Source organism: Silurus meridionalis, chromosome 15 (genome assembly GCF_014805685.1).
Source record: "Silurus meridionalis isolate SWU-2019-XX chromosome 15, ASM1480568v1, whole genome shotgun sequence".
In the NCBI taxonomy this organism is placed as follows: domain Eukaryota; kingdom Metazoa; phylum Chordata; class Actinopteri; order Siluriformes; family Siluridae; genus Silurus; species Silurus meridionalis.
Window position 1 is genome coordinate 10,333,682 of NC_060898.1, and position 118,819 is coordinate 10,452,500.

At 37.4% G+C, this 118,819-nt stretch overlaps 6 protein-coding genes and 2 long non-coding RNA genes across 11 annotated transcripts in view; 2 read left to right on the plus strand and 6 right to left on the minus strand.

Moving 5' to 3' along the window:
- Positions 1-445: 445 nt before the first annotated feature.
- LOC124397557 lies at positions 446-9,512 on the minus strand. Its single transcript, XR_006927929.1, has 2 exons — positions 8,727-9,512; positions 446-616 (listed from the first exon to the last, which is right to left on the minus strand). It is a non-coding gene; the product is annotated as an uncharacterized LOC124397557 (long non-coding RNA).
- A 3,496-nt stretch (positions 9,513-13,008) lies between these two features.
- Positions 13,009-17,918, minus strand: LOC124397558. Its single transcript, XR_006927930.1, has 2 exons — positions 17,815-17,918; positions 13,009-13,354 (listed from the first exon to the last, which is right to left on the minus strand). It is a non-coding gene; the product is annotated as an uncharacterized LOC124397558 (long non-coding RNA).
- Positions 17,919-20,942: 3,024 nt separating this feature from the next.
- On the minus strand, positions 20,943-25,246 carry hmgb3b (high mobility group box 3b). The gene is made up of 5 exons (XM_046867363.1): positions 25,092-25,246; positions 22,904-23,095; positions 22,229-22,371; positions 21,927-22,101; positions 20,943-21,789 (listed from the first exon to the last, which is right to left on the minus strand). The coding sequence occupies exons 2-5, from the start codon at positions 23,051-23,053 to the stop codon at positions 21,649-21,651; spliced, it is 609 nt and encodes a 202-aa protein (XP_046723319.1). The 5' UTR covers positions 23,054-23,095; positions 25,092-25,246; the 3' UTR covers positions 20,943-21,648.
- Positions 25,247-29,123: 3,877 nt separating this feature from the next.
- Positions 29,124-52,753, minus strand: mtmr1b (myotubularin related protein 1b). 3 transcript variants are annotated; one of them, XM_046867356.1, is made up of 16 exons: positions 52,156-52,753; positions 51,312-51,417; positions 50,189-50,245; positions 48,683-48,758; positions 48,025-48,119; positions 46,481-46,588; positions 46,281-46,370; positions 45,786-45,869; positions 41,632-41,781; positions 38,413-38,601; positions 34,726-34,911; positions 34,020-34,226; positions 33,276-33,368; positions 31,962-32,075; positions 30,426-30,602; positions 29,124-30,239 (listed from the first exon to the last, which is right to left on the minus strand). In XM_046867356.1, the coding sequence occupies exons 1-16, from the start codon at positions 52,278-52,280 to the stop codon at positions 30,090-30,092; spliced, it is 2,007 nt and encodes a 668-aa protein (XP_046723312.1). In that variant the 5' UTR covers positions 52,281-52,753; the 3' UTR covers positions 29,124-30,089. The 3 variants fall into 3 exon arrangements, with proteins under 3 accessions (XP_046723312.1, XP_046723313.1, XP_046723314.1); XM_046867357.1 differs by lacking the exon at positions 50,189-50,245 and having other exon boundaries at positions 52,156-52,752; XM_046867358.1 differs by lacking the exons at positions 50,189-50,245; positions 51,312-51,417 and having other exon boundaries at positions 52,156-52,287.
- Positions 52,754-56,297: 3,544 nt separating this feature from the next.
- zgc:110222 (uncharacterized protein LOC550336 homolog) lies at positions 56,298-57,328 on the minus strand. The gene is made up of 2 exons (XM_046867364.1): positions 56,811-57,328; positions 56,298-56,716 (listed from the first exon to the last, which is right to left on the minus strand). The coding sequence occupies exons 1-2, from the start codon at positions 57,067-57,069 to the stop codon at positions 56,484-56,486; spliced, it is 492 nt and encodes a 163-aa protein (XP_046723320.1). The 5' UTR covers positions 57,070-57,328; the 3' UTR covers positions 56,298-56,483.
- A 2,309-nt stretch (positions 57,329-59,637) lies between these two features.
- Positions 59,638-86,179, minus strand: map4k6 (mitogen-activated protein kinase kinase kinase kinase 6). Its single transcript, XM_046867354.1, has 32 exons — positions 85,544-86,179; positions 81,160-81,217; positions 80,407-80,497; positions 80,227-80,291; positions 78,326-78,381; positions 78,193-78,240; positions 77,943-77,985; positions 77,744-77,816; positions 74,739-74,870; positions 74,380-74,442; positions 74,210-74,291; positions 73,280-73,390; positions 73,021-73,099; positions 69,845-69,903; positions 69,655-69,701; positions 66,856-66,894; positions 66,260-66,293; positions 65,859-66,162; positions 65,309-65,412; positions 65,080-65,121; positions 64,886-64,970; positions 64,706-64,785; positions 64,503-64,563; positions 64,284-64,407; positions 64,069-64,127; positions 63,871-63,974; positions 62,690-62,867; positions 62,423-62,491; positions 61,327-61,413; positions 60,855-60,925; positions 60,055-60,110; positions 59,638-59,940 (listed from the first exon to the last, which is right to left on the minus strand). The coding sequence occupies exons 1-32, from the start codon at positions 85,634-85,636 to the stop codon at positions 59,853-59,855; spliced, it is 2,685 nt and encodes an 894-aa protein (XP_046723310.1). The 5' UTR covers positions 85,637-86,179; the 3' UTR covers positions 59,638-59,852.
- A 2,645-nt stretch (positions 86,180-88,824) lies between these two features.
- Positions 88,825-104,573, plus strand: rnf145b (ring finger protein 145b). The gene is made up of 11 exons (XM_046867359.1): positions 88,825-89,015; positions 91,580-91,772; positions 93,678-93,786; positions 94,831-94,922; positions 97,102-97,337; positions 97,856-98,031; positions 98,708-98,848; positions 99,065-99,247; positions 100,331-100,478; positions 100,656-101,012; positions 102,864-104,573. Exons 2-11 carry the CDS (start codon positions 91,589-91,591, stop codon positions 103,212-103,214), a joined length of 1,977 nt encoding a protein of 658 aa, XP_046723315.1. The 5' UTR covers positions 88,825-89,015; positions 91,580-91,588; the 3' UTR covers positions 103,215-104,573.
- Positions 104,574-111,436: 6,863 nt separating this feature from the next.
- ebf1b (EBF transcription factor 1b) overlaps positions 111,437-118,819 on the plus strand; it is a 96,457-nt gene continuing 89,074 nt past the window's right edge. The window contains exons 1-4 of one of the 2 annotated variants that reach the window (XM_046867362.1): positions 111,437-112,168; positions 112,874-113,030; positions 113,687-113,750; positions 114,746-114,801. In XM_046867362.1, coding sequence (XP_046723318.1) covers positions 112,035-112,168; positions 112,874-113,030; positions 113,687-113,750; positions 114,746-114,801 — 411 coding nt within the window. In that variant the 5' untranslated portion in view covers positions 111,437-112,034. The remainder of the gene's footprint in view (positions 112,169-112,873; positions 113,031-113,686; positions 113,751-114,745; positions 114,802-118,819) is intronic. The other variant, XM_046867361.1, reaches the window with a different exon arrangement.

The following is a 118,819-nucleotide window of genomic DNA, read 5'->3' on the forward strand; positions in this document are numbered from 1 at the left end:
GGATCTCTTGGATAAGACCCACCACACCACCATCCAATACACTTTATTCTCAGAGAATCTAGGGAATTGCATTCTCCTATAGTTTCTTGTTTGTTTGTCATTTGGCAATTTATAATACATAAATCATTTAAATGTAACACACTAATGGCCCCTGTGGACACTGAAGGGTTCAGTGTTGGTTGGTGTAGTAAATCAATTCAATTCAATTCAATTCATATTTATTTGTGTAGGGCTTTTAACAATGAACATTGTCTCAAAGCAGCTTTACACAGATAATGTGGTGATTAAAAGTGAATATGTTCTTTATAAGTAAGTTTGTCCCTGATGAGCAAGCCGGTGGCGATCAGTAATGACCTCAAGCTTGATTAAAGAAAATTTTGCTAAATGGCAAAAAAGAGAAATACCAACCATTCATAGAGCCATACACACATTAAATAATTACAAATTAAATGAATTCATTTTTATTTTTATAGCACTTTTAACTATTAAGTACGGTCCAAATCTGTCCTCAAATCCTACAATCAAAGAGAACCCCATCCAGATATGCGGGCAGATACGAGGAGAGGAGCGGGACAGGAACACTGGTCTCTGTACCTCAGGAGGATGTTTGACTCGACTGAGAGAGAGAGAGAGAGAGAGAGAGAGAGAGAGAGAGAGAGAGACAAGAGAGAAAAGGGGAGGGAAAAAGGGAGAGAAAATTATTATTACAGTTTAAGACTCAGTTCACAAATATACCTCTGTGTTAGTTTGTATCATTTAGTCTTGTTATTACTTTTTTCCTGTCCTAATTAATATCTAATAGCTTATACAATAAAAAATAACAATTTTAACATTATAAACATGGTAGGCAGTCAGAAAGAGATGGGGGGGGGCAGATACTACACAAACTCATACGTTTCAACATGATATATTTAAATATGAATTTTGAAGTATCTGAAATAAATGATCATACACCATTGAATCAGATACACGAGTATAATAAAGTGCAGTATAAGGAAAATGATGACATGGATATATGGTCAGTATTCTTCGCTTTCAAGAATCCTGAAAGCTGTTTTTAAGGAAAGATGTGTTTGCATTTATCTTGTGAAGGTATTTCCAATAGGGCAGATGGAACAGAACATGACCTGGGGGCAAGAAATCACAGATCATCAGTGAATTTCAAAGATGTTTTTTTTACTGTCTGTTATTAAAAACTAAGGTCTTGAACAGTGAGGTTGTAGCTGTTTAATCCAATCTCTAATATGCAGCAGTGGTGGACATGCAGAGTGGTTGTGTTCATTCCATAGACTGTGTTGCGCTTTCTGAGGTTTTTGTGTTATAGACTGCTCCTGCTCCAAAAGCATCTTGATATGTCTGTGACAGTCTAAGCTGATAGTCACAGAAGGTGGCCTGTGGTATCACTGCTGGGCTTCTTATGTCTGTTATTTTGTTTCTGAATTTGTAAACTTATATGAAATGTATATTGCGTAATTCAATGAAATTGTTATGCTCTCAGTCATTCTTGTGTGGGTATTTGAATTCAAGTTTCATTCATTTAATTTTCTCTTCTTTATTCTTATTTGTTTTGCTGTTCTTTTGGTTGGGACTCAATTTGTTACTTATAGCAGAAGTATACTATTATAATACTACTACTTATTAGGAAATATACTGTACTGCAAGAAAATAATAAACAAAATCTATGTCATGATCATAAAGTCACAGAGATCACTTTTTTTAACATTCTGATATTTGATGTGAACTTTAACTGAAGGCCTTAACCTTAATCTACATGTTTTGTTGCAATGGACTGCTGCAATAAGCAAAAATGTGCAGGTGTGATGGTGTTCCTAATAAAGTCGATGGTGAGTGTATAGCTGTAATACTATAAAAGCAAACAGGGTTGTGTTACATCTAATATCTGACCTGTTTTAAAACAATGCATTACTGTAAATAAACAATAGTTTTTATTATAATATACATTTTCAGGAAACTAATTAAATGGATCACAAAAACAAAAAGTTTTTATTATACATTATAAGTAACGCTCTAGCAAGGTTCCCTGGTGGTCTAGTGGTTAGGATGCGGCGCTCTCACCGCTGCGGCCTGGGTTTGATCCCCGGTCAGGGAACCAACCCCAGCCTTTAAGGTTGCACAAGCCTTAGTGCCGGTCCCAAGCCCGGATAAATGGGGACGGTTGCGTTAGGAAGGGCATCCAGCGTAAAAACGTGCCAAATCAAACATGTGGCTGGTCCACTGTGGCGACCCCTAATGGGAGAAGCCAAAAGAAAAGTAATGCTCTAGTAACCAGAGCTGGCAGGTTGATTTTTTACTTTAAATTTACCAGATTTTTTTTTAGTGTAGGTAATAGGAAGATGGGACATGCAATCTTAAAGAAAGGCTGAAAATCTGTGGGTTTGGTTACTTGGGGCTTCAGCAGAAATCAATACAAGTGGCCCTGTGCCAGCTGACAGAAGGCAGGCCAGAATCTCCAGGCAAACTTTGAGTTCATCAATAAAAACGTGGTTGAGTCACACAGCTAATGCACAACTCTGTATTTACTGAATCAATCCATGCTAAAAAACAGAAACTTTCTAGATATTTGTGAATATTCTGGAAAAAGTTTATGAAGTTTTGACTTGATAGTTGAAACAAGTCACTTCATCAATTTCAATTGCAGTTACACTAAGTATAATATTCTAATAATAATTTAATAAATGAAAGATAAAGGTGATATTGAGTAAAGGTAAAAGAAAATTTTTTGTCATTCCAACCACAGACAGTAAAAATGAAACAAACTATTTTCCCCCAAGCCAATGTGTTACATTAGACAACATAAATAAAAAAACATAAAACACAGCCCCTGCCAGTCCAGTCCGTTTGTATAAAGTAGTTGATTGGCATACGGAAATGAACTGTTACACAGTCTTTACTTATGGGCCTAAATGCTTTAGTACCTTTTTCCAAGCAGCAGGAGAGTAAGGAGTGCGTATGAGGGGTGACTGTTATCAGCCATAATGCTGTTGGCTTTGCAGATGCAGCATGTTGTGTAAATATCCATGATGGAGTGAAGAGAGATCCCAATGATCTTTCAGCCATCCTCACTATCCGCTGTAGTGTAATGGTGTACGTTCCAAAACATTGTAATGATGGTAGTGAATACTGGGCCTTCCTCAGCCTTCTCAAGAGTAGAGATGCTGCTGGGCTTTTTTTGTTAAGGAGCTGGATTTGAGGTGTTATGATGCCAGGTGATGTTCTCTGCCAGGTGGGCACCAAAGGAATTTAGTGTGCTTGATGATCGCCATGGAGAAGCTGCTGATGTTCAACGGGAGCGATCTGAAGTCAGCAACTATCTCTTTTTTTTTATCCACATTCAAAGGTTATTAGCTTTGCACCAGTCCATTAACCTCTGCACGGCATCCCTGTATGCTGACTACCCATTCTTACTGTTGGTACCTCCTTTATCAACCAATGGTCATGTCACTGGCTAACTTAATGATGACATTTAAGCTGTGCATTGCTACACAGTCATGGGTCAGCACTGTGAACAGCAGGGGACTGTGCACATAGCCCTGGGTGTCCCCAGTGCTCAGTGTGATGGTGGTGGAAGTGGAGGTGTTGTTCCTGATCCAGACTGCCTGAGGTCTCTTAGTCAAAAATTTGGAGAAAGAGATGTCCAGGCCCAACAGGCTCAGCTTTTCGATCAGATACTGATGAAAATGGTGTACTGAGCTAAATACTATCTACTACTAGCTAAATACTAACAACTTTCAAACAAATGTGTCCTTGTTTTTCAGATGAATGAGGGCCAGGTGGCATGCGGTGGAAATGACCATTTTTTTGAGAGCTTAGGATGATTAGCAAACAGCAGTGGGACCAGTGAGGGGGCAGCAGGGTCTTTGTGTGCCTTATAATGATAGGTGTGAGTATGGCAGGGCGGTATTATTTGAGACAAGACACAGAGGACTTCTTCGGCATGGGGAAGATGGTGGTGGTGGTCTTGAAGCATGCTAGAACAACAGAACTGCTCAGAGAGATGTTAAAGATGTCAGTAAGAACATCTGCCAGCTGGTCTACACATCCTCTGAGCACTCTGCCAGGAATATTGTCTGGTCTTGTTGCTTTCCTTGGGTTTGACTTTGCTTAGAGCTTTCCTCACATTAGCCATGGAGAGACAAAACACCTGGTCGTTGGAAGGACGTGTGTTCTTCCTTGCTGTCAAGTACTTCTGCACTTCAGTGCATCTGAAAGGGAGCCATCACTATTGCACTTGACTTGACGTGACATTAGCTTTCACATGGATTGATTACTCCAGTTAATAATTTTTAATAATTAATCAATAATGTCAGTGAGTCTTTGGCAAATAGGGCAGATAAAGAAGGTGTTCTGATAAATAAGTGATCAATCTACTGCACATGCTCCATCTCCATGCTGTTGAGACAGACACTTTTTCACATTTTCATGGGTCTAGAAAAGTGTAAACTGCACACATTATCAGTCAGCATTCTGTGTTATAAAATTTATAACAATTCTACAAACAGTACCACATAATGACATTGTTTGAAATTTTTGCAAATTTTCGCAAGAAATTCTCAAAGAAATCACATGTACATAAGCATTTACAGCCTTTGGCACCAATTACAAAAATATCCCCACAGCAAGATGCTGCCACCACCATTCTTCACTGTAAGGGTGGTATTGGCTAGGTGATGAGTGGTGCCTGGTTTTCTCCAGACATGACACTTGGCATTCAGGCCAAAAGAGCTCAATCCAGCAGTGATACCACAGGCCTCTCACTGTCTTTTGTCTTGCACTGTTTGCACTAGGCTGCACACGATGCACTTTATGTGGCATGTCCATAGCTCTGTTTTCTGTTATGTAGCTCTATGTTATGTGATGTCGCTCTATGTTATTTTATGTAATACCAGGGTTCTGGAGAAACGTTGTTTCATTTAACTGTGTACTGCATCAGTTATATACGGTGGCTGAGAAGTGCAAAACACATTAACAAATCGGAAAACAAATTAAAAAACAGGTGAGGTCTTAGCGATGGAGCACTTAGCGATCATTGGACATTCGCTAAGTGCTCCATTCACAAACTATACCTACCTCGGATTTGTTAATGTGTTTTCGGATTTGTTATTTTGTTCTTGCATTTGTTTTCGGATTTCGCACTTCTCGGCCACCGTAGAGTCGGTTTTATATATATATATATATATATATATATATATATATATATATATATATATATATATATATAGTTTGACTTTACTTGAATTGAGTGGTGAATTTTTGCAATTGCTGCACACCCCAAGTAATAGAACAGATAACTGGAAATAAAGAGGTACATTTTTGACATAGGCCTAACATTCCAGCACCAGTTTTTAAAAAGGGCATCTGAATTAAAACATCAACAACTGCATCAGAATTAAAAAAGAAAAAAAGAAATGCCATTAATCTATTCTGTGCAATTATTGCTTTTGAAGTAAGGGAAGAAAGACATTGCCTGATTAAATTTACTCAATCTTGTGCACTAACAAATGGTATTATCTTTAACAAGAGCGTTGCTGACTCTGCTGCAGCACATGTTACTATTTTCATGTAGGAGAAAATAAGCTACACTGTTTTTGGGGGAGAGAGAGCGAGAGAGAGAGATTGGAATGAAGAATCACGTCAGCCAAAATAACCAATAAAAATCCAAGTGGCCAATAATAAAGCATTAAATGTTCAGTGATGTTACATAACAATGTCCTGATCTTAATACAGTGCTGGTGTAGTGTACTGCAATACATCTGCATCTTTGTGTTGCTTTGTGTATTAGGATTTTAGGTATTTTCAATATGTGATTGTATCCTTGATATAAATATTAGTCAGATTGAAAGATTTGACCCAATCCCAAATCCAAAAAATGAATCAGCAAATCGGATCAGCTGCTTATGCTATGTGTATATGTTCTTATAAATGTATTTAGTAAAAACTAATGAGGACGTGTCCAACAAGCTCTATACCAGTGACTGTCTGATTTACAATTCTTTTCTTGCTCATTTTGTCAGATCATGTGCATTAGGTCCCTGAGGAAAGCCTGCAAAGTCCAGAGGCAATCAAACTGGGTGATGACAGGGTCTTGGATGAGCTCAAGGTCCCAAGATCAATAAAGCTATTACATATCACAGGTTGAGCTAGACATCTACATTCTACAAGGCCCTCCTAAAAGCACACACAACACAGCATGCAGACTAATACTGTGGTGTGTGTGGTTTTAATAATTAATAGGAATATATCTGAGAGTTTCTACCTGGGGACATTTGCAACCAAAAAGTGGAAAAAGTAGATTTTAATATTAGAGATGGAATCTATTGCTTGTATTTTTGTATTATTGCAATTGTTCTAAATTGCTTGATCATATTCCACTTAGTCCTAGTAAAACAACATATGCATTCAGATGTACAATATTGAAAATCTTTTTCAGTATTTCTGAATCCAAATTTAAATCTATTAAAAACAGAAAATTTCAAAATTATTGGCTCACACTATACACAAAGTATCAATGGTCAAGGCAAAAAATAAACAAGAAGGAAACAAGAATATGTTATTAATAATAATAATAATAATAATAATAATAATAATAATAATAATTAGGTGTCTTGTTGCTTGTAAAGAATGATGCGATGAGTCTTCACCATAACCTGAGCAAAACATAGATTTATCAAATCGGATTCCAGATGAGGACATGAAGAAGCATGATTCAGGGTGAGATCCTTCTGGCATTGCCTAGGGTTTGCTCTGTGAATACAGGTGGATTGACAGATTCGACACTCTAGGAACCAGGTTAAAACCAGATATTACTGTGGAATTTTCTGAGGAATAGAAATTAGCCATTTGAAAGTTCTAGGTTCTTGTGTTTGATAGAAGATTTTAAGGAGTGAATCACACCCATGAGCCAGTGTTTCCATTTTTCCATCTACAAGCAAGTTTGACTGTGAGGAGTTTATGTTTTCCATTAGAGTTTTGGTTTTCCTCTGAATCCCTGAGAGAGCACCACACTGCTATCTGCATCCTACATGTCAACTTCAGTGATTAAGGGTTTGTGGTAATTGCATTCAGACATAACATTTATTATGTTATGTTGCAGCCTGACATTACAATCTCTCATACTGATTATTTTCTCATGAATCTACACTCAATACCCATAATGACAAAATGAAAACAAAATTTTAGAAATGTCTGTGCATTTGCCTCCCATTTCGCATGATTGTTGCTAAGTTGTTTCTACACCTTGACTGGAGTTTACCTGCAAAATGTTTTATTGATTAGACATGATTGAAAATGTATATCAGAGCAAAAACAAAGTCATGAGGTCAGAAACAGGATTGCTGCAAAGCACAGATCTGGGGAAGGCTACAAAGAATTGCTGCTGAACTGAAGAATCCCAAAAGTGGCCTTCTTAAGTCTCAAATGGAAGAATTGTGTGGTACAACCAGAAAGTTTAGTTCCTATAGCTGGTTGTCTGGGCAAAATAAGCAATCATGGCCTTAGTACAAGAGGTGACAGAGGCCACTCTGACTGAGCTCCAGAGATTGTGTGTGGAGATGGGACAAAGTTTCATAAGGACAACCATCACAACAGCCCTCCACCAATCTGGGCTTTATGGCAGAGTGGCTAGACAGAAGCCTCTACTCATTGCAAAACCCTTGCAGGTCCACTTAAGAGTTTGCCAACAGGGACCTAAAATGTGAACCTAGATTCTCTTGTCAGATTAAACCAAGATTAAACTGTTTGGCCTCATTTCTAAATGTTATGTCTGGAGGAAATCAGGCACTGCTCATTACCTGCCTAATACTATCCCAACAGTGAAGCATGATGGTAGCAGCATCCTTCATTCCAGGTGTTATTCTGCAGCAGGCACTTAGCAACTGTCAAGGTTAAAGGAAAGCTGAATGGAGCAAAGTACAGAGATATCCTCAATAAAAACCTGTACCACAGACTCTGTCACAACTCTGGGAATGTCCTAGAGTGGCCCAGTACGAGCTGTGACTTAAACCCTTTTAAACATATCTGGAGAGAAAGTGGCTGTCCAGTGAGGGTCCTCATTCAACCTGACCAAGCTTGAGAGGACTTGCCATGAAGAATGCTAGAAAATTCCCCAATCCAGGTGTGCAAAGCTTGTTGCATCTTTCCCAAAAAAACATAATCAATGCTGTAATTGCTGCCAAAAGTGCTTTGACTAAGCATTGAGTAAGGAGCCTGGTTACTAATATACATGTGATATTTCAGTTTCTTTAATCAAACAATTAAAATCAGTTTTAACTTAATCATTATGGGGTACTGAGTATAGATTTATAAGGGAAAAAAAACATATATTTAAAAGATTTAGCATCAGGCCACAACATAACTAAATTGAAAAAACTGGGAGTCTAAATACTTTTCAAATTAACTGCATATCACTTTGTCAGCAAAATAAAATAAAAAAAACAAATATAACAAAATTAACTGCCAAATCTGTATTCCAATTTTCAGTCCTAAAACAATTACCTGGCTTTTCCTGGCTTCTGATTTAGAGGCCCAAGAAATATGTGTATGTAAATATAAATAAATAAATAAATAAATAAATAAATAAAGTATACAAGAAATAAATACTTCAAAGTCTATTCCTCAAAAGATTATTAAGGGCAATGTTGTATCATTCTTTAAAAATAAAGCTTTTCTTTACTCTCTCCCATATATATATTTTTTTATAATATTCTTACCTATTTTGTAGTAGGTAAAGCAGAAAAGTGCCAAAGCATACAATTAAGGAAACATGGGGAATGATTTGTAACCATTTCTGCAAGGAATTACAAATATGCATCAGTGGATAAGAAACAGTCCCAGAGAGAGGCTGACACCCTCTAATCAGCTGAAAGTACTCTAGTGGCAGATGATCAGTCATTCACTTCAGCTGTTTCAGTGCAATGATGTTAGCTTGCACAGCAAATCTGGCACTCTTTAGTGTGATGTGGGAGGCCATGCACACTCTCAGGAATAATGCGTAGGATTTGGCTTTAAGAGGCCAAAATCATAGCAGCATTCTGTAATAATGTAATTCTGTCCTCCATCTAAGCAAAAAGCAAATCTACTTTAAATTCACTCTACCTCTGATTTTACCTATAGGGCTAGAATAAAAAGTTATGCCAGAAATTATGCTATAATCTTGGTAAACATTTAATAGAATATTAACCCAATCTTAATATTTAGACAAATGTGTTAACACTGTGTGCAGATAAAGGAGTAAGTAAATACAGAAGTAAAGACAATTGTCTCTTTATCCCCAATCTTTTGACTTGGTGAAGTGGCTTTTCTCTTTTACTGTAATTTTTAAAAAAAATTCAACAACCTTACCTTCGTCATAGAGATCTGAAAAAGGCAGTGTCAAAAGGTTATCAATTACTCTAATGTTATATTCATTTCATAAACAATTACTGTATTTGTTTAGTCTGATTGTATTTCACATCACCTGGGTCTTCAGTGGGGACTTACCCTGACTTAATCCACCTCTTATAGAAACCATCAATACTGTACAAAAACGCAATATAACAACACGTGGCATTACAGAGCGAGAGGCATTTCACATATGGAGGGTGAGTAACATTTTACTAAAGCAAGAAACCCAGTTAAGACTCCAAACCTCTACACTACCGGTGCAACTTTTCCAACTTAATCATCAGGAGCAGTTCAGAATTAATATTTGTCTAATAACATGACAAAAGCATAAAAATGTAAATAAAATACAACCTACTCACCAGAGATGCAAACTCATAATTTGCACTGCTCCTCAGAGGCTGTAAGCCAGTGGTACCACTCGTATTCACTGGTCTGGAAGTGGTAAACAAACTCTTTCCCAGGCTGAGACAAGCTAGCTAGTATGTCCGAGACCAAATTAATCTCTCTTCCTCCATAGGCATAAAAAGTCTAACTCAGAAGTATTAATGTGTGCAGAGCTACACACGTGTTTTGCCAGTCGAACTTGGCTGTCACAGTTTTCCTCTGACCAACCAATCAGAGGATGGAAAAATGCTGATGCTATTCTGGGCCAGCTAGCTGCCTTGTGAGGCGAATATAAAATGTGATTGGTTAAAGAAACCAAAAAAAAGGCTATATAGACTGCAAATAGACTTTGCAGGCCCTGGGCAGATTAGATTGACATGGCAGCACATAGAGGCTGAACTCTAATTGGACAAAAAAAAAAAAAATCTAACATCTTTACACGTTCTGGAAGCAGTGCAGTAAAGAGAAACACTATGAAATGAAGAGAAGTAACTGATGGGAATAAATTTATACAATTTCATTTAACAAATATTAGAATTTAGGTTGTAAGTGTAGGTCAGTGCTTCTGATAGTGTTTAGGCCAGCAGAGAAGGCTTTGCTGGCCCTGACCTCCCGCCACTGCTTAGCACTTACATTTATAACATTTTGGCAGAAGTCCTTATCCAGAGTTATTTACAATTATCTCAATTATCCTACTTAGCATTTGAGGGTTAAGGACCTTGTCCAGGAGCCCAGCAGTGGCAGCCAATTCCACGGCAACCAAAATCTTTTTTTTTACTATAATAATGTGGTGATATATATCTTCTATACTCCCTTTTCACCTATGACTGCATACCTGCCTATGCCTCAAACAGCATCATTAAGTTTGCAGATGACACCACAATGGTTGGCCTGATCAGAGGTGTGAGGACAATATCCTGGAACTCACCACCAAGAAGACGAAAGAGATCATTGTTGATTATAGACTGGCAATCACACTCACGAGCTGCTGTTGAGCGTGTACCCAGTTTTAAGTTTCTTGGAGTCCACATCTCTGAAGATCTCACCTGGACTCTGAACTCTTTTATCCTGATCAGGAAGGCACAACATCACCTGTTTTTTTCTGAGGAGACTTAAAAAGTCCCGTCTGTGCTACTGGATACAGGAGAACTTTTACCGCTGTACCATTGAGAGCATCTACACTAACTGCATCTCAGTGTGGTACAGCAGCTGCACTGCTTCGGACCATAAAGCTCTTCTGAGGGTGGTGAAAACTGCCAAACGAAGCACTCAGCTACACACCTTGGAGAACAATTACAGTACATGCTGCCTGCAAAGGTCGAGGGGTATTATCAAAAATACCTCTCACCCCAACCAGAAACTATTCACCCTTCTTCTTACAGAGCTGCACAAACAGACTGAAGAATAGCCTTTTTCCTGTGGCTGTTACTGCACTGAACAGCTGATTTGATTCTGCATTGGCACTTTCTGTGTATTTTATATAAAATATATCATATATTATTACCAACTGCACCTTCTGTACATGAATCACCTTCATTCCTGTATCTAATCTAATATAATCTAATATAACCATATAACCTACAATCTGTGTGCTGTTCAATTAGCAGCCTTTTGGGGTGGCTCATGTACTATCTGCCCCATTCACCCCCCTGACTGGCTAGTGTTTCTGTTTGTGACAGGGGAGCCAAGGGGAAGAGCATACTAAATATATATGCTAAGTGTGTTTCATCCAAATTCCAACTTTCAAGATTCTGCAACTACTATTATAATTGAACATTATATGCCCTCACCATGTATGTATATGTATGGATGATGCTGATCAAGTTTTCAGATTGGTTCATATTAATACTTACGTTATGGCGCAGACTGCTGCAGAAAGACAGAGATAGTACAGAGCAAGGAGTTATGCTGACCCTGGGGGAAAAAAAGGATAAGAATGACTTGGAAAGTCATTCCAACAGGCAGGAGAGGCGCAAAATACATCAATACATCCACCCCCAAAATGTGGCAAAAATGGAGGCAAAAATGGCATCCATGGAGAGTACCAAGGTGAAAGCCACTGCTGACTAAAAAGAACACAGGAAAGAAAAGAACACAAAAAAAAGGCTCGTCTCAAAACTGGCAAAAAAAAATCATCTTGATTATTCCCAAGAATTTTGGGCAAATATTCTGTAGACTGATGAGACAAATTTTTAACTTTTTGGAAGGTGTGCATCCCATTACATCTGCCTTAAAAGTAACACAGCATTTCATAAAAAGAACATAATACCAACAGTCAAACATGTTGGTGGTAGTTCATGACATCAAGTGTAAGTGTACTTGATATGTAGCAGGACAATGATCTGAAACACAGCAAGTTTAATATAGTAGGCTAAAAAAAAAGATGGTTTTGGACTGGCCTAGTCAAAGTCCGAACTTAAATACTATTTATGTCTTAAATCTGTGGGAAGACCTTAAACAGTATTTTCATGCTCGAAAACCCTCCAATGTAGCTGAATTAAAACAAAGAAGAGTAGGCCAAAACTCCTCAAGAGCTATGTACAAGACTCAATGCCAGTTATCGCCAATGCTTAATTGCAGTTGTTGCTGCTAAGGGTGCCACAATCAGTTATGATGTTCAGGGGGCAATTACTTTTTCACATAGGGCCATAGTTTGGACAGCCTTTTCCCTTATTAAATAAAATCATCATTTAAAAACTGCATTTTGTATTTCCTCAGGTTATTTTTTAGGACTTTACAGTTAAGGATACAGTAAAGGATGGTGTGGATAGAACTTATTACATTTTTTTAGACTCTTAAAGAATTTAGAGGCATTTACTCAACATCAAGTGATAGTATGCTTACTGTCATGACCTGAAGAAAAACATGCTAACTAAGAAGTGCTTAATACACATACATTTGTCTAAAAATGCAAATTTGGCCACTGGGCAGTACAGGGCATTATATTTCTTTTCCAGCACAAAGTTTAAAAGTATTTAAGGGCAAATACTCGGACTGGTCATTGGAAGGGTACACCAGGTGTTGACTTTGATGATATGCTTTTAATTTATTGTTTTGTTAAACTATATTCTTTTTTTTTTTTTACCTACCTACAGGATCAAGGAGCTACACATTTCTTGGTTTCTTGGACTTACGACAGAGCATCCAGAGAACATTAGCTATATGTGTTTGTGAAATCTCTTCCAGGATATTAACTGGACACCACTGCAACAATAAATCTCCGACTAAGAGATAAACATTTTTTTTTTTACTTTAAACATTGAAACACACACACACACACACACACACACAAAGTATAACTGCATTTTAATACACTAAACACATACATGTTTAATCAAACCAAAAATGAATTTGGGTGGTTGCCCATTGTTATTTTTTCCTATTTCCATTTCTCTTTTGTTCTGTAGACTGATACATCGAACAGATGGCTGAGGCTGTTTTGTTGCAGGTGATGGAGGGGGAGGAGGGTCCAACTTTTGGTTATGTTTGGCCATCAACTGCTGGTCCTTATCCTCTAATGCTGCCTACAGGGACTCTTTTAACCTTTATCTGCCCTTCTCCGAAGATTCCACTGCATAAGGAATGTCAAAACATGTATTACTCATAGGTACTTCAGAAATTTCAATTTGTGGTGGTGTACAGGCCAACTGCAAAGAAGCATGTGGTGGGTTTACTCTCTCCCCAAGGTGGGCAGTAAACAGTCAAGTATCACAGAGGCAACTTCCAGTGTGGCTGTACACAACATTAATTATAAGTGCCATAAATTGATTGTAGGAAGGCTGCGAGGTGTTAGGAAATTACTGCCTCCGGGAAGAAACTGTTCTGACAATGGACATTTCATATTAAGTCATAGAAGATATTGGTGGTGACCAACAATTGGGGAATGAGATGATAGTACGGAATTGTGGGTACCGTAATTTCCGGACTATAAAGTGCAGCGATATATAAGCCGTACCCACTGAATTTGACAAATATTTTTATTTTTAACATAAATAAGCCTACACTGTCTACACTTAAACTAATGAACTTTACACAGACTTTAACGAAAGACACTAAATGCAAAATGTTGCGCTTCTATTAGGAGCATAGCGGTTTTGGGAATAGCCTGCCACTGCATTCTGCCGGTATTACTACGTGTGTTCAAGACCGAGGATTATGTCCTTATTATTTTCTGATGCTCATTTCTAAGTTTCTTTGACTAACCCATAACGCTGTTGCCAAGAAAAATAAAAAAGCACGAGTTTTGGAAACCTGTCTGTGCTTATATGATTTCTGTTACAACTTTAGTTTTAGCGAGCTCTCCCTTCACCCAGACTCAATGCTTTACAACGGCTTGTATCTAAACAGTAGCCGACAAAGTAAGTCATTGTTCACTGTCTTCCTCCTTCCTTTCACAACTACAGTGGTACCTTGACCTACGAGTGCATTAATGTGCGAGTTTTCCGAGGTACGAGCGGTCACTCTGTCGAGCTCGAGACCCCGCTGCTAGATGGTGAAGCAAAGCCAGAAAGCGAAGACTGTGACGAAAATTAAGATAAGCAAAAAAGAAAAATTAAAAATTTTTAAGTTTAGGGATACGTAGTGTACAGGAGTGATAGTTAAAAACGAGTTTTCCCTCCGCCTCCGCTTATCGCTTATTTAAGGAGTCTATAACTCCTACCTCAAATGAAGAGAGTTTCTGATAGGGTGATGAACGTGAAGCTGGAAGTTGAAGGGATGATGATAAATGTCATCAGTGCCTATGCTCCACAAGTTGGCTATGAGATGGAGGAGAAGGAAAGATTCTGGAGTGAATTAGATGAAGTGGTAGATGGTGTACCTAGGAAAGAACGATTGGTGATTGGGGCAGACTTTAATGGGCATGTAGGTGAAGGGAACAGAGGTGAGTTGGTGAAGCAGGATGTGGATAGAATTAGTAAAGAGGAAGTGAGAGCAGGGATTAAGAGGATGAAGAGTGGAAAGTCGGTTGGACCAGATAACATACCTGTAGAAGCGTGGAGATGTTTAGGAGAGATGGCAGTGAAGTTTTTACACAGATTGTTTAACAGGATTCTGGAAGGTGAGAAGATGCCTGAGGAATGGAGAAGGAGTGTGCTGGTACTGATCTTTAAGCATAAGGGAGATGTGCAGACCTGCAGTAACTACAGGGGAATTAAGCTGATCAGTCACACCATTAAGTTATGGAAAAGAGTAGTGGAAGCCAGGCTGAGAGAAGAGGTGACAATTAGTGAGCAACAGTATAGTTTCATGCCGAGGAAGAGCACCACAGACGCATTATTTGCTTTGAGAATGTTGATGGAGAAGTATAGAGAAGGTCAGAGGGAATTGCATTGTGTATTTTTAAATTTTGAGAAAGCGTACGACAGGGTGCCAAGAGAGGAGTTGTGGTATTGTATGAGGAAGTCAGGTGTGTCAGAGAAGTATGTGAGGGTGGTGCAGAACATGTATGAGGACAGTGTGACAGCAGTGAAGTGTGCAGTAGGAACAACAGACTGGTTCAGGGTGAAAGTTGGACTGCATCAAGAATCGGCCCTGAGCCCTTTCCTGTTTGCAATGGTGATGGACAGGTTGACAGACAAGGTCAGGCAGGAGTCTCTCTGGACTATGATGTTTGCGGATGATATTGTGGATTTGTGGTGAGAGTAGTGAGCAGGTTGAAAAGAGCCTGGAGAGGTGGAGGTACGTGTTGGAGAGAAGGTGAATGAAAGTCAGTAGGAGTAAGACAGAGTACATGTGTGTGAATGAGAGGGAGGGCAGTGGAGTGGTGCAGTTACAGGGATAAGAGGTGGAGAAGGTGGAGGAGTTCAGGTACCTGGGGTCAACAGCGCAAAGTAATGGAGAGTGTGTTAGAGAAGTAAAGAAAAGAGTGCAGGCAGGGTGGAGTGGGTGGAGAAGATTGACAGGAGTGATTTGTGATAGTAGGGTATCTGCAAGAATGAAAGGGAACGTTTATAGGACTGTGGTAAGACCTGCGATGTTGTATGATTTAGAGACAGTGGCATTGAGTAAAAGGCAGGAGGCAGAGCTGGAGGTAGCAGAGCTGAAGATGTTAAGATTTTCGTTGGGAGTGACGAGGATGGACAAGATTAGAAATTAGTTTATTAGAGGGACAGCCCATGTAGGATGTTTTGGTGGCAAGGTGAGGGAGGCGAGATTGAGATGGTTTGGACATGTGCAGAGGAGGGATATGAATTATATTGGTAGAAGAATGCTGAGGATGGAGCCACCAGGAAGGAGGAAAAGAGCAAGGCCAAGGAGGAGGTTTATGATATGGTGAGGGAAGACATGCAGGTAGTTGGTGTGAAAGAGGCAGATGTAGAAGACAGGGTGGTATGGAGACGGATGATCCACTTTGTTGACCCCTAATAGGAGCAGCCGAAAGAAGAAGTAGAAGATCTGTGTAAAGCTTTTTTGAGACAATGTTCATTGTTAAAAGCACTATACAAATAAAAATCTATTGAATTGAATTGAGGTAGGAGGAATAGTTAAGTCAGCAAGTTATTTGAGGGCTTGTTTGCAGATAGTTTTATAGACAAAAACTAAGATCTTAAAATCAATACTGTAATGGACTGGCAACCAATGTGATGAAAGTAAAATTGGAATGATGTGATCACATTTGTAGCCACCTGTGAGATGGGCAGCCACATTTTGAATCATCTGATTAGAAATTAAAAGGAGACATACAGTGAGTTGCAGTAATCGAGGTGTAAATGGCGGTTTCAAAGCTATTTCTACTTAAAAATTATTTGACTTTGGACAGCTGGCTTAGGTGACAGAAGCTGGTGATAAATATGCTATTGATTTGTTTGTCTAGCCTAAGACTATTATCAAGATAAAATCCTAGGTTTTTAACTTTAGTGGTTAGGTATGATGAGAGCATACCTAGGTCAGCCGGATTTCTAATAGAGAATACATTTGGCCTAAATTGGATAATTTGGGTTTTATTTTTATTTTTATTCAACAACATAAAATTGTCAGTAAACCAAAGTTCATGAAGACATGCTTCTAGTCTCATGTGCATCGCTGTCTTTATGTTTAATAGGTATGTAGAATTGGGCTTCATCCGCATAGCAGTGGTAAGACGCACCAAATAGATCATAGAGGTAACATGTATAAAGAGAATAATAAAGGTGACAGATTCAATCCCTGGGTTACCCTGCAAGTGAGGTGTGTCACGGAAGACGAAGGGACACATAGATTAACTGGAAAAAATGTATCATAGATAAAAATGATTGGAACCACTTAAGTACCATGGCTGAGACTTATGTTGAGGATGAACAAGCTTTCTAGGTTCAATAGAGTCCAGAATATTGGAGCATTTATTAATCAAGTCTTGCAACAGTTGGATAGCGTCTAGATATGAAGTAGGGGAACCAGGTTGCAAGGATTTGTTAGCTTCCAGATACTGTTTATATAAAACCATACTGGGAGTGCAAGGTTAAAGTTTAAGTGCATGTATTGATACAGTATTAGGCAGGGCTGGGAGGAGCATTGAAAAAGGATTGGGGCAGATCCAGACATTATTCTGCTAATACGTTAAAAAGCATACGTGATTATAATCAATACATATAAAGTGATTTATAAATTTGTTCTCCTCTGTTAAAAGCTTGCGTGACACCTAGTGGTTTATTTTTGTAAGTAATAAAATTTTTGAAAATATGTAAACATGATTGACAACCTAATAAAAAGTACCCTTACTCAAACACTTAGAAAATGTTTGAGTGAAAGATAGAGGGGTGGCGGGTGGTTGACGTCACCTCAGCCTTGAGGATTTCTAATAGGTGAGCTGACAAGACCTGGAGTGACGTCATGTCATTAAGGAGAGCTGAATCCAAATTAAATTTATGGATGCCAAAAAAAAGTCTATGCCATCAGGAGCCCAATTCAAAATAAAGAGGAAAGAGGTAGTGGAGGAAACATGCAAAAGATAAAGGTGTGTATGGAGCTAAATCACTCATCTCCTTGGGAATAGTATTTGTAATTCCTCCCACACTATGAGGCACATTGAGCAGCAAGGGCCTGATTGCTTACTTGTTGTTTGCGTAGCAGTTTTGTTGTGCGGTTGGGTTGTTAGCCCAAAGCCCACCCTCCTCCTCAGGTGTCATTTAAGCTACAACTGCCACTCATCACTATCACCATCTGTTAAAAAAAGACAGCAAAATAAAATATACAACACACCATACAAACTGTATTCTGTGCACTGTATTCTGTTAACTGTAGATTTTTAACCCTTAGTCGCTCAGTTGGAGTCTTTTATTTAGTTAAATAGGGAAATTAAATCCTGAGGACTGTTATATAAGAATTAATAATCCAATCAGTTTAAATATACCAAGACTGTTAAAACAAACTATCTTTGTTTACTAAGTTTTACATTGAAATCTTAGAAATTGTTTGGCATTTTGTTTCATTTTTAGTTACTCCTCTTAAATATAAGCATTAAAAATGCAAAAAATATATAAAAATCAGGCCAACAGTGTCTAACTAGGGCCACGTTTAGAAGTGCTATTAGAACCGCTATTTGGATTATGTGAGCAAAGTAAGGATTTTTCAAGTAATGCTATAATTAAAAGAAAAACACATGCTGATGAGGTAACCCAGCCATTGGGGTTGCACAAGCTAGTGCACTCTTAGTGCCGGTCCCAAGCCCGGATAAATGGGAAGGGTTGCATTAGGAAGGGCATCCAGCGTAAAACATGCCAAATCAAACATGTGGATCACAAATCAGAATTTTATACCGGATCGGTCGAGGCCTGAGCTACCACAAGTATTGTTAATCAACAGAGTACCGGTGGAAATTGGGCTACTGTTGGCGAAAGGAGGAGAAACAGAGGAGGAAGACGTCTACAGAGACGGCAGGAAAAGGAGGGATTTTTGTTTGGGTGGGCACTTTAAATGTTGGTACTATGACTGATAAAGGAAGAGAGGTAGCTGATACGATGGAGAGGAGAAAGATAGACATCAGGAAACCAAATGGAAAGAGATTAAGGCCAGGAACATTGGAGGTGGGTTCAAACTGGTCTATTATGGTGTAGGGGTGATTCTGAAGGAAAAGCACAGTAAGAGTGTAGTGCAGGTGAAGAGAGTTTCTGATGAAAGTGGTGATGGTGATGGTGATGAAAGTGAAGCTGGAAGTTGAAGGGGTGATGATAAATGTCATTAGTGATTATGCTCCACAAGTGGGTTGGGAGATAGAGAAGAAAGAAAAATTCTGGAGTGAGTTAGATGAAGTGGTAGATGGTGTACTTAGGAAAGAAATTAGTGATTGGGGCAGACTTTAATGGGCATGTAGGTGAAGGGAACAGAGGTGATTAGGAGGTGATGGTAGGTATGGCCTTAAGGAGAGGAATGTAGAAGGACAGATGGTGGTAGATTTTGCTAAAAGGAATGAAATGGCATTGGTAAATTCATATAATTTAACATACATTTAAGAAGAAGGAGGATCATAGGGTAAAGTATAAGAGTGGAGGAAGGTGCACACAGGTGGAGTATGTTCTATGTAGGAGATGCAACCTGAATGAGATTGGAGACTGTAAGGTGTTGGCAGGGGACAGTGTTGCTAGACAGCATCGGATGGTGGTCTGTAGGATGGTTATGAAGGTGAAGAAGAAGAGAAGGAGAGTGAAGACTGACAGAAAAATAAGATGGTTGAAACTGAAGGAGGAAGAGTGTAGTGTGAGGTTCAGGGAAGAGGTCAGACGGGGGCTCGGTGGTGGTGTAGAGGTGCTGGATGACTGGGCAACTACTGCAGAAGCGATAAGGAAGGCAGCTAGAAAAGTACTTGGTGTGACATCTGGGAATAGAAAGGAAGACAAAGAGACATGGTGGTGAAATTAGCAAGTGCAGGAGAGCATAAGGAAAAAGAGGTTGGTGAAACAGGATTGCGATCGGCAGAGTGATGAGAAAAGTAGGCAGGAGTACAAGGAGATGTGGCAGCAGGTAAAGAGGGACGTGGCAAAAGAAGGAAAAGGCATATGAGGAGCTGTATGAGAGGTTGGACACTAAGAAAAGAGAAAAGGATTGGTATTGATTGGCCAGGCAGAGGGACCGAGCTGGGAAGGATGTGCAGCAAGTTAGAGCAATAAAGGATGGAGATGGAAATGTGTTGACTGGAAATGTGAGGAGAGTGTGAGAAGATGGAGAGTATTTTGAGCAGCTGATGTATGAGGAAAATGAGAGAGCAAAAGAGAGAGAGAGAGAAGGTTGGATGGTGTGAAGATGGTGAAGCAGGAAGTGGATAGAAATAGTAAGGATGAAGAGTGGAGTCGGTAGAACCAGATGACATACCGGTAGAAGCATGGAGATGTTTAGTAGAGATAGCAGTGGAGTTTTTAAACATGATTTTATAGGATTTTGTAAAGTGAAGGATGCGTAAGAAATAGAGGAGGCATGTGCTGGTACAGATTTTTAAGAATAAGGGAGATGTGCAGACCTGCAGTAACTACAGGGGGATAAAGTTGATCAGTCACACCATGAAGTGATGGGAAAGAGTAGAAAATGTTTACAACACAACTCTACATCTACAAATCTAAAACTGTTAAGCACCCTCATACCATGAAAGTTTTAAATATTAAAAAACAGGAAGAAACTCAGCAGCACCTCACATAACTCTATGGAAATCCAGCGTCCAGCTGGCAGGTATAAGCTGCAAACACACCAAGTCAATGTTAAGTAGTTGGTATGTGCTGGCTGAAAGAGAGCTTTATACATTTACAAAAAAGTACTTCAATAGAAATATTTTTTTTCAGCTGGCAAAGGTGGTCTAATATCTTGACCAGCTTAGCCTGAGATTTGGCAGCTCACCTGACTGACTATTACTGATTATTCACAATCTTCCCAGCAAATTAGCAAACCCCGCCCCCCCCAAAAAAAAAGAAAATTATATATACACAGACAAGTGTAATTGGTTATGGTTGATTTAATTATCAAAAATAAAAAAAATTAAAAGGTGACCAGAAATATCTTTGCTCTTTTATGTTAAAGAGACAGGGTTTTTTTTTTTGTTTGTTTTTGGCTAAGAACTTTTGTAAGCCATTTGATATCTGGTGCAGTATTGGATTGTAAAAAAATGCTGATTATAACCCAATTGCCATTTCTGAAGATATATAAAATGTAGCTGTAAAATGTTAAGCATGCTTAAACAAACAAGACCAAGCCTTGCATTCATGTTGACCACTTTATTCCCATTAATATTCATACACCAGCAACAAATTATGAATAAGAATATGCAATTATAATCCAAAACAAAATCACAGAACATTTAATAAAAATAAATGTTACAACTCCTAGATCTAAAACATGTCATTTTAAATAACAGTTTTACCTATGCATAAAAAACGGCACAAATAAGGGCTTTAACCAGATAGTAGTTTATGACCACTTTGAACAGGTGGGGGGACAAAATAATAATAAACCCTGCAAATGGTTCAGTGCATTTACCCAAAAATCAGACCCTACATACAGTGGCTGAGCATAAAACAACCTCCAGAAACTGCCAACAAAAGCTTGCTTTTTGCTACATCGTTCTGCCAAAGAAACTGTACAACTTGAAGCTGGGAGAATAGAAAAATAAAAATGTTCTAAGATGAATCAAAACAACCTTAAACAACTTTAAAACATGCATGTATCCTTGTGCTACCAGAAGTTTATGGCTAAATAGCAAACATTGTCCCCCTTCTTTGAAAAACTTTGGGGTAGCATGAACAAAAGCATACTGCAAATCCAGATCTTCTGTAAAAGGGAAACATTTAGTCTAAGCTTACAGAAGTTGGGCTTCTCCATGGGTGCCAAATACACTGACTCATTTCAATTCACACTGGCAGTGATGATTGCAACACCCCTAGTGTCAGATTAAGGACATCAAGCCCTTCAGTCATCATCCTCATCATCATCCTCTTCATCATCCTCCTCCTCCTCGTCATCTTCATCGTCATCATCATCCCTAGATTTTGCTTTGCTTGCAGACATCCCACCACCCACTTTCCCCTTGCTCTTGTAATCTGCCATATCCTGAGTAAAGAAAGTATCACTGGTTGGAAACAAACACTGAATAATCTATACTAAGAGCAGATTCATTTTCATAATACACTTGCTAATGTGCCATCATTTTGCTAGGTTCCTTTACTGTAGTCACAAACAAACATTACCTTCTGGTATTTGTCCTTGAGTTTGTTGGCTTTTGAAAGGAAGGGTTGCTTCTCAGAGTCCGATAGATTGTTCCACATCTCACCAAGCTTCTTTGCCACATCACCGATGCCCATGCTGGGATGCTGGGCTTTGATACCGGGCCTGTGCTCAGAGCAGAACAGGAAAAATCCAGACCTACATGGACCCAAAAAAAAAAAAGAGAATTTAAATATTGCAACACAACAGCATTTAGGTTGTATATTAAAAAGGTCATTTTGTTAAATAGCAAAGCCATCCTAAAGACTAGTAGGAGTACACATACGGTGGCCTCCTTGGTGCACAGGGGTCCTTCTTCATTTTTCTGCCCCTTTTGCCAGGATTGTAGGTCATCATTTCTTGGTCATATCGAACCTTATCCTGCTTGGCCATCTCTTCAAACTTAGTCTTCTCTTTTGGAGACATAACCTGAAATAGGCAGCAGGATGAGATGTCTCTTTGCTTAAAAAGAAAATAATCACTCCCTTAAAGCAAGAAACCAGTGATTACACATTTAAAGTGAGGGGAGATTAGCTGTGAGTACTTATGGCTTAAAATTAACATTTAATGGCCACAAAATTAATACACTAAGTGGTCTTGTTTGTCCATATAGTTATGGTGACAGGAAACAGTCATGAGTAAAACAATATTTATTGCCACAGAGAGGCATACTATAAAGGGTATGCTCAACAGGGTCAATTTATTAGCCTTTATAACCTATATTCTGAAATGCAAAACCAAAAAGGTAAATACATTAATGCAACTGCAAACCTCATTACAGTTCTGCTGCAGCAACTTATGAGTTTGTACAATCAGATACATACTGGTTTAACATTTCTAAACAAACACTTAATACCACAATAAATATGAATGCTGTCTGCTTTGCATAACTGAAATTACTTGTAAATTTATTTAAAAACATTATAAAACGAGCTTTTCACCAAGGTCAGAGCCTACTCACTTTCCATCTCTCTGAACACTTCTTGGAGAATTCTGAAAAATTCACAGAAACCCCAGGGTTCTTCTTGTTGTGCTCCTCACGACAGGTCTTCACAAAGTAGGCATAAGCAGACATTTTGCCTTTTGGCTTTGCTGGGTCACCTTTTGCCATCCTGGAGGCTGGATGACTTAACTTTAGAAAAAGAGAACACTCCTAAAAAGGAAAAGCAATAATACAGTAAATACACTGATCAGGAATCTATTCATTCAAGGGAATACCTGAATTTAATTTGAGATTTGACAATCTGTACATGCACTGTGTAATTCATTGGTGGGGGAAATGAATAAATAAATAAAAAGAGACCCCCAGGGGCTGAAAATTATAAATAAAATAAATGCCAAAAAAAAAAAATTAATTTCAGGATGATACAACTTGCATAAATTTTAGAAAAGCAAATCATAAGGAACCATGTGCATGTATGCCTCTGGGGAACATGAGAGCTAGTCAATAACAATGACTTCATCGTCCACTCCTACCAAACATCAGTAAAGGCAGCTTTGGCCAACAGAGGAGATCTGTGCAAATCTCCAAGGAATCACCCCTCTTTTTATGAATGAGGAATGGCAGACCTACCAATTCTGGTGGGGTTTGAACATGTCCCACTAGAAAATGTCAGGCCCTCATGCCTTAGTCAGAGAATGTTTGAAGATTTAGGCAAAAATAAGCACACCAGTAGCCAGCTGAAAGTCACATGGTAGGGCTCTGGCTCCTCTTGGGTTCCTTTACACAAAGGAGCAGATACCTGGTGCTCAACTGTTCCCCTTCTACAACCCTGTACAGTACACCTTGAGTAAAAGATCATCATCTCCTCCATGCTCTTAAAACTGTGCTGAAAAACAACCACCATGACCGCATGAATGGATGTGCCCTTCTGAAGTACTTAGTTTACTGGATCTACTCAGTGGGCTGCAGGTGCTGCCTCATGCCACAAGTAAGAGTCAAACCTTACCAAACCCACAGGGAACCCACATTTACAGAAGTCAGAGGGAAGAAGCCATCATACCATCAACATTAACAAACATTATTTCTGTTTAATTCCTGATAGATTTATATTGATATATTTACTATAACCTTTGACTTAAAAAGGCTTAGCATATACAAAAACAATTTACAAGCATACAACACAGGGAAGAAAAACAAAGACTACAAACTGACCAGCTAAACACCAAGGACACTTGAGGTGAGTACAGGGAATTATTCATCTTCCATTTTGTAAAATAAACTAATTAAAGCATTTGATCAAAATACAACATAATTGGATTTCCTTCTCCCAAATTTGGAGGATAAACTTTGCTGGGTGGGGGAAAAAAATAAATAAATAAATACAATAAAAAAATAGACTGAGCATGTAAACAATATTTATATATAAAAAAATAGAGCGAGAGAGAGAGAGAGAGAGAGAGAGATCTCGCACCCCTCCCTCCCCCTTCTGTAGCACAGGAGCGACGCTACAATAGGACTCCATTCATTAAAATGGCCTCTCGGCTACAGAAGGCAGCTTAAGCTAACAAAGCCTCTCACACACGAAGAGCACAACACGAAGGTCTTCGTAGTTTTTCTTGCGCGTTTTGTTAATTTAATTAACGTCCAAGAGGTCTAAACTCATCATATGCAAGTTAAAATACAGAAACTTTTAAACTCCGCAGTCTCTAACAAAAGCAGAGGAAACCAGCCATGACCAGCAAGAGGCTTTCAGGCGCCTCGTTTAGTTTTTTTTTTTTTTTTTTTTTTTTTAAGAAAATGACGGGAAAATATACAATGCAAAATTCTGATATTAAAACTGAGAAAACCTCATAAAAAATTAAAATACGATACATATCTATTTAATTCCATCGTTATTACTTTGCGTGAGGCAAGTGTTTTAGGTGCCCGGCCATTTTAAACACACGTCGGACAAAACGGTGTAGTTTTCCGAGTGTAACGGAAACATTCAACTCGCAGTAGATGAATAAAATGGCATTACAAGTACACAAGTGGTGCACTGGATACTTATTTGTGTTTTGCTATAAAAGATACAAAACGCATTTTTACGAATATATGCCAGAAATATATCAAATAAACCACTTTATGGTAAGTGTAATTTAAAAAGAAAAAGCATTCTGTGTGTTAAAAGAAGTAGTTTTAGGTGCGGACTCTCGTTAATACTCACAGAGGTATCTTGCTGAACGATATGGTCTCTCAGGTCGCACTATGGCTACGCGCTTCTTCACGACAGAAGGCTGCACACAAGCCTCGCGCTAGCTCACCACGAGAGCGTTCTGATTGGTCCAGACCGGCACGCGTTTAAAACGACCTACGAAACTGAGGATTGGCTCACAGTCTCATCTTTATTCATCACGTGGTCCTGCTATTGGTCGGAAATACGAAAGTCACTCAGCCGTCGTTTGAATAGAGCGCGGAAACAGAGCGAGTATTTATTGGTTCCCATCTGTGAGATGGGTGTTGGAGCGCAATGCTTATAGTCATTACTAAAAACAAAACAAAACAAAAAAGCTATAAACTACTGCGTCAGAAACCAATCTAATAATAATACTAACAATAATAATTAAAAAAAAAACACATTGCTAAAACACTGTCTTTTTGAACACACTTGATGTCACACTTGACAGTTCAGAGCAGAAACAATGGTATTTAGATTGATAATTGGGCCGAAAAATAGCAGGAATTACACAAAAGGAAGATCTCCATTACTATGTTGATCGTATAATAACTCTGACTTATTAAATGAACAAATCTAGCCTCTAAACCAATTCTATTCAGAGATATACTTCTGTTCTCAAAAAACATTCACAGTATTTTCCCAGTGACGCAGTTCACCAGTACCAGCAGCTAAACCACATGTCCTTCATGTTTGACTGTAGTAGAGCTGCATTCACTCTTGTACTTTTTGCCAGGTCTACTTAAGTTTCCTGCATCATCATACAACTCCAACTGCAATTCATCACTTCACTTTACTTTGCTGAGACTCTGAATCAAACTTCCGTAGTATATGATAGTATGAGAGCTGACTTCTTTAAATGCTGAAGCATGGTGTGTTCTGTAAGGTTCAAACCAAGGCTTCTAAACCAGACCTAACAATTTAAATAGACCTTATTTCTCTTTTGCGATATTCATTTGTACTAAAAAAAAAACATTCACAGAATTTTCCCAGGGAAACAGCTCACTAGTATCAGCAGCTAAAACACCCCTAAACCACAACACTGTCTTTCTTCATGTTTAACTGCATTAGAGCTGCATTTACTCTTGTATTTCTCAGCAGGTCTTCTGAGACAGCTCCCTGCATCACCATACAACTCCAACTGTGATTCATCACTTCACACAACTTTGCTGAGCCACTCAGAAACAAACCTTCCATAATCTGCTAAAAAACATTTACTGTTTTCAGACAGAAATGTATTTGTTTTAAACATTTAGATGCAAAACCTACATTTTATGTATTTCCTTTTTGATGTATTGAGATCTTCTGACAGTCAGATTGCAAGCTTTTCACCCTGTTGTTAACAAGAGTACATTTCAGACAGCAGTGTTCTTTCTTTTAAAAGCTATTACAAAAGCTTAATTGGTCTGTGTGGCTTCTCTTATATATATTTTTTATTTCACAAAAAACTTTTAATCTATGTTCTAAGCATAATAACTACTGTTTTCTTCTTCTTCTTCTTCTTTCGGCTGCTCCAATTAGTGGTCGCCACAGCGGATTATCCGTCTCCATACCACCCTGTCCTCTAAATCTGCCTCTTTTACACCAACTACCTGCATGTCTTCCCTCACCACATCCATAAACCTCCTCCTTGGCCTTCCTCTTTTTCTCCTACCTGGTGGCTCCATCCTCAGCATTCTTCTACCAATATAATTCATGTCCCTCCTCTGCACATGTCCAAACCATTTCAATCTCGCCTCCCTCACCTTGTCACTAAAACATCCTACATGCGCTGTCCCTCTAATAAACTCATTTATAATCCTGTCCATCCTCGTCACTCCCAACGAAAACCTTAACATCTTCAGCTCTGCTACCTCCAGCTCTACTTCCTGTCTTCTACTCAATGCCACTGTCTCTAATCCATACAACATCGCAGGTCTCACCACAGTCTTATAAACTTTCGCTCTTATTCTTGCAGATACCCTACTATCACAAATCACTCCTGTCACTCTTCTCCAAACCCACTCCACCCTGCCTGCACTCTTTTCTTTACTTCTCTAACACACTCTCCATTACTTTGCACTGTTGACCCCAGGTACCTGAACTCCTCCACGTTCTCCACGTCTTCTCCCTGCAACCGCATCACTCCACTGACCTCCCTCTCATTCACACACATGTACTCTGTCTTACTCCTACTGACTTTCATTCCCCTTCTCCCCAGTGCATATCTCCCCCTCTCCAGGCTCTTCTCAACCTGCTCACTACTCTCACCACAAATCACAATATCATCCGCAAACATCATAGTCCAGGGAGACTCCTGTCTGACCTTGTCCGTCAACCTGTCCATCACCACTGCAAACAGGAAAGGGCTCAGGGCCGATCCTTGATGTAGTCCAACCCTCACCCTGAACCAGTCTGTCTCTCCTACTGCACACTTCACTGCTGTCACACAGTCCTCATACATGTCCTGCACCACCCTCACATACTTCTTTGACACACCTGACCTCATACAGTACTACAGCTCCTCTCTCTGCACTGTCGTATGCTTTCTCTAAATCCACAAACACGCAATGCAATTCCTTCTGTTCTTCTCTATACTTCTCCATCAACACCCTCAAAGCAAATAAGGCATCTGTGGTGCTCTTCCTCAGCATGAACCCATACTGTTGCTCACAGATGGTCACCTCTTTTCTCAGCCTGGCTTCCACTACTCTTTCCCATAACTTCATGGTGTGACTGATCAACTTAATTCCCCTGTAGTTACTGCAGGTCTGCACATCTCCCTTATGCTTAAAGATCGGTACCAGCACACTCCTTCTCCATTCCTCAGGCATCCTCCCACCTTCCAGAATCTTGTTAAACAATCTGGTTAAAAACTCCACTGCCAGGTATGTCATCTGGTCCAACCGACTTTCCACTCTTCATCCTCTTAATCGCTGCACTCACTTCCTACCTTACTAATCCTATCTACATCCTGCTTCACCAACTCCACATCATCCAACCTTCTCTCTCTCTGATTTTCCTCATTCATCAGCTGCTCAAAATACTCCCTCCACCTTCTCAACAAATTTCCCTCTCCATCCTTTATTGCTTTAACTTGCAGCCCATCCTTCCCAGCTCGGTCCCTCGGCCTGGCCAATCGGTATAAATCCTTTTCTCCTTCCTTAGTGTCCAACCTCTCATCACTCCTGCAGTAGTTTCCCAATCACCCAACACATCTTCACCATCACCGAGCCCCTGTCTGACCTCTTCCCTGAACCTCACACTACACTCTTCCTCCTTTAGTTTCCATTATCTTATTCTTCTTTCAGTCCTCACTCTCCTCCTCTTCTTCTTCGCCTCCAAAACCATCCTACAGACCACCATCTGATGCTGTCTAGCTACACTGTCCCCTGCCAACACCTTACAGTCTCCAATATCCTTCAGGTTGCATCTTCTGCATAGCACATAGTCCACCTGTGTGCACCTTCCTCCACTCTTATAGGTCACCCTATGATCCTCCTTCTTCTTAAAATAAGTGTTCACCCCTGCCATTTCCATCCTTTTAGCAAAATCCACCACCATTTGCCCTTCCACATTCCTCTCCTTAAGGCCATACCTACCCATAACCTCCTCATCATTCCCTTCACCTACATGCCCATTAAAGTCTGCCCCAATCACTAATCGTTCTTTCCTAGGTACACCATCTACCACTTCATCTAATTCACTCCAGAATCTTTCCTTCTCCTCCATCTCATAGCCAACTTGTGGAGCATAGGCACTGATGACATTTATCATCATCCCTTCAACTTCCAGCTTCACGTTCATCACCCTATCAGAAACTCTCTTCATTTGAGGTAGGAGTTATAGACTCCTTAAATGTACCATGTAAAAATAACTGCAGTCTCACCTCTAATCTGCTCAAGCAAAAGCCTCTACTGACAAATGTTTCTATTCAACAGTTATTGATGCCTCAGATTCATTTCAGTTAATTACTGTCATGTTACAACATAGTCCATAAGCATCTTTAGCAAAATCCATATCTTAAATTATTAGACTTTGAAATAACATTTTCTACCATTTTATTAAGCAATCATTAAACAGGTAAAAGGAAAAAGCAAATATTTAATAGCAAATATTTATAGTACCAAAGGAATTAGACATAAAAAAACAGATATATTTTTTAATTCCCTCACAACAGTGCTGGTAGTGGGAGTGAGCATTCTGGTTTCTCTTAATCACATAAAAAATAAAAAGACAAAGGCCTGGTTGCAAAATAACACAGTGAATACGCTATTAGACTGTAAACAGCACAATGTTTAGTTAAAAATAAATATATTTAGCATTTTGGTTTAGTATACTGCAAAATTTTTAACTAGTAATGCTGTAAGGACCGCACACAACACAATTGCCGGTAAAGAAAAATTCTCAACGATGGGTTGGTGCGATGCATCTTAAAACAAAGTGTGCAAAGCTGAATATTGTAGTTTTATTCCACAACAGTGGAATTACATTACATGGAATTAGCAAATTAGAAATTTCTATACAGAATTTATATATTTTTCCAAAGTTGCTTTGTGACTATATCCATGTTAATAGTACCCCTGTATGCTAATAAAACTGGGCTAAATTTAATTTAGTTCCTATTTTACATAATAAAAAATCCTTTTATTAGTCTTTCTTTTTTCTTTGCCTTAAAGATAGAAAATTCAGCTTGTTGTGTTACTGAAAAAAGGTACAAACTCTGCCATTTAGAGTTAGCAAATGTAATGCTACAGCTTTTCCTTAAATAAATGGCAAATATTATTAAACATTTTCATTACCAATGACTACACAGATTTGTTTACGGAATAATCACAACACAAGTCTCTCTGTAAGCTCATAGTATAGCAAATCTTAATGTTTTGTGTACCAAAATGTATAAAAAAATTTTTTATAAAAAATTTCTGCCATTAAGGATTAAGCATTCTGCACATTAAGCACTATGGTATAAAAAGAAATGTTGCAAAGTCTGTCATGTGTCTATGTGCATCAAACAGTGGTTTGCATAGATGTTCCCCCAAGCTCTGAAGATAAGGAGTGTGACCGAGATGAAGAGGTTTCTCTCTGGAGCTCCTTCACTTTTCTCTGTAACTCTGTCTTCACAACTAGCAGTTCTTTCAGATGTTGGTGTATAGGCACCTGACAACAAAAAACAAAAGAGAAAAAAAGGGGGGGGTTGGACATTGCTTTAAAATGCATAATGAAAAGAAAAACATGGTGATGAGAAAGTAATTAAGCACAATACCATGGTACTCTTTTCTATATTTGTTGCTTTTTCTTTTATAAATGTTGGTGTATTAAAGGGTAACTGGGTCTAGTTCTCACCTGTGGCATCATGCGAGGATTCCAGCGTACATAGTAGCTCACCCAGAGTTCTAGGTGCCTTAGACTGGCCATCGGGAACAAAACATGATGTTCATAATTTACATATAGTGGGTTGGTGAAGTCCTCAGCCTGACTGTTTATGTAAGACCATAGTGAGACAGTTTTGGTGAACACCCCCTGGAAAGAGAGACGAATATGCATTACTATGCAGGTCATTAAACCAAGTGAACAAAAGGTTTGTGGTACCTGACCCTCACAACTATATGTAATTCTTCCCCAAATTGCGGTCATACAGTTAGAGACAAAATTGTCTAGAATATCTTAATTCTGTAGAATTAAGATTGTTCTTCAATGATGCTAACTGGCTCAAACATGCTTGATCATGCCCCTATGTATAAAATGAGCTCCATGGTCTATTTGCCTGACATCGGTGCCTAAACTCAATCTGCCACCTAGATGAGGGGTAATTTTATAGAGAGAATATGATGGTGGTGGTCAGAAGGCTACATACTTATGGACAACTCATTAATAACAATCAGCCTTGAAAAAAAAAAATGATGTTCTGATTTGAGTATTTCTGTAACTGTTCATCTTTTGAGATTACAAAACAGTCTCTAGAATGTAAACACCTTGTTAGGAGAAAATAGAATCATTTAAGCTAAAAAAAAAAAGGATACAGTAACCACTCTGACTGTGTAAATAAGGTGAGAATGAAGGCATCTCAAATAGCAAATGTAAACTGTAGGCAGATGGGTTACAATGGCAGAACACCACATCAGCTTCCAAGATCAGAAAGCTTAGGATGCACGGGTTAAAGGCTCACCAAAACTGTACAGCTAAAGACATTTAGAAAAAAATGTAGCCTGGTCTGATGAAGCACAGGGATGATAGGGTCAGACTTTGGTGACAACCTATCTTCTGTAAACAGTCCATGATGATGGAGGTGGTGCACTGAGGTGGGGAATGTATACTTAGCCCACATTTTTTGGCATTTATGTGCATCCCTTCAAGGCCACAGTTTACCCATATTCTAATGGCTGTTTTCAGTACCATGTAACAAAGCAAAGTTAATCTCAAACTGGTTTCATGAACACAATGTCTTCAATGTTATTTCAGAGGGTTTTCCATCCCCTACCCATTATTATTATAGTGTTCCTAACAAATTATTCAGTGAGTGTATTTTTACAGTATTACTAGCATGAGCTAGTAAAAAACATTTCTAATGAGAATGAAAGACTTCTAGTAAAACTTCTGTTAATTTTGATCATTTTACATAAACATGCAGCACCAATTATACACTTCCCCTTGCATATACCTATGCTGGTTTCCTTTGCTGCTACTGCAGAACAAATGTACCAATGCTGTTCCTCAAAAAAATCATTAACAAAATATTAGTATGAATAGTAATTCTCCATGTAGGTCTTCTAAGGAAGGAATTCTAAGACACAAAATTGTAATTCCAGTTAATCAAGAATCAAGCAGCGGTAGATGTGTTTCGTTCCAATCACTCTGATAAAACTGTGATTGTGTTTTTACCTTTGAGGTTCGCTCCTGCTCGCTGTTGTAGAGGAAGGTCCCAAATAGGCAACTGTAGAGATGATCTAATACAGTAATGAGGAACAGCTCGTTGAACTCAAATGCTGAGGGAAACTGGGGAATGAGAAAAAAATAAATATATATTAATCTGACAGTTTTTTAATGTGCAAAATTTTATATTTTACTGAAATGCTTCCACTTGAATACCACAAAGACATATATTCTGTGTCAAGGCGTATTGTATGATTTGTCACAAATAAAACAATTTAATGAATAAAATGAACATAAAGTCTGTGTATATCTTTATACCAGCCTTTATCTTTATTCATAAATGACAGAACATCAGGCTTTTAAGAAGTCAGCCCAATTTAATAATAGTTTTTTGGTTGTTTGCTAGATCTGACCCAGAGCAACAACCGAATGATTTTTCCCAGACTGTCATGTAAAAAAAAAAATAAATAAATAAAAGCCAGCCTCATGTCAATCAATTGCACTGAAATGGAACATAATTTCCTCAGACAGCTTTAGTTAATTATTTGATGTATAGATTTACAAACACCAATCATTTCAGGAAAATTGTAGGTTTAGATTTTATGTTAAAAATGTGCAAATCCTGTGTCAAATGACGAGATTGATCTTAATTTACTCAAGTCGCTGTAACCTATTATATTGTTTAAGAGATTCTAAGGATTATCTGTGGAGTTTGGCATAAAAGCACAAAATGTCTATTTGTATTAAACATAGTCTTGTACAATGTAAAACATATACTGAGCTCCTAAAGTCAGACATAGATCTATTAAGAGAGCAATCTGTCTCATGTCACCAAGCTCCAGTGAAGCAAGGTTACACTATTTGGTCCTGGCTCTCTTTGTATCCACATTGGTCAAATACATTGATATTCATTCACCTTTTTTGCCAGTAATTCCCCTATTCCCCCCTTTCTAATCAGGAATCTGATTTTGTATATTTTGCCTCTTTTCTTGGTGATAAATAGTATTTAAATTGCACATATCTTTTTGATAACTTTTGCCGACCCTTTAACACCATGAATGGCTCCATATAGACCATGGACAAATCTTTCTTGATGGGCTAATACATGTCTAATAAATGTGTATCAAGTATACAGTATTAAAACAGCAATAGAGTAATAGAGACCCATTACTCACTAATGTACAACAAATTAAATAATTAACTCTTTAAATAAATGTAATATAAATACCAAATGGTTTAATCAGAATTAGCTCTCCGAGAGCTACCTATTAAAAATAATTTGTATTTTTAGATGAGGGCCCTTTATACTAATGTACATCTCACCTGTCTAGTCATCTGCCAAACACAGTCTATGAACTGCAAAAACAGGGGAGATCGCTCCGAATTAGCATGATTCTCATCACCATGTCCTATACGCTGAGGAGAGACAGGCAGTACATAATTCACACACTGTGAACATACAAAGCCTTGGATCTATGAGTTCTAGGCACATGTTAAAGAACACACAAGATGCACCTGATGCATTTAGAATGCTTCAGCAAAAGGTTTTCATTGTGAATTCATTTTAAAAATTCTTTCAAATTATGTTTTTCATGCATCATTATGGGAGATTAAATATAGGCTAAGGGTGAGCTCAACTGCATTTAATTCAAAATCAAATACATAAACACAATAAAGTCAAGAGGTAAAAAAAAAATACTTTCTAAAAAGGAAAGTAAATAAAAGTTAGTTAATTTTATTGTGAAAAGAAAAAAAACTAGACTAGCAAACTGATTAAGTAAGCACACTTTGTCTCAATATATTAATAATTATTTAGATCATTTCCAGAAAGAAGCAGAGATGATCAAGATACAGAGGAGACTGCACTTTACTTAAAAATTTTGATTGTGGCTAATGATGAATAGAAATAACCAACTAACATGAGGTAATACAATCTGTTTTAAGTTTAGACAAGTAACGCATTTTGTTATTGTAATACAGTATGAGAAATCTTTGCACCTGAAAATTCGATTCTGCTTAATCCAATTTTTTTCCCCCAACCATGTCAAATATGTAATTTCAACTCACCGAGGTGAAACGATGCCCAAAGCTGAGCCACTCCTTCTCCAGAAGTACCTGGAAGCCCTTCAATGAGCGGTAATATGAATCCAGCATTAGCATGGCCAGAGAGGTGAGCTGGGCAGTGCGGTCCCAACCGTCACTGCAATGCACCACCACTGAACTCTTGCCCGATTCAATTCTGTCAGCGATCCTCACTGCACCAGCTAGCAGCAGCTATTCACATAAGAAATTACAACATTTAACTGGTTTTGCATTTTGGAGAAGTTCTCATGATTTATAAGGTTTAAAAACTAGCTTTAAACTTTTTAAAATTAAATGTAGCATAATTAGCCACCGGCTTGCTCATCAGGGACAGACTTACACTTATAAAGAACATATACATTTTTTAATCACCAAATTATCTGTGTAAACCTGCTTTGATACAATGTTTATTGTTAAAAGCGCTATACAAATAAAAATGAATAAAATTTAATTCATGGATTTGTCCGATCTTAAAATATATCTGGCACTGCATTGGTAATATGTGGCCTCCATAACTCAGAAGCCACCTGACATAAATCAAGAACCACCTTGGTCACTCGGGTGGAAGAGGATGACCAAAGGAGGCCACTCACAAGGGTAATTAGGTGATAACCGTAGGCAGGAATAAAAACCACTAAACAAGACAAAAAGTTACAAATAAATTCATTTTGTTAATTATAACCACCCTCACCCTGATATACTCCAGCCAATGTGTTGCATCCACAGAGGAAAACCACCGCTGCTCATCGATGGCAGGATATACCACCTCCTTTAGTTTGCGTAAGGACTCCCTAATGACGTGCATGTTGGGAATCTCCAAGAAGTTCAATTCTACGTTTGGATAAACACTCTCATTCTCATAGCCTCCATCTTTAGCCTGTAAGAAAAATATATTTTTAAAAAGTCAAAAGTTTACTGTCTTCTTTTAAAGCTGTGAAGTCCTATCAAAAGTGCAAAAAAAAAAAAAGACTCACACCCTGGTACTTCTGGTCAAGGCAATGAATACAACAAAGTAGAAGTGAGGTGAACAGACAATGAGAAAATCTGTTAATAATCAGTTAATAAAAAGCTAAACTTAACTTTGATGCATTAGTGAGCTAGTTTGCTAAGCCAGTGTTGACATATGGAAGGAAAACATGTCTCTTACATCATAGTCATTAAATAATAATTACAGTGGATTACAAGAAAGTAATCCACTTAATCCATTACAAGAATTAATCAATTACAAGAATGAATCAATTACAAGAATGAATCCATTACAAGAATGAATCCATTACAAGAATTAATCCATTACAAGAATTAATCAATTACAAGAATTACAAACACCAAGTTAACGGTCTCTTCAATTCAATGAAAAATGTTATAGTGCTTTTAACAGCATACATTGTTACAAATAAGCTTTAAGTCTCTTCAAACACTGAAAAACTGAAGTAATGATTTAAAAGTTTGGCCTAATTGTCATAATTGAAAGTGCACATGTAAAATGGCCTATACTCAGTGAAATTGCCACTTTACATGCAAAAATTCCTGAAAACTTTAAAATCTAAAAAGAAAAAGTGGTCCTCCATATGTCTGGGTTTCTCCTTAGGAACAACTTTAAATAACTAATGATACTTCTAACTAATGTCCTATTCATCATGTTTATGTTTTTGTCTGCTTGACAGGACCATACAAATTTGTGCATCTTGTATTAGAGCAGTTAAAATTTGGTGCTTTAAGTATAATTCTTTCATACTGACGACTTAATGTTCAACATGGCACCTCATGGCAAAGACTCTTTGAGTATTAGAATTGTTGCTCTCCACAAAGATGGCCTCAGCTATAAACGATATCACCCTGAAACTGAGTTACAGTACAGTGTCCAGATTCATACAGAGGTTTTCTAAAACCGGTTCCACTCTGAACAGGCCTTGCAACGGTCAATCAAAGAAGTTGAGTCCTCGTGCTGTGTGTCAGGTGCAGTAGCTGGCTTCAAAAAACAGATGCATGAGTGCTGTCAGCATTGCTTTAGAGGTTGCACAAGCAGAAGGTCCACTTGTCAGTGCTCAGACCATACGCGGCACACTGCAACAAGTCGGTTTGCATGGCCATCATCCCAGAAGGAAGCCTCTTTTAAAGCTGGCTCACAAGAAAGCCTGCAAACAGTTTGCTGAAGACAACCTGTCCAAGAGCATGAATTACTGGAACCATGTCCTGTGGTCTGATGAGACAAAGATAAACTGGTGAGGAGTACCAAGAAAATTGTGTCTTGCCTACAGTCAAGCATGGTGGTGGTAGAATCATGGTCTGGGGCTGCGTGAGTGCTGCTGTTACTGGGGAGCTGTGGTTCATTGAGGAAAACATAGACACCAACATGTAATGTGACATTCTAAAGCAGAACATTATGCCCTCCCTTCAGGGCCGATAAGCAGTTTGTCAACATTAAAAGGACCCCAAACACACCACCAAAATGACAACTGCCATGCTGAGGAAGCTGAAGGTGATCAAGTGGCCAAGTATGTCTCCAGACCTGAACCCTATTGAGCACCTGTGGAGCATCCTAAAATGAAAGGTAGAGAAGCACTATGTGTCTAACATCCAGCAGCTCTGTGATGTCACAAAGATGAATTCCATGCCCAGGAGGATTAAGTGCTAGATAACAGTGGTGCTCACACAAAATATTGACACTTTGGACACAGTTTTGACATGTTCACTTAGGGTGTACTCACTTTTGTTGCCAGTTATTTAGACAATAATGGCAGTTATTTTTAGAGGACAGTAAAAAAGGTGGACATTGACTACCGTAATTTCCGGACTATAAAGCGCACCCACTGAATTTGGCAAAGATTTTTATTTTTAACATAAATAAGCTGCACCTGTCTATAAGCCTACACTGTCTACACTGAAACTAATGCACTTTACACAGACTTTAACGAAAGACACTAAATGCAAAATGTTGCGCTTCTATTAGGAGCATAGCGGTATTTTGGGAATAGCCTGCCACTGCATTCTTCCACTATTACTACGTGTGTTCAAGACTGAGGATTATGTCCTTATTATTTTCTGATGCTCATTTCTGTTTCTTTGACTAACCCATAACGCTGTTGCCAAGAAAAATAAAAAAGCAAGAGTTTTGGAAACCTGTCTGTGCTTATATGATTTGTGTTGCAACTTGAGTTTTAGCGAGCTCTCCCTTCACCCAGACTCAACGCGTTACAACGGCTTGTATCTAAACAGTAGCCGACCAAGTAAGTCATTGTTCACTGTCTTCCTCCTTCCTTTCACAACTACAGTGGTACCTTGACCTACGAGTGCATTAATGTACGAGTTTTCCGAGGTACGAGCGGTCACTCTGTCGATTTTTTTGCTTTGTTACGCGAGCAAAAAATTGAGGTACGAGCTCGAGACCCCGCTGCTAGATGGCGAAGCGAAGCCAGAAAGCGAAGACTGTGACGACAATTAAGATAAGCAAAAAAAGTTTAGGGATACGTAGTGTACAGGAGTGATAGTAAAAAACGAGTTTTCCCTCCGCCTCCGCTTATCGCCTCTACCCCCCTCCACACACACACACACACACACACACACACACACACACACACACACACACACACCGGTGTTTTCGTTAGCTCAAGTCGTATTATCTCCAGGGAAAATACACTGAATAAAAAGTTATTATATCTTTACATACTCTTTCTGTTATGTTTTTATACAAGATTTGTTATTTAGAAATGTATTTTCCATGAAACATAAAAACTGGGTGTCATTTTAAGGGGTTGGAACGGATTAATGCCATTTTAAGTATTTTCAAAATGGAAAACTGATTTGATGTGCGAGCAATTTGAGATACGAGCTCGTCCACAGAACGAATTAAACTCATAGGTCAAGGTACCACTGTATTTCTCTCGGGAGTTTATCTTTTGTCATCGTCGTGCGCCACCGGTGGAAGTTTTTTTTCCCGATGCCGTGCAGCTCAGAACACAGGTGAGGTGCGTTTTTTCGTTTCCGTTCAGAAATTTCATTGGTCTAATGTTATGGGGTTCAGTTTTTTGGCTTGAAGTTTGTGAAACCGGGAAAATCTCAGGAAGAATCCATATATTAGCCGCTTCGTTGTTTAAGCCGTGGGGTTCAAAACGTGGGAAAAAAGTAGCGGCTTATAGTATTGTCTCTTGAGAACATACTATAAAATGGCTGCTGAAATGTAAGGGATGTACTAACTACATGATGCAGGTAAACTTTTTACCGCTAATATAAATATAAACAGTAAATATTTGTTGAGAATTTTTTAAAGGTAGTTTTCCAGTATAATCTTAAAAACCCACTGCTGTTTGGAAACTATATAGATTTTGAGAGGCGATTAAGAAAAATCAGTAATTTATTTAAAACAAGTGGTTCTGCTCACTTTGTTTGTTATAGCCACACTACTTTGACGGGCATCAAAGATGCAAAGTTTGTGTGATTGGGCATTGGCATCCAGAATCGTCTGGAGGTATCTTTCATCTTCCTTACAGCGACGGTCTGAGGGGCCCACCTGAGGCTGACCACAACGCACTATAGCTGCTTGACTCTCCGGGTGAATCCATGAGAGTACCTGAGCACAAAAAAAAAATGTTTTTAAATATAACGTTACTGTCAACAAATGTATACAATTAAACAACAAAATGATGCACATCAATGTTAAAATGAAAAACATTAAAGCCACTTTCAATTAACACTTTATTCTGATCAGGATTGCAGTAAATCCTTAGCCCAACCCAAGAATAAAGCACAGGAGGCAGGAATATTCTTTAATGACAAGTAAACAAAATCATTGTGATGCTCTAAACAATGTTTTGCTGTTAATCCAAGTGGATGTTACTTTTACACATATAACCTACCTGGCAGTGGCCTCATTCAGCAGGATAATGTTTCACATGCAAAAATTGTTTAGGAATAATTTAAGGAATATAAAGAATTCAAGGTGTTGACTTGGACTCCACATTCCTCAGATATTAATTTGATAAAGCATCTGTAGGATGTGGTGGGCAAACAAGTCCATGAAGGCCCCACCTCATGACAAACAACTTAAAGAATCTATTGCTAATGTCTAGCTGTCAGATACCAAGCAAACCTTCAGAGGTCATGAGATAAAGTCCATGTCTTAGTCTGTCTGAGCGACTTTGGTGGCTTATGCCTTATGCACAAAGTTAGACTGGTGGATTTAGTTAGTTGTGGCTGAGCATTGTATAATAATTGTATTGTATAACAATGCTCACATTAATGCAAACATTAGTAATGGTGAAAGCTGATGCAATATAAGTGTATTGCAAATTTTATTAATATATATATTATTACATTCCATACTTGATTTTATTCATATACAGCCATGTGAAAAAGTACACCACCTCTAAACTATGTGACTTTAAATATAAGGACTAATCATCCGGGGTCCCATTTATAAAACTGTCCATAGGATCCTTACTAACAGTGTACGTGCTTCTGAAAGCCAAAAATTACATGCACAAAAAATATTCAGACTTATAAAAACGTGCTACGCACACCTCTAAGCAATGTTCCCTTTATAAAATCACAGATCACCTACAAGTGTGTGTATGTAAATCAGCCTCATATCCCACCCTGTACACGCCCATTTTTAACCATAAATAGTCAGCTTATTAATGCAAATCCATATTCTGCCATAATAGCCAGAGTCTGGCAAGCAGATGTTCGTTGTGATTAATGTCAACAGGTGAGAAAAGAGCAAAGTAACTTCTCAGTAACTTCGAGGGATGGCTTTGATATTCCAGACCTACAGAATGAGATTTTATAGAATTTTATTATATACAGAAGAAAAAAGTCTTTGTGAGAAAGTTAAAGATTACATATTATCATAGTTAAAAAATTTGTATTATTATTTTTGTGTAATGTATAATATTAAAACATTTCCCTGTCTGCCAATTTCCGCTCGAACCACCCGGTTGCCATTAACCCCAGAGTGGTGAGGACCTGTATTTCGACTGGATGGCATGGTTCCGGTGTGTTGCCCTTTCTAGTACAGGACATAGTTCCAAGAGCACAGCTCTAGGGAATCTAAATTGCCTTATTAGCCAGTCATCGTCATGGACCAGTAAATCATCATAGACCCTGAAGCCTCTTTCTCTCCTCAATCTTGCATTGGCGTCATTCTCCAGCAGTGCCACAATGCAGCTTTATGCTTTATTTTGACAAAAGTTGTGTATGTTGAGTTACCATCAGAGGATAGAAAATATGTACAGCTATACAAGCTGCACATTGGCTACTCTAAAATATATCCAAGTTTCATTTCTATAGTATTGTGCCTTGAGTGGCAATCATTACTTTAAGAAATTAAGGTCAGTCAGTCCGAAAAATTGGGAAAACTTTGAAAGGGTCCCCAAGTGCAGTCACAAAAACCATCAAGCACTACAAAGAAACTGGCTCACATGCGGACCGCCCCAGGAAATGAAGACCAAGAGTCACCTCTGCTGCGGAGGATAAGTTCATCCGAGTCACCAGCCTCAGAAATCGCAGGTTAACAGCAGCTCAGATTAGAGACCAGGTCAATGGCACACAGAGTTCTAGCAGCAGACACATCTCTACAACAACTGTTAAGAGGAGACTGTGTGAATCAGGCCTTCATGGTAGAATATCTTCTAGGAAACCACTGCTAAAGAAAGGCAACAAGCAGAAGAGACTTGTTTGGGCTAAAGAACACAAGGAATGGACATTAGACCAGTGGAAATCTGTGCTTTGGTCTGATGAGTCCAAATTTGAGATCTTTGGTTCCAACCACCGTGTCTTTGTGCGACGCAGAAAAGGTGAACGGATGGACTCTACATGCCTGGTTCCCACCGTGAAGCATGGAGGAGGAGGTGTGATGGTGTGGGGGTGCTTTGCTGGTGACACTGTTGGGGATTTGTTCAAAATTGAAGGCATACTGAACCAGCATGGCTACCACAGCATCTTGCAGCGGCATGCTATTCCATTCGGTTTGCGTTTAGTTGGACCATCATTTATTTTTCGACAGGACAATGACCCCAAACACACCTCCAGGCTGTGTAAGGGCTATTTGACCAAGAAGGAGAGTGATGGGGTGCTGCGCCAGATGACCTGGCCTCCACAGTCACCGGACCTGAACCCAATCGAGATGGTTTGGGGTGAGCTGGACCGCAGAGTGAAGGCAAAAGGGCCAACAAGTGCCAAGCATCTCTGGGAACTCCTTCAAGACTGTTGGAAGACCATTTCAGGTGACTACCTCTTGAAGCTCATCAAGAGAATGCCAAGAGTGTGCAAAGCAGTAATCAAAGTAAAACGTGGCTACTTTGAAGAACATAGAATATGACATATTTTCAGTTGTTTCACACTTTTTTGTTATGTATATAATTCCACGTGTTAATTCATAGTTTTGATGCCTTCAGTGTGAATCTACAATTTTCATAGTCATGAAAATAAAGAAAACTCTTTGAATGAGAAGGTGTGTCCAAACTTTTGGTCTGTACTGTATATATATATATATATATATATATGTGTAATCATAACGTGTAAATAAAGTTACATTACAATATACAGTGAATGAAAAGTCATTTCATAAACAGGAATAGCAAAGCTCATTACAGGCACTTACAGGAAAACGACGTTTTGCCCTGAAGGCAGCGACTCTCCTGAGCTCATCCTCATTAATGCTGGAGGGCAGAACAAGCAGGGTTGGGTAAGTCTCACACACCTCGTAATTGCTGTTGATCTTACTGATAAACCAGCTTTCATTTGGCAGACCCTGTATGCAGCAAACAATCACAGTGTCAGTTATCAATTACAGACTTCCATAATGCCCACCTGTACACATACACTGAACTCTGTAATCCAGGAATGAGCACATTTATCGATATTCAACAAACAAACGGTCAACAAAACAATTTGAATTTCACAGCAATGATATCAACAGGGATGAACACCGTCAAGTCTAATCCTTCTTGTTACTAATTCAGATATTAGAAATGGCAAAAAACTTCACTTTACTGACCAGGAAGGAAGAAAAATTATAAAAACATCCCGATCTTGTTCCTTTTTTTTCCAGAATTTAATCGGTACAAATATTATGCTTGACCCACAGGGTTCTCAGGGAGTTTTTCCCTTGCCACAGTCGCCACCAGCTTGCTCATCAGGGACAATCTATTCACTTAGTTTTAGATATATAAATAAATAAATAAATTAATTCGCATGTTTTTACACTCTGAATAAAGTACATCTGTTGCACATTCAACGGACTGAACAGGATTTAAAAAAGGCACACTCTCTCTCTCTCTCTCTCTCTCTCTCTCTCTCTCTCTCTATATATATATATATATATATATATATATATATATATATATATATATATATATATATATATATATATATATATATATATATATATATATATATATATATATATATATATATATATATATATATATATATATATATATATATATATATATATATATATATATATATATATATATATACAGTGGAACCCGCTTATCTCGCCCTCAGTTATCTCGACAACCCTATTAAGTCGACGTTTTTGAAGTGGAACCGCCAAATTCTCGCTTTTTCTAAGCATTTTTTATCAGTTATGTCAATTCTTTTATGTCGCTGAACCCTGATATCTCGAGCACAAGGGGGGAAAATTTGCCATTTAACGTTGGTTATCTCGGTGCAGCCGCAGAAGAACTCACGGAAGTGGCGGAAAAATCAAGCCTTACAGATGCTACAGGTGTTGTATTGTATACTGGTGAATCTCTGCTGTTAGTTAGTGCACATATGCCTTTTGTTGTTAAATGTTATGCGATGAACGGGAGGCGGAAGCCGTGCTTGGCGGCGCGGAACGTGGGATAAGCAGCAAAAGCATAGAATGAACACCGGCAGGATCGGGGGGAATCCGCGGTGCGCTTTGTGAAGAAAAGCGCAGCCGTTGAGAGAGTGCCGGTGGGAAGACACGTACCGGGATGCGCATGCGCGATAACAACGACCGCCGTGAACCAACATATACCAACAATAACGGACGGTGAGAGTGTGGAAGTTTAAATAGGAGCTGGTGATGATGATAAACGAGCACCATATGTGCGCGATTGAAGCCGGGAGCTTCAGAGAAAGTGGCCGAAAAAAGCACCTGACAAGCTGAAGGGGGCCGAAGTGGGCGTGGCAGGTGGATTCCTGACAGATAAACATGTACTGTATGTATTTTTATAACATGCCTTCATCAAACAAATCGCGGCAACGCTGTTGTGTAAAAAAAACCTTCAAAAACACGTGCATGCACATTCTCATTTATTAACGCACATCATGTACATAAAGAAATTTCAAGCACGTTAATATATTGCTGCCATTTTGGTTTTCGTTTATCTCATCATCGGTTACCTCGATGCTTTTTGGCGACCCCCTAGGACATCGACATAACCGGGTTCCACTGTATATATAATATATATATACATATACACACACACACACACACACACACACCTCTTGTTTGGTTTTTTCTATATATACACACATACATACACACAGTAATGTGAACTTCAAAATCAAATCAAATCAAATTTGATTTGATTGAACTTGAAATTTCACCCCTTTTAATTCTATGGTTTTACATATAGGACAAAAAAGTTATTTCGTCCATATCAGGTCTCACAATTAAGGAATAAAGAACAACTGCAGATGAAAAACAACATGACATATTGGTGCCAATCATTCGTGGAGAAACCACTAAGTACACCTTCACTGGTTCCATATAATTTAAGAAGCTAAGTAGTAATAAAGTGCTGCTACTGAAATGCCTTTAAATAATTGATCATCAGACCAATGTTTATAAGCTTGTAGGTGTGGAGAATTTAGGTGTGTTTTAACACAACATGAAAGAGAAAAGACGTCAGCAATGATATTAGAAATGCAACTGTTGCTGCCCATCAAACTTGGAAGAGTAATAAGGCCATTTTCATACAATTTAAAGCCATCATTCTATTAAGAAGATTATTTGCAAGTGAAAAACATTCAAGACAGTTGTCAATCCACCAAGCATTGTACTTCCAAATTTACCCTAAGGTCAGATGGAGCAATGCTCAGAGAAATCGTTTTAATAATTATTCAACATTTATGTGACAAACTGATAAAATCATAAAGAACACAATTACATCAAGTTATTGCTGCTAGGAGTGCTTTTACAGGCTACTGAATCATAATGTGTACTTAGTATTTTACACACAGCTTTTCCATTTCAGTTTGATTTTTGTAAAAATAAACAACACTATGTAATGTGTTGTAAATCTGAGGTTGTGTAACATAATTTTAAGACCTAATAAGGACCAGATGATTTTTATTGTGTCCTGATATTTAAACCATAAAATTCAAATAGGGTGTGTTAACATTTTGTATACCGTAATTTCCAGACTATAAAGCACACCCATATATAAGCTGAATTTTACAAATACACTAATGAACTTTACACAGGCTTTAACGAAAGACACGTTACACACGGTGTAACGGGTGAAATATGTTGGGTTTCTTTTAGGAGCATAGCGGTATTTTGGGAATAGCCTGCCACTGCATTCTTCTGGTATTACTGCGTGTGTGCAAGAAGAGGATTATGTCCTTATTATTTTCTGATGCTGATTTCAAAGTTTCTTTGACTAACCCATAATGCTGTTATAAAAAAAAATAAAAAAATTAAAAAAAATAAAAAAGCAAGAGTTTTGGAAACCTGTCTGTGCTTATATGATTTCTGTTGTAACTGGAGTTAGTGAGCTCTCCCTTCACCCAGATTTAACGCACTACAACGGCTTGTATCTAAACAGTAGCCGACCAAGTAAGTCATTGTTCACTGTCTTCCTCCTTCCTTTCACAACTATTTCTCTCGGGAGTTTATCTTTTAACATTGTCGTGCGTTTAAAAAAACGTTTTTTCTCCCGATGCCGTGCAGCTCAGAACACAGGTGAGGTGCGTTTTTTCGTTTCCGTTAGAAAAATTTCATTGGTCTTATGTTATGGGGTTCAGTTTTTTGGCCTGAAGTTTGTGAAACCGGGAAAAACCCAGGAAAAATGCATAAATTAGCCGCTTCGTTGTTTAAGCCGCGGGGTTCAAAACGTGGGAAAAAAGTAGCAGCTTATAGTCCGAAAAATATGGTACATATTCAGTGCCTGTCAAAAGTTTGTCAGAGACCTACTTTTTTGGGCACATGATTTTGCTCTAAAGCAGCCTTAGATCATAACACTTCCCTCAAAGGCTTGTATGATTTTTAAATGTATGTTTTTGTATTTAAAAGCTGCACAGTTGTTTAGTCCCAACCCCTTTAGTTCTCTTTGCAATGTGCATGTAGAAATAATCCTACTTTAACGATTAAGCATATCCGTTTTACTGTTGCTTTTTACGATCTGATTTCACCAAACATTTAAGTGGTCTCCAAACACAAGCATTTAAGATTCTTTTTTTCCTCAACAACATTTCTACCTTGTCGATGATGTTCACCACTATTCTTCCAGGTTTTAATAATGAGTTAAACTCAATTTTAATAGTTTCAGCAATCTCATTATTTGTTCTAGTTGTGGAAAAAGATGTTTCTGTTTCAGAATGGCAATCACAGGATGTCTTCTGACATGGTGGTTTAAAAACTACTCGTTGCAATTTTCATGACTTAACTTTTCGCCGACTGAAACGTTATTTAGAACTGCAATAAATATTCAGTACAAAGATCTTTAATACAATTAAAATATTGTTCATAAGTCCACTTGTGTCAGTGTCCATTACCTGTCTTTTGTATTCAGCTGTAGGATCATAAACCTTCCACCCATCTTCTGGAAACTTTTCCAGGTATTTGAATGCAAACAAAGGCTAAAGGACAAGAGAACAAACCTGTAATTTACTGTGTATTTTGCACTGCAGGCAATATAGCTAAATGCAATTTTCTATTTACAATTTTAAAAAAATCAATCATAGAAAGCAAACACCATATACAGATTAGCGCACTTTGCTTAATTTTATACAAATATGATGTTTATATGAATTTTACAGTATATCTAATGGCTGGGATTCTAGAATTCAGTCTGATTTACAGACTTTATCTTAATTAATCCTCAAAAAAATAATTTGTGCTGAAATATAGTCAATGAATTATGTACAATAACCCTAATACAATATAGAATATATTTTTTAATTTCTTTAAGAAACCAAATGCAGTATAAATGTTCTCTGGAAAGCACCATTAAGTTATAGCTGTTAGTTAGTTTAAAAACTGGACCTTACCAAGTCATGGGAGAGAGGAAACGCATATGTGGATAACACCTCGAAGATTTGGTCTTGTTTTCTGTAGGTAAATCTTGGGTTCCTCAAGTCCTTGATGTAACCATAAACATATATTTGAGAGACATTTTTGACAGCAGTTCACTTTAAATTAATTATCTGGATGTAAACATGTAGAGGTGGAAAATGGGACACAGTCTTACTTTGCACACTATCTCTAGGCCTCGGGTGTTCTCTCCATGGCTTTGCACCCCAATAGTCTCCAAGCGGCTGATAGCTCCCAGGTTCACATCCAATACAAAAGAAGGATTCTAGCAGAAGTAGAATCTGATTTAATTTGCCACGTATATAACATAGAAAAATCCTCTGTAAGTGTTAATAGGCATAATACACACTAACACTTCTATATATGCAAACAATTAAAAGATAGAAACAGTATACCTGAGTTCTGCAGGTTTCACAAAGTAAAATTTAAGACAAGGACCTTTTAAAGACTATTAAGAACGAAATTTAAGATCTATATATCGACATCAAAAACACACAAATATGTTGTTAGCAATTGGCCTTACCAAGCTGTAAAGAAATGTTTTTTTTCAAGCCAACTACCACTAAACTTGCACTTCTTCATAACTGAAAAATAAAATCTGTTTTAGAGAGATTTGCTCCAATAACAAATAGCTGATTGGCTGTTGCATGTTGGTCTTATGTGTAGTCGTAATACAGTAATTATATTTGGACTGGCTAATGAAAGGACTAAAACACCATAGAAACTAACAAACAAAAACATGCTGAAGTGCTGTGGGAGCATTTCAGGTAGCGTTACATGGACATCGGGAAAATTAAGAGCTGTTCAAAATTATTTAATATAAATTTTACATTTTTAGACTTTGTTTTATTTTTAAGACCCTGCAGAAACCCTGAATACATGCAACCAAGTATAACATTTAAACATGGGAATAACCTAACAGGCACCACAAGTAGAATTCCTAAACCAAGGCAATGATAATGTATCTTGAATTCAATCATGTCAGTCCATGTAAGCTCCTTTACATTAACATTTATTTTCAGGTTAAAAACACTGTTAATAAGCTAGATCTCTTGGTCATTTTCTCCATTAAAGCATTAACTAAATAAAAACATTGTTTCAAAATATTATATTATTTTATTCGTTTTAAACCTTTCATTTTAATCCTGTATGCTATTGCTCCTGGACGGTGCTTAACCAGGTACTATGAGAAAATAGCAAGACCATTTACATTTGCTTCATAACTGGTTAAAGGGAAAATATACCTATTAAGTGGAAATATCTAGAATTCATATTGTTTAGTAACTTTAAAAACTTTCATCCTATGACTAACATTTTAGAAACTATATGTATGCTTTTTACTCAAGCCTCACTAATTAAAATAAATACTACTATTTCTTTCCCAGATAAAAGATTTTAAATCATAAATAAAAGAAGATTTTAAATCACTTTGGAAATGTTAATCAATTAAAAATAAATGGTGAAACATGACATGAGTGTGTTTACTTGCAAGGGTAAACAATAAGATCATTAAGAGCCAACAAAATGTGACTGCACTCTAGACAAGGATTAGTCTTTTACATGATTGGTACACATGAATTTAACCAAGCCAGCAAGAACCAACAAAGTAAACTAAAAAAAATAGATTGTTTTAGGTTGTCTTTAAAATTTATTTTATTTTTTAATCCAAACTGATGTTTAGCCGTAGGAAGGGTTTCTTACTCTAGAGAGACTCTTGAAGTAAAGCTTGTAGTCGGTGATGGTCAATGTGCCATTCACAGCTCCAGAGAAAGGACAGATGTACATAACACTCTTGGCTGTGAGAAGAGAAGTGGTTTCTCATATAATACTGACACCAAGCAGCACCTGTCAAATTTACAACTTAAAAACTGAATTGCTAATTACAGCAGACACTATGCTGACCTCTGAAAACTAAAGCTTGCATGTACATGTCTACACATTTCTTTATTTTGTCTGTGCGTTAGGTCAAATTAGAGGGAATTTGTTATATACAACATTTTAGCAACAATGGAGGAATCTATATTCTCAATGAACAACCTATTGTTCTTAATTATGTGGTAATATACAAAATGTAAAAACTTAAATTTATGAGAAGACATTAACAGTAATATACAGTCAATTCCAGATGTTTTGGATATTGACAAATTATTACACTTGAGATGAAACAGATAATGTGTCTTTTCAATGACGAGGACAGTCATCCTAAATCTTAGGCTTTTACAGCTTAAATTTTAGGCATTTACTCCGCTGAATGGATTAATAGAAATACAGATAGATATGTAAGACTGTTATATTCTTAATGAAAAATTGTGTTTTGAAAAAACATTTTTCTTTTAGCATTACCATCACATTACCTTACCTATGGTTTGAATGGTCTCCCCAGGTACACGTGGAGCCTCCTCCAGCATTGCTTGCTTATTGCCTTCCCTCAGTGCCTATCATAAAACATTACTTCATTAAGCCACATACAAACACATTCACGCTATGACATGAGCCAAATTATTCAGTTGTTTTTAAACAAAGTCAGGCCACACCTTTGTAGCCTAAGTTAAAAATTCCACAAGAAAAAGAGGTTAAGGAAACCACAGGAAAGTCAGTGCATGCACAAATGCATAAGCTATTAATGAATTATGGGAGAGAGAAGCATTTTCAGTTCAATTTGCATTTTCCGGACAATTGTGATATGACACATTGCAAGACATTTAGATGGAAACAAAAGTGCTACTTGTTAAATCTCAAAACTTAAAACTTGCTGCAATGTTTGCTCTTGCGTCTATTCCACATATCTTAAAGAGTAGAGCACAGGCCCTGCCCAATGTCTACAGGGCAAAAATAATCAAGGGAAAAAAGGCTATAATTTTGTTTGCAAATGGTTGCTCAAAGCCAGAGCTGTCTAAACACGAAGCAGAATAAAATAGTTACTAAAGAAAGAATGGAAGGAAGAAATTCACCTAGGATGACACTCTTTGACAGTCATAGAAAACTGAATTGAATGTGGTCTTTCAATCCATTGTACAGCTGCGTGTCAAAGGGCAAAAGTGGATGCTGTCACTAACAAGAACACAATGGTGCCTTGTTATTAACCAGCTCTGGCTATTATAATGCTGACAAACTGGATGACCAGGCTCATCAGTATTGGGCAGCAGTTACATGAGTTGTACACTCTCTCTCTTACACACACACACACACACACACACACACACACACACACACACACACACACACACACTTTCTCTCTCTCTCACACACACACACACACACACACACACACACACACTCTCTCTCTCTCTTACACACACAAACACACACTGTATTGGTCAGTATCTAACAAAGTGGTCCATGGAGGGAAACAGTGGTGAACTGGAGCCCGGGTCATGGACGCCCAAGGCTCATTGGTGCATGTGGGGGAGCGAAGGCTGGCCTGTTTGGTAAGATCCAATAGATGAGCTACTGTAGATAAATTGCTGATGAAGTTAATGCTGTTCATGCTCAATGGGTCAAAACTGTTCGGCAGCAAAAGGGGATCAACACAATATTAGGCAGGTGGTCATAATGTTAATTGGTGGCCTGGTCGGTGTACATAAATAAAATGAACTTTTAAAGGCAAAATAGTAATGGCTTTTCATTTAATTGCATTCGATACTGTAATGCCATCAGTTTACGCTGTATTTATATTTTTCTGTCAGTTTGTTGTGAATTTTTGTATTCAAATACCTATCTGTCTCTCCACTCGATCTGGCTCATTGCTTCCCTACTGTCTGATAGTATAAAGGTCTACAGTATAAAACTTTAAAAATCCAAGTTTATGTCTGATAGGTACGAGGGACAAAAAAACAAACAAGCACACACACACAACACAACTTGCCAAAGAGAAGTCCTTATGCTGAGCATCGCTGTCCAAGATAATTCCATCATCATAATCCTACATTAATCAGAAAATTGCAAGAAAATCAGTAAAACAGAAGAGAAAGATAGTTACAGAGACCCATTCTCCCTGCACAGTCACTATTTTGTTTGAGAATAATAAGAAGCATTCACACAGCTTTGCAGGAATTGCCATCCTACAGTTAAAGGACAGACTGAGCGACAGCACATCAAAAGTCACAAGAGGTTATATAGACTGGGAGATACAAGAAAGTTTAAAACTAGTAAAATATCTAAACACGTTTATTGTATGTAGTATTGATTCTAATTAGATATAGATTCTTCCTCTTTCTATATTAGGGTTTTTCTTTCCCACATAATACACAAACTGATTTTTCATTTGTTTTTTAAAAAAAAATAACTATCTACATGTCTGTTGTTCTGCTTACTGAGTTAAATTTTATTCTAGGCAGAAATAAGAATAAGTATTTGACTCATATCCTTTCCCTGAAACCAAACATTAAGCAGTCCAAGGTCCACCTGTGACCTACTTTTAATGTCTAATGTGGAGGGCAACATTATGTCTTGCAGTAAAGAAATTGTATATCTACATTCACATCTGCTGGGGAACAGTGGACAATACATATTTATTTTGTGTTTTTTTTGGGTTGAAGAAATTTCTTATTTTTAGGGTAAAAGAAAAATAGTTTACATACTATTTTATTAGGTACAAAATTCTTGATAGATCTGAAATAAGCCTTTTTAATATTAAATATTTTCACACTTCACAAAAAAAAAATGTTTCATCTTTGACCCATGTTTACATCCTCATAACTTTTAAACTGCACTTCACCACTTATTTTGTTGTTTCTTATTTCTCTGTGTTCATGCAATGTGTTTATATTTCATATTTTTCTTTAAAGGCACTTGTGTCATAGATCATTAATAGGGAAGTGCATATGTTGATTGGAAAGACATGGAATAATAATAACTAACAAAATAAGAAAAAAAATAAAATAAAAAAAGACAGCACAGAGAAAACTAAACATCAATACTGCAAACACGGTTCAATATTTTGGCAGACTTGGATATCTGGTGGACTGTTCATTATTTCTCTGTCTCACCTTATACTCTCGAGACATGGCCTCTGATATCATGGCGCCGGGATTTTGACTTGACATTGTGGCTGCAATTAGCTGTTTGCACCATTCAACATGAGCACCTGTAGGACTGCAACACAATCAATAGGAAATATATATATATATATATATATATATATATATATATATATATATATATATATGGGGTATATGGGGTTTAGTTCAATTTCAGTACGGTTAGGGGGAAGAAATGCAAAACATAAAATTGTTTGCCAGTTTACATTTTTAAAGCATTTTATTTTTTATTTTTTATTTTGTTAATTTTCAAAAAATGCCTACGTGGTTAAATAATATATAAATAATATAATATAAGGTTGCTGAAATGTAAAAGGTAAAATCACTTCTGGAAGATACTGTACATGTATGTAAGTACGAATGTATGTATGTATGAATGAATGAATAAATATATATACATATGCAATAGCTGTCACAACTTCACATAAAAAGATTTATAATCAACTTTATTTGAATTGAAATTCCTCCCTTAGCATGAATAACAGCTTGACACACCCTTGGCATTCAGACAGTTAGTTGCTCCAAACAGTGAGCTGAAATACTTTGCTAATACTTGTAGAACTTGCCAAAGGTGTTCTTTGCTAGTTGGGTTTTCATTCTGACCTTTATGCCCACACACACACACACACACACACACACACACACACACACACACACACATACATACATACATACATACATACACACACACACACAAATATATATATATATATACATAAACGTTGCCTACTGACACTGCAATGTGTCAATAAGTTTAAATAAGGTTATTTCTTGTTAATTTAACGGTACTCGCCTCTCTGCAGTCTCTGTGGTGGATCCAGAGCTGAATGAATTCCGCAGATTTCTGCTGGAGTTTGTTTGACCCGCCGCCGCTTCAGTGTCGTGTTGAAGTCCACAATTCAGGGGCTTCGTGTCCATGCCTCTTTGCCCAGAGCTGCATATGTTTTTAATTGGGGTTTGTAAACGTTGCGCTTCTATACTCGCTACACTTTCGAAACGACACCTCACATTTTCCTTCGATCTCTCTGGCGCTGGAAGTCGATTCCAAAAGAGTCGGTTCTCCGATTTCAGGATTTGGGAATCGACTCCTCACAAAAAACGCTTCCAGTTGCATCGCTAGAAAAGCAGATCACGACGGTGTCTGACACGTGTCGCTTTGTGTGTTCACTGACACTTTAATTTTCGCATAAAGCAAAACTAGGCAATACTCAGAAGCCATGTGCATGTTTAGTTCATTTTTCCATCCCAGGTGTAAATACACTGCTGATAAATATATTCAAACTAAATATATTCAAATTGTTTGCTAACCATTTACTCAAAACAACATACAAAGTAAGTTATAGGCTTGATCTATGCTTAGAGCCCTCACATGACATATCCAGACTTCTGGAATCAAAATCAGAGTCGACTCCAACATTTCCCAAACAAAGCCCCCCCAATGAGATCTGACAAAGCCTCATGCCAACGTCATCGCGGTAAGACCCTAAATGGACGACATTACCCAAGATGCAACGCAAAATCATTTCTCAGCAGCGGTAAATTCAGTCACAGTGTGGGCGGAATTATTAACAAAAGAACAAGCTTGGCGGAGAGTATAGAAGGCGTAGAAAGCGTACTCTAATGCCTTTTATTAAGATGTAACAATTCATTTGTAATGTTAAGTCAGCGATTTCCTCCTAAACACTGAACCTGTGCGTGTCTTTTCTTCAAAGCACGTACGTATTTATTCTCGTGGTTTATTGTATGTTAACATGGATAGTTCCATTATTTGTCAGATGTAAATGGGGTTGTGATAGTATTTTTTTGTTTATAAATATAGTTATTCATAGCATATAACCTTATAACCATATTGTTGTAGTTTTATCAGGGTTCAGGAGGAACGTTTCATTTCACTGTGTACTGTGTCAGCTATATATGGTTGAAATGACAATAAAAGCTTATTGACTTGACTTATAGCTTATGTATTGTTCTATTCTGTTATACTGATTCTGTGTGAGTTTATGGCACACACTGAACTGCTCAACAGTAAACAAACTAGCAGAGACACACCATCACCAACCAGTGCAACACACTATTGTTTCCTCAGACAAGGTAAACAAGAAAGATGCCCAAATTGTAATATTCTTATAAAAATGTAAGATAAACAGAACAGCCAAAACAGGACTTTAATTCCACATTTCATCTTAAAAGCCATTGTATTAACCAAACAAATAGCATATTTCCTGTAGTTAAAGCAGCAAAAGACTTGGGGAGAAAAACATAAAAGTGGTCTCTTGCCATACCAGTGCACAAATATCATATCAGTAATAAGCTGCACATCCTCTGCTGAAACAATCTACCTGAAAGATTTTAATGTTTAGCAAAGAAAGAAAAACGACAGGCTTTACTCAGCAGCAGCTTGCCAACAGTACTGTTGGCATCCCTCTTAAAAATGAGCCCAATGCATCCTATTTTAGCTGGGTGGGACACTTAATGTTTTTACGACACAAAATTAAGCACATGGCATTGTCCCTGTGCCAATTTGTAGTTTTTGTGTGGAAAAGTGCATGGCAGCTATTTTAAACAGAGACTCGGTTATTTTAGGTCGTCTCCAGTGCTGAAGAATTGCCACAAGGTTCCACAGATACAGTAAGAGGAGGAGGATTCACAGATGACAGTCCTGTGTACAACCATGTGCACATGGCATGTTACATTCTTCAGATCAAGAAGATGCCTGCCATTTTACTGATGTCCACGTGTTGTCTATCAGAAAAATGCAGTACTCTGGAAATGTTCAAACTGATATTAAAGGGTGACCTTTGGACAATCAAGCGATTTGTCAATAATAGACAGACCAGTGCCACTATTTTCCAGAACTGCAACCTACCTGGAATCTTAAGTACAAGGTGTCATAATCCTAGTTATTTGTTATTGAGTATTTGCTAATGTAAAAAAAACTAAAACATGTCCCCCACTTAACCAAATCACAAGCTAAAACATCAAGATTGGGCCAAGAAATACAAAAAGACTGATTATTTACAAAGCTTTTATGGACAGGTGAAATGAGAGTTTGACCAGATGCCTTGGCCACAGTGGACATGGAGCACCATTTTGAGTAAGGCAACAGAAAGGTGGGGATGGTGTGAAGTGATGGTGGGCTTCAGAATAATGTAATTTTTCTACTTTCTCTTTTATTTTTTTAATAAACATTCTTAATAAACGATTGTAATATCAGGCGGCAACATAACAAACTGAGGTGGCTGCACTGCATGTACCTATTCATTTATTTATAATCTGATATGATTAAATACAGTGTATTTGACATTACATGCCTATACACTGTCTTTAAGTTTTATCTGTAACATCATAGAGAAAATAACCTTTCATTTTTGCAGGCCAATTAATAACCACTTTTTTGCATTACTTGCTTGGTTAATGTTAATTTCAACATGTGAAATTCTATTTGAAATGAAAAAGTTCTACATGTTCTCATTAGTTCATGTAGTATGAACTAACAAATAATATTTTATTATATTTAATACACACATTTTTTCATCTTGACACGTTCAATGTTTTTTTTTCTTCAAGCCAAATTTTTCTTTTAAACTCTTGTCATTAAATCAAAAACATAAAAGATAAAAAAAAAAATCTCAAAATTTCACATAGATACCACTATAGCAGCTTGTATGCTTTATGTGGGCACAAAATAACTGGCTTTTAAACTGGTTTAATTTAAACATTAGCATTGAATCTCAAAGGAAAAACCTAGGACTTGGATTACAGCTGGTTCATCATGCTCATTAATCAACTCAAGAGATCACTGTTCATTTATATTCTATTGTAAAATAAAAAAAGACAAAACCAAACGCAAATTTTATTCAATTATGGGAGCTTCTGTTCTACTCCAGAATTATGCAAAAATTGAGTTTGTTGCAGGTCTAGAACAAAGATGTCAAATTGTCAAATTCAAAGAACAAGAAATTTAGAACAATGTGTTAAAAGTGAATAAAATGCAAATTGTGTATTGCTTTTATTTCCATATTTCAGATGAAGTGGAAGCATAACATTTAATTCCAAATCAAAACATTAACAAAGTCTGCATAACTCTTTTACAGGAAGCAATTAAACAGAATATTAATCTTCAAAAGCAGCATCAAAATTTGTCTCTTTATACTCCAACACTGCTAAACTAAATATTTTTTAAGATGTAACTTCACTTTAAGCTACTGAACTAATATTTAGCTGCATAAAATTCTTGATAACTGCTGCACATTTGCGTTGCATTGATTAAACCAATTTTTGGCACCTAGAAACAGGTTTTTCAGCCCAGGATGAACAGATTGAAATTCTGTGACCACTTTTAATGTCAGAAGGGTTGAGGTCAGGGGTTCGAGCTCGCCATTCCATTAACTCAATCCTTTGGAACCAAGATGCTGATCACTTTCTAGGTGTTTGGGGTCATTTTCTTGTTAAAACAGCATATGAAAAACATCTCCAGATGTGGTGCTTTACAGGGGTTTCTTGTTGATAAATGATATTGCTGATAACATTTCGATGAAAAGTCTTCTGACTGTATCAGTAATGACAGGTCATTTTAGATTATCTTTGAGCTTTCTGTATGTGATGTTTGCTGAATCTTTACCATTCCCACTATTCAGTTTTAAGGGTGTGGTGTTTTTTTTTTTTGCCATTTTAAAGCATTTGAGATCATTTTAACTGAGCATACTATAATCTGCTGTACTTCTTTAAACGTTTCCCTTCTCTAGTTAAGTTTCAATTAAATTTTGTGATTTCTTTAAATATTTGGTTCTGCCAGTTTTACTTAGTCATTCAGAAGAAAATGTGTGAAACATTTTTTTATTTTTATTAATCCCTTTCAATGAATGAACACATTTAACTACCGGTACATCTACAAGTATATTATTTGCTGCTTACTGTCAAGAAAGACCGTAAGACCGTTTTTTACTTTTTTATTTGCAACACATTGCGTTTTTTATTCTTTAATATACATTCATCCTTTTAAATATTGCAAGTAAATGAATATTTGGTGTCAGTGAATAAGAAAAATGGCTGTTAAAAGGTTACAGTCGATCACAGATGTCGATCACAGATGTGCTTGTATGAAAGTACATTGACTGCATTCTATAATACATCAACCACAGGATCAGATGGTAGCAGATGTGCTGGGATCTTTACCATCCACATGTCTTTATGTCCTTTGGAGTACAGTGGTTTTGTGAGCCAGCGCGGACAGGACAGTTTCGTGAGGTATTTTTGGGAAAGTCCAGTCAGGCAAGCAGCTTTTTCCAACTCTCTCATCTGCTCTAGTGGGACATCTTCAGAACATAACCACGTTTCCCCAACATTCACCAGACCTGACACATTCACAATGACACATTTTTTATATCACATCATTCCAGTTTTCTTAATAATAATATTGCAACATGCAGCGATATAAAATAATTTCACCTGCCACAACACCACGGCCGAATCGTTCCCCGGATTCCAGAAGTTTTTCTACTTCAGAATGTTTCATTGCACATTTCTCCGTCAGGATATTTCTCCAGTCGTCTCCTTCCCAGTCCTTCTGTGCTATGTGGATCGCCAGGGTACAGTTCTTCATCTCGACCAGCAGGGGCCGCCAACGTGTCTCTACAGATTTCACGCCATTTAACACGAGACCTGCGTACGGCTGTCTAAAAGACAAGCAGCCAACCTCCACAGACATGAACAAAAATAAACACACTAGAATGCCGATAATCCAGAAAAGGTTTCAGCCTGATTCAGATCAGATTTGCGTATTTCTGCAGAGGATACACTGCTGACTATTCTTATTTAATTAATAGGTTGAGAATATGGCGCATAACCTGTAACATGATCGTCTATATTAAACGTGTAAAGCGTTTGGATTTACAATCAACCACAGTCAAAACGTTTGTTTTCTTCTGCTTCTTCTTCTTCTTCTTCTTCTAAATCGACGATTGCTCAGAAAAGACTGTATCTCTGTCCCAAAATCACAGACTAAAATAAACTAGTGCCATCTAGCGCACATATACAGCTCATACCACCATCGTATTTAATATGCATGTATGTATGAAAACAAACAGTACTTTATTCATTTCAATGAAACTGGACAAATTGTGACATATTTCTACAGCACATGATGTACCAAAACGGGAAAAAAGTTTATACCAGTCCGAAGTCAGATCAGATCAGTCACAAACTGTTCGTTTTCGAATTTATGAAAGAATAATTCATTCCTTTTTATTAAGTAACAAGAAAAATAATCAGCTTGCATAATGCAGTAAAACCCACAAGACATTTTAACTGTGCTGCCTGCTTGAACATTTTAAAGCATATTGCAATTTGAATTCCAGATTTTTACACATGAATCATGTATGGCAGTGAATTTTAATAACCAAAATAGCACCTATTATGGGTCAAAGACGCACACTCAATGCTTGTGCCGGTGTACTTTGGATAAATGTTGTTTTTTCATTTAATCATTCAGCAGATGTACTTATCCAGTCATTTATTATGTGCCCAGCTGTAGTAGCAGCACAACCTATTAAGAGAATCTCTAATGATTCAAAACAGGTTTGTATGAAAGCAGTTCAAAGCTAGGTAAAGACTTTACATACAGGCCCATTTGCATTGGAGGAGAAGTTCATTCCAGTAACACAAATAGCTTCTGAATTTAGATTTTGTTGGACTAGAGAGTAGAGTATCTGAAGCAGAGCAAAAAACAGAGTTGCAACAGCAGCATGTGTGTTTATCAACCCGAATCATTTTTCCATTTTCCACTGCTACTAATATTTCTCTTTTTTTTCCCTTCTTCCTTCTTTTCCCCTAAAGGTGCTGCAACTGATCCCTAAAGAGTGGGAATGGGGCCCAGGTAGTCTGTTGTGCTTGAGCTGAAACTGTACTCCTCCAGACAAACTGTCCCCTAAAAAGAGGTGGGTCAAGATTTCCACCTCCCACAATATGAAAGTGGCATTCTGGTCAGTACTCAACAAAATATACATCAGACTATAGTTGTTTTCAGGGATGCATGCAGGGGGCTGCAATGAGCCACAAACACCTGATTAAATGTAAGCGTGATGTGTACTTACAGTAATGTACAGACACATTCTTTCGTGCTACTAAAAATGGCAAAATTATAAAACAAAGACGGTGGTTGTCCACATGTATATAGTGCAGCTTTTTTTTTTTTTTTTTTTAAACCAAACAGATCAAGGTTTGTTTATTTAACAGAATTGTGACTGGGTGGGTGTTGATGAGTGGGGCAATGTGCTGTATGACTGGCCAGTTTGGAAGGATCAGTGAGTCCTCCACTCTGTCAACTTCCTTCATGTTTGAAGCATATTTTAAAGCTATTTTTGGTATAGAAATGAATTACTGAAGAATTAATAACAATGAATTTAATGTGAGCTCAATCAGATTATTTTTCTAAAAATGAAAGTAAAGAAATAACAAAATCAAATTATTTTATTTATGTAACAACAGCCAAACACAATTTAAATAAGCAAATATCCTCCAAAAAAAAAAAAAAAAAAAAGACCTTTTTTGGGATTAGATGGGATTGGATATCATTCATATAATTGACTTGTGATTAGGTCCACTTCTGCCTTAATGAAAACTAATTACATTTGGTAAAAATAAATAATAATAATAATAATAATAAAGTTATATATTGCCCTGACGATGTAACAGTTATACATACAATTTTTAGAGGTCAGTTGTGAAGCATTAAAAATTACTCAGTGCATTATCTTATGATCATTTCTGTTGCTTGTTAAATCTTACAGTTCTTAGTATAGGACTATACAATTCCTGTATTTATTTAGTATTACACATATATTAATGTAATTCAAAACAGTGTTGTATGAATGAATACTCTGTTGATTTCTACACTCTATGTTTCACAGTGCAATGGATATTCTCAGTAGTCAGAATGAGAAATCAACCATTATATTTCTCTGAGTTGCTTCACACTTAGCTGTCTACAAAACACAAAAAGTACTACACCACAAAAAACATTCAAGATTTGCTGTAGTACAACCATCAGTAAAATACAAAACAGGACAAACACTGTTGTTTGCTAACACAACTGTTTAACCCTCATGTGGGTTGTTGCTAACAGTTTAATCTGCTACATTACATTACCAAACCACGTTTCTACAGTACAGTCTGTAGACCTACAGTACAATCCTGACTGATTTTGTACTTTATTGTCTTTAACTGTAGTACTATAGTTCCTCTATTTTAATAGTTCATCATTTTGTCATTCTGTTGATTTGCTGTTGTGTCAGAGCTTTTGCAGCTCAATCTTCCCTTTATTTCCTCATCTTCTTGCTTCTTTGTGAACCTGGTGTACTTCTCATGTTGACAGAAATGCTGCCTGCGCTTTCTGTTTTCCACCTTTGGGGTCTGAAGGCTTCCCCTTTATTTGCTGTAAAGGACAGAAGGGCCTTCATTACTGTAGATTAATTAAAGTCTCCTGAGATGCAATTAATAGCTGCTCTCATGGCCAGTGAGGACATACAGGTTGCTCATGGCAGATGGATCTTCTGTGGGAGTGCTTTGTAAGATTATATCCCTGGAGAAAAGAGTATTTAACACAATTTAAGTATGTTTTGGAAATGTGTTCAATATCCTGTTTTTTTGTGTTTGTTTCTGTCTTAGAATGGTTGTAAGTAAATGTAGGATATACTTATTTGTCCCCAACACGCTGAAGATACGAGACTCATCTGTGATCTCCTGCACTACCTGGAGGAAAGACAATACAATTTCTCAAAAAGGCTTTAAAAAAAACAAAAAAACAAGTGAGTTAAAATGCACCTTATTTTTGTTTGTTCATAGAAATATATTAAAGTTAAAATTTAATAGTAGCTTAAAGCCAGGGGTGCCACATTTATCGCTGTGATCACTATCAACTACAATTACAATTTTTATTATATTAAATAAATATTTCATATAAAGCATATTTTAAAATGGAACATACAAAATAGAGCATAAGAACTTACAAATATAAATTCTAAATAACCATTTTTATTTATCAAAACAAGAAAAGTAATGTAAAACAAGTAAAGTATTGTTAAGTACAAATGCAATGTAATTAGGTTGTGTTTGTGTAATTTAATTGAGTTGTAGTGGCTTAATCAATTAAAATGATGGTGTATACTGTATTTGCTTACCATGAGTAATAGTTATATATATATATATATATATATATATTTAATAATCTATTATTTGCATTTACATTTTCAGGAGCATCTTACAGAGGTGTTTGAACTCCCTGTTAAAAACATACATAGTCTTCACACTAATTCAAATACGCTATTGTCCAAGAATACCTTAAATACTTTGAAGACGGTTTTTATCTATCTATAGTCTGATTACACAAAAATCATACAACTGAGAAAGTGAACCTGATATTAATAGATATAGTGGATTGATTTGAGCTTTTAGGTGGGTTAGAGAAACTATTGCTTAGCATTTTAAACTGCATACCTCGCCACTTTGTAAGCTTTTTCCCTTAAGTCCATGTTTCCAGAAGGCAAGAACACTATCCTGCAAGCACACTGTGAGGAAACATGAATGATTTTAGTGCCCTGACATCAAGAAGATAAAAAGTTTGCTTATAAAAATATACAAGGAAAATCATAGAATAATAGAAAATGATTTCATATGAATAGATGGCTGTGTTTATTTTTTGTCATTCATTACAATTTAGCATTAGTATCGTTTGCATATATATATATATATATATATATATATATATATATATATATATATATATATATACACACACACATTATATATATATATATATATATATATATATATATATATATATATATATATATACATACATACATACATACATACATATTATATATATATATATATATATATAGCAATATTTAATTGAACTGTAGTTTATTAATTTTTAAATCTCTGCTGAATTTCACCCTGTGCTCACCAAGGGTCTCAATAGAGAAGTCAAAGGTGAGTTCTGACATCAAGCCTTTGCTGGAGAAGCCCTGCAGATTTACAGCTTTCACAGTGTCTGCAGGGAACAGACCATTGATTTAGTAGTATGTCGGCTTTATACAGCTGTGGCCAAAGGTTTTAAAAATAACACAAATATAAATTTTTTTTTTTACAAAGTCTGCTGACTCACTTTTTATGACTGCAATTTGCACATACTACAGAATGTTATGACGAGTGATCAGATGAATGGTAATAAATTTCAAAGTCCATCTTTGCCATGAAAATTAACTTAAACCCCCCAAAAAAAAAAAAAAAAAAACACATTTCCACTTCATTTCAGCCCTGCCACAAAAGAACCAGCTGACATCATGTCAGTGATTCTCCCGTAACTCAGGTGAGAGTGTTGACAAGGACAGGATCACCACTCTTGCTGATTAGGTTAGAATAACACACTGGAAGCTTTAAAAAGAAGTTGGTGCTTGAAATCATTGTTCTTCCTCTGTTTACCTGCCCGGAAACATCACAGCTTTGCACAAGAAGGGATTTACAGGCAAGGTATTGCTAGAAAGATTGCACCTAAATCAACCATTTATCGGCTTAAGAGAGGTTCAATTGTTGTGAAGAAAACTTTAGGACTCCCAATAACTTAATCCTGTTGAGAACCTGTAGTCAATCCTCAAGAGTCTGGTGGACAAACAAAAAGCCACAATTCTGACAAAATCCAAACATTGATAATGCAAGAATGGGCTGCCATCAATTTGGATGTGGCCCAGAAGTTGATTGACAGCATGCTAGGCGAACTGCAGAGGTCTTGAAAAAGAAGGGTCAAAATACAAATATTGAGCCTTTGCATAAAGTTAATGTAATTATCAATAAAAAAAAAACCTTTGTGGTGCTTGTAATTATACTTCAGTATACCATAGTAACATCTGACAAAAAGATAAAAAAAAAATAAAACACTGAAGCAGACTTTGTGAAAAGTAATATTTGTGTTCTCAAAACTTTTGGCCACAACTGAACATACATATAGAAAAATGTATGATATTATAAAATATGCATTTAAAGATAGTGATAAATAAATTTACCATCCACAGCTATGAGAACTGTGTCTCTATCCAACTGAGATACTTGTTTCACATCAAGACTCTCACCATCTGTGAATCCAGTGATGCAACTATATGAATACATATATTTCATCTACTGCACACTAAATTTCACATCCCATTTCCACAATATAGTAATTATAGTATAACTTTACTGTAAACACATTAAGCTCTTCTGTGGAGCAAATAAGTTTACCATATTAAGAAGTTTTAAATGACATTTTATCGTAGTTCTGTGTGTGTGCATACCTGGGTGTAATCTAGGTGCATCATCGAGGGGGATGATACTGAATTGTAGATGATCCCTGGTCTTTTCAGGGTTGTGATTTCGCCAGTGCACTCCCACACACAATTGTGGAAGCTCCTCACTCTCCTGCACCAGAAGCTCAAAGATTGGCAAAGAATCAGGTAGATTTAGAGGTATGTGCTGAAGGAGAGAGAGAGAAAAAAATGGAGAGAAAATTAGGAAGCACTTTGTTTTTCTTGCAGTTTCAACAAGGCTATTTTAAGGGATAAAGCATAAAGCACATACTATAACACTGTATAATGTAGGTGCTTTACCCTACTGTACCTCACAATGCAGGTACTCATACTGTAAAGTACCTCACAATGCAGGTTCTCACAGTGTATTATATCTCACAACGCAGGTGCTCACAGTGTATTATATCTCACAACGCAGGTGCTCACAGTGTATTATATCTCACAGTGTACTTTACATCACAGTTCAGGGTCTTATAGACAGACAGATAACTTTATTCATCCCAATGGGAAATTTACAATACAACTGCTCACAGTGTACTGTTCCTCACAATGAATGTGCTTAGCATACTATACATAGCAATATGCAGGTTCTCACAGTGTACTATACCTGAAAATGCAGGTGGTTACTCTATACTGAATCTCACAAAGTAGATGCTCACACTGTATTACGCCTCGAAATGCAGATGTTGCAGACACTGTCTTCTTCTTCTTTCGGCTTCTCCCATTAGAGGTCGCCACAGCGGCTCATCCGTCTCCATACCCCCTGTCCTCTACATCTGCCTCTTTCAACCCAACTACCTACATGTCTTCCCTCACCACATCCATAAACCTCTTTTTTGGCCTTCCTCTTTTCCTCTTTCCTGGTGGCTGCATCCTCAGCATTTTCTTACCGATATATGCCATGTCCCTCCTCTGCACATGTCCAAACCATCCCTCACCTTGTCTCCAGAATGTCCTACATGCACTGTCCCTCTAATAAACTCATTTCTAATCCTGTCCTGTTCACACTGTACTTTATCTTACAATGCAGATGTTTACACTGTGCTATACCTTACAATGCAGATGTTCACACTGTAAAATACTGTAAAATGTAATCTGTTTATCAGAAATAGTAATTCATTATGGACCTTTTGGTGCTTATGGCCTTATGGGGGCTTGTTCATGCTTACTTTGAGCTGCATGAACTTCTGCATTGGTTCATACCACAAGAGAAGGACCAGACCACTTGGCACTGCTGCACACAAGAAAATGCTGTCCGTATAGGGATTCCGTACTGAGGCAGAGAAAAAAGAATATAAAAACAATATATGAGAGACTAGGATTATGTGTTAGCAGTGGTTTCAACAAATTACAGTGTTGTTCATTACCTACACTACACCTTCTACAGCCCTTAGTGTCTGGGATTTTTACAGAAATGGCATACTTCCTGCAGAAACAAGAAAATATAAAAACACAGGCGCACTGTCAGACTTTAGCATTGTTGAGCAAATGATCATAATCCTGTTAATAATGAACATTTTGTGCAATTATTAAGAAAAAACATGCTTCTTTTTGTATATAGTTGTTTGTATATGCTGCTGACCTTGAGCTGATTCTTGTACTCAAGCGATGGGCATTGATTGACAGATGACCCTGGCACCGTTGCATGCTTTCACGGTGTGCAAAGAGTGCAGGCAGACTGTGGGAGGTAAGCTGTGAGGACTTCCCTATGTGCCACAAAGATATATGGTGATTACGGATTTACATATATCAATGGGAAACGGCACAAAATGCTAATGGTTTCAGTATTGTTTAAACATACCTGAGACAGACATTAGAACACTATTATTGATATATACCCAGGTGCATCTTTGGGGGAGCAACTAGTAAATAAAACAGAATGAAAGAAATGTTATTATTGAATACAATACAGTCAAATGCATAGGAGAAAAGGTGTACTGAGATTAAACTGTTGAACCCAAATTTAAAAGGAGAAATGTGTCAAATCTAGGAACATTATGGTACCTTCTCCATAGTGTCCTCATGAAGCTCATTGAGGTTGAGGGTGTAAATGCCCTCCTCTGCACCCAGAATTAAATATTGATCTGTTGGGTAAGAGTTTAAACATTACACTTTATAATTATCCACAAAAAAAAAGTTTTAGAAACAAAAAGTAGCTGTCTGTAGAATAAAAATGGGATGTACCTCTGGTCTTTGGTAAAACCCAAGTACCGGCACAGTGAATCTTTAAAGGACAGCCATTAAATACCTTGGAGAAACAGGCCCCCATCTAGAATAGACCATAAAATGTCTGTGTTCAATACATTTAAGATGCACAGAAAAAAAAGTGAAAGACATTTCCGTCAAAGAACCAGTATTTAATAGCACCTACAACTTACATACACTTGAGGTGTAGGTGGCAGGCCATGAACATCATCTACCTAAAATTAAAAAAAAAAGGCTCAGTGTGTCAGTGTCTTTGTTTTTTTACCATCCACTTTCTTTTACCCTTTCAATTACTTTATTTTTTTGCACTATTGAAAAGAAGAAATACCGCCATCATAGACAAATTCCCAGCAAGGATAAGGATATTTTCCACATTCGAATATTTAATAAATGTTTGCTCACGGAGTCTACTGTTTTTCTTCTTAGCGTGCTCCATTCAGGTGAGAGTGGCTGCCGAGGAGGAGAGTGACCTCTGTTCCCTCCTGGCTCGATTGCAATGGAGCTTTCTGTTATTAAATCAAATATATGTTATGTATAGGTTAGACAACGTCTTTTAAACATAAAAACACACAGGTCTTTGAATTCCATATTCTGTATCCCTGAGATTACTTGAGACCACATCTGAGATCATCTTCTGAGAATGTTGTTACTAACTCTTGCTTTCCCAGCCTCTTTTTTTTTTTTGGGGCTTGTTACAACTTTTTTTGAGACGTGTTGCAGCAATCAAATAAAATCTTTGCTTATCTTTTCCTTAAAATGTATAATTTTCTTAAATAAAACATTATATATGTTTTCTACGTTCTATTGTGAATAAAATATGAGTTTACAAGAGTTTCTTTGGAATTGTATTTGCGAAATAAATCAGAATGAATAGAAACGCTTAAATAGGAGGTACGAGTTTTGCTGTTATCAATACTACATACATATGTTTGTTTTATGTCCTGCATTTTACCATTGGTTAGAGTTGTGCAGAGGGAGCCCAGACTGGAGGAATCATCTAAGAATGAGGAGTCACTGATGAGGGTAATGTCTCTGAGGAGGGAAAGGTCAGATACTGTTGAGCCAACCAGCAACGTTGACTCATTAACAAGGGGGGGATTAGCATCTGTGCGGGGTTCTGAGCCAATAAGAGAGGAAGTGCTTGTAAAGGGGTTAGATGCAGTTTTATCCTTATTTGCAGGGGAATGAATTTTAGCTGCCTGTGGTTGTAGGACCCTTTTCACAGTGCCATATTTGTCTTCTTCTGTTGGTGAGTCCTGCACATTAGAAACAAAAATAAAACAAAAAAATTTAAATACACAGTCCATCTGAAACAGGACTGCAAAACCCACATCAACTTGTAGTGGCACTTACCTCAGCTGAGGGTGCTCTCTTCATAGTTAAGCTCCTGATGAAAAAAGACCCGGATTATTATTTAGTATGATTCTTTGAATACCAAGTTTACCTAAATCACTTTATAAGTTTCACATTTTACAATGTGTGCAGAGGTTCCATTTCATATGTAAAGATTCTGAATAATTTTGAGGGTTTTTTTTTGGTAGAAAAATGCCATTGCATAGAATGATGTATGAAAGTATGTATATTGTGTTCAGAATGGGGGTTAATGCAAACCTTTTTCAATGCACTAAATAATATGGCTAAACAACAATAAAACTATTTTTGTACCGACATGCCAATTAGTTGCATTATGAGGTTGGAAATCCAATGTAGTTGCTTGTTGATGAGGAAACACCATACTGTATTTGTGCTAATGTGGTCATCTACTTCCTGCTCGTATCCTGTAAGGCTTTGTACTGTACATCTCTAAGGTGGTAACTGACTGTGTAATAGTGTGAATTACTAAACCTGATACTTTCACACTGCAATTTTAATATTAATCAAAATATAAATGACCTCAGATTCAAATTTACAGTAGGAGGTCTAGTTCTATTTGGAGCAGTTATTCTCACCTCTCAAGTAAAGCTTCCTCAACACACTCCAGTAAGCCTCTACAATAAAACACAAAATAAACAAAGCTCAGAAGACATTCCAAAAAACACAATTAACGCCACAATTATTTGCACCCTTGATAAAGATGTTAAATCTCTTCGTGGTTGTTAACTTGATATAAATTTGGATTTATTTTAACATGAAAAAGTATATATTTTTAAATAGATCATTATTCTCATTGTCTGTATAGTATTTTGTGCAACCTCACTTTGCTAGCAGAAATGCACTAGGTCTTAACCTATAATGCTTGCTGAAATTGGAGAAGGTGAAACCACTCCTCAATACAGAATCTCTCCAGTTCTTCCACAGTCATACATCAGAACTTAGGTTCAGGGAACTTAAATGACCATGTCAAAAAACCTTGATTCTCTGGTCATTGGACCATGTTTTGGATAAAAGCCATTTAACAATGACAGCGGAAGCTATTTAAAATCCCTTGATACTTCATGATGTCCACGAGGCCACAAACTATTACATACGATTTACCACACCTACCAGAAGGGATTAGATGGTTCTTTTACTGCATTCCACCTTAAGAATATTTTGCTAAAAAGACTCTAATTTTATCTCTGCTGGCCACAAAAACTAGTTTCAGTCAAAGGTCCAGGAGTGTTTAGCAACTGCAGGGGCTTGATTATATATATTATATATATTATATATATATAAAATCTCTTCCAGGAAGGTTTCAATGTTTTAAATTGCATAAATATTGTCCCCAGTATGCACAATGATGCTTTTTTAGGTTTGTAACTCTTTATATAGCTATTGAATCATCTATGAGGGTCACATTTGTGCAATCTGTAGTCTTACCCATGTAAGAAAGAAAATATATCCTCCATTTAACTTCACATTTTTACCACAGTGAAATAAAAAATAAGTTGCAATTTAAGTAAAAAAAAAAAAAAACCTAATATATCTAAGAAACTTCTGTACCAATATGATCCTCCATGCCTTCTTAGATCAAAAGGTGCAGGCTATTTGTTGGTACCTCAAATAATGAAGACACACTATACAGCAGGTGGCAGATCTTTTTTCGTATATTTAAGCCCCACAGTTATGAAACAACCTTCCAATCAGTGTTCGGGACTCAAACACAGTCTCAGTGTTCAAGTCGAGGCTGAAAACATATTTATTTAGTCAAGTCTTTTACAAAACCCGATTCCAAAAAAGTTGGGACACTGTACAAATTGTAAATATTTTGAAACCACTCTAAAAGTCTTATTCTTGTAACCCTGTTTTAATGTTGTCTCTTCTTTTTGATTTCAAAGTTGATTTAACATTATCTTTGCTTTATTCTTTCTTTCCTAACAAGGGTTCATTGTATACATCAGAATACAACATTGTATCAACATCAGTTATACTTTAATTACTGATCTCCATATGTTAATTCACCCCTGTTCTAATGCTGTAATTTCTCTTTATGTTTAGTATCCAAATGACCACAAAATTATCTGTTCCCTATTTTTCAAACAATGGAGAGTCGGGCGCTTCGAACAGCCAAGCAGCGACTCTTCGGGACAAGATCTCAAATCTCTTTTGAGATCTTCCAGCAAGCTTTATCTTCAAAAACACCAACTGCTCTGATCTTCAGGAGAAGCTGGAAGAACATCTGACTCCATCCTACCCGACTCGTCCAAGATTCTTTTGTCTACCGCATCCGGACTCTTGCGCAACAAACCAATGCAAGTAATCGGTTTACCAAACTAATTTAGATGCGTGTTAAGTTTGAACCCTTTAATATTATATTATTAATATTAAGGCGAATTTAAATTTCCGTAACGATTTCTCAGTTAGGATGTGATTAATTTGAAGTTTAAGCTTGCCATTCCTTTCCTTCCTTTCTCTCCTTTCTTCTTTTCCTTTCTCTTCCTCCTTTCCTAATTTTAACTTTTATTTATTTTATTTTCAATTTTTGTTTTCTTTACTTCGTTCGTTTGTTTGTGTAGTTAACTTTATGTTGTGTTTGTATCATTCATTAAACGCCATATTTTTCACCAGTGATTGCCTCTGAGTATCGCTCATAACTTAAAGTTCCTGCAACATTCGGTCTGAACTACATGCTCTTTTAATTTTTACGGTGTAAAATAAACGAGGGTTACGTCTTTCTTGATACCTGTTTTATAGAATTAATAAAGATTATACTGTCTGTTCGGCGGACAAACAGACCAAATAAGTGTAACGTTAATTCCATTACCGTCAATTTCAACTTATTTTAAATATTTATAATTACTTATAAATATTAACCTTTCTTTGTGAGCTAAATTCGCTACATATAATGGTGAAGAATGCGGGCAGACTGTGCTTCTAACTATATACTCAATTTATCCGTATTACAAGTTTGTCCCTCTTCTCCCCCAGTCGCTACATTAATGTCAACAGTCTGTTCACTGACTCAGGACTACAGTTTGCTACTGAGCACCATCACTGCACCCCACAACATCGTTTATCTGTAATAAATGGACATTCTGTGCAACCCAGATGATGGCTCGTTCATCAGGGACAAACTTACACTTATAAAGAACATCTTATTCATTTTTATCACCGCATTATCTATGTAAAGCTGCCTTAAAACAATGTTCATCGTTAAAAGCACCATACAAATAAAAATTAATTTAATTGAATTATTTCCAATGTTTTTTTTCACCATGGAAATTCTTAATTGTGACGTGGTAATGTTATATCATAGAATAATTGTAACTATAATTATGGGTTAGATTTCTCTCATATTTAAGTAAGATTATGTTACTTCATAAACTTACTGTGATTCCTCTTTATCCCCAATAGAGCTCCAATCATCATAGGATACCTAGTGAAAATAAAAAATATATATAAAATGTATATTGCAAACATAAGAATTAGTACAATTGTAATTAAAGGATAAAATGTAAGAGCTACACTGAGAGCGGGTTTGGATGGTGCAGTTGTGACGATCTGAGCTGTCATTCTTACCTGTGAATCAGAGCAAGGGTCTTTTTCTTTCTGCATGGGTCCAAACCTTTCATGGCCAACTGGAGGCAGAAATTAATTACAAGCATGTAACTGTAGCACATCATATTTCTGTTTACACTTTCTAAGAGCAGCCAGTACACTTTACTTTCCCTTTACTTCCTTTCACTTACTCTTTCTCACACACTAACACAATTATATGTTTGGATTACACAAATCTCACACAAGAGACTAATTAAAATTTAAGAATAATGTGTCTTTAATGGTGCATTAGCAGCTTCCAAGCAAATACAATAGTGTTTTATGTTCTCTTGGCCATACAGCCTGCCTGAAAATGCTATAGTTCTGCAGTATTATAGCACATAGAGTTAACATAAAGCAGCATGCAACAGCTTCAACAAATAACACTTTTTGTCTTAATAGATTTAATGACTGTTGGTCTGGAACTGGAACTTACAACAACAACTAAAACTGAATACATGCTTGTCATTAATAAAATAAAAAATGCAAATAAATATATGTGGATTAAAATGTATAAAACACGTTTGGGTGTGTTACTATAGGAAAATAATCATCATTAGGATGATAAACTTAAATACTTCAACTAAATACACTGTATACACAATTATTAGGCAAGTGAGTATATTGACCAAATCATCATTTTTATGCATATTCTTTAACTCTAAGCTGTCTAGAATGTAATGCTTATTGGATTAAAACATATCAGGTGATGTGTATTTGTGTAATGAGGGAGGGTGTGGCCTAAGGAGTTTAACATGTGCATAATTATTAGCAGTTTATTTTCCTCAGGCACAATGGACCAAAAAGGAAAAAAGAAAAAGAAAAGTCAAAATTTTTTAAAAGTCGTTCGGAGGGATGCAGCATTCTTGGAATTGCTAAAATATTGGGGCGTGATGATAAACATTTTGTTGTTTATTATTCTCCCTTTAACAGGTGAAAATAAATGAGTTAAATGAGAATTTATTTCCCAATTTTATTTAGTTGCACTAATAGTGTGTATGCTTATGATTAATGCCCTGAAGTTTACAATATTTCCCATCTATTTTTCAATCTATTTTACTGACAATCTATGTCCACTGTGGGTCATTTTGCATAAATGAAAAGGTAAAAACTGCATCATAATTAACTTTTTTAAATTTTTTATTGCGGTTCCAAAAATGGATGAACGCAGCATAAACAGACCCAATATGCTAAACATTACTTTCAATATATTTTTCTTTTAATAATCCTTTCCAAAACACTATTACATCTTTTAATTAATGATATATGTCTATTGAAATGATACTGATAACTGAATGATAAACCAGGATATTTGGAGCTTAATTGTGTATTATTCATATACAGTGAGGAAAATAAGTATTTGAACACCCTGCTATTTTGCAAGTTCTCCCACTTAGAAATCATGGAGGGGTCTGAAATTGTCATCGTAGGTGCATGTCCACTGTGAGAGACATAATCTAAAAAAAAAAAATCCAGAAATCACAATATATGATTTTTAAACTATTTATTTGTATGATACAGCTGCAAATAAGTATTTAAACACCTGTCTATCAGCTAGAATTCTGACCTCAAAGACCTGTTAGTCTGCCTTTAAAATGTCCACCTCCACTACATTTATTATCCTAAATTAGATGCACCTGTTTGAGGTTGTTAGCTGCATAAAGACACCTGTCCACCCCACACAATCAGTAAGAATCCAACTACTAACATGGCCAAGACCAAAGAGCTGTCCAAAGACACTAGAGGCAAAATTGTACACCTCCACAAGGCTGGAAAGAGCTAAAGGGGAAATTGCCAAGCAGCTTGGTGAAAAAAGGTCCACTGTTGGAGCAATCATTAGAAAATGGAAGAAGCTAAACATGACTGTTAATCTCCCTCGGACTGGGGCTCCATGCAAGATCTCACCTCGTGGGGTCTCAATGATCCTAAGGAAGGTGAGAAATTAGCCCAGAACTACACGGGAGGAGCTGGTCAATGACCTGAAAAGAGCTGGGACCACGGTTTCCAAGGTTACTGTTGGTAATACACTAAAACGTCATGGTTTGAAATCATGCATGGCACGGAAGGTTCCCCTGCTTAAACCAGCACATGTCCAGGCACGTCTTAAGTTTGCCAATGACCATTTGGATGATCCAGAGGAGTCATGGGAGAAAGTCATGTGGTCAGATGAGACCAAAATAGAACTTTTGGGTCATAATTCCACTGAACGTGTTTGGAGGAAGAAGAATGATGAGTACCATCCCAAGAACACCATCCCTACTGTGAAGCATGGGGGTGGTAGCATCATGCTTTGGGGTGTTTTTCTGCACATGGGACAGGGCGACTGCACTGTATTAAGGAGAGGATGACCGGGGCCATGTATTGAAGCATTGAAGATGGGTTGTGGCTGGGTCTTCCAACATGACAATGACCCGAAGCACACAGCCAGGATAACCAAGGAGTGGCTCCGTAAGAAGCATATCAAGGTTCTGGCGTAGCCTAGCCAGTCTCCAGACCTAAACCCAATAGAGAATCTTTGGAGGGAGCTCAAACTCCGTGTTTTTCAGAAACCTGACTGATCTAGAGAAGATCTGTGTGGAGGAGTGGGCCAAAACCCCTCCTGCAGTGTGTGCAAACCTGGTGAAAAACTACAGGAAACGTTTGACCTCTGTAATTGCAAACAAAGGCTACTGTACCAAATATTAACATTGACTTTCTCAGGTGTTCAAATACTTATTTGCAGCTGTATCATACAAATAAATAGTTAAAAAATCATACATTTTGATTTCTGGATTTTTTTTTTAGATTATGTCTCTCACAGTGGACATGCACCTACGATGACAATTTCAGACCCCTCCATGAAGTGGGAGAACTTGCAAAATAGCAGGCGGTTCAAATACTTATTTTCCTCACTGTATATTAGGTAATGAAGCTTTCATGGAAATAAAATGGGCTTCAGTTGCAGACTAGCAGTATTTAGATTTGCCACTCAAACAACTAAAACAAACAAACAAAAAAAAACATTGAAGGTTAGACTGGCTTAAACCGTCACCAGCACCTTACTAAGAGATGAATGGGTAAAGAACATTTTTATGAATTTGTAATGTTATAAATTCAATACTGTCTGAAATATATTTGAAGCTAGAAAAAAATACTGTTTTTGAAAAATATATACTTACATGGCTCTTCAGTAACTCTTTTCCTGACAGGCAGGTGTTTTGCTAATGATGTAATCTTGTCAGGAAAAATACTGCATGTCTGTGGATACAAACACAGACACACACAGAGACACACAAAAGCGAGCTTATGAAGCGTTTCAAAAGACATTCAGAAACATAATTCAGTATGCAAATAGAACCCTCAGTCTATCTCAAAAAGCTTAGTGGCTTTACTTATGCTATTTTAATTCATCTGTTTTAATTTAATAATGTTACACACTTCAAGATCACTCTCGTCCATAGTCTGTGAGTGATGATAGTCTGGGTTGTTGGCAGTGTCCAGCAACTCTATGACCAAATTCCGTGTCAACAGTTGAGTAATAAAGGAATGCTATAGAAACAAAGAGGAGGAATTAGAGAGAAAGAAAGAAAGAAAGAAAGAAAGAAAGAAAGAAAGAAAGAAAGAAAGTAAAAATAAAATAAATAATAATAAGAATATATACATTTATATAAGGTTAATATTTTAAAGAATATTAAGATTTAATACTGAAATCAATTATTCACTCATAGCTTGTCCGGTTCAAGGACATATTAATTAACATGTACAATACACAGTAAAACCTTTATAATGCCATTTTAAAGAATGCGATTTTGATCAGGTTAATTCTGAAGCGGAAATAAGATTTCACATTGCACAACTGCAGACGTTTGTCTTTGTTTTATGATGTATGATGAATTTATATAATTCAAAATAAAGTGAATGAGAAAATCTTAATTCATTGTAAAAAGCTGCAGTAAAGGAGACCATAGAGACCAATTGTGGTTACACATTGTATCCTGTTTACCTCCTCATACTACAGGTGTGAGTTTCAATCAACACGTCCAAAAATAGCAAACAGTAATTTCACTCCTATACAATGCAGTGGAAGTAAAATATCAAACTGCTGAATGAGTAACGCGTCGAATAAAAATTTGAACAGCATTAACCTGACGTTTTTTTTATATCACATTTGTCAACATCAGTTTTCCTCAAAAAAAAAAGTTATTATCATTATTGATAATATTAATAATAAAAATAATAATAATAATAATAATAATAATAATAATAATAACGTGAAACACTGTGTAGATCCATTTCCCACCTTTAAGCAAAAATATTTAGACGTGAAACATTTGAATTAAAACCGCAGTGTGTTATTTAGATATGTACCTGCAGCAGTTTCTCAGCTGTTGGCCTCTTTCGAGGACTTTTTGTAAGTGTCATCTTTATAAAACAGTGAAATTCCCTTGACCTACAATACAAATGCAAGATCAGAGACAAATAAAAAATAAAAATGTGAACAGGACTGAGAAAACTAAACCATCATTCTTAATGTTTACCATTTAGTCTTGTCCCTCAGTTTGGGTGGCTGGAAGCTGCTTTTGGACATCAGCATTAAAGCTCTGGGAGAATATAATTCAACATCATAGTTTTTCACAAATGACATTACTCACAAAAACTACTGTGCAAAATGGAATCCATTAGTAGAACTCAAAAGTAGTGTTGTCTATACACATGCTTCAATAGTAAAGATCAGTTCTGAAGCACATTTGGCCCTGGTGCAAACATTGGTATTTTATGGTGCACTACATGGTATTTTAAGTATTAAAATGTAAGTAAATGTTTTGATATTGTAGGTTACTATAATAATAAAGACCTGGGTGTTAACGTGTGGGTGTCTGTGTGTTCTTGTCCTCACCTCATTGGGTGTAGATCAAACATTGGTGGCTGAAGTTCTGCTAGCTCTATGGCTGTGATGCCCACTGCCCAGATGTCACACAACTGGTTATAGCCACCTTTTCTCTCTACCGCTGCCACCTCTGGAGCCATCCTGAGACAGGAAAGTGCAAAACAAAAGCAAAAGGGACATTTTCTATTAACTATTAACAGCTAGTAACTGAATAATCTCTTCTGTTGTTAGCTAAACCGATGTTTGTGTGTGTGTGTGTGTGTGTGTGTGTGTGTGTGTGTGTGAGAGAGAATTCAAGGAAGTTTAGTCCTTTTTCACTTTGATTATGTACACAGGAAGGATTTCTGTGGGAAAAACACAAACATAACAGTACCAGACTAGCCACATCTTTTCTCTGCTGCTTTTAATACAGAAGCTGTGGACAACAATTATATAATATATAAATAAATAAGTAAATAAATCTATCTATCTCAGTACAGTTAGGGGGAAGAAATGCAACACAAATTTGCTTGTAGTTTTTTATTAACACATTTTTTTATTATTAACATTTGTCAACATCAACAGTTTACATTTTTAAAACAATTTTAAATAAAATGCCTGCGTGGTTAAATAATAAAATATAATAATAATAATAATAATAATAATAATATATATTATCAAAAATAAAATCTATTAAAATAATTTAAATAAATCTAATTAATGCAATAAACTTGTTTATTATATTGATTACATTTAGCAAGTGATTGGCACAAATGAACTTGATTTAATAAAATTAAATAAATGGAAAAATCAAATGAAATAGTTTACATTTGTTAGACCCCAATTACAGATGTGTATATAAATGTGTGTGTGTGTGTGTGTGTGTGTGTGTGTGTGTGTGTCTCCCCACGGATGTTTTACAACTTATATTTCATTTTCTAATGATATGTTCTACTTATTTACACATATTTTAGCAATGTCTTTATTCCTTTTATCCTTCATTCCTTTATTTATTCCCTTGATATGCAGAACCATCAGGATTTTCTTCTTTTAATATCATGAAACTGACTTGAAAACGGAAAGTGGCTCAATGTCACACACGCACAAAATAAAGTTTAACAACGCACAACAAATCACATTTTGGCTCACTACAAATCGCATTTTTGGTACAGAGTAAGTAGCCATACTGACACTTTCCTAACTCTAGTTTCTTTTTTTATACTCCTGGAATTGTTGTGTAAATTTCAAGTTTAATAATAACAATAATATTAATAATAAAAAAGTGAAGCTGCACTCATGTCCGAGTCGGAGACTAAACAAACCTGCGGTCCACCACTTAATAAGTTCCTGTGGGAACCAGTGTTGTGCTATTTCGTAGTAACTAGTTACAGTTACTAGTTACTTCATTCAAAAAGTAACTCAATTACTTTGTTGATTACTTACACCAAAAAGTAATGCGTTACTGTTAAAAGTAACTTTTTAGTTACTTTTTTAAAGAAAATGTTCCCATTAATGCCCTTTTATGCGTTATGGTCTATACAAACACAAAACTGACTTAAACACAAAGTAATTTTTAAACACTATTTTATTTAAGTCAGACCAGCACAAACTGAATATATCACAAGGATTTCTGAAATAAATAACAAAACAAGCTGAATAATATATTCACAATCAAAAACTAAAGTGGTGTGTTGAGTTCTTAAAAATGTTCCTTTCACAGCATAAGTCTGAAAACTATCAACAATGTAGAACAGAACACTGGGTTAGTTTCTAGCTTCATCAAAGCATGGAGTTTCTGGAGGAGCTTCAACAGATTGGAGTTGCTGTTTATCGCAGTAGATACGACCTTCGAACCAGAAAGACACAACTTACATTTGACTAAAAAGTTTGTCTTTATGTTCAACTAAAGTGAAATAATGAACATATTTTCACTTTGAGAAACTCGTCTTGCTCCCAGTAGGTTGCTTTTAGGGTGTGGAAACAAATCTGAAATAATCCTTTTTCCTTTACTGTAATTTGTTTAGCACTCAGTTAGCACTCATTTCCACAGCTGCAGCTTGTCCGAAATGCCACAGCCAGCTTATTAGCAGGCAAAATCAGGAGATCAGATCACCCTTGTTTTGCCCCCAGGTCAAATACAGAATCCACTTTAAGGTTTTGCTGTTTGTTTTAAAATCACTTCCTGAAATGTGCATTTGATACTATGCTCATCCAAGATGGCGATGAGTCTGCATAGCAGCAGGAGGTGAAGTGGCTGGTGCAAACAAAGAGCTAAACATGGTCTAAACTGTGGAGATGATAGTGGACTTTAGAAAACACCCCTCAACACTACTCCCCCTCACAATAACCAGCAGCCCTGTGTCATCTGTGGAGACCTTCAAGTTTCTGGGAACTACCATTTCCCAAGACCTGAAATGGGAGTCCAACATAAACTGTATTTTTAAAAAGCCTACTCTCTTTTTAAGCCAATTAAGGAAGTATGGCCTGCCACAGGAGCTGCTGATACACTTCTACAGTGCAGTCATTGAATCGGTCCTGTGCACATCCATCACCATCTGTTTGGAGCAGCAACAAAACAGGACAGGAACAGACTGCAGCAAACAGTTAAAACAGCAGAAAAAAATCATTGGTGCTCCCCTGCCCACTTTTCAGGACTTGTAATATACAAGAACCAGGAAACAGGCAGGAAAAATCACTACTGACTACCCATCACTCCCTGGACATAACCTCTTTCAACTCCTTCCTTTTGGCAGGTGCTACAGAATTTAGTTCACCAAAACTGCCAGGCACAGGAACAGTTTATTTTCTCAGGCAATAACTGACCTTAATTATATGCCCTGCTTCATATCTAGAAGTACTGCATTATCAATACAGTCACTCATCACTTCATCCAAATTTGTTACACACTATTGCTGCTGTATATTGTACAAAAGAGGATATAACTCATTGGTACTACAATTTGAACTGTAGAGTCCAAACTTTACAAAAAAAGGTTTTTGATGTTTTCAAGCTTTTAAGTGGCATCTACTACTTACCAGTATGGAGTACCAATGAAAGACTTCCTCTTCACAATTGATGCATTGATCTCTGCTGCTACTCCAAAATCAGCTGAGTGAAAGAATGGAAAAGAGGAATAAAATTATACAGCTTTGTTTGTGTGCATTAGTGTGCGTGTGTGTGTGTGTGTGTGTGTGTGTGTGTGACAGCTTGTGTCGAGACGAAGACTGTAATGACCTAATTTGACATCTCCTCTCTCCGTCAGAAGAATGTTGGCTCCCTGTAGAGCACAAAATATAACAATGAGTGCACACATGCCACTAGATTCTTCCTAATTTACATGTGCACACAGACATTCTCTCTTACACTCTCTATCTCTCTCTCTCTGCCTCTCACTTGCACACACACACACACACACACACACACACACACACACACACTTTGTGAATGTGGCCAAGGGCACAACAAGAGTCATGAATAGTCTTACTTTTATATCTCTGTGCATTTTCCCCATTAAATGTAAATAATGTAGTCCCTGTAAGAGAAAAGATTGTTGTTAATGTAATTAAATGAACAATGTGATTAAATCCTTAGAATTTTGAGTTTAAACCCATTCTCACCTGTAGTGTTTCTCTGCATACATATGCTATCTGTCTCTCTTTTAGGGGTCCAGTCACTGTAAAAACACCAGTTAACTTGTTTAGAGATTTTTTTTGAGGTTTTGAAAAATCAGCATCCTAAATTAGTAAATGTTTGGTAACTGAAATAAGCACAGGAGCGGGCAAATATTTGCACATGAAACTTAAAATGATTTTATATAGGTCAGTATACCTGAAAAGGGCTGTCTCTGTTTGTAATGCTTTCCTGTATCGAGTATACACCAATCAGGCGTAACATTATGTCCACCTTCCTAATATTGTGTTGGTCCCCATTTTGCACCCAAAACAATCCTGACCCAGCGAGGCATGGACTCCACGAGCCCCCTGGAGGTGTGCTGTGGTATCTGGCACCAAGATATTAGCAGCAGATCCTTTAAGTTCTGCAAGTTGCGAGGTGGAGCCTCCATGGATCAGAATGTTTGTCCAGCACATCCCACAAATGCTCCATTGGATTGAGATCTGGGGAATTTGTAGGCTGAATCAACACCTCAAACTCTTTGTTGTGCTCCTCAAAATATTCCTGAGCTAATTTTGCTTCCTGGCAGGGTGCATTATCCAGCTAAAGAGGCCACAGTCATCAGGAAAATACTGTTTCCATGAAAAGGTGTACATGGGTTGCAACAATGCTTGCTTAGGTTATATGTGTCAAAGTAACATCAGCATGGATGTCCGGACCCAAGCCCCTCCACTGGCTTGCCTTATTCCCATACTGCATCCTGGTGCCATGTGTTCCCCAGGTAAGCGATGCACGCGCACCTGGCTATCCATGTAATGAAGAAAAAAAAACATGATTCATTAGACCAGGCCACCTTCTTCCATTGCTATGTGGTCCAGTTCTTAATCTCATGTGCCCATTGTTGGCACTTTTGGTGGTGGACATGGGTCAGCATGGGCACTCTGACTGGTCTGTGGCTAAGCATACATCTGCAGAAAACTGTAAATGCATTGTGTATTCTGACACCTTTCTATCAGAAATAGCATTCAGCACTTTGAGCTACAGAAGTTCGTCTGTTTGATCGGACCTCGATGGGCCAGTCTTCGCTCCGCACATGCACCAATAAGTCTTGGCCATCCATGACCCTGTCGCCAGTTCACCATTGTTACTTCCTTGGACCCCTTACGATAAATACTGAACATTGCAGATCAGGAACATGCCACAAGAGCTTCAGTTTTGGAGATGCTCTGATCCTGTCGTCTAACCATTATAATTTGAAACTTGTCAAACTCACTTAAATCTTTAAGCGTGCCCATTTTTTCTGCTTCTAACAAATCAACTTTGAGAACAGAACGTTCACTTGCTGCCTTATATATCCCATACACAAACAGGTGCCGTGTTGAAGAGACAATCAGTGTTTTTCACTTCACCTGTCACCAGTGGTCAGGATGCTATGCCTGATCGGTAGTGTTTTGTGTGTTGTATTTACTGTGTTCACTACTTATTTGTGATCTACAACCTGTCAAGCACCATTTGTCTTTTTACTATTCAATTCAGTTTTTGTTAATAAAATAAAAAGACCACAAGGCCTTTTAAATGAATTTATAGAAAAATTTTCCTTAAAATACACCGAGGAACTAGAGTGCTACAAACGCAAACTTATAGTCCGATATTGCACATTTGGAAGCTACATAAAATGCAGTACTACTTGTAAAGCTGATCAAACATCCTAGATTTCAATACAAACTGCAAGGAAGGGTGGTGTTTAGTGCAATAAATCCTTTCACCCTCCCAGTTCCTGTCTGTCATAACGAGTTCTAATAAATGCAGGATTGAAAATTAAGAATTTTTAAATCTATATTCATAAACTTTAAAAGTATCACAGATCTGGAGGTAAATGTCAGCAATACATTCTGCTATGCATTACCATGGTAGATGTCTTGCAATGATCCTCCTCCACAGAATTCCATGCAGATCCACAATTTGTTGTTTCTGTTAAATGTGAAGTTTTGATTCTCAGTGTCATTGCTATCTATATGCAATTCATTAAATATAATCTAAATGCATTTGAATGTCTGTTTGAGGATTAATGAAATGACAGACAAACCTGAGGTAGCTTCCAAAATAGGCCACAATGTTTTTGTGCATGCAGTCCTTCATCATTGTGATCTCCTGCTGAATGCTTGAAATGTCATCTCCTGAAACACAGACAGTCTTAATTTTGTCTGCAATCTGCCCTTAGGGTTTCAATTCACTTTTAAAACTATGATTATCTTTGACAGCTTGTAAACATTCATCTACAGTGACCATGAAGATACAGTGACTTGAGCTGAGGGACACAAATGAACAAACATGATACAGTAACAGAACATTGCTTTGTTTAACTGGGACAAAATGACATTTTAATGTGTACTGCTATAACCTCTTGCTATCTACATGTTCAGTTGTACATGAATAATGGTTTGGTTTGAAAGCAATTTTTAAAACTATTACCCATTACCCCTACAGTTGGCTCTTTACTATAAGTTACTCCTTCTGCTCTATTTAAGCATCAGTGGTCCAGTAAAGAAATGTCTGTCATTGTTATTTATTTTTCGACAGGTGTGGTTGGGCACCAAAATGCAATTACATGAGGATGCAAAGTGCTTGATTAGGCCAAGTGACGAGGAAAAAAACCTGATTGAACGACTTGAACTAAAAAGCGATGTTGGGGTTAAAAGCCTGCGCAACCTTCATTTTAGTAATGTGTGACCTCATCATTATAATCAATTTTCTGCAAGTACTGTCATGATGCCCTCAATACCAAGAAATATTTTTTCGTGGGCAGGCAATTTTAACTTGTCAGGTGCTAATAACCTACCGGCATCCAATTTGACTACTTTGATGGCTGCGATCACCGATGTCCTAATGTCACGTGCCTACAAAGAAATGAACAAACAAAAAGAAGGAGACAATTAAAACACAGTAGACATATTTCAGAGAAACAAGTCAAGATCTACATTGGTTGCCATATCAAACTTTAGCAATAGCTTAAAAAGTCTTGACTCTCAAAAGCTGTTCCACGTTCATGTACTGTACACTTCCGTGTTGAAATGAAAGGTTTTGGTGGTACAAAAATAAAACTAAAATAAGTCGTCTTTTTCCACCTTTGAAAATATATAGCTCCAAAAAAAGATCTAGAGATAAACAAATTAAAAGACAGAGAAAAAAACTTAGTATTTTGCTGAAGCACCATCAAATTTATTCCACTCCTCCTGGTGGAAAAAAGCTCCAGTTTGGTGCAAGGGGATCTCCTATGCAAAGCCTTTTCAGGGTTTTGATAGAATTTGGATCTAATCTATATGTTATACCTTTGTCTTTCCTTCGTTGACTTGGATTAGTTCTTTTGGTCATTATTGTGAAACCATACACCTGCAGGTGAAAATAGATTAGTATTTAAAAATACACTGCCATGTGAGGGGGCCAGGGCATGGTCAAGCACCAGATTGTAAATGAGTGGCAGCAAATATAACATAGCCAAGCACAGAGTCAAGCGTGTGATTGCTTCAATAAATAAAATCACTAAAAGCATAGGAATTTTTAAAGGAAAACCTCAAGTCTGCCTCCATTATTCTCATATCTACTCCAACCCATCACCCATTAATACTTCCAGCTTTAATAAAGCCCTAGTTCCATCTGAAGAATAGCAGTCTTCTAGCATGATGCTGCCACTGCTTTGCTTCACTGTGGGTATGGTGTTCTTTGAGTAAACAGATACAAATATATAGTTTTTAAGCTATGCCCATAAAATTCTACGGCCGTCCCCCCTTTAGTAGTAGTTACGTGGCAAAACAGACCGCGAAAAACGAATTTCCACCGATACATGGACCACCCGAAAAATGCTATTTTTTAAGCTATGCAGTGGTGATGGACAGGTTGACGGACGAGGTCAGACAGGAGTCTCCCTGGACTATGATGTTTGCGGATGATATTGTGATTTGTGGTGAGAGTAGGGAGCAGGTTGAGAAGAGACTGGAGAGGTGGAGATATGCGTTGGAGAGAAGGGGAATGAGAGTCAGTAGGAGTAAGACAGAGTACATGTGTGTGAATGAGAGGGAGGGAAGTGGAGTGATGCAGTTGCAGGGAGAAGAGGTGGAAAAGGTGGGGGAGTTCAGGTACCTGGGGTCAACAGTGCAAAGTAATGGAGAGTGTGTTAGAAGTAAAGAAAGAGTGCAGGCAGGGTGGAGTGGGTGGAGAAAAGTGGCAGGAGTGATTTGTGATAGAAGAGTATCTGCAAGAATGAAAGGGAAAGTTTATAGGACTGTGGTGAGACCTGCGATGTTGTATGGATTAGAGACAGTGGCATTGAGTAAAAGACAGGAGGCAGAGCTGGAGGTGGCAGAGCTAAAGATGTTGAGGTTTTCGTTGGGAGTGACGAGGATGGATAAGATCAGAAATGAGTTTATTAGAGGGACAGCGCATGTAGGATGTTTTGGTGACAAGGTGAGGGAGGCGAGATTGAGATGGTTTGGACATGTGCAAAGGAGGGACATGAATTATATTGGTAGAAGAATGCTGAGGATGGAGCCACCAGGTAGGAGGAAAAGAGGAAGACCAAGGGGGAGGTTTATGGATGTGGTGAGGGAAGACATGCAGGTAGTTGGTGTGAAAGAGGCAGATGTAGAGGACAGGGTGGTATGGAGACGGATGATCCGCTGTGGCGACCCCTAATGGGAGCAGCCGAAAGAAGAAGAAGAAGAAGAAGATCATCCTCCCACAGTCTTTGCAATAATTTAGCAACATGGATTTTGTGTAAATTCTTAGAGATATTAATATGTGCCAAATTGAAAATCGAGATAAAGTGGGACCGTGGGATTCAAACATTGATAAATCGAGAGACGACTGTATCTTGGTCTCTTCAAGCCATAATATATTTTGTCACATGGAAGATTTTGGTGGGTCTTTTTCTTTAGCACAGACATGTGAAAATGCAGGAATGACCAGATTTTGACAGCTTCTACTTTAATCATGTTGTAGGTCTCTTGGCCACCTCCAGGACCAGTTTCCATTGAGAGAGAAGTCCTTGAAAATGTCACTGTGGTGCCTCCTTATTACTTATTATTAGATTATGACCTTTACCTGTGTTCAACATCGAATTTTGTGGACTCGGAATGTATGTAATTAATTTTTAAGGATTCTGTTGTAGCCCTCTTCTGTTCAGTAACTTTCAAAAACCAGATCCCATATTCTGTGTAAGCTCACTGAGATGGAATAAACTTTCAAATGTGACCAAGAAGTCAGAATTACTTCATTGATGATGTGATGTGTGATCCTGTGCAGTCACATGAGCTGTTTACAAAAGGGTCTGCATATTTATGTAACCAGGTTATTTAATGTTTTCTCTTTTAAACTTTTTTATTTCTAGAGAAAAAGAGAAACAATTAGGAAACATTCACAGAATAACATATCAAACCATTTAAAAGAAAGCAATTTGAACAAGTAAGTTTTTAAGCTATGTTGGTTGTCGTTTACATAAAAAAACCCTTTAATATATTGCAAAACCTGGGACCATTTTATTGGTAAAGAATAACAGATTTGTTTTCTTAATTTGAAAAAGTTATCATTGAATATATACAACTTTTTAATAGTGGTTATAACAGTGGCATGTGCCAGCAGAACTGAGAGATCTGTTAATTCTAAAAAGAGAAGCTCTTACACAAAAAGGAAGTGTTATTTAGCTCCATTTCAGCTCTCTCCACACCTTGGTATATCAAATTGATAGAATATGCATGATAGTCCTCACATTACTGACCACACAATTCTACACCTAACATTGCTTAATACTCAATGGACTCATTGTTCTCCTGAAAACCCCTTTAAATAAGGATTTTATATTAATATGAAATCAGTTTAAATGTATACAAGCATTCTTGCTTGTGATTGTAGGCCCTGTAGATTCTGTTGCTCTCCCTGCAATAGTGTTTGTTCTAAAGCTTTGTAAACTTTGTATGTCTTCTTAGTATGAAGCCTATTTGTCTTATGATCCTGGTCAGGAGGAAGGGGCTGCCTGCTCGTAACCATGGTGATAATAGAACCAATAACGTATAAGCTGCCACAGGGAAGGTTACCTCAGTATTTAAAAAAAAAAGAGAACACCACTGGTTTCCTGTTTTCTTTCTTGTTCTACTGATCACATCCTGTGAGAAATTATCTGTATGAAATCAAAACATGTTTCAAAACATGTCTGCACAATCAATAATAATGGTCAGACATTGGATGATCAATCAAAGCTAAATATTCATGCACGCTCAAGCAAATACAGGCAGCTTTAAATGTAATCGCACATTTGGAAACAAACTAAAAAAATTATAAAAATAACACGTGTTGCTGTTGACTCTCCCTGACATCCTATTTAGTCACTAGTGTGTGGTTTTCCTGTTGCGCTTGACTTAACGTTTTACCACATACAAAGTTGTTCAGAGGGCGTTACCCTCATATTTTTTGCCGAATGCATGCCTTTGTAAGGCACGTTATGCTTAAAAGTTAAAGGTTTATCTTAAAGCAAGTTCACAGCTTTCTCCTAAAATCTTGCAATATTCACCCTTACATCAGGTGAACCCTGTGAAGCTCCAGCATTAATCAGGGTTTCCTGTGGTCTAACAGTCTACAGAACCCAGAGGGCACCAGCAAACCTTTAAGGGTTTCTAGATTTATCACAAAAAAAGTGGTTTAATATTTACAAATGTTGATAAGCCTAGATTGTGGAGAGGTGAGCAGAAATATGTGTAAAATAAAAAGTTTGCAAAATAAGAAATGAATGCAAAGGGCTGTATGTATTATCATTCTGTAGTCAACAATCTGTAGATTAACTTATGAAACCCATATTCCTAGAGTACATCAAATGTGATAATCATGGTAATCTAGATTGGATCTCATTTATTTACAAATATAAGTGATAACAATACAGACAACATCGCAACAGCTACAGCTGTTCTTCTGACCAGTATAACAGTGATAAACTAAACACTATTACCTAAGCCAATTAAGGCTCTGGCCAATATATATATATATATATATATATATATATATATATATATATATATATATATATATATATATATATATTTCTCTGACAATAATTTAGTAGTCAAAATAGCCATTTCAGTTTGAAGTAGTTTTACTGCGCAACACAATGCTGACAGTTGAGGATGTTGCCCCTATCAGGGTAAAGTGAAACAGGTCGAGAGCCTGGCCACAGTGTGTACCTTGAAAACATCTCCGTAGGTTCCGCTCCCGATGCGGTGAATCAGCTCGTAATCATCCAGCGGGTTGGTGTCTAAGACGCCGATGGCATCCATTGTGTGCTGTGTTTGTTCACTGCTAGTCTGCAATACACGGACGTGCTTTCGGTTAGGAAGCTGTTGTTCACACGAGGCACAGTGTGTCGCTACTTCCTCGTTAGCGTCAAGTGTGCAGCAGCTGGAAATAAAATGGCTCCGGTATATTATTCCGCTATTCTGTCATGAGGTGCTCTGTGCATGGCGGCTAGGAATTACATTATATCACGAAACGTTCACCCATGCGGACACGGTGTTCTCAGGATCCATGCAGGCTCACTTCTACACGCAGAGCTCGGGCGGAACTTCTACTTGTTTAATTGAAAGCCTGCGGATGAGGCGACACCGCAACACCGACATGCAGTAGAATAAAAAATATAAATATTAAAAAAAAAACGAGCTTTTTCATCAGACATCCGAAGTGTATTTCGCCCATATAAATAAGCTTTCATCCTGAACATGTAGCGCATTTCAGGGCTTTATTTCACACTATAAACGGTGTGTGCAGATGTAGTTAAGCTTCTTCGGCAGCACAAGTTCCTAACTGGCACCATGTTTACACATGATACAGTAGAGCTGAGATCATGTGTCCACCACTACCACCTGTAGGATTTTCAGAGTAAATGCGTTGTTTTAAATCAAAGTACTGGATTTTATTTGAGTTTAAATACTGAATCTTATTAAAGTAATAAAATAAAAAAAAACGCATACATGTGTGCAGATACAGTAGCACCTCTCTGTATACCGCTACAGAAATCAAAGGGGATTTCACTAAACAATGCATTGAATTACTGTTTATTATTATTATGTTCTGCTGTTCATTTCACCACTAGGATTTAGATCCAACTGTGGTCTTTACTGTACTACAACAGTACATTCTGGTAGCCCTGATATGGACTTTGCCCCTGGCAACATTAAAGTCTTGTTGTACCCTAAATCAGGTTACGTTCTGAAGGTAGCTTCCTCTGCTGCTCAGTCTGTGGTTTTAAGAGCTTTCTTTCTACTACCAATTCAGTTAGTTGAATTGAAACTGCTCTATTTAGTATGCCCAGTGCATGCTGTTGGGACCTACATACTGTAGATTGCACTTGCAATGTAATCAATTGTTCCTTTATTTAGGTGGAGGCCAAAACAACTTGCTTCACTCAGTTTTCCCACAGCTTTTGCAACCAGGAGTGTGGCTCACCAGAGGCATGCACCTAATCATGGGGCAGGCCCCCTTGGGGTGGGTCCGTTCTTGATTGCCCACAAACTTATGTTTAGACTTTCACTTTTTCTGCTTGGCACGCATTAGCAGTATTGCACATTTGGTACTGTTTTCCCATAGCTCGAGCTCCTTATGTTGCGTTTATTGACTGACCACTGAGGAAGGAACAAAATGCTGCATAACTTGCCATACTTCTGATGCTGGCTACATCTTCCCTGAGAGAGGTCTGGGTATATGATGATGCAGATGTCTTTTTGTGGTGCTGGTGATGTTGTAAGCAATTTGCATTATTGTAGTTATGCTTCAGACACTTGACTCTGAGGTGTTCTCCATAGTGTCAGGGAACAGGGTTACATAAATAACCTAGATGTTTCTTTTGGGATTTCCGGTTACCTCCCCGCTCCTATCAACATGATGAAAGGATGACCACTACAAAATCACCCAGATGTATAAACAAATACTTTTTACATTTTTGGGTGAAAATAAAATGCACCAAGGCTAACATAAAAATATTAATGTAATGTAATTAGCAAGAAGGAAACAAATGGATAAAACTAATTAGATTTGACCTTTGGGTACAAGAAAATTATATACTGTACATGTTTTTCCCATTTTGTAGCTTTTTGCCAAACATTTCACAGCAGCAAATGCAAACAGTTTAATGTTGGCACTGGATTCTCAGAAATTCAATTGTTAAATTTTTGCTCATTTATAAACAATGATCTGTTGTTAAGAGCATTAAAACCTTCATTTTTGCTCTTCATCTGGGAGCCATTTCTTTCCCCAGGAGTATATGAATGTTTGTTCATTGTGCCCTGGAATAGACTCAGGAACTTTTGTGACATTTACAATAATGTAAAATGTAAATAAAAACCGTTTACAGTTTGTATACATCTGCTTAACAGTTCTGGGCCTTCTTTGTCATATTTATTGTTACATGACGTGTCAAATATTTTCAGTTGGTGAAAGGCCTGAAATGCAGGTAGGTCAGTTCAGCACTCAGACTCTTGCAATGTGAAGCCATGTCTTGCTGGAATATGCGAGGCCTTCCCTATAAAAAAAAAAAAAAGGTGCATGCCTCACTTTTTAGAGCCTCTTTGTCCACAGGGTTGTCGTGCATGCAGCCAGTAGCATTGCCTGAGCTAATCATATATGATATTGTCCAAAAGCAGTTTGACAGAGAGATGCACCACATCCTGGCCCAAGTTAGGACTCCTGTTTTAATAGATTCCGTCACAGAGGTCCATCACTAATACACTGCCAGCATCAAAATTAACAATGTGTTGTCTTTGTAATAACAGCACTCAGTGCTATGCTTGCAAGCCAGACCAACTTGCTCATCTGTCATCTGATTAGTCATGCTTAGGACATTGTAAACATAATTCTTGTAGATTTCTAAAAGGAAAAAAAAGTTTAGTTTATAGTTTTTTTATGTCAAAATTCCGTATAATTTAGTTTAATTTCGTTTCATTTACAAACTCTTCTTCTTCCGGTTTCTCCCATTAGGAGTCGCCACAGTGGATCATCCGTCTCCATTCCCCTCTGTCCTCTACATCTGCCTCTTTTACACCAACTACCTGCATGTCTTCCCTCACCACATCCATAAACCTCCCCCTTGGTCTTCCTCTTTTCCTCCTTCCTAGTGGCTCCATCCTCAGCATTCTCCTACCGATATACCCCATGTCCCTCCTCTGTACATGTCCAAACCATCTCAATCTCGCTTCCCTCACCTTGTCTCCAAAACGTCCTACATGCGCTGTCCCTCTAATAAACTCATTTATAATCCTGTCTATCCTCGTCACTCCCAACGAAAACCTTAACATCTTTAGCTCCGCTACCTCCAGCTTCACCTCCCGTCTCTTACTCAATGCCACTGTCTCTAAATCATACAACATCGTAGGTCTCACCACAGTCTATTTACAAACTCATGGTCGTGAAACATTTGCGCCATCGCGCGGTTGTTTTTTTTTCTCGTGTTCTGGCGCTTGATGCAAGAGCATGCGCAGTGCAGAGGAACGTTTGTAATGGCTGCCAGATGGTATAAGTGAGACTTGATATATCTTATCGTCTTTTGGAAAACCCTTGGATATAATAGACTATTAACACTGAACAAACAGTGTTAAAATGGTGTATGTCTGTACGGAGACATACAAGAAGATTGTGCTGGACAGTGACAAAGTAAACTGATATCATGTAAGTGTTCAGGTTGTCAGTAGAGGCAGTGTTTATACGGAACATATTACTATATACAACGCTGCTAGCTGGGGTGGGTTCAGCTAAGCTAACAGCCACTCTGTTTGAAACTAAACCAAAGCAGAACTGGGAAGCTACTTGGTTTTAACGTGCTGCTTGACTTTCAGGGATTCTCAGGACAGAGTATTACTATAGATGTCAGACTTTACAATTTAGTAACGTGAGAACAAACATTATCCACAGTAACAGTTTGGTATAGATGCTGAGTTGCTTAGCTAGCTAATATTACCCCGCCTCCGGGCAGCTTTATTACAACCGAAACTCTTAAAACTTGTCGCATGTTTTCAAGTATAATCTTCCCACGATATTCCCGGTGATTCTTTTTTTTTATACCGCATTTGTTTGTGCTTCTTTTAATTACTTCCAGTATGCTTTGTCCAGAGACTTAATTTTGAATTCGTGGGGTTACTATAGTTCACGATGGCGGACACGGGGCGATTAGGAAGCGCTTATTACAGCCTTAAACAATCTTTTCTTAATAGTGTGGAAACGACACAAGAAATTACAGCGAACATATCAGATATATAAACAATGTGCTTCATTTACAAGTTTTGCAGGTTTTGAATAGTTGTTAACCTGTAAACCTGTTACTTTTCATTAAGTCAGTATGAAGGCGTTACAGTTTTTCTCAGCTGCTTTGGAGCATTTCTCGAATCATCCTTAATATTTGCAAACCAGTAAGTGCATTTCTCAAAAACAATTTGTAGAACCAGCACAATACACTGGATTTCTAGCAAAAGCCTGTACCTTTCTAAAAATCCTTAGTTCATCGCTCAAAAGTAAGCATTTGTGTCATTGAACATCTCATTCCCATCTGAATAAAAAGTTCATTTTATCATTGTTCATAAACAGGATCATCATCATGTTTAGTCGTGTTGTCAGTATGACTGCACGCAGTTTCAGTATTTCTTGATATAAACTACGGTTTGGGTTACAATGATTAAAAATGCACATTTCATTTCCTTCTGAACGCCATCTATGAATTTCACCAGCAAACATTAATTTATTTGATTTGCATATTTTATTTATATTGATTGCAAGAGACCGGGCAGGATTCACGCTTTTACTGTGTTCATTTATTTTTCATTTGTTCATCCATTTTCAGAACTGTACTCTTCAATTGAATGTTCACAAGATTCACCTTTGACTTGTTTTAGAGAACTGGTTGATCTGATGCCATACACTGTCCTTCATTAGTGCCATTCAAGATTCATCTGCCCAATTCATGTCACATTTGCAAATAAAAGTTTCATAGAAATTTTAGATTACAGATGACATCTGGTTCAACCATTTTGCATTCAATGAATGGGGTTAAGACCATTCATGTGAAAAAAGTACAATATATTTTGATCAAGATGACATAAACAACTGATAATGTAGAAAACAGCAGACAGTTGTACACAATCAATTAAATGAATGTACCAAAGCATTTGCAATTTGACCAAATCAACAATAAATGTTCTTATGAAGAGCTCAAATGACTAAACGATGTGGAGGTTGAACAAATAGTTTTGAGGATTTCATTTCAGATCTGAGAAACGTGCCAAAGCAACTGAGAAAAAACTATAAGCTGGTGCCCCAGCCGAGGATGTACATGTGTATAGGCTCAACCCCTTTAAAAAAAAGCAACATCATATCTAATAAATGCTGAATATTAAAATGACTAGAGAATCAAAAATAAATGACTACTGACTGAGATCTTTAATAAAAAATGTAAAATAACTCACCATGACAGCTTTAGAACATTCATTGTGCTATAGATTATCATGTCACTGACAGATTTGAGGCATTAAATTGTTCCTGTACACTGCATTTCAAATCCATATTTACTGCGTATATCAGCGAATTAGAAATGTGCTGCATTTGTGAAGTCTTTTGCTCATTGACTTATACAAGACATGTCCTGTACAGGACCAATTTATCATCATCACCACCATCAAAGCCAAAGAGGTCTTTCATTAGATTAGATTAGATAAAAAACTTATGAGTTAAAACTTTTTTGTTACTGCATACGTGATGGAACAAGCCAACGGAATACAGTTGGACTTGTACAAACCTTTATTTATGTTACAATTGTCCATTGACTTAAAATTTTATTATTATTTTTATTAATATAGCTTTATTGTTTTGCTTTTAAATCTTTAAGTTTGGGTGGTTTGTAAATAATGAGCATTATATATATGGGATAATCAGATTTAAATACATCTTGTCCCTTACTGAGAAAACAGTTGCCAGACTCATTCTGTGAGTATGTTGCTTGTTAATCGGTGTAGAATGGATCTTTATGCATGCTGAATGTCAGCTGTACCTTTGCAATGTTTTTAAATGCACTTTCTTATGTAAGAAGCAACATAATGCAGGGTTGGATTCAGTTCGTCATGGCTAGCGCACATTTTTCAATACCTGCATGCTTGGTATTTTGTGGCCCTATGATTAGAATTATCTTGCATATTAAGTTGTTCTCATTCTCTCTCTCCCTCCCTCCCTCTATCTCTCTCCTTCAGCTAGTGGCAATGGCAGTGTGGGAGCGTGTGGAGGCTGTGCTGAATGTGGGCCTCCGGGTGCCCAGCATCATGTTGCTGGAGGTGCTGTACCGCTGGGATGTTAGCTCCTTTTTCCAGAAGATTCAGAGGAGCAGTCTGAATAACAACCCCCTCTTTCAGTATAAGTACCTGGCTCTGTACCTAAACTATTTGGGTACGTACCATGGCACACCGATGCTGTGAAATTATTTTGTTGATATATGGTGGAAGTTGTAACTGCTGTACATTCTGAATAGGCTGTCCTGTGTGTCACATTAGTTCTAGTGTAAAGTTGTATTAACATGATTAAAATAGTCTTAAAGAGAAATACTCATGACTGAGAAAATTATACAAGACTGAGAAAAAGACAAGAGCCTTATTGTAGGGGTGTATGGAAATTCAGTTCTTTGTTCAAACTCTTTGGGGTGAATTTGCTTTACTAAGTTTAATTAAATTTGGGAATGCAAATGCTTGCCACATGCAGACATAAATCTATCAGTTCTAGTCTGGTAGAGTTTATTATTTGCCAGTACCTGTAACCTTTGTTTGGTTTTATGGATTTTGCATGCAACCTAAATGGAACGCTCAGGACAAGTCTGAGGGAACAGGACAAGTTTAAATGAGGAATGGTGCTAATGTGTATTGGAACATTTAATCATGGCAGGCTTAAAAATATGGCATATTTTAGCATAATCGGGTCAAGCCAAGATGCTTTTATTGTCATGTCTACCATACACAGCGATGCACAGTACACAGTGAAAATGAGACAACGTTCCTTCAGAACCCATCACACAACACACAACACACATCACACAACATGAACCTGTCACTGCTTTTCCAAATGGTACATGGAATCTGCAGATGATTACTTCCTACAATATTTGCTATTATTATTATCATTATTATTATTGTTCAACCATGTTAATCAGGGCTGCAACTAAGGTTTGTTTTGATAATCGATTAATCGGACGATTATTTTTCCTAATTAATCAGATAAAACAAATGGATGTTTTGCTTATTAATTAAATGTTTTGCTTATTATAACTAAATAAAACCCTATTTCAGGGTTTTATTAGAGGTCGACTGATGGGTTCTTCGCTGGCCGAAATATTTTAGAAATCACAGCAGCCGATGGCCGATGATGCCGATTTTTACTTATTTATTTATTTTTCTCTTCATCTCATAAAATCTAATAATTTAATAAAAAAATGTATTGAACAACACAATCCTTTTCAATCAGTGCACTTGTTAGCAGGTTTTGCTCCCTGAGCCTACATGTAGCCTAAATTACTGCTGGTTGAAGACTCGCTAACAATACAACTCCAAAAACTTACTCTCATTCTCTCTCAAATGTTATACTTACACTCTCAATTAATTGCCTCAATTAATTTTTGTAATCGAATTACTTGCGTTACTCGAGGAATTGTTTCAGCCCTACTTGTGGGTTAATATGCTTATGAAGTTTATTAAACTTTACTTTGTCATATGTGTGATAATGTCACCAAAACGTAATACAGTATGCTTGTTACAACTTGCAGTACATGCTGGACCTAATATACTATAGGATGCAGGTGGGCATACTCCATTAGTGCACCACTGCTTTCTTTTAATTCACTGCTGTGCCATTGAGCTCTTATACTTGGACAAGAAGTTGTAGTTTTTGTTTTTCTCTTTTGTGTTATTTACATTCCGTTAACAGAAATGATTTTTTTCATTGATTGTTTCATTTTATTGATGGATTTTGATAATAGGAATTTTTAGGTCCCTTGTTGTAGGCTGCATGACAGTGTAAGCTAATAAAACTTTGATCGATCGATAGATAGATAGATAGATAGATAGATCGATAGATAGATAGATAGATAGATAGATAGATAGATAGATAGATAGATAGAACTCTAAATAGTAGTGAAAGCAAATACACAAGCAGGTGCCTAAACATATATTGGTTTTTATTGTTTGTTTGTGTTTTTTGTTTGTTTGTTTTTTTTTGTTTTATTATTATTATTATTATTCATTTTTTTTATTCTTTCTTTTTCTTTTTTCTTTTTTTTCTTTCTTCTCTCCCCCCCTCTCACCACAGGCTACATTCTCAGCTTGGTCTTGCTGACTTTGCCACGCCAGCATTTGGTGCGCCTCTATCTGTGTGTGCTCACTGCTCTGCTCCTATTTGCTGGGCACCAGCTCTCTAGGTATGTCCACAAACACTGAAGAACCACTAGCACTGGTTGAGTGAAACTATATAAGGAATAATTTGCAGTGGATGTTGCTGAGATCTTGCCTTGATCAGTCACAGGTCCAATTTTTTAAACTAGCAATAACCACTTAAAAGATTTTAATAAATATTGGCTATCAGGACTGACAGTGAGTTTCCTTCCTTTTACTTTCTTACCTTCTTTTATTATGTGCATAATAAACAAATAATCTAAAAGCTTTGTATGAAATTCTACATTCATTTAACATAATTGAATAGTTGATTACGAAGCTAAAAAAATACCTACGTTATTTGCGAAAGTATTTGGACACACCACTAAATTATTGAATTATTCAATAAGACATAAATTCATGTACCCAGCCATGTAGTCTGCATTTTCAAGCATTTGTAAAAAGCTTGGGTTCTGTGATTGGAAGCCACCTTTGCTATTAGTCAGTTTGAGAAGTTTCATCCTTGCTAGATATTCCACAGTCATCTGTAAGTGGTATTATTGGAAACTAAACGCATTTAGGAGCAGCAGCAACTCAGCCATGAAGCAGATGATTCAACTTCAACTGGCATTAATAACAAGCACATAAGAACAAAAGCTGTTGTGGCTTGAGCTTCATGGGATGGGTTTCTGTGACCGGGTAGCTGCAAGCCTCACATCACTAAGTTCTTTGCCAAGCAAGGTCCATAAAGACATGGTTGGATGAGTTTGGTTTGGAAGAACTTGAATTGTCTTGTCTGCACAGAGCCCTGACCTCATCCCACATCAAACACCTTTAAGATAAAGTGGAATTGAGACTGTGAGCTAAACCCGATCATCTCACACAAATGTTTGACATCAAAAATGTTCTACTGGATGAATTGGCAAAAATTCCCACAGGCACACAACAAAATATTGTGGAAATCCTTCCCAGGACAGTGGAAAGTTTCAGGGAGTGTGTCCTTGACAATGTCACCACTGGCTTGCTCATTAGGGATAAACTAATATGCAATAATATATAAACTTACTTACATGTCATTGTGGTGTTTGCAGGGATTATGTTCGTAGTGAACTGGACTCTGGCTATGAAGGACCACTGTACCTGGACCCACTCTCCATGAACCGATTCACTACAGCTCTAATTGGTAAAAATTCACATTTGTTCCACCAGATGACATAATAAAATGTAGCTAATGTTTCAGGGCTTTTAGTACTTATATAATTTCTGGGGCATTTGTTGATGTGTTGCACCATTCTAGATGGTAGGAGGTGTTAGCAATGGGTTTCAAATAAGATGCTTTCAATTCTCATTCCTGGTTCAAAAGGTTAACCACAGTAATACATGAAAGCTAAAAGGAAGGAACTTAGATTTCACTCTGAATAGACTGCCTGTGAACAAAACAGCAAGTGCCAAATCACTGAGCTGTCTGAAAGTGAGGAGGAATTGTCTCATTTTCTTGTTCAAAGTAACATGTGGAATTATGTTAGTCACCTCAGTGGCCATTGGTTGGGTCTTGAGTTGAATTTGAGTTATTGAATCAGTTAAGTAGCTTTAAAAAAAAAAAAATAATAATAATTATGATTAAAAAAAACTTTTCTGTGTAAAAAAACTTATACAGCTAGTTTAACACTTGCAATTTCATTGTTTCTATTTTTTTATTAAATAATATTTTGAGAAACAAACAACCTAAACTACTCAATTCATACAAAGTATATTAATGCTAATGGATCAACAGATCTACAATCTAGGCAAGTCACTCATTCAAAGGAGTTGTGCTGGTTTAGGAAAAATGCCTGTTTGTTTGTTAATTATTTATTTATAATTTACGTTTTGTTGTATTTGGCAAGATTGAAGTTTTCCTTTCTATTTTGTGTAGAAATATAGTTCAGAAAATTTTAATGAGATTGCATGCCATGTTGTATTATAGATTGTATGTAAATCAGAATGAAGTGGAATTTTGTGCATTAGTATACACAAAATAAAGCAAAATGCAGCTGATTCATTAAAAATTAACAGTTCTTCACATATTTAGTTTATAAATCAGGTCATTATTTAAGCATTTCGGAGAAGCATTTTGGCAGCAATTACAGCATAAATCATGTATTAAAGCAGGTTTTGGACTTTTGGTCACCTCCATGACCAAGCCTTTAGCCTGGTTACTGAATCTGTTTTATACTATTTTTCACATCTACACTTTATTGACAAGTTTGCAGGTCATAAGTATGGTATCTGCTTTTTCAGCATCGCATTCCACATTAAATCCCAATTTGCTCTTATAATTCCCTATACACTTGTGGGAAAATGTTCCAATAGATTTAGGAGTGTGCTTGTGTAGATTTGTGCTCATGCAGCCACAAGGGTGTTAGTAAAGTCAGGTACTGATAAGGTGAGGAGGTCTGGGGAGCAAACAGCATTCCAATTCATCCCAAAGGCATTCAATAGGGTTGAGGTGAGGAGATACTGCATTCCAACCCATGCAAACCATATCTTCATGGAGTTTGCTTTGTGCACAGGGGAATTGTCATGCTGGAACAGGTTTCGGTTTCCTAGTTAAAATGGAGGGAAAATTTCATGTTACTAAATCCAAAGATGTCCTGTAAAATTGTGTGTATTCAGCTTTGCAATAACAGTTTGTGAAAGAACCACATATGGCTGGGAAAGTCAGGTGTCCCAATACCTCTGTCCATATAGTGTAGGTCTCAACACACTTTGATTGTGTTAGGGCACCTGTATCAGATCCCATCAATTGCAGGTGCCCCTGGTAGACTCCAGTCAAGTTCTAGATACTTTTTAAATTCAATGCACCTGAGCTCATTTTGGAGTGCCTTAACCAAGGGTCTGAATTCATGTCTATAAGAGCTTTCAGTTTTTTGGTTTTTAATAAGTTTGCAAAATGTTATTTTTTTTCTTTATTAGCAATTCTGTATAGATTAATGTCCAAAAAAAGTTTAGTCAATTGTAAAGTAATGCTGTAGTGCAGTAGAGGATTCTGAAGCCAGTCTTCAGCAAAAGCAAGTCTGAAGTTTAGGGAGTTATCCAAAATTTGTACTGGTAAATCTATACATACTCTGTGTTTTTAGTTCATTCCTGTCGGAGATGTACTTTACAATATCATTTAACTTCTTTGATAATGTGCTATTTCACTTGTTTCTTATCAATCCTATTTGCCTACAAATGGCATTCATTTCATGATAAGTAGACCCGATGAAGTAAGAAGGAAAGCACATTTTGCCCCACATCTTTGCTGTTTAATGAACACTTTTCAAAAATTACAAAAGGAGTGGTATATAAATAAATAATTTATCGCTATCATTTTTTAACAGGTCAGCTAGTGGTATGCACACTGTGCTCTTGCGTGATGCAGACTAAACAGATCTGGTTGTTCTCTGCTCACCTGCTTCCCCTGGTGGCCCGTCTGTGCCTTGTTCCTTTGGAAACTATTGTTTTTATTAACCGTTTTGCCATGATCTTCACTGGGCTTGAGGTGCTCTACTTCCTTGCATCTAACCTACTGGTGCCCTACAACCTGGCAAAGAATGCCTACAGGGAACTTACACAGGTACCACTTACAGCAGCATACAAATGCTTTCGCAATCTTTTCTAGTAACCTCTTGTCCTGTAATGTCTGTATTGCTTTGTTTAAAATATACACTAACAGTTTGTTTTATTAGAAACACAATACAGACATCCAATTAGCCAATCATGTGACATCAGTACAATAAGTGCTTCAGTTAATCTGACTCTCAAGTTACAGTGTGTAATTCGCAGGAGATTAGCAGTTTCTAAAATGCTGAAACCAACCCATCTTGCATCAACAACCATGTCGGGGTTCCAAGTCATAGATATTGATTATTTATCCTTATTCTGATGTTTAATGTGAGTGTTATCTGAGGCTTTGTTTACATGATTTAAAGCATTATGCTGCTGCCACATGATTGACTGATTTGATAACTGCATAAATGAGCATCTTTACAGGCATTGAAGTGACAGCTAAGAGTATGGAAATATAGTGATTAAAAATGTCGAAATTGTGACTCACTCATTCACTCGCTCTCTCCCTTACCTCTCTCTTTTTAGGTGGTGGAGGTGTATGGGCTACTGGCTCTGGGCATGTCTTTATGGAATCAGCTCATTTTGCCAATGCTCTTTATGTGCTTCTGGTTGGTGCTATTCACGCTGCAGATCTACACATACTTCAGCACAAGGGACCAGCCTCCCTCACGCGAGAGATTGCTTTTCCTCTTTCTTACCAGGTTTGAAAGCAAAAGCTATTTGTGTTTTTCCACATTAGTGCAGTGGGCTCTAGGTTTCTTTAGACACCAGGCCACAGATGGCTGTGACCTTGTCGGGAACTTGCTATCTCCCGACAGATGCTCTTTTGTTTTGTTTTTTATATCGAAAATACTCTGCCTAGGGAACTTTATGTTGGTTTTAGAAAAAGTGGCTCAATTATACTCTTTTTAACCAAAACTTTTTTTATTGAACAGTTATCACATTTAGCAGACTTGCCACTAAACACCCTAATTGGTCCAACGCTGCAGCCTGATATTTTGTCATTAAAAGGGTTCTTCTACTCACTCTTTAACTAGACTGCATCTTGCACTGATTATTTTGGTTGTTTAACCCCAAAACCCAGATCTCCCAAGCTGCTGTTTATTCAGGTTATTCAAAGTCTTGCATTAAAAGGTCCAAAAGACTTTAGAGGTTCTGAAATATTTAGAGTGATTCATACAGTACAGTAAAATAGATGTTTGAGTTAACATTTCAAGCACTTAAAAAAAATAATAAAAAAGTGTCTAGATAAAGGTATATTAAGGTGTGTGTGTATAGTATTTATTTAAGGTTATTTAGATAAAGCACACTATGGTTCAGGAAAATGTAAGAATTGTTTTGCGGCCTGTGGGTGTAAATTTCTCTGAATGTGTGCAGCATTGCAGAGTGCTGCTGTTCTCCATACTCACTGTTGGGGCTGGTCTTCACTGTGTCTTTTGTGGCGCTGGGCGTCCTCACACTCTGCAAGTTCTACCTACAAGGCTACAGAGCCTTCATGAATGACAATGCCATGCACAGGTCAGTTTTTCCTCTATATGTGGTAAGTCTACTTTTTTAGCTTGTGCTAACAGATCTAGAACAGATATCTTAATAGTGTGAATTTCTGTTTATTTATAAAATTTGTTTTTATGAAAGTAATTGTTTTTGTTTGGGCATGATAAAAACTAACAGTAATGTAAATGGATTTTGGTGCCTTACAGGCTATTGATTCTCTCTCTTATTCTTTGTTCTCAGGGGAATGACAGAAGGAATCACTTTGCTGATTCTGTCTGTTCAGACAGGTCTAATTGAGCTGCAGGTGATCCACCGGGCGTTTCTTCTGAGCATAATCCTATTTATTGTTGTGGCCTCTATTTTGCAATCTATGCTGGAAATTGCTGACCCCATAGTGCTGGCACTGGGGGCCTCCAGGGACAAGTGAGCACCTTCTCTTACACACACACACACACACACACACACACACACACACACTACTTTATATATTATATGATTGGTACTGCCATGTTATTGTGTCAACATTTTCAGTGAATTCTAAATATAGTGGGGAATGTTACATTGTATTTTATTGTTTTTTGTTTTTTTCCCTATCTGATGTTTCAGCCAGAGGACACCTGGCTATTCTCTGTTACTTATTGTGCTAGAAATCTGGTATTGCTGTTGTGTATGGCTTTTTTCGGTGTAATTAATTAAATGCTTCTTTAAAAAGGAATTTTAAATAAGAATAGCCATTGATTCAAAATAAAATTAATTGAGGGAAGGAAAAAACAATGCTTGATGTTATATTTGCTGCAAAACAGGGGTGAGGTCAAATGTCTGAAAGTTTTTTTTTTTCCTTTTTTTTTTTTTTAGATTTCTAACCTGTTTGGAAGTAAATTGTAAGGGAATTTGAGGCTTAAAATAAGTAAAAGAAAGACTGGACTTGCCTTTGGTGTCCTCCTCATTCACTTTTTTGGCATTGGGCTCTACTTAGATGGAGAGAGAGAGAGAGAGAGAGAGAGAGAGAGATGTGTAGACATTGTTCAAAAGTACAACTCAATGGTTATGGCAGTGAAAAATGTGTAAACACTGTTGTAAAGGTACAAGTAGAAGGTAATAAGACTTTAGCATTGAAAAAAAATGTGCAAGATGAATAAATAAGTCCACTATATACATATGGATGTGAAATATTAGGCAGGATGTGCAGTAAGGTGTATATATAGATTATGTGTAGAGAATGAGGAGAATTAAAAAATACAATTATGTAGTTTGTACAGAAGTTATATACAGTGTTTATACAGTGATCTAACGGTGTAAAGTAGAGTTCAGTAGGGTGATGGTGGATGGAAAAAAGCTGTCCCCGAACCTGCTGGTTCTGGTGCGTATGTTCCTGTATCCTGTTTCTATTAATAGAAGGAGGTTTAACAGTTTGTGACTGAGAGTGTGAAGAGTCCTTGATGATGTTGTGGTGATGATGATGTTATAATGAACCTGGATTATTTTTGTAACCTGTGTCTATTGTAGGAGTCTGTGGAAACACTTCCGAGCAGTGAGCCTGTGTTTGTTCCTGCTGATTTTTCCTGCATACATGGTGTACATGATCTGCCAGTTTTTTCATATGGACTTCTGGTTGCTTATTATCATCTCCTCCAGCATCCTTACTTCACTGCAGGTAAACATACTCATTTTGTTTTTGTTTTACACCTTGGCAAGAGATACATGCAGATTATCCACCAATAATTAAAGTAAATGTTATGTTTTGAATACATGGTCATCAAGTCTTTTAATTTTAAGTGCATGACACCACCATGAATTTGCACACTTTTCTAAAGCATCAAGTCTCCTGCAGGTCCTTGGAACACTGCTGATCTATGTTCTCTTCATGGTGGAGGAACTGCGCAAGGCTCCAGTTGAGAACATGGATGAGGTCATGTATTTCGTGAATGGGACGTATAGACTGCTGGAGTTTGTGGTGGCACTCTTCGTTGTGGCCTATGGCGTGTGTGAGACGCTTTTTGGACAGTGGAGCGTAATGGGTTCCACCATCATTCTGCTTCATGCCTACTACAATGTGTGGCTGCGAGCACAGCTTGGCTGGCAGAGTTTCCTGTTGCGTCGTGATGCTGTACACAAGATTCAGAGCTTGCCCATGGCCTCAGCACTGCAATTACAGCAGTATAATGACATCTGTGCCATCTGCTATCAGGTGCGTGTGCAGGAATGTGTTTGTGAGGGTGGATTTGTCATTCGGGGTTCTTGGCCAAACATGCATACAGTGAGGAAAATAAGTATTTGAACACCCTGCTATTTTGCAAGTTCTCCCACTCAGAAATCATGGAGGGGTCTGAAATTGAGAGATAATCTAAAAAAAAAAAAATCCAGAAATCACAATGTATGATTTTTTAAACTATTTATTTGTATGATACAGCTGCAAATAAGTATTTGAACACCTGTCTATCAGCTAGAATTCTGACCCTCAAAGACCTGTTAGTCTGCCTTTAAAATGTCCACCTCCACTACAGTTATTATCCTAAATTAGATGCACCTGTTTGAGGTCGTTAGCTGCATCAAGACACCTGTCCACCCCATACAATCAGTAAGAATCCAACTACTAACATGGCCAAGACCAAAGAGCTGTCCAAAGACACTAGAGACAAAATTGTACACCTCCACAAGGCTGGAAAGGGCTATGGGGAAATTGCCAAGCAGCTTGGTGAAAAAAGGTCCACTGTTGGAGCAATCATTAAAAAATGGAAGAAGCTAAACATGACTGTCAATCTCCCTCGGACTGGGGTTTCATGCAAGATCTTACCTCGTGGGGTCTCAATGATCCTAAGGAAGGTGAGAAATCAGCCCAGAACTACACGGGAGGAAGTGGTCAATGACCTGAAAAGAGCTGGGACCACCGTTTCCAAGGTTACTGTTGGAAGTACACTAAGACGTCATGGTTTGAAATCATGCATGGCACGGACGGTTCCCCTGCTTAAACCAGCACATGTCCAGGCACGTCTTAAGTTTGCCAATGACCATTTGGATGATCCAGAGGAGTCATGGGAGAAAGTCATGTGGTCAGATGAGACCAAAATAGAACTTTTGGGTCATAATTCCACTAAACGTGTTTGGAGGAAGAAGAATGATGAGTACCATCTCAAGAACACCATCCCTACTGTGAAGCATGGGGGTGTTTTTCTGCACATGGGACAGGGCGACTACACTGTATTAAGGAGAGGATGACAGGGGCCATGTATTGCGAGATTTTGGGGAACAACCTCCTTCCCTCAGTTAGAGCATTGAAGATGGGTCGAGGCTGGGTCTTCCAACATGACAATGACCCGAAGCACACAGCCAGGATAACCAAGGAGTGGCTCTGTAAGAAGCATATCAAGGTTCTGGTGTGGCCTAGCCAGATTCCAGACCTAAACCCAATAGAGAATCTTTGGAAGGAGCTCAAACTCCGTGTTTCTCAGCGACAGGCCAGAAACCTGACTGATCTAGAGAAGATCTGTGTGGAGGAGTGGGCCAAAATCCCTCCTGCAGTGTGTGCAAACCTGGTGAAAAACTACAGGAAACCTTTGACCTCTGTAATTGCAAACAAAGGCTACTGTACCAAATATTAACATTGACTTTCTCAGGTGTTTAAATACTTATTTACAGCTGTATCATACAAATAAATAGTTAAAAAATCATATATTGTGATTTCTGGATTTTTTTTTTTTTTAGATTATGTCTCTCACAGTGGACATGCACCTACGATGACAATTTCAGACCCCTCCATGATTTCTAAGTGGGAGAACTTGCAAAATAGCAGGGTGTTCAAATACTTATTTTCCTCACTGTATGTTAATCTGTTAGACCATTTACCACAGAATCCCACAATTACCAAGATTCCTGTCTGGCTTCACTATGGTTCCATTTCTTAATGCTGAGAAAATAGCAATTGAGAGAAAGTGTGATACACTCGATATGGTGTGTTTTAAATTTATTAGTGCTGCAGTCACAAGATATAATTTCATTTAAAATTGTGTGTTTGAATTTGATCTTTTTCTTTTGTGTGTAGGACATGAAGTCAGCAGTCATCACACCTTGCGGTCACTTTTTCCATGCGGGCTGCCTGAAAAAATGGCTGTATGTGCAGGAATCCTGCCCCCTTTGCCATGGTCCTCTCAAGAGCCAATCACCACCCACCAGCACTCCTGTCTCAGCACCTCCTGATATATCACCAGCCAATCCAAATCCAGAACAGGTAACATGTCAAGGTTTAGAGGCTGTACAAGATTTAACACAAGCTGGAGAGACCTCCGCAAACGTTGAAACCCACTCATGTCTTCAAAGTTCATCTGAGCCAGAGCTTAAAAGTCGCATGATTCAAGAAGATACCTGCAAATGTGATTCTGACGTGGTTAAATAAAACCTGGAAGCAAGTGTCTCTCCACCCCATGAGCAGAGCTGTGCTCTGTGAGTTTCTCAGTAGTGATTCTTCAGGTTTCACTGTAATGCTGCCAATGTTGAAGTCCTATGATAACAGGACTTACTTGAGTCCTGGTGGTTAATGGTCTAAACAAGACAGTTTCTCCTCACAAATTTCATACTCACACAACATGACTGTTATAAATCCATTGAATCGGGGGTTATTTTGGAGGGCGTGGGAGGTACTGGGGAGTCTTCATTTTTGTGAGATTGTTTTTAGTTAATATTTCTAACTGAACTTTAATTCTACATGAGGGTGGACTTTTGTAAAAAATGTTTTTTTTTTTTTTTTTTTTTTTAAGTTGCCATAATTTCTGTAAACACTGTGTTCAAATGTCTTTAACTTTCTATTGCACCACAAATTATCCACATTTATTTCAAGATTTCTTAAAGATCTAAAAATTCTTAACTTAGTCACTTAAAATTTCTACAATAGAATTAAGAAAAGATACATTTCAATATTTTAATGTAAATGACATTTTGAAAGATACTGCCCACCCAACCTGAAACATTCAACTTGGATGCTTGGACATCTGTAGGGTTGACCATTAACAAAATGTTTTTTGCTTGTATTAACAACAAGGCAAGCACTGGAAATTAATATTGGAAATATTGCACTATGTCAGCTGCTTTTGAGCCATCTTAGCTACTTTCATATCCACCAGGAGCCTCGCTGCTTTAAATAATTGCCGAAAGAGCAGGTAGACTTCTCGTAGTGGGATGTCCTTTTTATGTAGCTTGATACCATGCCATCCTGCTATGACTCATTTATGCTTCCAAGTCAGCGCTGTTCATTTCAGCATATAATCCTTGTGAGCATGAGCTACAGCTGTTTGAATGTATGTGTACAAATGTTCACATATATACCTACCTACCTATATATATATATATATATATATATATATATATATATATATATATATATATATATATATATATATATATATATATGCCTATACTTTAAAATACTTAAAACAAAAATAAAAATAAAAAAACTTTAAAACTTAGCTTTGTTTGATATGCCAAACAGTATTGAATCGGTAGCAACCATTATGATGTGGCCTTTGGGTTTGCGGGAACACTTTGATGCCCTCTACAGGTAGAAGTGGGATTGAACCTAAAGCTGCTGAATGGGGCTTTACTGCTTACTGATGTCAGATTGACAGTATTAAGATATTTGTTGAATTTGTGTATATGAATACATGCACAGTGTATGAACACAAAGCACCAACTGTAACTGATAGTTACTGATGTCTTCACTTTGCACATTTTGGAAGAAAAATAAAAAAATCGAAAAGGATTTTTGTTTGAATTTGTATTTATTGATGACTGCTAACGAAAGTGGTGGGATGAAGTCTGAGGTCTATAGGACTATATAATCTGCTCATTGGATTTGAGAAACTCCAGTCAAACAGATCAGGATAGAACCAGGGATGATTGAGCATTTATTGTCTGTGTTGTATTTTTATTGGTATAGTTCCTTTAATATATAGTCCCTATAGGAAGTCATCATACCCTGTGAAAACCTTTACCTTTTGTCACGTTACACACTGGAAAAAAAAAAAAAAATCTTTTTTTGCTGTAGGTACACTTTATAACTCTCATTATCAAAGTGAAAATTGCATTAAATCTTCCTTTTGCCATAATTTCTGTAAACACTGTTTAAATTGTCCTTAACTTTCTATTGCACCACAAATGACCACATTTATTTCGATTTCTTAAAGATTTAAAAGTTCTTAAATCTTAATCACTTAAAATTTCTACAATAGAATTAAGAAAAGTTACATTTTAATATTTTAATGTAAATGATTAATTTCTGGACGATTATTAAAATGAATGACTGAAATACTTAGTTTGGTAAAGTGATCAGCCCCTAAGAGTACACCATTATAAATTTGCTCATTTGCAACCAATCAATTTCCAGATCAAAGACCAGGCTTACAGTTTTTCTCGATTGCTAAGACACATTTCTTGAAAGCTGCTCTCCTTTTCTCTAAACTGTGAACACAAAACCTACCTAATTCTACAAAAAGAGAACATGGAGTTACAAAAAATATACATGGAATACTAGGCCTACAAACAGTTAGACCAACCCTCCATTACAATACTACAGTACATTGGTACAGTGATGTTCTGAAACATATATTTATTTACAGTATACTGTGGTACAGTATATAGTATGTCATACAGTAATTGCTGTCAACATTTACATACTGTACTATAATGTCAAAAAAAGGTAATTACCTGTTCTCTTCTCTAAATCTTCGGATTATGGTGGACACAGTGAATCTACTGATGTTTGGTTGTACCCTTTGTCCATCCTCCCTCATGCTCATACCATGGACAAGAACATGGTCAATCACAGTAGCTCTGATTTCATCAGATATTACTGTTCATTGTCTTCGCTGACCACCTTGACCTTCTCTCACACGAACTCTTCCTCTCTGATTTCTATCCATTGAAGGGTCTCACAAACCAGTGCTCTCTGAACTGGCTTACTTTATTTGTTCCCTCACATCATTAGCCACAAGTGTGATCCTATTTGAGTTGTAGTGTTCAAGTGGTGACACTTGTGCTTTAATTGTGTTTGACTTTTGTCACCTGTGCTCACCATTATGCAGCACGGGTGCATCACAATAAAAATGTGTTGGCAAGTTGTGTCTAAACAGGTGAAAAGTGCTTATGGTTTTGCCAAAAGAGTGATTGATTCAGTCAGTGGGTTCAGGCAACTGAGCATTTGGTTCAAACAATAGGGTTTAGTGTTTTAGCAATTGAGAAAAACTGTAATGCCACACCTCATTTCACTTTTAATGGTTTTAATTACTTCAGAACAAATCCAGCTGTTTCTTGACGATTTTATTGTTAGTAGTGAATTTTTACTGCAATGCATTTGCCATGGTTGGGAAAGTGCTTTCAAAAGGCCTCTAGGATTAAGTTGTAGAAAGGCTCAAGTTAGGAGAAGGCTACAAAAAGATTTTGAAAACTTTAGCTATTCTTCAAAGTACTATTTAAAGCAGGGGTCACCACCCTTTTTGAAACTGAGAGCTACTTCTTGGGTACCGAGTAGTGTAAAGGGCTACCAGTTTAATACACACAGTTTTCAGTTTGATCTAAAATAACAAATTTGCTTAATTTACCTTTTATGATGTTATTATTAATAGTAAATTATATTCATCTATGTGAAGACACTTATCATGTTAATGATTTCTCATAATAATTATCAACAATTATTTAACAAATTAGGGAACAGCTATTTTAAGAAAAAGGCCTGCGGGCTACTCATGTTGGTGACCCCTGATTTAGAGCATCATTAAGAAGTGGAATGTCTGTCCAAAATAGATAGATGAAACAGGAAGACATTGATCGGAGAAGCTACCATCTGGCAAAAGGTGCTATGGTCTGATTAAACCAAAATGTACATTTTTGGACTGAAGTGTTCCTAGTGCTATGTTTGGCAAACACAGTACACCACCTAAAAGACACCATAAATACTGTGAAGCATGGTGGTGGAAGCATTATGTTGTGGGGATGTTTCTTTTTAGCAGGGACTGGGTAATTCGTCAGGACTGAAAGTCTGCAGTTTCCAGTTGAGATGCACTGAAGCATGAATGATTACAGTATTTGAATGAGAGGTAAAATATATAAAGTTCCAGAAACAGCCCAGCCATTAGGGTTGCACAAGCCAGTGCAGCCTTAATGCCTGCTCCCAAGCCCCGGATGGAGGTGAAGAGAGTTTCTGATAGGGTGATAAAAATGAAGCTGGAAGTTGAAGGGGTGATGATTAATGTCATCAGTGCTTATGCTCCGCAAGTGGGTTGTGAGATGGAGGAGAAGGAAAAAATTCTGGAGTGAGTGAGATGAAGTGGTGGAGAGTGTACCTAGAAATGAACGATTGGTGGTTGTAGCAGACTTTAATGGGCATGTTGGTGAAGGGAACAAAGGTAATGAGGAGGTGGTGGGTAGGTATGGCCTTAGGGAGAGGAATGTGGACTACATGAGAAGAAATTGGAGACTGTAGGGTGATGGCAGGGGACAGTGTAGCTAGACAGCATTGTGTTGGTGGTCTGTAGGATTGCGTTGGAGGTGGAGAAGGAGAGTAAGGACTGAAAAAGAATAAGATGGTGGAAACTGAAGGAGGAAGACTGTAATGTGAGGTTCAGGGAAGAGGTCAGACAGGGGCTCGGTGGTGGTGAAGAGGTGCTGAATGATTGTAAAACTACTGCAGAAGTGATAAGGGAGACAGCTAAAGAGGTACTTGGTGTGACACCTGGAAAGAGGACAAAGAGACTTCGGGTGAAATGAAGAAGTACAGGAAAACAGAGAGATGAGAAAAGTAGGCAGAAGTACAAGTAGATGCTGCAGCAGGTGAAAAGGGATGTGACAAAAGCCAAGGAAAAGGCATATGTGGAGCTGTTTGAGAAATTGGACACAAAGGAAGGAGAAAAGGATTTATACCGATTGGCCAGGCAGAGGGACCGAGCTGGGAAGGATGTGCTACAAGTTAGAGCAATAAAGGATGGAGATGGAAATGTGTTGACTAGTAAGGAGAGTGTGTTGAGAAGATGAAGGGAGTATTTTGAGCAGCTGATGAACAAAGAAAATAACAGAAAGAGAAGGTTGGATTGTGCGGAGATGGTGAATCAGGAAGTGGATAGGATTATTAAGGAGGAGGTGAAAGCAGCTATTAAGAGAATGGAGAGTGGAAAGTCGGTTGGACCAGATGACATACCAGCATAAGTGTGGAGATGTTTAGGAGAGATGGCAATGGAGTTTTTAACCAGGTTTTTTAATAAAATTTTGGAAGGTGAGAGGATGCCTGAAGAATGGAGAAGGCGTGTGCTGGTACCAATTTTTTTAAATAAGGGTAATGTGCAGACCTGCAGTAACTACAGGGTAATAAAGTTAATCAATCACACCATGAAGTTATGGAAAAGACTAGTAGAAGCCAGGCTGAGAGAAGAGGTGACCATCTGTGAGAGACAGTTTGGTTTCAGGCCAAGCAAAAGCACTACAGACGCAATATGTCCTTTGAGAATGTTGATGGAAAAGTATAGAGATGGTCAGATCGAGTTGCATTGTATGTGTTTGTGGATCGGCTCTGAGCCCTTTCCTGTTTGCAGTGGTGATGGACACGTTGACAGTTGGGGTCAGACAGGAGTCTCCATGGACTATGATGTTTGCGGATGATATTGTGATTAGTGGTGAGAGTAGATAGCAGGTTGAGAAGAGCCTGGAGAGGTGGAGATACTTGCTGGAGAGAAGGGGAATGAAAGTCAGTAGGAGTAAGACCGAGTACATGTGTGTAAATTAGAGGGAGGGCAGTGGAGTGGTGTGGTTGCAGACAGAGGAGGTGGAGAAGGTGGAGGAGTTCAGGTACCTGGGTTCAACAATGCAAAGTAATGGAGAGTGTGTTAGAGAAGTGAAGAAAAGAGTGCAGGCAGGGTGGAGTGGGTGGAGAAGAGTGGCAGGAGTGATTTGTGATAGTAGGGTATCTGCAAGAGTGAAAGTGAAAGTTTATAGGACTGTGGTGTGACCTGCGATGTTGTATGATTTAGAGACCGTGGCACTGAGTAAAAGACAGGAGGTGGAGCTGGAGGTAGCAGAGCTGAAGATGTTGGCATTTTCATTGAGAGTGACAAGGATGGACAGGATTAGAAAAAAAGTTTATTAGAGGAACAGAACAGTGCATGTAGGATGTTTTAGACACAAGATGAGGGAGGCGAGATTGAGATGGTTTGGACATGTGCAGAGGAGGGACATGGGGTATATTGGTAGGAGAATGCTGAGGATAGAGCCACCAGGATGGAGGAAAAGAGGAAGACTATGGAGGAGGTTTATTGATGTGGGTGAGGGAAGAAATGCAGGTAGTTGGTTTGAAATAGAGAGATGTAGAGGAGAGAGTAGTATGAAGACGGATGATCCCACGGGCAACCCCAATGGGAGTCAATAATAATAAGACAAGAAGTCCAGATCAATGCAGATGCAGAAACTTTTGTTTGAATATTTTTGTTTGGCAGGTGTTACACTGAGGTGTTTACAAATGCCATCAATGCTGATGTGTACCAGCAAAACACACTAACAAATGCTATGTTTTCTAAATGAATACTTCCAGCACTCGTGCAAAACTCAAGGCAGAGGACTATGCGATTCTTAAACATGTTGCTTGCTGTGGTTGTTTTGAGGTCAGGCAGGCTGTGAACACATCACCTCTGCAAGGAAAGAACATATTTATTTTATCACATTGTTATACTCAGACATTTCATCTCACATGGCACTGTTACTTACTGATTCAAAATTGTGGTTGTTTGAATTTGAACACATGGTGGCGCTGTTGCAGTTCCTAAAACATCTATTTGCAAGCTCGGTGGATCTGCTGTAAATGAAAGCCGCGCACTTTTCACCCAATCTAATCTTAAATATAAATTGTTAAAATTGTTTACTGGCTTTTGTAAGCACCTGACTGACGACTACTACTTCTTCTTCTTCTATTTTTGTTATTATTGATCGAAAATTAGAGAACTGTTCATTAAGAAAAAAGTAACTGTAACTTCCAACTGTTTCCTTCTAACATAACTGTTTTTTTAATGTATCTGATACAAGATGGATGTTTTATAATAATAATAATAATAATAATAATAATAATAATAATAATAATAATAATTATTATTATTATTATTATTATTATTAATATCAAATTGAATCGTCTCTTGCTAGGTATTAAAACAAAAAAAAAAACAATAGAGCATTATCCACTAAGTTAATCAGGAGTCTTATTTAACTTTTTTTATGTTTATGTATTCATTTCTTTGTGTGTTTGCGTGTATGGAAAAAAAACACAAGTGAGATCAGCAAAGGTGTTATTGCTCAAAAAGACGCACGCACGCACGCACACACACACACGCAGAGCTCAGGATAGTGTTGCACACAGTCATATTTTTTAGTGTTGTAGTCTGTAAACTAGCATTAAAGGTTTGGTCACCGGTTTACAGATCAATGCAGGAATTCGTTGCTTGTAAAAAGACTTTTTGATGTTTTTAAACTTTTAATATTTCCAGGTTTTTATTTGGATAAACTTATAACGGTTAAACTTATAGGCACTAACATATCAATCCATAATATTTATCTCTATAAAGCTGCTTTGGGACAATGTTTATTGTACAAAGTATTATAGAAGTATATACAATATATATAATATAAAACTGAATTGAATCGGATTGAATTTAATTAGTTTGGCTTGTGTTAAAACAAACACACAAACAAACCAGCATTCGTTCACATTCGATTTTCTTTCCATATAAACCCACAGGGATTTCGGTTTAACTATTTGATTATTCATTTTATTTTGTAAATCGCCATCGTTCACAGGACATATTTACTTCTGTGAATGTCCAATCATACCCACAGTACTCAACCCAAAACTTTAAGACTGATTTATGATGAGCAATTTGTTTTAGATTATAATAAACTACGACTTGTTTGTCGCTATGGCTGCTGAAAGATCATATGCGATATCTAGACTACTTCTGCAATAGTTTCGATTTTATAGAATGAAATAAAAAAGGGCAATTTGTGATTTGACAACTGAACAGACAATTGATTTGAGGTAAATTTCATTATATTTTATATCTTATATGTGGGATTCTTTAATTGTGAGTTTTGATAGCCAGTTTTAAGACAAATTCTATAGACCAGTCAGTTCATTCATTCAGAATTTGGTTTATATTTGTTGAATATATGATTTAAACAAACTAAAATGGAATTGAATATTTTTATAATGATTTAGCCCACGCTTATTGACCTGTATTTGCCCTGTATAATCTAGCAGACTAAACTAATAGCCTTTCTAGGTAAAGTTTCAGTAAACACTAATTTGCTATAAGCAGTATTCTATGCTGTAACTCGCTTTGGTCTGGGGTTAAGGGCGGATGTGCGCGGGGCAGAAAGCGCTAATCGAAGGAATGTTTTTTGTGTGATTTTTGTGTTGCCCGCGTCTGTCTCCAGCCTTGCCGTGTCTAGCGTGTGACTCCTGGCAGCCTTGTTCAGTACACGGAGCATGGAAGGAGGGATTAAATATGTAATGAGGCGGAACTGACACGGGCCTTTAGGCTTTGTTCGAGGGCGGTCCGACCATCTCGGTTCCTCCCTTGTACCCTCCAGGCACAGTGTGCTTGCTCGTGCTTAGCTCCTAGAGCCTATAGTCAAAGGAGGAGAAAGAGTCCTATAGGGAAGGGGCAAAAATCACTTAAGTTAGACCAAGACGGTGCAACGACCAAATGCTGAACGACCCTCAGTCTTGATTAATGCATTACTTTTTGTTCTTGGGACGGATCCATTTCGATGAGAAAAAAAAGCAAAAGAGGAGAAAAGTTGTTGGAGGATGATGACAATGAATGTAGCGCACTCTCTCAGACTGTAAACATTCAGTCCCTGTCATTTGTGAGAACTGTCACTATTCAGATCTCAGCGCGAAGGAAAGAAGACGTGACAGAAACCTGAACTGGTTTTGTTAGCAGTCCTGTTCCCCCCCACGCTTGGAATTGTTTCTTGAAAAGGCTCTTTAATTTCGTCCCTCCCGTTTACTTCATCTCCCGCTCTGTGTGTGTGTGTGTGTGTGTGTGTGTGTGTGTTTGTGTGCGCGACCGCGCGCGGACTCTTCGTCTCCTCTGGTGCTTGGCGGCACGCGGACAGCGAGAGGAAACACACACACGGGTGTTCGTGGAGGAGGAGGAGAGGGGGCCTTTAGTTTTAAGGGGGATTCTTCATGTTCGGGATCCCAGAGAGTGTGCAGCGCGGCGGTAGCACTCTGAAGCAGGAGCCGCTGGGAGCCGGGATGAACGCCGTGAGGACGTGGATGCAGAGCGCCGGCGTGCTGGATGCTAACACCGCCGCGCAGAGGTGAGGAGACACACCGGGACACACTCCCGGGACCGTGGACAGGCTTGTATTTTTGACGAATACATTGTACACACTCTTATGGACCGGGATGATTTGGTTGGTTTCAACTGCGTTAGAGAAATGGACTGTGATCTTCATTCTTTACGGAACTTTGGATTTTTAAACCCGTTGTTTATATCCGGCATTTCGCCGCTGCTTATTCACTTTCTAACAACACAACGATGAATCGTGTATATGAAGTAGAACAGAAAGGAATCAAGCTTCCGTTAGGATACATTAAAGAACAATTAATTATTTTAGGAATATTTATAACAATGCTTACAATTAGCTGTCAGACAACTGATCTTAGTTGCTGTTGCATTATTGTTATTATTATTATTATTATTATTATTATTATTATTATTATTATTGTTGTTGTTTTTAACATCAATTATTATTATTATTAGCAGTAGTAATAACAGTAAATGTACACGAAGTTAAACTAATTAGAACTAAGTTAAGGCCTAAGCGTTGAAGTACAGCTTTAGGGCATTTTCTAATATTTATTTTTTCTCAGTAGTGAATTATACTAATGAATTATAAGCGCATTTGGTAAATTATTGGTTAAATAGTTGAACATGAGGATAAGATTAGGATAAAGATCCTGCTGTGTTGAGTGTGTGTGTCTGTGTGTAACCGGTGCTGTGGTCATGTGTGTGTCCGCAGTGGAGTGGGTTTGGCCCGCGCGCACTTTGAGAAACAGCCGCCATCCAACCTGCGAAAATCCAACTTCTTCCACTTCGTGTTGGCTCTTTATGACCGGCAGGGGCAGCCCGTAGAGATCGAGAGAACATCATTTGTCGGATTCGTGGAAAAAGAAAAGGTGTGAACCCGTTTGCAAGAAGTAAAAAAAATAAAAATTAAGAAATGTACACACCGTTCTACGAATGAATCCAGGGGATGAACAAAAAACATTTCGTATCGCATTAAGCTTTTACATCTTGCATTAACTTTTTCATATGCATTTAATTATATATATTGCAAAAAAATAACAAAAACAATCAAACAAACAAAAAAACCCCCCAAAAAGAATGGCCATCGATGCTTTTTCAAAGTCCAATCTAGGTAAGTCATTTAGTGTTTTTTTTCAGGTGCCTGACAAATGTTTTTCATTACAACTCAGTCTTTAATTTAACTTTTTGTTTGTAATTGCGTGCAACGTTTTTGTATAGAAATCAAAAACATACATTTTACTAGGATTTTAGTTCATTTTTACAGTGACAGAAGTGGTCTCAGTGCCCTGAGTCTACGGTTCAAGTAACTAAAAATATGATCATGTGCCTCCCATTCAGACACTTTCTCACCGAGAGCTAACACACATTTATCCATGGGATTAATGCTGTATACAAAACGTCTCGAGTCATTTAAACCGCGATCTTCCCATTTATCAAAGCCCTGCTATATTTGTGTATGGATTGTACGGACATTTGACATCCGTTGCACTGCTATAGGATATGTAACGTTATATTTTGTGCCCAGGAGTCGACAGGAGAAAAGACGAACAATGGGATCCATTACAGACTTCAGCTTCTCTACAGTAACGGTGAGGGCTGCATCTCGAAACCTTTTTCATTCTGCTGTACCTCACATCCGACAACAAAATGCCAAATAACATCAAAAGAAGGTGCCATTATTTCTTACACTGTCTGATCCAGATGCATGGTATTGATCGAACATTTTTAACAATCATGTAGAGATGCACTCTATGAATCATTTTCTTAAAGTAACAATGAAATCAAAATTCAAAACGTAACCAAGCTCTCCAAAAATAGGATCGGGCCTAAACAACCTAAACTGCTTGTTTACTTTTGAGGGAAATAGTTAACGGGCTGGGTTATACCCCAGGGGAGATGAAGCTGTCCCATTAAGCTGCATGTACGCTGGTGACATCCACACTGACCACTGCTCCGTATTCGGGCTGGTGGGTGCCTGGTCACGTGATTCATTTTATGAACGGTTGTGTTAAAGTGAGTTTAGCATGGGTAAGCTGTAGGCCTGAAGTGTAAAGCACCGTGCTTTTTTCCTAGTATATTTAAATATTTATGCCTAATAAACTGTGTGAAATTATATATATATATAAAAAACAGTAAGTAAAAAATAAAAATAGTGTGATTTTATATATATATATATATATATATATATATATATATATATATATATATATAATTTCACACAGTTATAATAGTTTATATACGCTTATAATAGTTTAAAAATAGTGTGATTATATATATATATATATATATATATATATATATATATATATATATATATATATATATATATAATCACACTATTTTTAAACTATTATAAGCGTTTATAGGCTTATAGTTTAACGTTTCACAGGTCGGGTTGAAATCGTATGCACGTGACTTTATATGACATGCCTGCAATTAGCAAGAGGACATTTGTTGCATAGAATGGCATACTCGCATATTTAAGTGTGATTTTACTGCCATATTCTGTTATAAAAGCAAAAAGAACAATGACAAAAAAACCACACCAAAAGTTCTAATCCCACTATGTTTGCTCTGTTTGCAGGCATTAGGACGGAGCAGGATTTTTACGTGCGCCTCATTGATTCAATGACCAAACAGGTAAAATGCTGTCTTAAAAACAAACATAAAATACTATATTTATCCATCTGTTTAGTATAAGAAAATATAACAGGTTGGCCGCGCGCCAAACCACACAGTGCTCTGCAGTCCTAAAGAGCAGGACATAGAGTTTCATATGTTCTACTGTTCTACTGTTTCTACTGTACACGGTGCAGAGCTGTGGTGTAAAAGCTGCTGTTGCAGTTGGATACATGAAAACCCTGTTAGGTTGTTGATTAGTTAGTTAAATGTTTTGTTGTTGTTTACGAGAAATACAAGAATACAAGTTCTTCGTTGCTGAGGACAATTATGGATGATTAAAAACAGGTGTAATAGATTGCCACCGCCAACTACTGTTTATGATAAAAATATATGAGCAAAGAAGCTGCTTTTAAGCCAGATATTTTTAAACCTAATGGCACATGCAGGCTCATTAGGCTGGGTATTCATTAGAAAAGCGAGAAGTGAATGGATTTCCTTGAAGCTCACTGGTGCTGGCTGAGGCTGTTTGTTGTCCTTGCTTAGCATTCTCTCAAAAAGTGCGATTCACAAAAATTATGATTTGCATTCCAAAATCTTAGTGAGCACTTTCTCAATCGACGTGTATTGACAAAATAATTTAACAGATGCAAAACTTACAAGATAACAAATACAGTAGAAATGATATAATTCACATTACTGTTTATAACATTTATGTCAACACTATTTTTATATATGTTTATGAATAGGATGAATATTCGATGTTTTAAACATTTCCTAAAGTAGTATCTGTAGAAGATTTTTTCTTATTTTTATTTTTTTTTTATATAATTTTTTTGTTAATTTATTCATCGTATCGAGTAGAACTTAACACAGGTGTTTTACGGGACACCCTCAAGTCAATGTCAGAAAAAAAGTCAGAACCTACATGCGCAATGCAACGGAGCAAAACAAGCAACTGAAGTTTTCAAAACAGCATTTAGGCTGCTCTAGAATATGAGCTCATTTATGTTTTGCAATCCAAAATCTCAGTGAGCACTTGTTCAAGCGAAAGAAGTGAGAAACACTTCAGTGGTCCAGTGAGAGTGCTGCCGGTTATAAACCAGTGCTATACTCTAGTTTAATACCCCGCCGCAAAGTCCAAGCGCGCGCTCTTAAGGTCTGTCGCTACACACCACCGAATCGCTCTTTCATTCGTGCACGCTCTCATAAACAACTCGTGTCATTGTCCTGCGCGCATTATAATGCATACATCAGGTTCATGCAAAAAATAATGCATGCGAATTGACCGGTTTTAGGAAATCTCTGGACTGCTGACACATGCTTCTACGAATAGATTAATACAGGTTTTTAGACAAAAAGAATAAAACCATGGTCAATTATATTTTTCCAAGGACTTATATTGGTGTCAGCTGCACGTTTAGGTGGTAGCCTGGGGGGCATGTTTGGCTTCTCCAGTCATTCATTATAGCAAGAATTTGTCCAGCGAGTGTGAGTCGAGATGGGATGTACTGCGGTCACTAACATCTGCAGACGATGCTCTCTCTCTCTCTCTCTCTCTCTCTCTCTCTCTCTCTCTCACACGCACACACACGCGCGCGCGGTCTATGTGTGTCATGTGCGGCATCATCGCGTTTCCTAACTCACTGCTTTGCCACACTTCGTGGGAGGACTAGCGCTTTTTGTTTTGCTCCTTGTCCTGTTTATCAGTACAAATTTAAAGGGAAAAAAGGGGGAAAAATATGTCACCATGTCAATTTTAATTTCTCTTTTGCAGATACTTTGTAGATTTCTTCGTAGGTTTCAGACCTCAGACTATATTTAACTCTAACGGAACAGATGTAACAGAAGAAAGATGGAATAAGATAGTCATTTGCATTGCCTAGAAAGAGTGCAGATTTGTGACGGAAACATGCAACTCCTAATATGACACACACGTCTATTCTAGCTTGCGAGTTTCTCTTTCATTTAATGAAGCGTAAAAGCAGTCGACAAGTAGCACTGACGTCGTCACTAACACCAGTGCGCCGCTCTTACAGGTATCGGCTTTTCAGTAGTCAGCACGATTATTACCAGACCCACACTTATTCCTCTGTCCCCGCCCACCTGGGGCAAGTCCCACTCCCCCTACCCCCAAATACATTAATAGGCGTGATAGTAATGGACTGAGTGTTGAAAGACCCTCCCTGGTCCTCATCAAACTTATTTGATCATGAGATCTTAAAGAATTCTGAAAAGTGTTCATGTGCTATTAGTCCTGATTGTGTGAAACTGGAGCTGAGTCACTTTTTGTGTTGCCTACCCAGAACCGACACACATTTGTGTATGTTACTGTGCCTTTCACTCAAGCTCAGGCATAATGTATAAAATATCTTAGTGAATTATTTTATTGCTTGACTTTTTGACAGCAGGATTTATGACACTAATGCACAACAGAGCTAATGATGGACATTTTGCCCTAGATTATACATTTGTGGTAATATAGAGGCCAATATCTAATGATGTTTTCTTGAAAGTTATAGTTTTAAGGTATATAATTTTTTTAAATAAAAAAAAATCTGTAAGCCTTGCAATGTCCTGTATATCATGTAAATAACATTAGATGTTTACATGAAAGATAATAGTAGATGTTTACTTGATATTAGTACAGCAGAACCAGGCATAATGTCAGCTAAGTTAGATCTGTTACAGAACCCATAGGAAGACAGAGGATTGAGATTTTTTTTAGCTAATTTTTTTTTTTTTTATGATTGAACTTTTAAATATTATCATCTCATATTTTTTATACTATGAGGGAAACCAGTCCTCTAGCTGTTCCTCTTCTACCCACTATCATCTGCGTATCAATCATTTGTGATTTTCTGCTTTATAAAACTGAATATCTATATATTTGATGTGGGGTGTGGTGGAATAACTGTGTATTTATGTGTGTGTGTGTGTGTGTGTGTGTGTGTGTGTGTGTGTGTGTGTGTGTGTGTTTGTGCATGTTTGGGAACAAAGAAGGAAATTGCGGCAACTCTTTAAAGTCACACAGCAGCCTGGAAAAAAGGACGTGGTGTTGGCACGCTAACAGATGATTCTAACCTTGTAGGAAACACGTTTCCACATATTTATAGGGTTTTGTTTATATCGAAGTTGTCGAAGGATCCGGAGAAGGAAAGTGCAGTTGGCAAGATTACATGCATTACAAATGATACTTTTGACAGATATATGCAGACAAAAGCAGAACTTATGTCCTCAAAACCATAGCTTTATTCGATATCTTTTAAAAAGAGGCCAAGAATATCAATGACTGACCTAATAACACTGACTTATAACAACTCAACACAACCAGAAAATTATTTTCCACTTGTTGAGAATTTCTATTTGTAAACTGCTAAATAGAGAAAGAGGTCAAGATTGGCTTGTTCTAATTTGTGTAGCTCGTATGGCTAATTCATCTCTCTTTCTGAGTTATTACAGAGTGATAGAATTAATTGCACAATGTGATTTGATCTGCTGCTGCAACAGTTACTAAGACTAGTAAGATTTCAAACACAAGTATATTTATTATAACTTATCTATTCGATGTGGAAATTGTGTCATGAGATTAAGAAAAGAAATAAGGTTGACCCCTTTATAGAATGTGTGATAAGATGGATTAATGCGGTCTACTAGCATAGAGCAGCAGGTAGACAGTGATGCATTCTGTGCACTTTTAAAAGCCCTTGGCCCTTTTCTCTCAAAGTGAAAGAAAAGCAACTGAATTGACTAGATTGTATGAGCTTGCCAGCTACAGCATTGGCTGCAGTGATATCACTTTCAGTGTCATTGTGTGGTGTAAAGTACACCTAAACATCAAACAATGTATCAATTGTCCGCCATTGTAAGCCAACATCTCAACTGACAAGTAGGATGATCCTCGCATCCAGTAACCCTGTTTAAAATAGAAGCCTCTGGTACTTAAAGCCTCTGGTACTAGTGTTTCTGTTATTTACTGTTTCAGTTAACCCCTTGAAATTCCAGCTCATTTACCAGCTATTAATAAAGCATATTAACT

Coding starts and splice junctions, on each gene's coding strand:
- hmgb3b (XM_046867363.1), bottom strand. CDS start 23,053: ATGGCAAAAGGTGACCCAGCAAAGCCAAAAGGCAAAATGTCTGCTTAT. Junction 22,102..22,228: donor TGTGCACCAAGGAGGCCACC/GTATGTGTACTC, acceptor GGGTCCATGTAG/GTCTGGATTTTTCCTGTTCT. Junction 21,790..21,926: donor TCAAGGACAAATACCAGAAG/GTAATGTTTGTT, acceptor TTCTTTACTCAG/GATATGGCAGATTACAAGAG.
- mtmr1b (XM_046867356.1), bottom strand. CDS start 52,280: ATGGACACGAAGCCCCTGAATTGTGGACTTCAACACGACACTGAAGCG. Junction 34,912..38,412: donor GTGTGGCTATAACAAACAAA/GTGAGCAGAACC, acceptor TTTTTCTTACAG/GCTAAAGATGGAGGCTATGA. Junction 34,227..34,725: donor ATTGGCTGGAGTATATCAGG/GTGAGGGTGGTT, acceptor TTATGTGAATAG/CTGCTGCTAGCTGGTGCAGT.
- zgc:110222 (XM_046867364.1), bottom strand. CDS start 57,069: ATGTCTGTGGAGGTTGGCTGCTTGTCTTTTAGACAGCCGTACGCAGGT. Junction 56,717..56,810: donor CGGCCGTGGTGTTGTGGCAG/GTGAAATTATTT, acceptor TGAATGTGTCAG/GTCTGGTGAATGTTGGGGAA.
- map4k6 (XM_046867354.1), bottom strand. CDS start 85,636: ATGGATGCCATCGGCGTCTTAGACACCAACCCGCTGGATGATTACGAG. Junction 65,413..65,858: donor CTGCACAACTCTAACCAATG/GTAAAATGCAGG, acceptor ATTTAATAACAG/AAAGCTCCATTGCAATCGAG. Junction 64,128..64,283: donor AGTACAAGAATCAGCTCAAG/GTCAGCAGCATA, acceptor TTGTTTCTGCAG/GAAGTATGCCATTTCTGTAA.
- rnf145b (XM_046867359.1), top strand. CDS start 91,589: ATGGCAGTGTGGGAGCGTGTGGAGGCTGTGCTGAATGTGGGCCTCCGG. Junction 93,787..94,830: donor GCTGGGCACCAGCTCTCTAG/GTATGTCCACAA, acceptor TGGTGTTTGCAG/GGATTATGTTCGTAGTGAAC. Junction 100,479..100,655: donor GCATCCTTACTTCACTGCAG/GTAAACATACTC, acceptor AGTCTCCTGCAG/GTCCTTGGAACACTGCTGAT.